At 43.8% G+C, this 144,179-nt stretch overlaps 6 protein-coding genes across 10 annotated transcripts; all 6 read left to right on the forward strand.

Moving 5' to 3' along the window:
* Positions 1 to 332: 332 nt before the first annotated feature.
* Positions 333 to 8,747, forward strand: LOC119165810 (uncharacterized). Its single transcript, XM_037417850.2, has 4 exons — positions 333 to 681; positions 4,145 to 4,321; positions 5,441 to 5,635; positions 8,396 to 8,747. Exons 1-4 carry the CDS (start codon positions 543 to 545, stop codon positions 8,581 to 8,583), a joined length of 699 nt encoding a protein of 232 aa, XP_037273747.2. The 5' UTR covers positions 333 to 542; the 3' UTR covers positions 8,584 to 8,747.
* Positions 8,748 to 14,441: 5,694 nt separating this feature from the next.
* On the forward strand, positions 14,442 to 31,729 carry LOC119164433 (uncharacterized). 3 transcript variants are annotated; one of them, XM_075871735.1, is made up of 5 exons: positions 14,442 to 14,758; positions 17,212 to 17,371; positions 22,525 to 22,701; positions 29,523 to 29,762; positions 31,410 to 31,729. In XM_075871735.1, the coding sequence occupies exons 2-5, from the start codon at positions 17,353 to 17,355 to the stop codon at positions 31,703 to 31,705; spliced, it is 732 nt and encodes a 243-aa protein (XP_075727850.1). In that variant the 5' UTR covers positions 14,442 to 14,758; positions 17,212 to 17,352; the 3' UTR covers positions 31,706 to 31,729. The 3 variants fall into 3 exon arrangements, 2 of the variants coding, with proteins under 2 accessions (XP_075727850.1, XP_037272518.2); XM_037416621.2 differs by lacking the exon at positions 17,212 to 17,371 and having other exon boundaries at positions 14,443 to 14,758; XR_012885595.1 differs by lacking the exons at positions 14,442 to 14,758; positions 17,212 to 17,371 and adding an exon at positions 19,795 to 19,904.
* Positions 31,730 to 40,739: 9,010 nt separating this feature from the next.
* LOC119164434 (fused toxin protein) lies at positions 40,740 to 58,123 on the forward strand. 2 transcript variants are annotated; one of them, XM_075871736.1, is made up of 4 exons: positions 40,740 to 40,758; positions 48,918 to 49,094; positions 49,625 to 49,819; positions 56,636 to 58,123. In XM_075871736.1, the coding sequence occupies exons 1-4, from the start codon at positions 40,755 to 40,757 to the stop codon at positions 56,668 to 56,670; spliced, it is 411 nt and encodes a 136-aa protein (XP_075727851.1). In that variant the 5' UTR covers positions 40,740 to 40,754; the 3' UTR covers positions 56,671 to 58,123. The 2 variants fall into 2 exon arrangements, with proteins under 2 accessions (XP_075727851.1, XP_037272520.1); XM_037416623.2 differs by lacking the exon at positions 40,740 to 40,758 and adding an exon at positions 44,342 to 44,524.
* Positions 58,124 to 63,904: 5,781 nt separating this feature from the next.
* On the forward strand, positions 63,905 to 76,589 carry LOC142769003 (uncharacterized). Its single transcript, XM_075871740.1, has 4 exons — positions 63,905 to 64,080; positions 72,093 to 72,269; positions 73,938 to 74,132; positions 76,407 to 76,589. The coding sequence occupies exons 1-4, from the start codon at positions 64,072 to 64,074 to the stop codon at positions 76,407 to 76,409; spliced, it is 384 nt and encodes a 127-aa protein (XP_075727855.1). The 5' UTR covers positions 63,905 to 64,071; the 3' UTR covers positions 76,410 to 76,589.
* Positions 76,590 to 81,223: 4,634 nt separating this feature from the next.
* LOC142769002 (histone-lysine N-methyltransferase PRDM9-like) lies at positions 81,224 to 100,475 on the forward strand. Of its 2 annotated transcripts, XM_075871737.1 has the most exons (10): positions 81,224 to 81,456; positions 82,800 to 82,874; positions 85,002 to 85,133; positions 85,808 to 85,909; positions 89,055 to 89,153; positions 91,225 to 91,295; positions 92,980 to 93,162; positions 94,119 to 94,377; positions 97,947 to 98,064; positions 99,947 to 100,475. In XM_075871737.1, the coding sequence occupies exons 1-10, from the start codon at positions 81,330 to 81,332 to the stop codon at positions 100,323 to 100,325; spliced, it is 1,545 nt and encodes a 514-aa protein (XP_075727852.1). In that variant the 5' UTR covers positions 81,224 to 81,329; the 3' UTR covers positions 100,326 to 100,475. The 2 variants fall into 2 exon arrangements, with proteins under 2 accessions (XP_075727852.1, XP_075727854.1); XM_075871739.1 differs by lacking the exon at positions 97,947 to 98,064 and having other exon boundaries at positions 99,947 to 100,105.
* A 4,349-nt stretch (positions 100,476 to 104,824) lies between these two features.
* On the forward strand, positions 104,825 to 113,860 carry LOC119164435 (monocarboxylate transporter 12). Its single transcript, XM_037416624.2, has 4 exons — positions 104,825 to 105,094; positions 108,483 to 108,626; positions 110,253 to 111,242; positions 112,978 to 113,860. The coding sequence occupies exons 1-4, from the start codon at positions 104,917 to 104,919 to the stop codon at positions 113,127 to 113,129; spliced, it is 1,464 nt and encodes a 487-aa protein (XP_037272521.2). The 5' UTR covers positions 104,825 to 104,916; the 3' UTR covers positions 113,130 to 113,860.
* The last annotated feature ends 30,319 nt before the right edge of the window (positions 113,861 to 144,179 follow it).

Consider the following 144,179-nt stretch of genomic DNA (forward strand, 5'->3'; position numbering starts at 1 on the left):
AATCAACTGCTCACAAAACTTAAATACAGTGCGGGTACTACACGCTGACCCATTCAACTATTTTTAGTAACAAAATATGCATGGGTGAAACAAAATATTGAGAACGTTATAAGTCTGTGAGTAGTTCTGCGTTGCACTACTGATAAATGAAGAGCGGAAAGCATGTATTGGCGATTGTGCTAAAATGTCACCGTGCACCTGCAGAGACACGCGCAAGCCCTGTATGAATTTCTGAGACGGACATTATATTGGCCAAGTTTCCTTAAACTGCCCACGCGATGGGCTTTGTTCAAACCGACCACTTGTTCTAAAAGTTTATGGGCAGCAAAACATGTGCACCCGCTGTCTTTCTTCATAAAAGAATGCCGTTGGACTCAGCATGGCACATTTCCTGTACATCATATGATTGTGACGCAAAAATTGCTAACTCAACGAAATCCAAGATGTACATAGTACACGTGCTTAGGTGAGCACCGTGTGAGAACTTCATGAATTGAACGTGCTTCAAAGGATTGTTTAATCCTGTGAAGTAGGAAGCCGACATGTCCGCTTTTATCTCTCCTTGGGCATGGTCCTTTGATGAGATGGGTCATGCGCTACTATTACAGATTGCTTTATTTGCTTGTGTCCCCCCTTTCCAATTTGCGAGGCTTATTCGAAGAGGCTCGAATGCAAACGCAAGTGAGTATTTTTTAAGTGTATTTAACGATGCAGTCTTTATATTTAACGAGTGTGTTTAATTCTCGGCGATATAGTACAACCACCTGCGCACAGCAGCCTAGCAGAAGAAATGAAAGACGCTCCTTTCATTGTGTTTCCTTAGCCCCACACTCCCATGTGTCATATATTTTGTTAATCTATTTCTACACTGATATCCACGGGTTACCTAATTCTGTTTTGTCACGTCCTTATTCTTGCAACCTAGTCCAATGGCGCGCTCCTTTTTTTACACATAAAATAAAAAAGGCCTATTACCTGCGTTCTTGGGTGACCAATGTCATCGGAGACGTAGTCTTCTGTCCGCCGAAAGAGAATATAACGTTTATTTGGGATTCAGTGCCTGGATATTGTGAGTAGGCGATGAGTTAGGTTTGGGCACCATGTGGCACTAATTTCAAGAATTTGAGTTTTTTTATAGAACGCAGAGCCATTGCGAGGTGGCAGCACCGTGCATGTTTTAGTGAAGCGTAGGAGACACCCACTTTTTCGTCCATAGCGTGTCATTGTCAAGATAGCGTAATAAGCACTGAGGTCTTTAAAATTTCGTACCTATTATTTTAGAAGTGAAGCAATACACCACATAAATCCCACGTATTGATGTGTTTCATAAACATGCTTATACTTGCTTTTTGATTGACAATGTTCACACGTATGAACGCAACAAGCAGGTCAAGATGACTGCGCGCTTAGAAGGTGCCTGAACTTTCACCGAGTGGCTGAATTGTGTTACTGACAGACCAACAAACAAACAGGCAGACCAGAATATTTTCGCTGAAATATCTCAAGAAAGGTTATCGTCTATGAAAAAGCAATGTTCCTGAGTTCATGACCTTGCTTTGCAAAGAAGCCATTAAAAGTTATTTGTGTTTGTGATTATTACAAAATGCACCTACCTGTATGCCATATTTCTTAGTTTGCTGTTTTATATGCTCGTCTTAACCCTTTCCCCCGTGTGTGAGATAAATTAAATCAAAAATCTCTGTTAAACATATCCCTAATCACTTTTTAACAATCGTCGCATGCCTTACAAATCAAATATCAAGAAGGAACTGCTCTAACGCACCTAAATTTATTTTGAAGACTGAAGGCTTCGAGACAATACAGGCCTGACAGATGAGAAATGCGAGCGCTTACAGCCGCGGGGCAAGACAAAGCTGGCACGCTTGCTCATGTCCACTCTATAGAGAAAGTGATGAGAGAAAGTCATGAAATCGTTATCCGGTGTGCCAATTTTTTCTGCAATAATACCAAGCCATTGACGTGCCTTAATGTGTTTAGGCGGTGAGACGTCTGCTCCATCAAACATACTTGTTTAGAATAAAAACACTTGCGCCCACAAATGTCATCAAATCCAACGTTCGCAGTATTTGAGTACCAGCGCATATGAGCTAAAAAATCGTGACTGCACTGCCAACCAACAGTGTTTGCACAACGTACAACAAGTGTAATAATAATACTGTATTGGAGATTTGCCATCTAAGAGCCACGATATCATATTGAGAGATATCATAGCGGAGGAGTCTCTCAGAACTTCAGCAACCTGTGATTCTTAAACGTGCACATAAAACTGAGCACACGCCTCGAACGAAAATGTAGCTGCTCTGGCCCGGATTCGATCCCGTGAGCTGTGGGTCAACAGGCAAGCACCACAAAAACTAGATAATTTTGAAGAGAGTGCAGCACATGTCGAAGCTAAGGATAACGCATTGCAGCACCACCTACCATGATACGGCGTAGTGTTGAAGCTATCGGCTACGGCCTCCGTGAATAACTCCACGAAGGCTCTGGTGCGGGAGCTAATCTCTGAAGCCATGGCCGATAGTCTCAAAAACACACTGCGTGACGGTAGGTGGCGCAGCAATGCAGTTTTACGTAAAGGCCTTAAATATTGAGGAAATACCGAAACTCTCTTCCATAATCTGTCGAAGGTGTTGAACTCTCCTCTCCCGTGTGTCCAAACATTATCTATATCCTCTGCCGTGTGGGTGCCAGCCCTATAACCCAGCTCCCACAACTTTCATACCAAGATTGTTATTTCACGCTGATAACACGCGCGATGCTTCTGGCGGCCCTAGAGGCTGGAGGGGAGGATACGCGGCGTGGCCGCTCCGTGAAAAGAATGGTGGTACTTTCCTAAAAATATCCAGAAACTTTATTTAGTTCTACGCGTTTCCGTCATGATCTAAAGCTTTTTCTACTGTTCATGCTCAAATCTCTTATAGTTGCGACCAACAATTGCTTGTGTTTACCATGTTACGTCTTGCTTTACATCACTGCTCTGTGACACAGGAGGACGCTAGGCTTAGGCAGTACAATTGCCGTTCAACTGACAGAAATACATTTGTGTTGTTGCTTCTTTTCTATTCTACTATATGAAGAGAAACACCTATTACCTTTGGTTATGTATACCATAGGTTACGTTAGAATCTATCACATCATGCGTAACGAGGCTTCCGTGTGAGCACCTCTTTGGTCGTCGTTCAGTGTTCTAAATGCGATGCCTTTCTCAGTAAACTGTAGGTACTTGGAGCATGAGCATCTATCTATCTATCTATCTATCTATCTATCTATCTATCTATCTATCTATCTATCTATCTATCTATCTATCTATCTATCTATCTATCTATCTATCTATCTATCTATCTATCTATCTATCTATCTATCTATCTATCTATCTATCTATCTATCTATCTATCTATCTATCTATCTATCTATCTATCTATCTATCTATTCGCTCATGTCTGGGTGCTCTCGTGATTACCTTCTTGAGTGGGTGTAGACCAAAATTAGCATGGAAGGGTAAGAAGGCTTGGCAAATATGTATGGCTGGTCATGGTATGAATAACGTCGAAATTCCTTCCCGTACGTAGTGACATCTTTTCCTCGAGACATGTGTAATACATACCCGTATAACACGGTCCACGTTGTACGACGGTTACGCTACAGGTGACTGACAGTTCATTTCTACCCAAGATAGGCGAGAAGAAACATCCGTTTATGAAATGCGATGGTATTAAGAAAACTCACATCAACGAGGTTGACCACACGAATTGGAAGAATAAATACTAGGGTAGCAGCAGGAGAAAAACCACAGAATTCTGCGTGGCAAGCAAGGATTCTACCTCTGATCAATACCAGGTTTCGAAACTGCTTTTGAAAAAGATATTATTCAGGCTAGTGAAACGTAAGCTGTGCTTGCAGTTTTGGCCACCTTAGCGATCGAACATTACACATTTTTCGTTTTGTACAGGTCTAACGTCGAATAAAGGTCGGTTGTATACTTAAGTGCCATTCAGTGAAGGCGATTTACGTAGCACAAGCCAGGGCTAGTATTATTGCAAGCACCTAGCTCGTAGTGCCATTCAAAAACAGGTATTCCAGAAAAAAATATCTCTGGTTTTTTCGACCACTGATCTACATGCAGTTGAAGAAGTATTCCACCCAAGATGTTTAGTGGAACCGACCGTGGAGCTCTGTGATACTATTCTCATGAGCTGGAGCTACAACAAGGAAAGCAAAAAATGCGAGAATGGATTTGTCTGCTCCACTTGCAAGAACAGATTTGATAGCGAAGACGAGTGCTCAAGTAATTGTCCCATGAGTAAGTATGCTATGTATGGTTTAGCAGCAATACTGACAGCTGTTATGGTGTAACTAGAAGTTTTAACCACACTCTTTTTTGCCTTTTGTTATGCCAAAAGTTCAGTGCCAGCAAATTCGAAGCTTCTTTATACGGCCTATGGAAGCCTTCAAATAGAGCACTTGAGTGAAGGACATTTTCAGTTTAGCTTATATCCTTAAACCGACACAAATGATAAACACTAGCTTAGTTTAGATTGGCAAACTGCAGCCTGAGAGCTCTAATGCCATGTTTCACTATTCTAACTTCATTTATATTGAATAAAATTCACGCTGATGTAAATTCTTTTTTAATTTTCATGGTGAATTTTTTACGCTTGACGTCAAAAAAGTTTCTTTTATTTTCGTGACATGGATCGGCGAAAGTTCCTGAAACTTCATACGCTAGGACCATGGCACCCGTAAATGACAATGTCTTCAATTTTACCAATTAGAAGCTAAGTAGGATTCAGAATTTATTACATCACAGTGTTTGTTGTTGAAATATCGAATAAATCTACCCCCCGCGCCCCTGCGCCATGTTCTGATGGTTGTGCATTGTTTTCTTTTTCGCTAGTACGAGTCTGTGAAGCACTGTTCCCGCTCTTCCACGTTCGATATTTAGAGATGCATGCAGACTGGACGATTACCACGTAGATACATTAGCGTCCGGCCAATATACCATAACAAGATGCAATTTGGCACCTGTTTTATTAGTTTTCATATCATGCGACCGCTGGAGTATGTGTACCGAACGTATTACCTGTTTAAAATGCCTAAAGCAAGGATAGCCAGAGAAGTGATACATTGATTAGCAACACAATACAAATTCTCCTCATGCCTCATATTAATAACGAACATTGCTCAACAGCTCGGTTTTAAGGCAAGGCAGTGACTATTCTGTATGATGATATTCTGTGTTTTCAATTGTGAATGCTCCCGAAGTATTTTAACAGTAACATGCATAATAATGCTAAAACACTGCTTGAATATTTCGCTGATTCGCGGCTTTTTGGGGTACAGAACCTTCTTGATATGTTGCGTTTTTGGAAGATAAACGATGATTTTTTAAACGTTCTCCTCTTTTGCCTGAATTTTGCAGAACGAGTGAAAAGGCCAAAGTGGAAGAACAGGAACTGCAGGTTCTGGCTCATAAATGGTGCAGCCTGTCAAAAAACATGGCTGAAATTTGTGAAGCGCTTGATTCATAAGATGCGCCGATTGCTTTATTACACAGGGTGTGAGTTAGATGCGAAAAAGTTATTCGTGTACGACTTTCACACAAGGAGATGCCGCGGTAAGTAATACTGTTTATAAAGTTTTATTACGAATTCTTTTGTTTTGCACAATTTCATATAAAAACACTTTAATTCATTCCACATCCAGCTAAGTTTTCCGTAATACTTATTTGTTGCGTTCTAAATTTGTAGGTGCAGGGTGAACCGTCGTAATAGGACAGTTGTTCGTTATAAAAATACAGTTTTACCAACGTCAAAATTGGAAATGCGCAGCACCTGTGTTTCCACAGGCACCTGTCAATACTATAGGTTGCGGCTGAAAGCTCCGCAGACAGTGTCGCAGACAACGTCCATCACAGACACATAACCTTTCCTTAGCTAGGAGAAGCCTCATCCACATAGCTTTTCATTAGCCAGGAAAAACCTTATCCGATTTCCATTCGAAGAAATACGCGTGGCGATGTCTCTCGAGAGCGAGTACGTGCTAGCTCTACCTTCTCTCGAGCGAACGCGCCCCCTAGTTTGTCACACGTTTTACCATGACGGGCTCCGACTGCGACGATATCAAATGCGGACAGCCTGACCGCATAAGCTGCTGCACGCTTTAAGGTTGCATAGCTCCAAGTAATAAGCAAGGCTAGAAAAACAGTACATCTGATCGGCACCTAGCCGTTCTTGCTAATTTTTGTGAGGTATTCTTGGCGTTGCTATGATTTATGATGTGATGATGCTTTGCTCATTTTGTGCGTGGCCTTACCGAGTCATTTCTAGGTTTATCCCAGGTATAGTCGCGCCTGGCTCAGCTGAGGTGCTCATTATTTCCTTAGTCTATAGGCTTGACAAAGGTCTCACTCACCAACGCCTCCTAGAAAAACTATGCCTAAAACGTCGCTCTGTTTTCAATTGGGGGCCTCCTGCCAGCACGCAATCTCGGAGGCCATGCCTCCTGCCTTGTGTTGCGACCGGCCGCCGCATGACAACGCTCGCCTCCGTACCGCTCAGTCAGGTAACATCATGGCTGCTCGGAGGCAACTGTGAGAGCATTGCTGTGTTCGCAGGAGGCACCGTTGAAGACGCTCGCCTTCGTACCAAAGGATGAGGGTGAAATCAGAGGGTAGGGAGCCCGTTCGCGGCTCACGTTCCAGGCATGAATTTTTTAGGAGGCATTGCACTCAGACGCCTAGGTGTTGGGTTTTAGCTCTTGCCGAAGCCATCTATGGCAAATTGTGGCTCGGCTTAGTTCAACCAAGCACCATGGGTGATTCATTGATTATCAATTAGCTATCGTTAACCTATTTATGAGGCATTGAAATGTAGTGGCCACGCATGTCGCACTGCCCTATACTCAATCAAGCACTTCCGAAAATCAAATTTCTTTTCATAGGTTATTTTTTAGCCATATAGTTGATATCAGTTAACTATTATTTGGTTATTACAAGACTTTCGCAATGCTTCGGAGGCATTAGGTGACTAACATTTATTTCTGGCAAACTGCCTTAAAGAAAAAAATAATATATAGAAATTATATCATTCTCGCTTTTTCAAAGAAAGAATCGTGCCCATTACGCATTGTAAGGGGCCACACGTCCGTAAGATGCCCAGCTGCACACTATAATAATGTTCCTGATAATAATGATAAATTTTGCCTCAGTGCTGCGTTGTGGGTGGGCCTCTAAAGTTACCACGAATTACGCTTTGATTACGGGTTGACTCCTCCTGCGATGCTACACTCCTGTTATCACAGGTGTTAAGGAAACTTCGCCCACTGCATGATATTCACGTATTGCTTTTTATGTAGCATTTTAAAGCAATGACGTGGCTACGAGGTAGATCATCGGCTTGACATGATTGATATGTGGGGTTGAACGTCCCGAAACCACCGAATGATTATGAGAGACGCTGTAGTGAAGGAATCTGGAAGTTTCGACCACCTGGAGTTTTTCAACGCGCACCCAACTGTGAGCACACGGGCCTACAGCATTTTCGCCTCCATCGAAAATGCAGCCGCTGCAGCCGAGTACCTTAGCCACTAAACCACCGTGGCGGGGCACATCTGCTTGCCATGTGAACTTCTAGTGTATCATTCTCATTTGAAGTAAACATTTTTATTTTATATATATTTTTCTATTTCTAACTTTTCTGTATGTAGAACTATTCTCAGAGTTAAAGACGCTGCAGCTGACACCATTGCTTACAGCAATACCGACAATTTTAGGGGAAGCGAGTTAATAAACGCTCAATATAAAGTTAATATATACATATTTGGTCACAATGAGACTGTCACTGCACTGAATTAGGTAATGTATATATTGTTTAAATAGTTGACTGGCTAAAACATTTCGTCTAGTGAACCACGAGTTTATCGACACTTGCCTGTCTCGTTCATGAAACAGTTAACGAGCCACTTATCCCGCTTGCTGATGAGATAAATTATGTAGAAGGGCCAGCGTAGGGGCTAGGTGATTGTACATGGTTGACACTCGTGACGCAATCAATCACACACAAAAAAAGACACATGGAGGCACAGGTAGTACACACACGAGAGTAAATTGTTTATTGTCCGAATAGATTAAATTTGAACAAACATAATTTTTATATTCGTCGAAAGTAGGAATTGGGCATTAAGAGCCAAATTAAGAAGCGAGTGTTATAAGAAGAACTTAAGGATGTTAGTCGCTACTTCGCGTATGATTAAACTGAAAAAAGGAGTTCAAAAAAGGCACCGTTGCTTATCCAATTCACTCTTACAAGTTAACACAAACGCTTGAGTTTTTTTAGAGCCATTGATATCGTTTACATGAAAACGATTATTTCTGCAGTTGCGAAAAAGCACCAATCTGAACCGAGCAACGACACATGGCCGAAAAAGGAGAAGCCCCGAGGGGAGTCTTCAAAAGCAAGACAAAGACTTCGAGAGATATTAGCAAACAACACACTGCCTCCTGGATACTCGTGGCCTACGGCAGACTTCGTTATGCATGGGAACGAATTTGGTGGAGCTCAATGATGTACCCCCATTTTTTGAGAGCCTGGGCATGCCGTTATGTCTCCTGGTCCTTATTTTTCAAAAGTTTTCAATACAAGGACATAGAGTGCTGTTGCCTAGTCAATAAGCTGTGCGCTCAACGCTGTATCTTAAAGAGAAAATAAACTTCTTTGACTACATCGCTACCAAGCGCACAACGGCTGCCTAAATTTCTGCCGTCATAGAAATATTTTTCATGTAAGCAATACTGAAGTAGATTCATGAAACACTCTTTGAACAAACTGCGTTGTGTGGGAATGCTAATTTACAATGTACGAGCTAATTACAATGTACGAGCTAATTTACAATGTTGCGCCAGTTTGTATTCCTTTCTTTGTCCTTGTTCGCCTGCGCATACAGTTTCAGGATGGAGCTGACACCGGATGCAGAAATTTTTCATTCAGTTCCCGCAAGACACCGCTGTCGCTGACGACGGATGACGCTACTTGCAAATGCTACTGAATCCTGGGCATGTGCACTGAGGCACTTCACGGTCGCTGCCATGAGCCGCCTTATGAAACGTGACACTACACAGCTTCCTTAGTAACCCTACAGCCAGATGTCTCAAGTGCAAACTTCTTCGTCTCTCAGCAAAGAAACAGATAATCAAAGCATCAGAGAACCCGGCTTTGCCGAAATCATTCGAAAGGTCGTAACAAGGGATCTGAAAAGCATTCCACTTTCTGCATTTCAGAAAGGCTTCAGTGATTTAGAGAGTCACGCGATACACTGATTTGATACAGAAGGGAAAAGTACTGCGAAACTACAAAGTTGGTTTGCTTAAATTGTCATTTATTGTTTTTAATTCAGTCCTAGTAGTTTTCTGAAAATAAAGTTCATTATAATCATTTTCTGTGTTTTCAGAGAACCGCCACTTCAACGTGTTTTCATTTACGAAATAACTGTCGTGCTTTCATCAAAGTACTGTAATTAGGCCAAATATTAGTTTTGTACCCATGGTACAAGGAATATATTGCATTTCGTTTTACCGCAGTTAGTGATGTTACGCCATGACGCGTAAGCCCCATGCGGGTATAAAGGGCAACAGTTATTGTGGCGTAAGAAGATGCCGATTCCACTACCTCATCAAGCTTAAACCTCTTTGTTCCTTGTACAACCGTTATAATGAGTAAGCATCTTCCCACTACTCATATGATGAATGCACTTTGTTTAAATTAGAGAAATAAAAAGGCCTAAATAAAAGGAAAAGACGGAGAGGTTAACCTAGAAGAACTGGTTTGCTACCCTGTGCAGAGGTGGAGAAATAATGGTGGGAAAGAGGATAGAGGTAGAGAAATATAAAATAAATTGTAAAAAAATTCACAAACACACACATGCACAGCGTTCCAATCACAGCCTGTTTGGACAGGCCGGTTAAACGTAAGAAGCGCAGGAGCACCTTGACAGCCTTCTTCTGTGGCATAAAGTCCCGTCGGTAGCGCAAGATTTTTTAGATGCGGAGCATCTAATACTCGAGGCTTGTAGTGCGGCGCCGTCCGCAAGCTTCCTCCTCCTTCTTCCACTATCTGTGCATCCCTTCCTCCTCTACACACCGCGCGCGCTTCACTCCTCCACCATCTCTGGACCCTTCCTCCTCTACACACCGCGTGCGCTTCTCCTCTTCACGAACATTCGCTAGCTGTATAATGTAGCGCGCATGCGCCGTCACGCTTCGAGAACATCGGCAGCTGACGCGCGCGCATGCGCCGTCGCGCTTCGAGAACATCGGCAGCTGACGCGCGCGCATGCGCCGTTGCGCTTCTCCCCCTTCTCGAACATTCGACAGCTGACAGTGCATGCACCGTCGCGCTGTATATATACTCAAGGTCAGCGCTCGCTCGCTCAGTTGCCGCTCGTCGGTTGGTTTGTACGGCGCGTCGACGTCCAAGGTCGCGGTGAAATGAATTCCAACGAATCCACAAACACAATGATCGACGTCCCCTCGACCAGCGCCGCCCTTTCGCATACGTGTGTACGTGTTCACTCATTTAACACCCCCTCTATATATACTCAAGGTCGGCGCTCGCTTGCTCAGTTGCCGCTCGTAGGTTGGTTTGTACGGCGCGTCGACGTCCAAGGTCGCGGTGAAGTGAACTCCAACGAATCCACAAACACAATGATCGACGTCCCTTCGACCAGCGCCGCCCTTTGGCATACGTGTGTACGTGTTCACTGATTTAACACCCCCTCCTACAGCCACGTTAACCAATTTAGCCATCGACCCAAGTAAGTCGCAATTTAACACCCCATTTCACAACCACGTTAACCAATTTAGCCATCGACCCAAGTAAGTCGCACTTTAACACCCCGTTAACCAATTATATGCTCTGCATCCTCCTCAGTGTTCCCCCGAGGGAAGCTGCGGGCAATTTTTTTTCTTTCGAAAGAGTCTGGTTGCCCAGTTCGTGTAGTGCATTGCAGAGTGACTGTCTCAGCAATCAGTAGTGTGGGCATTCACACACTATGCACGAAGTTGTTTCGTCACCACCGCAATGGTCGCATGCTGAAGTGTCGGCCATTCCTATGCGGAACACGTACGCTTTGGTAAATGTGTCACCCAACTATACATTGTACAGCTTTGTGGCGTCTCGTCGGTGAAGTTCTGGAGGAGTTCGAAGTATTCTGAGTTAAAGAATTCGAATGTTGTTCCAAAGTATGAAGGCTGACAACAAGCGCAGGCATCAAGGGTGCAAACCAATGCGGTTAGTGCTCTGTCGTTGATTGATTGATTGATTGATTGATTGATATTTGGAGTTTAACGTCCCAAGACCACCATATAATTATGAGAGACGCCATAGTGGAGGGCTCCGAAAATTTCGACCACCTGGGGTTCTTTAACGTGCACCCAAATCTCAACACACGGGCCTACAACATTTCCGCTCCATCGGAAATGCAGCCGCCGCAGCCGGGATTCAAGCCCGCGACTTGCGGGTCAGCAGCCGAGTACCTTAGCCACTATACTATCGCGACTGGTTATGCTCTGTCGTATTTTCATGTCATTTCGACTCAAATATTTGCTAAGCAAGTGCGGAAGATCAATTATAAATTCCGCCTATTTTTCTAGGTGAGCATAGTACAGCTACTCGGTTACGTCAACTTCTTCGGGCGAATAATTGAAGTCTGAAGCAGGAAGAAGACAGCTATACGCTATTGTGTCCTCGGGGGCTCAGCTGCTGACCTTCCGCATTCTAGCTACTGATCGATCGAGGCGGACAAGCACTGCCAACTAACTAACTTTGCTTCGTGAATAAAGGTGGTAGTGTGGGTTCTTTTTATTGGTATTTTGTTTTGTATACTTCATATAGAGAGACGATATCCGGTGTAGACGAAATTATAAAAATTCAATTGGCTTTGATGTCACTATTTGCCAAACAATGAATCACATCCCTTAATGGGTTGCCGCACAATGCAGGCGGTGACTGATGACTACGCCTCACAAGCCGCGAGGTCTGCGCTAAACGCGTCGCAGTGACAGGCAAAGCTGGCAGAGTGGCCTTTCAGAACCTTTTTACCACTCTTTGGATAACTGCTCTAAGCACAGCTGCGATGCACCCCCTACCCCATATATAATAACTGTTGCGTGGTATGGAGGCATTTACTACGACATCCTGCGTCATTCTTCGGAGAAGCGTGGTACCTGCAACGCTCATGCAAATAATTTCTTTGCGATCTTTTTGATGCTGTGTCTGACGAAGATGAAGAGTTATGCCTGAAGCTTTCGTAATGAATTGGAGCCATAATCGGCTCACTTTTTTATTTCTTTGCCTTTTTTTCACAAATTCCATAGCCTCACGCCTCGCGGCCAATCCCCCATGGTTGATTGTGACAATCTTTTGGGAGTCATCATCATTATCATTGACCCGCTCGCTATGCATTTAGCATTGTGTGAGACCTGGTGGTTCCGAGCAGTGCGCGAACTCTTATATCAGCACGGTTATTTGTTGTTGAAATATATTACAGTTATTACTGATGGCCTAGGCCTTTTTAGTTTTTCGTAAGCTTTACACAAGCAGCTTCACACCAATAAATGAACACTGGCAACTCTCGCACCATTCAGGGTATAGTTACTTATTCGCAAACCACCTGCAGAAATGTATCGAAAGAAATGAGGACAGCCTTCCCAAATCATATCCTGTCTACCCCCCTCCCATGATTCATCTGGCATCAAAGCCCGCAAGGTTATCGTGGCGATGAACCAATAATGAGCTCTGCAAGAAGCGTGGCAGTTACGCATACCAGACGAACGCCACAAACTCGGGCGTTCGTTTTTTTTGGGGGGGGGGGGGGGGGGGGTCTGAGCACATCGCACAATCGTACGCTTTTCAGGCGCCTTCGTTTTCTCAGGGAAAAGGGATGAGTTATTGTTGCGACATTCGAAAATAATAACAATGATGCCGAAACATGAATCACTTGCCAAAGGTATTTGTACATAATAATAACAGTATATACTGCATAATACCAGGTTTGAGTTTTTTTGAGTTTTTTTCTTTTTTTTCCTATATCGCTGTCTCCATTTTCGAAGGCCTTTTTCTCACCTATCCTCTCCATATGGCGAAAATATGCTACCTAATTACACTAGTTTTCAATAAAGAGTTTTCTACTCTTTTTTTTCTCTTTACATGAAGCATCTAGGTGCGCCAGTGACACCTACAAACGCAAAAATTGTCGGATGGGGGACCTTGAAGTTTCGCCTTTAGGAGTTGAACGCAATAGCAAAATTCGACCCCTAGTGCGCCCTTCAATCGCTAAGTGCATACGTATTATTATTTTTGTTAGAAACACGCACACACAAACACACACACAAACGCGCACACGCACAAGCGCGACGTATCTATGGTAATGCAGTGACTGTGCAGTGTGGCCACTTCCCTCTTCTATAACGGTGCTCTGCTGTAGTCGAGACACGTTTTTCACAGTGTCTCACAAAAGGCACACACACACACACACACACACACACACACACACACACACACACACACACACACACACACACACACACACACACACACACACACACACACACACACACGCGCGCGCGCGCGCGCGCGCGAATGGTACATACAGGTTTTTGATTTGAAGCAAGAGTCGCATGGTTGTCAAAATACATGCCCCGCACTCACCATATCGGAGACCATAAAGAGTCTCACAATGTCTCACAGAAAGCAGCACGTCATCTAGCGTTTACTGTTTGCTTGGTCAACGCCTTTGAAAAGGCATTATATGTTTTCCGCTAGATGGACATAGTTGCTCATTCCTATAGTTGTTTGAAAGTTCCTGTGTGTTTTTTACGGTGATGGCTGCACTATCCCGGCTTTTTTCGACGTAGTTTGACAGCCTCCCAAATGTGCCTACAAATCGCCGAATGGGCTCGTTTTCTTCGTAACAACTGTTGAACAAAATGCGTTAAGGAGGCTGCTTCCACTACATGGCACTTTTGTAGTGTTTTTTTTTTCAAAGAAATGCACTGAACATCGTAGCTTTGTTGTAGGACATTAGCATGCCAGGCGAACGTCCCTGGTTTGATCCCCTCAATAGGACCGAACATTTTTTTCTTTGTTTTATTCGCTTTTTTTCGATTTTTCGCTCACGGTTGATTTTTCACTCACAACCAACGGTGCCGACGCCGACGGCGGAATTTTTTCAACACAAGCTCTATAACGCTGTCCCTTTAAAAGGAGGGAGAATGCGGCACATACGTGCACCCACACATGTGTGTACAGTACCTTTTGTGTTGTCGTTGTGTCACACAAAGTAACTTTAAAAAATTGTAAAAGTAATCGCCTGCCGTTTAAGCTAACACAAATGTTCAAAGGCCCGAACAACTGCTCAGCAGAGTGGTCATAATACAATGGGGTGGCACTTCACGCGCTCTAGTAGGCCCGTGTATTGCAACCTGCTATTTTCAACGTGCTTTTCTAGCTTCCCAATAACACGGTCTTTAGAGCACCGCAAGATCGGGGCTGAACTTGAACTTGCTGGTTTCTTGCTATTTTGTGTTCTGCTAAATTTTGTGAGAAACAAAGCACGTTGCTTTCGAACAACTATTATCTTGTTTCGTCAGCCTTATTGCCAGCCGACATGTGCTACGCACTTGCATTATGTTTCCTCTTAGGCACCCATTTCGTTCCATTGCATCTTGCGAGCAGCTTGACGAAAGGTAAGAGGCAGCTTTTATATTTATTGAATATCAATTCTAGACGCTTATTTCACCTTGAGTAAAGTGAAACAAGCGTTATAGACAACTCACCAGCAGCGTTTTAGCGGTAGTGAGCTCCGCAAACCTTTTTCGTTACTCTGACTCTCCTACCCATTCTGGTAGTTTCTTTGCCTGCCTTGTCCAATTGTGCATATATCTGTTTTTTGCGCAACCCAAGTTTCCTCTTCACCGATTTGCCACTTCCTTTGTTCTTTATAGCCTGTTCAATTTCCTCAATATTACACCATCTCACATCGAATACCTTACACTTATTATAAACTTCGAAAGATCTGCCAGCTCTATTTTGTCTGTGTGGTCGAGACTTTCATGCTTTGACTTTGCTGAATGAGGTTCTTCGTATCGTGGGACAGATTCCTAGTGTCCTGTCCAACTACCATACCTCCAACTTCACACTCCTTAACGATACTCTTCAGATTATAACTCTTTCCGTCAACGTTAAAGGCAGTTTCTTAAATGAGAGCCGAGTATGTGTTCTGAAGCGAGATTCTGAATCTATGTAATTTCCCTTTCAGTGGTAGCTTACTGAGTGGTTTCTGTCATTGCTTCCTAAAGTGTGGGTGAATTCGAGACTTTACCATTTTATGGTCACATCATCGCACCTTGTTGGGCACTTCCACATTGTGCGCAGTGCCTTTGTGTGCACTCATCATAAAATCTATCTATTTCTTACTTTCCTAAGGGACTCTTCTTGTCCACTTATGTTTCACTCGTTTTTGGTAGAAGGTATTCAATATCCGTGAATTATTTCGTTCTGCTGAATTTGCATAAACTCTTCTGTACCCATGTGATAATCTTCTACTACCTCATCTCCAGCATGCTTCTTCCCTACCTTGGTATTAAAATCCCCCATCAGTATAGTGTACTGTGCTTGTACGTTACTCATTGCCAATATTAGATCTTCATAGAAAGTTTCTACTAACGTCATGGCTGAATGTAGGCACGTAGGTCTGTATAGCCTTCATCTTGTATCTGTCTTGAGTTTCCTTACGATACCTACCACCCTTTCAGTATTACTGTATTACGGAATCCTTAATGTTACCAGCTATATTTATGTGGATAAAGAACTTGAATTCCGGTTTTCTCCTGTCAGCCAAGCAACGATAGCAAGAGAACAGCCCATTCTATAGCGCTGTGTATGCCTCATCTGTCCTTCGAACTTCATTGAACCCTGTTACATTTCATTTAACACCCTCGAAATACTTGATTAGCAGAGCTAAACATACCTCACTAGATAAGGTCCTAGCGTTAAACAATACTAAACTCATATTCCAATGGCGGCCTGTCCATACCCAGCTATTCTTAGCACCCTTTGCTGCATCGCAGACCTGACCACGTCCATGGTCAAATGCTTCGCAGCCGCTGGGAACTCACGAGCGAGGATATCCATGTGGGAGGTCGTGGAGGTAGTGGCCAGATAGTTTACCGGGGTGTCCAATCCTCTGGTGAGGGAGTGCGTTACCGGGGATAGCAGTAAGACCACACCCCAGACCTGTTAGTGTAATTTCATCGTCATGCAGATATTTATTAAAATCCAATGGGGAATTCTGCAGCACCGGGATTCGAACCACGAACCACCGACCTCTTGCACGCGAGGCTGATACTCTAGCCACTACGCCATCTTGGCATCTATCTAAAAGATAGCCATGTACAAAACGGCCATGTGTAGCCTAGGTCTACCATGGGGTCCACAGAGGCTAGTAGGGTGAGAGCTGTGATATCAGGTAAGGACTTCAAAAAGGAGATGGGTAACACATAGCATAGTATTGATTGACGTCGCCCAAGCAAAATCATAATGTCATAGCCACATTTATTGCTGTAAAGCAAGGGAGATGAAAAAATGAGAGATCTGAACACGAGAAAAAAATGAGAGGGGCAATTAAGCACAGCAAAGCCATGCGTATTGTAATATAAAAATGAGTTGGAAAGAGACGCAAAGATGAAGAGTGATTTCAAGCTAACAAGGAAATAAAGAAGGAGACAAAAAGAAGAGGCATGATGTCAACGCTTCATTATGAATGATGACATCCTTTCTCACCGTGCATGACGAGAAGGCTGTTACTTTGAAGATCCATCGAGTGCCTGCCCAAAAATCCCAGCCTCCCATAACGGCAAGGGAATCACTGAGCCTCCCTTTTAACAGCTTTCTTACGGAGCGCAAAACCTCACATTTGATTTTCCAGTGTTATTTATATTATATGCATTTTTTAAAACCGACACGTTGATATTGTCGTGACGTGAAGACAGAGGTCGTATTTGAAAACGCTGAGAAATCAGCAGCGGGTTGGCCTTTTTATTTTCCGTGCGCCAGAGAGTTCCTCGTGCTTCTCGTTGTTGCGTTCTGCATAAAAGCGTCCAAATGCGCATATGCACAGTCGCCTTCGTCTTTCTCGCAGGACGCACGTGACATTTGCCTTCTCCAAAAATTGCATCGTCCCGATGCGCAGCCAAGGCGCTCTACTTAAAAAAAAACGCACATATGCACCGGAACCCAAAGGACAAACGAGAGTTAGTTGGACAAGCAGGGTTTCATCCGGATGACATGCACGATCTCGGGTGAGTGGTTTCCACGACTAGAACTGCAATCGCCGTCGGGAATAACTTCGTAGTTGATGTCGTTCAATCGTCGGGTGACTCGATATGGGCCGAAGTATCGTCGTAATAGCTTCTCTGAAAGTCAGCGTCGACGTATTAGGATCCAGACCCATACCTTGTCGCCTGGTGTGAAGGTTACCAATTTATGTCGTAAGTCGCACTGTTTCGTATCTTTGTGTTGCTGGTGACAAATGCGCACGCGGGTTAGCTGTCGGGCTTCTTCGGCACGCTGACCAAATTTTTCGGCGTCAGCATGAGTGTCGTCACACTCGTGCGGCGGCATAGCGTCCAACGTTGTATTGACTTTGCGCCCGTGTATTAAACTAAACAGCGTCATTCCGGTAGTTTCCTGCCGGGCGGTATTATAGGCGAAGGTCGCATCCCATTTCATCCCAGTTGTTGTGTTCTGTGGCGACATACATGCAGAGCATGTCTGCGAGGGCCTTAGTAAGCCGCTCTGTTAGTCTGTTCGTTTGTGGATGGTACGCCGTTGTTCTCTGGTGAGCTGTAGCGCTGAGCCTGAAAACCGGCTCTAAAAGTTCTGTCATGAACGCAGTTCCTCTATCCGTGATGAGAACTGTTGAGCACCATGTCGAAGGACGACGTTTTCTATAAAGAAATGAGCCGCTTCTGCTGCAGTGGCCCTCGGCATGGCTTTAGTTTCTGTGTAGCGAGACAAGTAATCGGAGGTGACAACGATCCATCTGTTCGCTGTGGTAGAAGTTGGGAATGGGCCCAGGAAGTCCATTTTGATTTGGGCGAATGGCTTTGCTGGTACTTAGACGAAATGTAATAAGTCTGCGGTCCGGCCGGGGATTGCTTTGCGTTTTTGATAGTTGGCACAGGTTTGGACGTGATGTTTTACAGCAGCAGGTAAGTTCGGCCAGTAGTAACTGTTTTGCAGACGCGACATTGTTCGAGTATAGCCGAGATGACCGGAGGTTACTTCATCATGACAGGCTTCCAGAATTTCTTTTTGCAGTGATGCAGAGGCGACGAGCAAGTATGGGCTGCTGGTGGGACAAGCGTTTTTCTTGTATAGAACGTCGTTCCATAAACAAAAAGATGGCAGTCCTCTCGCAAAAACTCGCGGAACGTCTTCACGTTGTCCTTCTAAGAAGTCGATACGCGGAAGCAGGTCAGGGTCACTGTGCTGCTGTTGTGAAATAGTGGGCGCGTTGATGACTCCCAAAGATGCGGCGTTCATAGACTCGTCACTAATAGCGGCAGGCTCGACGGGTGACCGCGAGAGACAGTCTGCGTCGGTGTGCTTCTTCCCTGATTTATAAGTTATGGTCATATCAAACTATTGAAGATGAAGGCTCCAGCGTGCTAAATGGCCGGATGGGTCTTACAAGTTAGCGAGCCAGCAGAGCGAGTGGTGGTCGCTGACAACCTTGAATGAGCAGCCGCACAGATACGGTCGAAATTTGAGAACCACCCAGACCACGGCGAGGCACTCTTTCTCGGAAGTCGAGTAGTTTTTTTCCGTGCGAGAGAGAGCTCTACTGGCATAGGCTATCACTTTTAGAAAATGATGTTGATGACATCACTTGCTCGGAGTTATTTTGCCATTGTATCAGTACGGCCCCCAGGCCTACATTGTTTGCGTCAGTGTTAAGTGCTGTTGGCACTTCCTAGTCAAAGTGCGCAAGAACCGGTGGTGTTTGGAGACGTTGGCGTAGTTCGTTGAAAGCAGATTGTTCCTTTTCGCCCCAAAGAAAGGGGACATCCTCTCGTGTGATCCGCGTCAAAGGCGCCGCAATAGACGGAAAGTTGGCGATGAATCGTCAATAATAAGCGCAGAGGGCTAAGAAGTGTCTCACTGCTCTTTTGTCATGCGGTGTGGGAAACTTTGCGACAGCGTCGAATTTGCCCGCGTCAGGTCGAACACCTTTGTGGCTGACCACGTGGGCTAAGAAGCAAAGTTCACTAAAGCCAAAATGGCACTTATTTGGTTTTAAAGTGAGGCCAGCCGAACGTATAGCTTGTAGAACTGCTAATAATCGACTTATGTGTTCCTCGAATGTAGCTGAGAAGACAATGGCGTCGTCTAGATAGGCCGTGCATGTCTGCCACCTAATTCCTGATAGCACAGTGTCCATTAAACACTGAAAAGTGACTGGCGCTGAGCATAAACCGAATGGAAGCACTTTAAGTTCATAAAGACCGTCGGGCATCACAAAGGCAGTTTTCTCACGGTCTCTCTCGTCGACCTTTATTTGCCAATAGCCACTTCGAAGGTCCATCGATGACAAATAGCGTGCATTACGCAGCCGATCAAGAGAGTCATCTATGCGTGACAGTGGGTAGACGTCTTTCTTCGTGACTTGATTTAAATTGCGGTAATCTATGCAGAAACGCAAACTGCCGTCTTTCTTTTTAGCCAATACCACGGGGGATGCCCAGGGACTTTTGAAAGGCTGTATTACGTCATCTTGGAGCATCTTCTGAACTTGCTTTTGGGTCTCCTCACGTTCTTCGGAGCCACATGGTATGGGTTTTGTCGGATCGTTCATGTATTTTCTTCAACGATTATTCGGTGCCGGGTTAGTGGTGTTTGCTTGACTTTCAACGTGCACGAAAAACAATTTTCGAACTGGTGTATCAGCTCTATAGTAGGCATTGTTTTTCCGAGGGTGACAGGGTAGAACGAATGTTGACAGACAAAGGTGTCGAGGCTGGGACGGTGGCGTCGTCCGGCTGCAAAGCGAAGCAATCTCTGGCTCGGTCCACGTCGTCGTAGTGGGCAACTATGGTGCCCTTCTGGATGTGATGACGCTCGTTGTGGAAGTTGGTGAGGAGCCCTTCTGCCCGCCCATCAGTTAGTGCCAGAACACCTCTCGCTATTGAAACACCTTGCGTAAGCAATCGCGTGTCTATTCGCTCCGCTATCACCTCATTACGGCACGGCCGTTCACACAACACCGACACAAGGCAGCAAGATCTCGGCAGCAGCATCACATCATCGGCTACACGTAAACGTTGCGTTTGTTCTTCAGTGGTGGCGTCGACGTAAGGATGGGCGGAAAAGGTGACGATACGTTCTGAAATGTTGATGGGAGCACTGACTCTCGTAAAAAATTCATACCCAAAATCAGCTCTTTACAACAGTTCGGTAAAATGACAAAAGTGGCGACGAAGCTCGAATCACCAATCACGAGCCGAGCGATGCATGTACCAGTGGCATCATTAGCTGTCCACCAGCACACCTTATGCTCGGCCCACTCCATGGTGTCTTGACCTTCTTAAGGCCATCGGCGAGCTCTTGTCTCATAATAGAGAAATCAGCACCAGTGTCAACCAGTGCTGTTACGTAGTGTCCGTCTATAATAACGCTAAGGTAGGCATGTACAAATTCATCGGCATTGGTATTCGTGGTTGTCATCGTCTCCGTCATCACCAGCGTCACGTCGTCTTTGTGTAAAGGTAAGGGGGTCTTTTCGGCATCTCGGCAATTGGCAACCTTGCCCCGGAGGTCTCGGCAGTTAGTTTCACTGGCACGGGCTTGGGGAGTGGTTTCTGAAGGCGTCAGCGTAGCTTTGGCGATTCGGTTAAGTCTGACCTCGTGCAGGTGAGGGAGACCACCAACGACGACTTGGTGGCGACGCTTGGTTGGTCGGCTGGTGATCAGCACCATAGTAACGAGGGTCTTGAAAATAAAATGAAGTGGGACAAGAAAAGTTTCCAAACCAGGCTTCTCGATGACAGCAGTAGCGCGAGATGTGGCCCGATTCGCCGCAGTTCAAACAAATGGGTCAACAGTCGGCAGTGCACCACAAGCCGGTCGGGCGTACTGGTGGTCACCGCACAGGTTCCCGCTGCCACCTAGGCAAGGTAACGGGCCATGGCTGAAAGGGTGCTTCTTGTGGGACAGGCGGATGACGGCGGACGGTATGGGCATAGGTCAATGGACGTGGTTCAGGTGGTGGCACCGGTGATGGAAAGGCTTGGCATAGTTCGTGGCGCACGATTTCCGCAGCAGAAGCAACTGGAGGCTCAGTAGACGGGAGGCCGAGGGCTCGCAGCTCTTCCCGAAGAATTTGCCTAATCATTTGTCGTAAAAAGCTTTCGAAAATGGCAGCGTTTTGAGCGGTGGCACCAACAGGCGTTTGGTCGGGCAGGCGGTCAAAGTGGCGGCAGCGTTGCCGGAGCGCCCGCTCAAGGACAGTCGTCTCTTTTATAAATTCATTCACTGCTATTGGATTTCGTACAAGACCGGCGAAAAGCGGTTTCTTAACTACCCGCATCAGATGACGAACTTTCCTCACCTCGGGCATGTCAGGGTGAGCGCGGCGAAATAGACGGGCCATTTTCTCAGCGAACATGGCGACGTTTTCGTTCACCTTCTGCACGTAAACTTCACTCATTTGTTGTGCAAGATCCCATCAGCCCACATTCGGGAACGTCTCGAGAAGTTTTTGGCGGAAATTGTCCCATAGGTTTGAAAAGTAGGCTCCCTGTTCTCGTATCATGTGCGAACGCTATTTTCTATTGCGAAGTAGGCACGGCCAAGTTTCTCTTGCACGCTCCAACGATTCACCACAGTGGTCTGCTCGAACTGGTCGAGCCAGTCCTCGACATCTTCATACGGTTCTCTACGGAAGACTTCGGAAACACGAGGAGTCTCAAAAGTTACCTGGTGAGGATAAGTCGTCTGGGCCGGAGGAAGATTCGCAGACATTGAAGGGGCTGCCATATTGGTACGAGCAGATGCAGTCAAGAGTTCTGGACTTAGGCCTAGTAGGTGCCGGCTGAATCAGTGTACTGGAATAGTAACAAGATGTTGAGGCACCGGACTGGTTGTACGGTCCCGAACAACGCTTTGCTGCATCAGGTTGCAGGCCTCAGCACCTCCACCAGTGTCGCGACGTGAAGACAGAGGTCGTATTTGAAAACGCTGAGATAATAGCAGCGGGTCAGTCTTTTTATTTACCATACGCCAGAGAGTTCCTCGTTTTTCTAGTTGTTGAGTTCGGCGCGTATGCACTGTCGCCTTCGTCTTTTTCGCGGGACGCACATGACAATATTAAGGAATTTAGTTTTTGAAGTATACGTGGTAAAAAAAAATGACCCAAACCCTTCTAACTATTACACAAACGCGTGTTTTCCAGGTACCCAAGCAACATACAAGAAGTGCCTGACAGAGGCAACAGTGGAGAACTGCGAAACAATTTTGTTAAGCTGGAGTTATAACAATGAAACGAATGAGTGCGAAAAAGGTTTTGTTTGTTATGATTGCCTCAACAGGTTTGACACGTTTGATACTTGCTTTCTCAACTGCAATACGGGTAAGTTCACTCACTTCACATTTTTACACAGTTGTACAGTTCTGCGAAAAAAAAATAAATGAATAAAATATGCAAAGCCTAACACATGTCCCCCCTGAGCTATGATGGCATGTCAAAAATGTTTTTAGAATGTCAATTGCGACTTCTCAGCGCATTCAAACTATAGAAAACATAAAGAGGAAAAAACACCCAATGCATTCACAGAGACTTGTTTTTCTTGCTTTGAATTTGTGATCAATCTTAAAGAAGAGAAAATGAAGAGAAAGATAGCCAGAGAGGTTAACCAGCCAAGGAAAGCTGGTTTGCCATCCTGCACGTGGGAACGGGAAGGGGAGACTGAAGATGGTGGTGATGGGGGTGTTTCACTGGCGGGGTTAAACTGACACACCTGGCTGGCAATGGTTCTATCTGAGCAACTCTTTTCATGTAGCTCAGCTCATCATACAACGACACGAAAGAGAGAGAAACATAGCACACAAGGCAGAAGATGCGCAAACATGCTGTCAGTCGCATGCCAAACACGATGGCGTTGTATGTGACACCACTGTCAATGCCACTTTTCCAAGTTAGTCTTTCATGAAAACTTCAGTTCATCGTTCGCCTTTAGCTGTAATGGACTCTGTGGTTGACATTCAAGAATATATTAGGACGATAGATGGATGCGAAAAACCCTAAATTCTCAAAATAATTATGCAGCAACTTGCTCGGTTCTCAAAAGTCATACTTCATAGAAAATTTTGAGTATCTCTCTTATGACGACAGTGATGGGCTGGTTAAAGAAAAAGTTTTTCCGCTACAGTGCAAACTATAATTTCCCGGCTTCATTCGAAAAAAATATTATGTACTAACAAAGTCATTTCTATAACCATCGTTGCTACATTTATATAAGTCGCTGAGTGCTTCATTCTGAAGTGCTTGTTAGAAGGTTATGAAATGTATTCTTCAAATGGGATAATGCGATCTGCACCTGCTTCTCCTAATGATATGGAGGCTGTAGCCAAATATTCAGGCACTTGAAATGAAAAATGGTTTCATGGCGCACGGATTCGGTGAAGACGCAGTGAATTGAGAGGAATAAACTGATTTATTGAATATGTGGTGTTTAACGTCCCAAAATCCCCGTTGGATTATGAGAGACACCGTAATAAAGGGCTTCGAAAATTTTGACCACCCAGGGTTCTTTACGAGCACCCAAATCTGAGCGCATAGACCTACAGCATTTTCGCCCCTATCGAATTCGGATCCCGCCACAGCCGGGATCCAATCTCACGTCCTGTGGGTAAGCAAGAGAGCATTTCATCCACAGTTGTGGGCCGAGAGATGAAAATACCTGATCGTCACACAACGAGGTCCCGACTTCAATCTGCCATATAAAAATCATTCCTCGAACTTTAATCTCCAAGTCAGCAATGTCATCCTGACAGTTACGGTTGTAATTGGTATAATCTGAATTAATTTAGACTATGGGGAGTTCATTAACGTGCCTATAGAGATACGTATTCAAGAGTTTTAGCAACCAAACTGTTCTTAGGCCTGCTTTCTCGTCTGTTGGCGTAGCGCTGGTCATGAGGCCCTGTGTGTTGTCAACAAGGGGCCCGGGTTTAAGAGGTGCGCGGTGCTTGCTGACCATTTGTTGTTGTATAGCACTCGTTTCTTCACGCTTTTGGCAAACAATGCACAATAAATGCCTCAACATCTCTGCGAAGACAGGTCTCAGTTTTGTGCAATACAGATTCCTATGACAGAAGGATCAGCCATGTTATTCTTTTTTGTTAGTCATTTATATATACCGTTAAACGCAGTGGCTTCTCCGTATCAATCAATCAATCACTCAATCAAATCTTCATTTCCAACATTTTTTTAAATGCGCATATATGCCATGATATAGTGTCTCACGTGTTGGCTTGACCTGTCATGTCCCTCACGGTGGGCAGTGTAGGCGCGTTCGTTAGAAAAACCAATACGTGCCTTGAAAATGGCGTCAGTCTCACAACTCTGCTATCGGTTCACTAAAAGTAAAAAGTTCGGCAGGTCCCACGTACCTTGGAGATCGACGTTATGCGGAGCAAGCGGAGAGAAGGTGCACGTGTTGCAATTTTTCTATTGAGCGACATGGGATGAAATGACGCTAAGGATATGCACAAATCTTGCACGCATGGACTTTTGTTGATAAGTTGCAGATGTTTACATAACCAGTTGTTTGCACTTGCGCGACAATGCGACGAGTAACATTAGTATAAGCAAAACCAGAAGCGATACGCTGATTCGAAGTGCTGGTGCTCGGAGAGCTGATAGCCCTGGACGCTGCTACATAAATTAGCTGCATGTTGGCACTCCACTACCAATAACGTTCACTTGACGTGACGCCTTTACACTATAGAAGTATGTATGTAATCTTTATAAAATTGGATAACAAACACTGCAACCACAATGAAGGTTTCACAAACATAAGAGTAAATTAGAAAGTATTTCTTAGTCCTGGCATGGCTCTGTGGTAGAACAGTTGATCGCCACACAGTGTACTCATGTTCGATTCCTGCTAGGACCCTTACATTTATTCTTTGCATTCGCCGGGTCAATGCTGCCGATATCAGGTTTTGTTAATGGCCACGCGTTAAAATTGCCCTAGCCTGTTCTAATCGTTTCTGGGCAGATACCAAGCGTCAGTCACCAGTGGCCCATACCTACCCGTGGGCATGTGCTATCGTCTGGCGGGAAGTGTTCGACGAAGTAAGTGACGGGATCTCTGTATTATTCGTGTCTTGACCAGCGCGTCATATTTGTCAAACCATCCTTCCCTTCTGTACATATTTATTATCAGTTCAGGTAAAGAGGGTGATAACGAGAGCACCAGGCGTAAGTGGCTAGATAGCTAGTTGGATGGATACGTAGAAAGACACCAAAGTAGTTGGAGGAGATAAAAAAATGCTTTACGCTTAAAAAGTAAACAGTTAGGTCCAGAAATAGCCGAGCACGTTGGTGCAGCTGAAGCTACTCTAGATGTCGTAGGGAACTGAAGCTGGGCATGCCAAGTTAAAAAAGAAGGAACACCTTAGGGTAAGCTGCGTGCATTCGGACGCATAATTCCTACAATGACAGTGGGGCTGAAACAGCTTTCCTTACATGTCCGCTTGCCCCGCCGCGGTGGTCTAGTGGTTAAGGTACTCGGCTACTGACCCGCAGGTCGCGGGTTCAAATCCCGGCTGCGGCGGCTGCATTTCCGATGGAGGCGGAAATGTTGTAGGCCCGTGTGCTCAGGTTTGGGTGCACGTTTAAGAACCCCAGGTGGTCGAAATTTCCGGAGCCCTTCACCACGGCGTCTCTCATAATCAAAGGTGGTTTTGGGACGTTACACCCCACATACCTTACATGTCCTCTTTCACGCTTGGTAACACCTGTGAATCATCAGAAGAACCTCGCAAGACACAGTCTGATGAGCTTCCTTTCGTTTATTTTCCGTTTCTTTTATTGAGAAGCTTGGTTCAGGCAGATCGCTCAGTGCATTGTACTTTTGCAAATTTATTGCGTTTTTTTTGTATATCCTATATTTATTTATGTGGCTAGGTAAAGGTTCGGTTAATGAATAGAAAAAGTCATTAGAAATGGCAACTTAAAAGGACACCGAAAAAAAATGGTTGACCCGTATTTTACTACATTTGTCAAAATACCAAATGTAAACCTCATGCTGAAGCGGTGGTCAAGAGATGTTTGTATATTTTAAAAATGAACAAATAAAAAAGAAAATATTTAGTTCGTAACCCGGCCTTCAGGTCTGGCTACTAATTTGCCATGAAGTCAAACATATTGACTGAGTCTGCTAAGGTTTATTGTTTTGTAGGCGGAACAATCTTCTCCTCTGTTCCAATGGAGGTACACACTTCAAATATCGAGGCAAAATAACGTTCATAAGTAGTATGTGCTTATATTACCATAACAAGAATGACTGGTGAGTCCAGCACGTCTTACGCGCTTTCAATAGCGCAAGTATTGGCGCGATATTCAAGCCTTACACGTGTACCACCTCTGATGACGTGTGGGGTCTACGGACCCAGAAGACCAGCGAAGGGCCGTCCGGCAGCTCGAGGTCGCACTGGCGCTGCAAAGGCGAAAGGGGGACACCCTCAGTAACCCGAGCGGCGACGGGGCACGAAGGCCTTGAGGTCTAGGCCCGCGTGACATTAGGACTTCTAGTGTAACGTGAGATAGGGTGAACCCCACGCCCTGCGCGGCCGGAGGGAATCCCGCATGCTGGAACCCAATAAAGTTTATTCTCTCTCTCTCTCTCTGATGACTTAACTGTGATGATAATAATAATGTGTTCCTCAAATATTGAGTTAGCCTTGTACTTCTATATTTAATTGATTCGGATACACGGATACAAAAGGACACAGAGGAAAGAGAGAGAGAGCAAGCTGGCAAGTGCTACCAGGAGGGGCACAACGGCTGCTCACTTTTTCGGGAGGAAAAAAGAAACAGAAGAGAGAAAGAGGAGAGGGAAGCAAAAAAGAAATAATGACGAAGACTTAGACAAGCATAAGTAAAAAAGTTCGACTTGAAACAAGTGACCAGGTCTGTTTGGTCCATAAAACAAAGTATAGCACGATGGGCCTGTTCGCTTACGGAAGCAGTATCTCTGGGGACAGGTAATCGTTAGGGCCTGCATTTGAGCCCCTGGAGTTTAGATTCCTTAATCAGCAAAGTCCGCTGCACAGAAAATGCAGGACAGTGCACTATGAGCTGCTAAAATGTTTCTCAGGAGCCACAAGCAGCGCACAATGAACTGTCAACACGCCCTTTTCGATGTAATCATTTGCACACCAGCACAGAGCCAACTCCTCATTTCATTTCATTTCATTTTATTACCTCAAAGACCCCTTAAAATGGGTATTACATAAGGGGTGGGAATACATTAGTACATAATTTGCTTAATGCATAACTAAACACAAGAAAGAAAAATACATGCGCTAAAGTACGTAATTTACATGACATGTAACTCAACACGAGAAAAATACAGAAACATACATGGGCTAGGGTGTTACATACGTCGGAAAAAGTACAATAAATAATACATCAGCGCTAGTTCGTTTACATAACAGCCCTCTTGGACGACAAGGCAAGCCGAGGCCACGAACACGGCGAGGGAATGATGCGTTTCCTAGACGTCGGTCTGGGTGCTGCTTTAGGAGGTGTCGATGTATGAGCAGACGAGCGTTGCCCATCGTACGTTGCATTCCCGTACAGTCACATTCATCGTGGTAGCACGACAAAGCAAGGTGACCCACTTCTTCGTTGCCCGCAATGCCCAGATGCGGAGGCACCTATACTGTGCAGCTAGGCATACCTCACGTGAGAGATTAATGTTGGCGAATTATATTATTGTGCGTAAACTAGGAATGCTGGTCTCCTTGCAAATGATTCGGCTGTGGGCAGCATGAGAGTCGGTAAGGATAGCAACCTTCGATGCTGGTGACCCATCTTGCACGTACCTAAATACGATTGATTGATTGATTTGTGAGGTTCAACGTCCCAAAGCCACCATAAGATTATGAGAGACGCCGTAGTGGAGGGCTGCGGAAATTTCGGCCACCTGGGGTTCTTTAACGTGCACCCAAATCTGACCACACGGGCCTACAACATTTCTGCCTCCATCAGAAATGCAACCGCCGCAGCCGGCATTTGATCCCGCGACCTGCGCGTCAGCAGCCGAGTACCTTAGCCACTAGACCACCGCGGAGGGTTGTACTGAAAGACCATATCAATCGTTGAAAGCTTGACTGCCACTGACGAGGAGGGGTGCGGTATTTCGAACAACCACCTGATAGCGTTTGAAGGGCAGAAGAAAGCTGCAGAAGTGATCACGCCATTTCTGCATACAGTAGCGTCCATATATACTTGTAAATAGTCTTCGAATTTTTCGAATAAATGTGAATGGGCTAAGTGGCATAGTTCCGAAACAAGCTGGTCACACTTTTTCCGTATTACTGTTTTCACTGATGGGTAAGGAAGGTACATTAGTGGTGCTCTTTCGATGTAGCCTTGCGGAGCCCTGTGTTTTGCGACATTGTTCCTGTAAGATGCCTGTAAAGCACAACATAATTTAAGGAAGGAAGCCGAAAGTTGTGAATTAAATAACGAACTAACCCGAGGAAACGTTTATTTTACATGTATAAACAAGAACCTATTAGCTACAGATGTGCAACAGACTTGCACCAGCCAATATTGCCTTAACGCGTTATGATCACTGTGAAGCGTGACTGCGTGCATGATAGCCCCGCCGTGGTGGTCTAGTGGCTAAGGTACTCGGCTGCTGACCCGCAGGTCGCGGGTTCGATTCCCGGCTGCGGCGGCTGCATTTCAGATGGAGACGGAAATGTTGTAGGCCCGTGTACTCAGATTTGGGTGCACGTTAAAGAACCCCAGGTGGTCAAAATTTCCGGAGCCCTCCACTACGGCGTCTCTCCTAATCAAAGGTGGTTTTGGGAGGTTAAACGCCACAAATCAATCAATCAATCTGCGTGCATGATCTCTCTTCTCTCTCCCTTTCTCTATCTTTACACTACCGCACTCTTTTCCCATGCGTAGCGTATCAGTCCCCCTAGACTGGTTAAGATCTTTGGCTCTCTTTCCTCTTCCCTCATTCGTTCCTAATAACTTTGCTCATATTTACGTGTATTGTCGTCGTACACCCAACAATGGTCGACTTTAGAAAGTGAGGTGTTTCCTGAAATAGTCTTGAAGGAGAAGGTGATGCAGTTACAGATAAATATAACTATCGTTTAGAGTGTGTGCGTGTTGTGCTAGAGCCTGTTTTCCAATTGCAGTTTCAGTAACAACCCAGAAGCCGAAAAAACTGGGGAAACCGTGGTTCTCCAAAAGAAAATGGAAGCCATGGCGCAGGGGCTGCAAGTACTGGCTTATGCATGGTGCATGCTGCCAAGAGGTCTGGCTTGTTTTCGAGAAGAGTTCTCGAGGGAAGACGCGACGGCTACTTGTTTACACTGGATGTCGCTACGACATGTACAGAATATTCGCATACGATTTTTCTTCACGAAAATGTTACGGTAAGTTAATCGAATTTTATTCTTTTAAGAAATTGTTTTCGTATGCATATTGATAGGAAATTATAAATAACTTTTGTTTCGAATGCTAAATACTTTCTCTGGTCTTCCGTCTTCAGAGAATGAATTTGTTCACAATTTACTATTCACTTCCGAAGATCCCGGCTGAATGTTACAAGTTAAAGGGGTTCAACAAAATAAGTATATCATATTTCAGAACTAGACGCAATGATACAGCCAGAACGTATAAAAGAAAAATAACTCTTTTAAATGAAGGCTTCGTTACCAATACAACTTTACAGTTTAATCGAAAGAAACAGGTTATCTTATAATTCTACTGACGAAGCGGGGAAATTTCTTTTATCAGAAGCATTTCGGGAGCCCTTCTTTTGGGAAAACCTGGGCAATCGAAGGTTGCAGTATGTGTTTCCGACGTAATTTCTTTCTTTGTCTCCTTTTTTCCTATGTTGATTTCTTACTTATTTTACTATCGGCCTTTTTCTAAAAGAAGCGAGAAAGATTCGATTTATTCGGGGCGCGGCGCGATTACACTCCTACGGATTCAACATCGTGCTTAATCCCTTACGTACCGGTGACGACGTCGAAACATGAAGGCATGCATAACAAAAAAGTACAGCATTGCGAAATACTGAATGAAGTGTGGTGAATGATCGAAGCGATATGCAAGCAACTGCTCACTGCCTACTTGTGCATGAAGGACACATAATTGATCATCAGAGAGCAGTCATACAAACAGCCACTTGTGCGACGCACCGTCGATAGCTGCATATATTGATTTGTTGCATCAAAAAAATTTTCGCGTACGACAAAATATTCAGTAGTACTCGCTGTTTGACTGTGTGTCTGTATGAACAGTCAGTTTAGTTGGTGTTAAAATGTTTATTAGCTTTAGCAAGAAGTGCATTGACACTGGGCTGTATTCCTCACGAATAAACACAGATGAGTTCCCGTCTCGTCTATGTGTTTTTTCTTTATTTCAGTGTGATCTTGATTTGGGGACATGATTGACTGTTGAATTCGGAAAAAATGTGTATTGATATTTGTAACTCACTAGAAAATTCGCTTGCACGTTTCGATGCACACCAGACGCAAACATTTCTGTAGACTTACCAACAGTTAACGATGTCATGTCGGTTCAAACGAGCGCGGCCGAGCAAAAAATAAACATTTTTCTGAATAACTAATGAGAAAAAAAAGGGAATGTAGAGACAAGTGCATATTTCATTATTATTCCAAACCTACTCGATTCCGCGGGGTAAAACGAGAGGCTCAAGGAAGTTCTTTTTGTGAATAAAAGTTTTTTTTTTAAGGGGGTGGGAGAGGATGTACTTTAATCATATGGCTGCTTGTAGAAGGGCTGATTTACAGCGAAATTGAACATTTCCAGGTGTATCTGCAGTGTTTCGGTGTGCACCATGATAACGTACACTGTATTCGTGAGAATCGCAAAAGAATGTTTGTAGAAGCGAGTGAAAGGAAATTGTCGTTAGGCGCCAACATAATATTTCGGTCCTGGTACGTATAAAAGTAGTGGAATGTCATAAAACAATCAATACTACAAGGTCGTATATACATTGCGATAACAATGTGATCTTACATTCTTATATGATTCTTGCTGTTCTTTTTTAGAATTGAAAAAACGCCCACGTGCCCAAGGACAGCAGCCAAGCGAAAAAGAGTTGGAACTACTTCGTGATAGAAAACGAGGATGTCAACACAAAACCTCAAATTCAGCGAACGCACCATCCACCCTACCCGAAAAACCGGCCCCGTCAGGAATGCCCCCCAAACCAAGCATACCTAGCCAAATCTCGGAACCCACCAAGCATCCCACAAACACTACACAAAGGAATGCCTTGAAGTCAACACTACAAAACGAAACATTCAAGTCAGTAGCACCAAAGAATCAAGCCAAGCCCACCTGATTAAATGAACAGAATTCCCTGAAACATGCGTTATAGGTGAATGCCACGCAACTAAACAGGGCCCAAATCTCTAACATTAACCATGTGACGTGAGGACAATCTAATCAAGATAGGAACACCTTCACTAAAGTGGCCGTTTTGGTGTAGTAAAAGGTGATGACCAGTACCACTTCTGAGTACCATCAAACAAATAGCCGGAAGATCGTATAATAACAAAAACAAAAGAGCTCGTACTTTGTTGCCTATTTTAGATCAAATAATTGCACTCATTAGCACTTTCCTTTCATGCACACGCACAGCATAACATTTTCTTAAAGCCTCATAAACATGAACGCCTAAGGAGCATGAGAAATCGAATACACTGAATCTTCTTTGATGGAAGTATATGCAAAAGAAAGATAAAATAAATAAAAGCGAGGAATGTGAAGTATACTTCCTTTCCACGTGCTGACTTAAAGGTGGAGTCAAGAATACTAAGCTCGAAAGCTGCACTGAGGCCCATCTAGTAGAAAACTATTTTCTGTTATTACACATCAAGATCTAGAAAAGCAAATTTCAAAAAACGTGTTCTCTGGAAATTTACTCAGATTGGTCCAGGGACACTTCACAGCTTTAGAAAATGTCATTGGCCTCTTCCTTCCTTACAATAACTCATCTTCAAAAGTTCCAAATGTGGACCGAGCTAAAGCAATACACATCACGTTTTGCTATGTTTTTTTCTCCAGTTGTCCATATACGTTTTATTCAGAGGTAAGCCTGTCTAATTAGAAGAGGCGAGCCTCATTCAAGTGTTGTCGTGTGCCCGCTAAGCAAGCGAAAACAAAATGCGCCTTCATGTACGTGTAGAAAACCAAACAGTTGCCACAGATGTCTGAGCACACAGATTCGCTTCATTCACAGATACAAGATTGAAGCCTATTAAGCGTAATCAGTCTTGTCAGACTCCTTGTTCATACATCTCTAGACGTGCCTACGTCCATAAAATGTGGATAAGTTGTTCACGTCTTCAATGGCAGTTCACCAAATTCACACTGAACGCTCTAATTGAGATTTTTTCCATAAAATTGGCATGCCTCTCAGCAATGTTTTCCTCTTTACAAGGTGCCCGTCATCAAACAGAGAAGCAGTACATTTCGTGACCGAATAGACTCAAGCAGCCACGGTGAAATGCTCGATCAATTATTCAATTCGAGCACACAAGTACTGTGAGCCTTCATTCAGAACGCAGCATTAAAAGGTTCTCTTTATTACGTTTCCCACATTTGTATGCAAAATGAACTAAGATAATACTGCTATAACTGTCTTCCTTGCGTATTTCTTTTAGATAGAACAGTTGAGAATGATTTTGTTTCTCTACCAAAAAGAAGACAAAAAATTGGCCCCGGATCTGCTTGGTCAAATGCCACCGAAAGAGGATAGTCTTGCGTCTGGAGAGAGTGAACAAAACATTTATTTGACATTATGCGCAAGAAAATCGGTGATAGGTATTCTGAAGGCACTGCGTTAGAGTGCCTCGAGCGTGCAGTGGAGGCGAACGAACGCATCGAGGCACGTTAGAAGCGAACGCCATCTACCAGTTATCTTTGAAAACAAAGGAAGACATGCGCGCCTGCGGAGAAAGGTGCGTGCCATTCTCGGAGGCGATAAGGTGTACAACGCAAAGCGACGGGTAGGTGCCACCACCGTGTCGTTTCAGCAAAGCGATGACAACACGTGCCTTTTTGAGAACCGCGTTGCACTGTCAGTGCAGCGTGTGTAACGCTACAGTCCTTAGAGTTACTTGTGCGTGCCTTCTGTAGTATAAAGGCACACATACAAAACATCGGCGTGTTGGTATGGTACCTCAGATATGCGCAATGATTGTTTTTCAAGTGACAATCGCACAAGTATGAACGCTGAATCTCGAGCAATATTGGTGGGCGCCGCGGATGGAGTGCGCCATTTGAGGTATTGTTAAAAGTGGACAAACAGACAAATGTATGTACAGACAGACAGACAGACATACAGACAGACAGACAGACAGACAGACAGACAGACAGACAGACAGACAGACAGGCAGACAGACAGGCAGGCAGACAGACAGACAGACAGACAGACAGACAGACAGACAGACAGACAGACAGACAGACCAAAATTTTTCGTCGAAGGTCCCCAAGAAATACTATCGTCTTCAAAACAAGTGATGCCACGTTCACACTTTAGCGTTGTTTGCGACCAGACCTAGTTAACGACATATTTTAAATTATACTAATAAAGAGTAAACACAAATACTCGAGGCTATTGCTGACAACAATCTTTATTTAAACTTTAATATAAACCGTGCACGCAATCGTCACGGTAAACAAAGGCGTTATCATTTCAAAGCACGTTATTTACAGGATAAATAAGCCACCGACGTTATAAATTTGACAGTCTACTGTTATCAGTTTTATAGCATACTTGATAGTGCCTACCTGTCGTATAGTTCTGCAAAAAGATCATGCTTTTAGCAGCTACATTATGCTAGAAAGCAGAACGCAATTTTAGCTAAAGGTAAAAAAAAAAACGATTGGGGGCACTCTGGTGGAACAGGAATCTTGCATATTTTTTGCAAATATTTGTCTTTCAAATATGCAAGACATTTTTTGCTTTGGTACACATTCTGGTATGAAACAGAATCGAATCTAACTGAAAAGCAAGTACTATTTAAAATGGCATAGCACCGCACAGAGCGCGCACTGAAGCTGTAGCCAACAACTGCGCTTCATTGTTGTAATTGTGTGGTCATTGCTATCGCCTCCGAGGACAGGTGTGCTTTCGTCACAATACCATAGGGTCTCCTTCGTCTTTCTTGAACTTTTTCTCTATTGCTTGGAGTTGTTAGACCTTGCGAATTCTCGGTTGCAAAACAATGATCACGAACCCCCGTTGCCTCAACTGCAACGCTGCGGAACCTCTTTTGACGTCTAATAAGCGTCAGTATATAGTACTCCCCACTTTCGGCCCGTGGCCACATGCAATTCTTGCCTACGCAAGACCGAGCTCATGACAGCCAATGACCTAGAACTGTTACGTTTTCTAAGGAGAAAGTCATACAGACGTAGCAATGAAAAAAAGTAGACTTTCATTGTTGGCGGAGTCAAGCAAAGTTTCGGGAAAAATAATTGCCCTACGACACCACTATGTGACACCATCAGGATGTCACAGGTTGCCGAAATCGATAGCAGGATGACGTCAATTCTGCTTTATCTAACCTGACGTCACATGCTAACGTTCTCAGAACACAGTCTTTTGGTCAAAAGTGGGCCCTTCAATAAGGGAGTGCAAATCAACTAGAAGTGAGAGATTTTGGGGGGGGGGGAGGGGGAGGGTCACACGGACGATAGAGAAGATGGATTTCGCCTTCGAGCAATACAAGGCGAATGCAAAAAATGACCCAGTGAAGTTTGTTTTTTGTGGGTGACTATTGTAACCCCAGCCATGAATTTCCAAGTTGCATTCGCTACGGGGGCCAGCACCTCACGGGCACTGGATCGTGCAAGGCGAGAAATCCCGCCGCAAAACAATGCAGTCCACCACTTCAGAAGAGAAAGTTTTCTACCAAAGAGGACTTTCCCCTCTCGGCAACACCCACCGATCTACGTCTGCGTGGTCCTCCGGAGCCATTGAAGAGGGCAGCACGACATCGCGAGACACGGAGCTGAAGGCTATGCGGAAAGAGGTAAAGCAGTTCAGGGAGTCCCTCTCCATCTCTATCCTAACTTTCACTCAGACTACAATTCCCCACTAAAGAAAGGAGGCCTGCTGAGAACTCAGCCCAACCCATAGACCTGGAAGCGACATTTTGGGATCTCGCCAAAATCTTACTAGCCAGAATCACTGAGCGCATTATGGCGCAAGTCACTGCGTCGTGGCATATTACGATAGAAACTACTATTACCCGTGCAATGAAAAATGTCCTCTCCAGCATCATCACAAAGGTGGAAGAGCATTCAGCTGATCTTAAATCTGGAATTAATTATAAACACTCTGGAAGAAATCTTCGGCAGATGAATTGCCATCATAGTACTTCATAAAGAGGGTCCAGCGTTGTAAACCTTCCTTTAAAAAAGAAATGGAAGGTCATTCCGCAGCAGAACATGTGCACCTGGCCAAACAACCAGAACCCCAGAGCCCTCCTCTCAAAACCTACTTCGTAAGCCCTCTCAAAAGCCCCAGCTCCATGATCTGCAAACCAAGGAGATGCTCCCTCCTGAAAACATCTAAAAATGGATTCAACAGGCATTGCTGGGGTGATTCTTACACCCTCCGTGACCACCATTTGGGCGCCAAAGTACCGAGACCAGTATGGCACTTCGTGCTTATTTTGTTACGGCCCAATCCTGGACGTAGCTGCATCACGCTTACTGTGGACCAGCATTGGTATACAATTAAGCTATCGTGTTTACCTTCACGCAACAGGCCTCAGGCCTCGCCGACCAGCCGACTCTTACCACTGAATTCGTGGACCTCACCTCTGTTCCCTACTGCACTTCACACGCGAAGCAAACCTGTATGTGTATTTATGAATCAAAAGTTATGCCTAGGAGCAGATTTTCAGTGCTGACTAATGAGTGACAAAGTGGTGCACAGTTGCATACAATATTTATTGGTCATGAGTGGTACGATGCCTCAAGTTGTGAATTTAGTTTTGCCTACATTATTTCTGCTATGTGTTATCAGATTTAGCCTGACGTTGACAAAGACCACATCTGCGCACGCTCACCTGGTGGTTGTGCGTTGTTTCCAGTAATACCAAATCAATTGTAGATCATCTTAAGATGCCATATGCTGCACGAACCAGTGGTGCAATACAAGGCGATGATTGCCTTTAATCATTATCGTCATCTTCATCGTAATAGTCATCACGCACGGCGCACGACGACACCGCCAATAGACAAGCCTCCAAATTAAGAAGCTTCGCCCCTAAAATTCAGCCAGCTTTCTTCGGCAATCTGCTTGGCAAAGGCTGATGAAACAGTGGAGCTGGTGCCTTGTTGTTGTATTGAATGAAATGGTTTCAATGAACTGCAGTGAAGTAAGAATGAAGTGAGTGACTGACGTAGAGAAGTGGCGGGAGTATTAGTAGGTATAGTGGTGAGTTGCGCAACTAGTGTGAATGGTGGAAGGGGGAAACATACCTGTAGTGCGATTCACCTACCTTTTGTGGATAAATCCCACTACGATCTACGATGGGCACAGTACACTCTAAAAAAAGAGCGAGTAAAAAGGGTGTCTTTTTGTCCCACAACAATAATCGTCATCTATATTGCGTTCCATCCTTGCGCTATCGCTCCGGGCCCGGTACATTCCGGTCACGATCGACATGCCTACTATCAGGGTTACATTGCATTCTTGATAGGAAAGTGGCCAGCGCCGATTTTTCAAGAAAGGAAGCGCATGAAAGCCTGATGACGATTATTGTTGTGGGACAAAAAGACACCCTTTTTGCTCGATAGTTTTTTAGAGTGTACATGGAAGGCTCGACCAAGAACAGCTTTGCTGTCATTAACAGTCATGGGCCCCTTGAATAATTCGATCCGTAAGCAGCTTCTCCGTAATCTTCCGAGTCAATGGGCTTATGCTTCCCCATTTCCATCAGAAAGGATTCTGTTCGTTGCGTAGCATTTCGCTAGCTTCAGGAAGGAACGCAGTGCTGGCTTTCTCCAGATCACGTGTTCCTGCCCAGTCTCCCTGATTCACTGACTTTTTCCCGCGCGACGCTGGTCTCTGAGCACAGCATCACGATGACGTAACATTGACGTCACGATGACGTCAAAAACTTCGGCGCTCTATGGCGTCGTGATGACGTTGACTTCACCGTGTGATGATAAATCTCCTCATTGCTCATGCTAAAGCTGCCGATGCGATATGCCAACTGCACGCACGGTTTAATGTCGCCTTTGAGAAGGCATTTAGGGTTTTCATTTTATTAATAGACAATAAGCCACTTGGATACTACAGGCTTTAGGAGCTCTTTTTTCCTAAAGCACATTTTAAGGTCTAAAAGCTATTTATATTTTTCGTACCTTACTTACACGATGCAGATAATACTAATGTGAGGGCCGAAGTTTTTCATCTGTAGAATTGCTGTTTAGCCTTGTAAAGGTGGCTTTGCGTCACAGAATCTCTTCACGTAGCTGCAGTCGCAAGCATGTGCAGTGGTACACTTGAGTAGGAAACACGCATCTCCACTACGTCAGAGACACAAGCAAGCGTTTGTAATGCGCTCTTCGTACTCATATACTTCGTATTCTTCATGCTCTACAAAGTACGTAGGAGAAACTTGAAGCCCTTGTTTTTTAGCTCTCGAGATGACGCACAAGTCTCCTCACAGCTAACGTACATTTGCAAACTTATGCTTGTGCTGTTGTTACGTTGGAAGCGACGTAAGAAGAATCCACGAAAACTGTCTGCAAAGCACTCTTTCTTCTTGCTTCGAGATGTTTTTTTTTTGTATGGCAGAAACAAAACTGCTGCTTTGATGTGTGTACTTCACGTGAACGAAGAAGTCTGTTTGCTGGTCGAGTGAATGTGCGTAAGGATGATATTGTGTAAAAAAACTGAGATGAAGGACATGCAGAGGTCCTATACAATAGGTGGAGCCGCATGTATCCAGAGCAATTTCACCTTGCCAAGTAGATAAATGGCTTCTCGAAGTTGAACTCTTTTCTGGTACAGTATCAGTCACTATAGTGTCTTTACAAAGACACACATACATAACAAATACGTACAGAATGACGCAAGCATACGTTGATAAAGAAAGCTATCTACTTCTAAAGTAAAGATCGCGAACACTAAATCTGTTTGTTTGAAATAGTCTTGCTGAATCCCTGACTATATGGAAGTGTTTACTTCAAAGCTAAATTTTGGCACGTCCCTATCACTATGTTCAAATGTTCTGCGGGGTCACATCGTTATACTCCGCGTTCCGCGCAAATACACGATGCCCCACCTCGGCGTCTATATGAACTTCTTCCGGCAAAGCAATGCCATCGAAAATCAGCAAGTTTTCCGACCGGCAAGTCGGACCCACACACCCTACGCAGAAATCGCGTGTTTTACCAATATGACATGCTAATACCTAAACGACTTCGTCACAGTGCCTTTACTGACGCATTGTGAGACAAAAAGTTACAATTACAGATGCCCCATACGAAGCAGATAGTGAGAATCGCACCAGCTGACATAGCATGTGAACTGCTCAACAGATCAGCAGTTTTTTTTTTTTTTCACGAAAAGGCCCAGCCGTAATTAATTATCATTACCAGCACGAACAAAGAATGTAGCTTCATAGGTGTGCGTATTGTTTAAAAAAGAAGTAGCGCGTACATTGAATCTTCAAAGAAAAGCGAAATTTGTTTTTGTGTTTACTTCGCAACAGCACTTCAGCAGTCATTCAAGAAGTTTTATTTGCACACAGAAGTTTCTTTCCTCACGGCACAGCCAAGATACATACCTAAAAAGCCAACAAGAAGGCAATGTGAACGGGGCCCGGAACTTTGAGTTTCACTCTTGAATGTGAAAGTTAAGCACTCTTCAACTACATGAAAAGGCGAGGAATACTACAACTCCACACTATCGTCTACGTACTTAGGACAACCTAATTTTCAAAGACAATGATAATAGTGATATTGCACTAATACAGTAGTCCTTCTTGGCAGTAAGTGCGGCTGGAATCATCGGCATTCTGCATATTTTTGTGAGCCATGACGCTGAAGAAGGCAGACCGGTGGATTGAAGAGTATTTGATCAGGACGTCTTCAGGGGTTGGTTGGCTCATTCTATACAGGATAAAATGCTCTAATAAAGAAAATGCACCACAAAGAAGGAGCACTTCACAAGGCGAGACAAGAAGTCACATTTACGTATGCACCATACAAAGTAGATAGCCAGAATCGCCCCACATTATATAGCATATGAACTACGCAACAGTTGAACAGTTTAAAATTTCCCTCATTGCAAAGAGGTTCCGCCATAATTATTTATCATCAACAGTATGCACAAACCATGCAGCTACGTAGGTCTGCGTATTGTTCCAGAAAGAAGTATTGAGTGCTTTGAAACTTCAATATGTTCCTCTTTTGTGGTGTCTTTTCTTTTTAGCGCATTTTTTCTTGATTTCTTGAAGAGTACTTGATTAGCTGAACTTGTCACGGTGAAAACGAAACAAATAACAACTAGCACTATACACTGTCTACTAATAGTGGCGAACAGAGCGACGGCCCTGGACTATATGATCCGCGGCAAAGTACATCATCCCTAATACAAGCTGCATCAAACATTTCAGCGTTATTGCTGGTAGCTGAGTGGTTTTGAGAATAAAGTCAGCGATTCACGCTTGCGCGTTCAGGAGAATCTGATTGTCCTAAAAAAATGAGAACGCCCTCTGACTTTGTAGCGCGGTGAAAGGTAGTATCGGGAGGTGCAATGGGCCGGTAACGTCAAACATGAGAAATAGGTGTGGAAATATTTTTCAGCATAACCACAGAATTAAACCATACCCCAGAAACTCATCGCTATAATTTCGGTTACAAGGAACATGCATGCTCAAAGCGGTTGCCGGGCATTCTTTTTTTTAACGGAGTGAAGTTGATGTGAATATTTGTATTTATTGGCTTTCACAAGTTTTAAGAAGAAAGAAAAGGTAATACCCCTGTAAACTACTTCTCTTTTGTTTGTATGTATTATCTTATTTCTTTTATTAAAATTTTAATTCAGGCGAAGTGCGGGAAGCAATTGACTAGAGTTCTTAGCGCTGCCTCCGCTCTTTCTCGCTACTAGCTCAGTGATAATAGAAGGTAGGTCGAACTCAGTTATCTCACTCAGTCAGTGCGTCAACTACGGCAAAGATAAAGAAAGCAAGTTGTGGTGGGCAGACAACGGAAGCCGCAGTGAGCTACATCGCACAAGTCAGCTATACATTCGTTGAAGATAGCTCAATCGAGCAACACATGTTTTCCGCGGCTCTGCAGTGCGCTAACCCGGGCGTTTGTGGTTCCGCAACGGCTTTCGGCGTTTCTTAAAGGCAATGGGTGAGCACAAGACCTTTGACCCAATGTTTGCAGGTATTGATTTTGCGTGAAAACATTTGAGTAAACTCAGTTTTCTGCATGCCTGACGGAAATGACAAAAGTGAAGTATCTTTTTACTAATTGGTGAAAACGGGAGTCAAGCTGCTGTTGGGAAAAAGCGTTTATTGGAAAGTTTGAGTTCGAGTTGGCTTGGCTGCGTAGCTTTCCTTTCTTTTACTTTCGGCATGTAGTTCAAATGAAGTCAAGTAAATATAGGCTGCTTCCTGTTCATGAAATTTTGGAGCCACAGTTTGAAAACTTTTGAGTCGTTACTTCTAATAGTGTCAATCAAGTACACGTGACGGACTAAATACTTCTAATATATTTTAGAGGGAATGCTGATGAAGCCAACGTTTTTACAAGTGAATTTTTTTCGTCATGGTAACACTTTTTTTCTGTCAAAGACAAGTCGACTTGCCGAAACACTCTTCCCAGCGAAGTTCTTTCTCGCAAAACTTCTCCATGCTTCAAGCCTCTCCGTCACTCTGAACTTCTATCTCATTTGGTACTCAAGTTCAGTAAGAAAACTATTCGGGCGTCATAACAAACGTGATTGAGTCAAGTGCGACGTGTCCTACTCACGATTGTCGATAGTTTTTGCATTGGTTTGAATCTTCTGGTTTCAACGTTTGCTCATTATGTCCGTATGTCAGTTTTAAGTTACGAAAGCGCAGGAAGCTAAGCCCAAAGGTATGGCAGGGCTGTGGAAACACGTCACGCAGGCCTTGTGAACTTAAGTACTTTTTCTTTTTTTTTGTTCGAATGCTCGGCATTTTCAGTACGATCGTGCGCACACGTAGACAAGTAACGGTCTCCCACGACGATCTCTGTAACGAGTGAGCGTGACATGTTCAAATGAGCCAATGGCTGATATAAGAGCTTGCTACGTCTGATTTTTGGTATAATCTCTCACTTGTTGAGAGAAGAGAAAGCATTATTAGCTGACTTGGATATTTTATTGTGAGTGTCAGGCCGCGTGCTGCGCTATAGTACTTGGCTCGCGTATTGTCGGGAGCTTCCACTACCGATCGGCAACGTTTTCTGACCATGCTCGAAAAGTGTTGCAAGGTCTCTTTAAAGGCTTGCTGGCTGTGCGGACTGAACACATGGACAAAAGAAAGATCAAAGGAAAGCACTGCGTGTGTCGTCTTCTTCCTTTATCCGTATAAAATCATTTCACCTCGAAAATACGAACCATTCGCTGATTTCCCAAGGTGGGATGCACCAGGACTCTAAGGAACACCAACCAACCAACCTTGTCTGTACGTAACGCCTCAACAATTTTTACTTGTAACATGCTGTATTGCTGTCGGCAGGCAGCACTTCAACATGGATGCGTTTCGTGAATGGCGCCGACAATTCAGCATGCATTGCTGGCACGACGCACATGGTTGAGTACATCCCCGATTGCATGCTATCGTCAGCGAAAGCACTACGTTGTATTGAGAAGCATGTATAGAAGCTGGCGAATGTCACGACTGATGAGAAACGCAGCACTTTCAGTGTTACTTTTGTTACTGGTTACTCAACATATCACTTCATCCTTACTTTTAACGTTGCGCAGTTTTTGTGATTGTATACGGTGAAAATATGGTGATTTTGACACGTAAAACACCTTCAATTACCATCAGACCTTCCACTCCTGTTTAACTGCTCAGGATAGGAAACTTATTTTCATTGCCATCTTATTGCTTTCTTTTGTGTGCTTGAATATTTTAGTGTTTGGACTGTTGACACTGGGTAACAATATGACCCCGTTGGCCAAAAATACAGTGAAATTATTGTATATTAGAAAGAAAGAAGTTCTGTGTCTTCATTCGCTACCCTTCTTTATGTGGTCATAATCAATAAAAATTTGTGGGAAGGGCCACTCAATGTGAAAGCTGCTGGAAGGTCCGAACGGTGATTCGCCGGCCCTATGGCGATGCTAAAACTCATGAGCAAACGCACGCTGCCATTGTAAACAGGAACAGAAACCATTATTTTGGATGAAGTGCTGCAATTTTGCTTCCTACACCGCTTCTCATCCTCTTCCTATTCTTTCTACTTCCGCTAAGTCCCGTCGTGGTGGTCGAGTGGTTAAAATACTAACTAGGCTGCTGACCCGCAGATTGCGGGATCAAATTTCGGCTGTGGCGGCTACTTTTTCTGTGGAGGCGAAAACACTTTAGGACAGTGTTCTCAGATTGGGGTGTACGTTAAAGAACCCCTGGTGTTCAAAAGTTACGGAGCCCTGCACTACGGCGTCTGTTATATTCACATGGTGGTTTTGGGACGTTACAACCCACATATCTATTCTACTTCCGTTTCCTATCTCCTTGTTATGCTATTTCGTGCATAGGTATTGTATAGTCTAACCTGCCCTTTTTCTGCTTTCAATTCTTATCTCCATTGCTTCCCTTTCTCACTATTTACTATAATGTATTATATATAGCTTTGCTAGCTTCGCTTGCTCTCTCTCTTCCACACCACTTTTTAAATTCTCTTGATATGTTACACCACATACGAGTATGCTATGCTGGCTCCTTCGCATTGAGTGTTGCGCAAAGCCACGACACGTAGGACCAGACTACAACAGCCTGAACCCTTAAACGATCTTCACTTAAAAAACGAAAAATTGAACAATTGGGTAGTTGATAAGTGAAAATGAGCGTAACCGACAGAAGGGGATGAAATAGCAAACACAGATTGCTGAATTTTCAAAAAATTTGTGTTTTTGGAAAACCTTCGCGTAAACACAGTCAGACACTGCTCCAACACCGCTTATTTGAACTCATAATCATGTCGTACCAACGTGCCCAGTCATAAAGTGTTTTACCGTACTCATGTAGGTTCTGAGGACTATGCCTTGAATGCAATATCTGACCTCACTGCAAGCCTTGCCGGGAGGAGTGTTAGAAACGAATGCTTAATACCCAAGCATACGGGGGAAATTGGCCCGTTGGCGGCTTGAATTGCTAGCACGAAAAGAAGCCGAGCAAAAATAGAGCAACGCAACTAGCTTGGCAGGCCATACTTCAAATGTTTTGACCGCCTTTCGTGCTTCTCAAGCAGTGCTCTGCATGAGGGTCTTCTATGAATAGTGCATTCTGTTTTTTACTACCCGTAGATTCCAGAACTGTGCCCCTGTTGCAAGCACACGTTATAAATATGAAAAATCAAGCATTCAAACCAAAGGCCCGCAAACATTGCATTGCTGAATTTTTGAAACTCTTTTGCCACTTACTTCACAAAGGTCATGACGTGCTTATGTTTTAACACAAAGGTGCTGTGGAGTGACCGCAATCAATTCGCTCATGTTTACAGCAAGTTCATGCGTGCGAGAAGCACCTGTGGCCGCGTTCCTCCCGTTCAGAGCATAAAGCGTTCACAATACATCATATATAGACCTCACTTTGCGCACCGTTCTCTTGCTTCTAGAACATTCATGACACTATGGTATGACGTCTGTTACTGGCGGTAGCAACCACCTTCTGGACAATAGACTCTTCCACGAAAATACGTCAGCTATATAGATACAACTAGCTCACAATATTTCCTTTATATTCCAATGTACACATTGAACACGGACGTGGTGGGGTGTTTGTCTGATATTATTAACACTAGCCGTACGTAACCTCATCTGGACCGAAGAGCACATACATAAAGCGTATACTCAAAATGAATAGAACATTTGTAACACTGAGTTTTCTTGCCGCTTATATCAGCGTCTGGAAGCACAGCAGTGGTGAGTAAGATACGTACTTTTGAATGAGTTGAAGTGTTCATATTAACGTCGTTGGTATACCCCGAGCTGGTGAGCTTCAATACAGTTCGTATTGATTTTCTCTCACAGTCGAACTGCCTGTCAAAACAATATTAGACTACTGGAACAAATAAATTCTCGAGCCACGATTAGCTTATACGTTTTATCATTGGAATTCAAAAGAAAGCGACTAGTAGGGACTTTACTCAGCTATGCCAGGATATACGCAGAGTGAGCGACGGACGAACTGACAGACAGACAGATGGATGGACACTTGCAAGGACATATAGATGAATGGACGGATGGTCGCACGAACAGACGGTCTGAGATGTAGAGGGATGGACTAGCAAGCAAACTCACGCGAGTCATGTGCCCACCCACTCGTTACAAGTCACTCCAATGTCTTCCAGGTCTCATGAAGCCTTCCAGCTGTGCCCTGTGTAGCGTGGCTGCTCCTCGGGTATGCGAAGCACTGCTCGCGATAGGCCACGCAAAACTGCACGAACTCGGCCAGTTAGGCTTACATGACAAAACTGGCCCAACGTTTCGAGACCTATTTTGTCTCGTCTTCATAGAGTGACTGTCTGGCCAGGGCTGATTCTCAAATTGAAGCAAGTCGCAAGCATTGATGCCGGCCGGACAATCGCCCTTGAAAAAGAAACCGATTTGGGCTAGAAGCATTGGGTCAGTTTAAATGCAATATTAAAGAGCATAGGCTAAACGTGACTGTGAAGTCTGTTTATACGTGTAATGTTTTACCCAGCCAGACTAATCACTCACCTGTATTTGGACTCATGGATAAAGTACCTTCCTAGCGGTATGCTGTTCGGCTATCTCTTGCCTTGTTTTCTCAATTACTCATGCACCTGACGAAGTCTATTGCGGCATTTGTCAGCATATACTGTATAAGTTCAGATATCTACCAGCTCTTGCGGCGTCAGCGGCGGCCATATCCAGAAAGCGTATGGGCCCTTGCTGCGACAGCAAGGACACGGATGTCTACTCACTGAAAGACGAGGGTCCATCTCACAATGATTACCAACTTGCAATGAGCCGAAATGCCAAAAGACGTATTTCCACGACGTCTTCTTGTCCAAACAGACCGTATGAACGAACCTCACGAAGGCCATCAGCCAAAACTATCATTTTGTTCCAGCCGACACCAACGGCAACATGAAGCGTCTCAACAGACATCCTCTTTTAGTGCTGCTCGAGATACTGATGTCACATGAAATCGTCTACATCAGAGTGTACTCAAGTAATATTCTCCTGGCGGTTGATGTTTGACATGCACTGAACATAGTACGCAATGTGACAGAGCTGGATAGAATTCACGTCCACACGTAGGTTCTGGTAAGCTCCAACGTCACCACTGGTGCCGTCTACGTTATTGACGTTACCATTCTCAATGTTACTTGGGTAACCTGGTCTCGCCAGCTGATTAAGGTAGCATATTCGCTAGGGCTGCTCATTTGGATACCTCACAGTGCTGAAAATATATTTTAGAGACTACTCCACCTTCATTTGTGAATTTATCAACTGTCCATGTCCTGTAAGACTTTTTGTGCCGAAGCCGCTGCATTGTCCTTATTGCATGAAGTCCATATACATCATAACGGGATGTGTTTACTGAACAGTCTTAGTTTTTCTCTTGCGTACGATTCCGCCATGCCAACTTGTAGTGTTAATTTGTTCATCTGCTCACGCAAGCCTACGCAATGAAGAGGCCCACAGAAGCACTCGAGCTGTAACCATACGAATGCCAGCTAGCCGAGGAGATGCTTCAAAAACCAATAATCTTCCTCCTGCGTTTACATATGAAGGAAAATTAAGCACACACGACGAGATAGTGAGGGAACTATCTCCTCTGCCGGCGAACCTTACTAATTCTACTTCGTCAGTCCTCGAGAAGACGTAAGGTTCTATGACAAACAGTACGAATTTGGAGTTTTTCTTCCCCTATCTTGTGCCACAACCCATAATCATGGAATGCACGTATTTGGGACTGCAACTATATTGCTGTTTGAACATGGTGTTGAACCACAATATGAGGCAGTGTGAGAATCACTTCCCTCTCCTAAGCCTTTTTAATCAATCAAGAAATGAGGAGCTGTGAGTGGTTCACTCGTCCGCCTTTGAACCTCAGCAGGCTTTTCTGAGGTGGGCTGAGATAGAGGTGAAGTGAAGGAGCCGTACCGCGAGTACTATCTTTAGCCTTCTCACACCCCTTTTCCCTTAGGATGAGATAAACAAAGTTTTTTCTCATTCTCCCTCTCTCTCTCTCGGTCACGTGAAAATTGTATGAGAAAACAAGTGAGTATATTCTTGCTGTGCTAAAAGGCATTCCGTATCAGTTTCTAAACAAATGTTTTGAAACATTCGAATGGCAATGAACCCCACGAAGCTTCCTCAAGACTGCCCGAAAGTAAAAAAAATAGCTGTGTTAACACAACCGGAGAAAGACCATACAACACATCGTGAGGCCACAGCGACCATCGGAAAGCGGTGCCGTCGGCACAGTTGTTCGCAAAAGGAAACAAGAAGTGCCTCTGCATCCCAAGCACCTTTTGAACGCGTTGCTTCAACCCCTCCTTTTACATACGGACTCTACATGGCTGGTATGAAAAAGAATGAAATGAAAGGCATTGTTGCTAGAGATTCCACTCGGCAAACATTGCCCAAACCGCATCGACACTGACCAGTGACGGCTGGTACAAACCCGAATACCATGGAAGGCAGAAACACAACTGACGCTAATGGCCTCCGTTGAAGCCGTAGTGACGTGTGGGTTCACCGCCCACAGTGAAGTCTCTATTTTGGGCGAGTTTCCAGAAGAAGACAAATCAATGCTCATTGTACTTCATTTTTCAGACACACTTCGTGTGATAATCGGGAGGCTGAAGTTACCACACGCTGAGTCTGTGTAATGGCTATTAGATGTTCTATGTCCCGTGCCGTAGGCGCAACGGCCAAGTTCACGTTCCTACCAAGGAGCTTGATACGCCCGAAGTTCGCCGCCCACTACTAGTAAACGAAGCAGCGTCGTTTAAGCTCACTTTTAGTATGCTCCCTTTTTTTTCTATCTCTCTATCTCTTAATCTCCTTCCCCCAGCGTAGCAAAGCTAATAGAACGCTTTTCTGGAGCACTTTTGTGCCTTTCCTCCCTTCCTCTTATTCTTCAGTGGATTGCGCGGCTCATCTTCTTGATGTTTATGATCAAGCACGTTGACATCCTTCCTTATCACTTGACCTCTAGAAGGGCCCATGAAATTTGGTAAATGAAGCACCTTGAGCAACTTTGGTTGGCTTTTCCGAATAGACACATTCCTGTTGATAACCCTCGTAGTCGTCATCGTCGGCTCGAGGACTTTACTGGACCCTTGTGGTGTTCTCGTTACGTGGCTATCTTATGTTTCCTTTTTTTGGCGTCACGTCAGAATTAGCGTGCCTTGTTTGCTATAGAAAGAAAGCTCTGATATTTCCACTATCGTGGCGTATGTAGTATTCCTCTAGCTGTGACTGGTAAGTGACAGCGCAACGTTGCAATCATAGTCGAGGCACTGTAGAAATAAGCTGAACGTAGCAGAAGTGTGAGCCATGAATGAGCTCCATGTATTATTATGGAGCTTGTCTGTTAATGTATGACTTTCTTTTTGTCCTAAATATACAAGTCTTACTTGACTTTGTGTTCGTTTCAAAATGTTTTCCAATTGTTGCAGTGCTAAAGTGAAATCCCTGTGCACTGCTTTGAATAAAAAGCTCGTTTATTTTGAATAAACTTAGAGTGACACAATTTAAAGCAGATGACAAGCGTACTACACTTTGAAGCTCACTACCACAGTGTTTTCAATTTACAGTGGCAATATGCCATCCCCATTCTCTGGTTTATATCTATATAAGATGATATTATTGAATTTAGGCTGCATGAAGACAATGTTGTTTTGCTGTTATGCCCACATAGGCCGATCCAAATGCACTTCAAATCAAACAAACTTGCCGAATGAATGGCAACACCAGGAACAATTTGCCAGTACCAAACCAGCAATTCGTAGAAAAAGCAGAACCTTACCAGAATTTAGTTAAATTTATGGGCTCCTCCTCCAACTTTCGAGCTCGTAAAATGGTAGCCCATGCGAATCATGGCTTTAGTTCACTAATTAACGCTATAAGCAAGGACACTGTTGTTGAAAAAATACAGAAATGTAGGCTGGTATTGTACCTCAAATTTTTGAAAGGGTTTTTAAGCAATGCAATCCTGAAACACTATTCAGCCTATTTTTCAGGGCCGAACTATGCCTTGTCATCAGCTGCAGGAATACGTAAAGTGATCACTGCTTCTCTAACTTGCGCAAAACTTTTTTTTTTACCTATTTAGCCACTGCTTCAAGGAACCCGGCCTGTAGCCTGGTACCTGATGTTGAAAACTGCACCATAGTTCTTTTGCGATGGAGCTTCTCGTCGGAGTTAAACGAGTGTAAACGAAATTACGTCTGCCGTGAAAACCAAAATAACTTTGTGACGAAAGACCTCTGCGAAGCTTCATGCCCCCCAGGTAAGCACAGTGAGTTTATATGCGTCCATTTGACTTTCTCGAGTTCAAATCTAGAGAAGGTAAATTTCATTATATAGGATGCGTGCTGTCGCAGCAAGAAAACCAATGCAGCCGATTAGTCAGCAGATGGTGCTGTTTGCGCTATAAACAGAAGAGTCGTTTTGCTAATGGGCTCACCAGATGAAGCCTATATTTTCATTCAGCTGATTCGGACATTTTGGGGTATAACACCAGTTATTTTTCATTCATAATGGCGTGCGTTTTAATTGTACGTTCTTTTGACGTAAACTTCATGACCTTGGCTTGCCTGTTTTCACTTTTTTCTCTTCCTACTGTATTATACAAATAGCTATCAAGAATGAAGAAAAAACACCTTGTCTTATTCTCGTAACGATTTTAACGACTCCTGCTTTGTAACACTTTTAGCCGTGATAAAAAAAGGTTAAAAAATTTCTGTATGTGAAAAGCTTTTTGATAGACCCAGCAAATCAAGCGATGCATGCGATATTCTTACAACTTTGGTACCTCAGTTCCAGGTGTCAAGCCCGTACCAAAACCAAAGGATTGCCATTATTGGCTCGCAAATGGCCATGCATGTTACACGTACTGGTTTACATCTCTTCGTGATTACTGGGGAAGGCAACATCCTGTAATGGTGTACACTGGGTGTGGGCAGTGGAGAAGGAAGATTTATGTGTACTACATGGAGACCGGAAAATGTACAGGTAAAGTACACAATACCGTTTTCACTGCGGTAATTTTTGCATGTGCAAGTAAAGCCAGCGTGTCCCGAAAAAGCTTCAAGAAGCCTGCAAACACAATTATTGCGTTTATTGTTTTAAAAGTAAACTACTCGTATGAATCATAATACATAGTGAGTGACAAGTTCCTCCGTCTGTACCATCTGCTAAGCTAAAATATTTTTACGTACATATAAACGGCGATATTACTTGAAATGTGCCAATTATCGATACTACTTGTTTTCTGACAGTATGTCCCTCATTTATATGACCTAGCGAGCAATACCTCGCTGATTCACCTTAGTCACTTTCTAGTGCGTGGTTGCATTTTCTCGTGTATAGTGTACTGAACCGTGACCTTTTTCAAAGCGTAGATCTCTTGTCTTATGATCATTGTAGAGAATTTAGTTTGTTCGGTAAAACCTTAGGGACAAGAGAAACGAAAATAGGTAAAAATCTTGTTTACACGGTGTGCTTTTTCTTTCTCCTCATCACTAAAAAAACATCTTGGAAGTGTTCAGGATTAGGTATACTTCTATAAAGAAACATCTTTCAGAACCATTTGATACAGCGCATGAAGATGACTGAAAAATCTGTTCAGAACATGAGCCAGATGAGTCAAAATTTCAAGTTATAGTCAATCGCACACCGTGCCACTAAATCCAAGACGTGCAATAAAGAAAACTCTTTGTATTTAAAGTATGCTGATTTCAACTTTTTTCATTTGAAAAGCACGCACCTGTTTTCCATGGAATGTTCAGTTTGCCCGACCTACCTTATGCGATTGTCATTTCGTGTCCGCTCTAAATAGATATTTGCAGCCCTCGTGTTCACTTCTCATTTTTAGTGAATGGTTAGTGGTGTAGGTGATCTAATTTCTTTAGCACGTGCACACACGCCTACATACATACAAATTCACAAGGTATGAACATATTTTCTGTAATTTACGTTTAGAATTTTGAAGATGCACTAATTAGTTCACATTTACTACGAATTTCGAATTCCTTTATTTTTATATGTATTACGAAGCATATTGCAGCTGGCGTACTGTAGCAAGTTAGATCTCAACACTCAGTGATGCAATCGTGAGCGACAATTTAGAGCCCACCTGTGATGATGATGAGGGGCTAAGGTATTCGTGTTCATCTAAATACAGCCATATATACACTCTACTGCACATGTGATACACACGCATGTAATAAATTTTAAACTATCTGCGAAATGAAACTATAGTTGCAATACTTTGTTGCGTGACGCAGCCCAGTAGGCTACATGCACTATAGGTATTCACGTTTCCTCGAACGATTCAGCGCAAAAATATTCCTAAAAGAGGGGATCCGAACGTCTCGATATTTTAAAAGTTCCAAAGATTATCACGTACACAAAACGCCAAATATATTTTCCTGGTATACTACAGCAAATAGTCGCAGTACAGAAACATTATTTTTTCCACATTAGTTGTATCGACCAAAATTAGCCCTGCATTGTAGTCCTTCGCAAAATACTTCGTTCAGAACATTGCCCTGCCGCGGTGGTCTAGTGGCTAAGGTACTCGGCTGCTGACCCGCCGGGCGCGGGTTCGAATCCCGGCTGCGGCGGCTGCATTTCCGATGGAGGCGGAAATGTTGTAGGCCCGTGTGCTCAGATTTGGGTGCATGTTAAAGAACCCCAGGTGGTCTAAATTTCCGGAGCCCTCCACTACGGCGTCTTTCATAATCATATAGTGGTTTTCGGACGTTAAACCCCACATATCAATCAATCAATCAATCATCATCATTCAGAACATTGAGGCGAACAAATATTCTCGAAAGAGAAAGAAACCTTTATTCCTGCAGACATAAAGAATGGTCCTCGTTTGTTTGAGCCCTTGGTTCAGGGCCCCGTTAGCTCACGCCACACGAGGTGCCCAATAGATTAGCCGACGCTGCACCTGCGGCTCTGGGCTGGCCAGCGCAGTCTCCCAAAAGGAATGTGAGGGCGAATAAATAGGATGGTACCTGGTGGTCGTGAACATCACCAAATGTAGTATTATACAATGGGCTTCACTCTAACATAGCGGCAGTATAAGAGATATTGTTTGGGGTGGAAGATAGGAAGAATATAGAAGACTCGAAAATTAATTTGTTTTAAGCTGCTACCAGACAAGAGGGTCCTCTCGGTTAAGTCGTTTTTGTGGTAGTGGAAAGTACATACGGCTTTGTCAGAATTATTGTAGCATGTATGCGTAATTTATGGTTCTAGTGGTGCATCATCTGAGAGAAACAGCTCTTCTGATGGCGCCCGCTTTGTAAGCTCTAGCTACCGCATTATTGCGCTCGCTGCCATGGTGAGAGGCGTCTCCAGGACTCTAGCAGATACGCACGCTGTGTAATAAAAGTGGATAAACTAGTAGTTGTTATTGAGGCTTTTACGTCCTGAAACCACCGTATCAATATGAGACGCAAGATTTGTGGAGGACTCCAGTAGTTTTTACCATGTAGTGTTGTTTAATGTGCCCTGTCATCGCACAATAGATGGATCGCTACCTTTTTTTCCTCAATCGAAATGCGACAGCCGCAGCCAGGATCGAGCCACCGACCTTTGAGTCAGCACCGCAGGCACTGTTCCACCGAGGTGGGCGAGGGGTATGCACTGCCGTCATGATAGCGTGCGTAGGGTGTAACCATTCATTTTGCTATATTACGATACAATAATTCATCGCGAAGAGAACGATAATGAGCCGGTCCAAAAAAAGGGAAGCACATTTCTACTACCTCCATTTGAGTTAAGTGAAAGATGACTCCTTTTATTGCTCGAATAATTTATTTTTTTTTCTAAGACGACCATACTAAACACGAGCAGTTGGCACTTGTTCTCACCAATTAATATTGATAACCTTAATAGCTTTGATGGAATGTTATTTAGGTGCATCTATCCAACTAAATTCGAAAGTACATTAGTAAATGCATGGTTATCACGCAACATACGCAACAGTTAGGATTTTCTTTCAATAAAAAATAAACATGACAACAGTGCTAGAGCGTAGACATTATATTATTGGGGAGGAGAGGGCTAAGTGCGTAACTGCTTTCTGTTTCTAGGGAAAGACATTTGTATGCAAATTTTCGTATATTCACAAAAATATAAAAACTTAGTGGTTGGAAAAAAGTTTGCGCCACCAAAAACCTCCTTCTGGAACACCAACGCACGAAATCATATCTCGCAATGCTAGGTTCCTAAGATAACCATATCATTGTGATGTTGGCCATAATGATAAATTAGAAGGAAGTGTTTTGGTATGCTTCTTTTGAAGCCAAGCAGCGCGCTTTTCACTCCGTGAATTTTATATCTGGGGTTTAACGTCACAAAACCACCATAATAATATGAGAGACGCCGTAGTGTAGGGTTCCGGAAATTCCGACCACCTGGGGTTCCTAAACATACACCCAAATCTGAGCACACGGGCCTACAGAATTATCGTCTCCATCGAAAATTCAGCTGCTGTAGCCGGGATTTGATACCGCGACCTGCTGGCCTGGAGCTGAGTAATTTAACCACTAGAACACCGCAGCGTGGCACTCGATGAATTCACCCATATAACATGGACAAAACAACCCGCATGGCACATGACAGTGCTCGTTTCATTTTTCCTTGTCTTGTTCCACGTGTTTAGGCAGTTTTGTACGTGTACAATTCACCCCAAAAAAAAGCAACTAGCACAAATTTCAGCTTTCAGTCAACAGCCCCGCCGCAGTGGTCTAGTGGCTAAGGTACTCGGCTGCTGACCCGCAGGTCGCGGAATCAAATCCCGGCCCCGGCGGCTGCATTTCCGATGGAGGCGGAAATGTTGTAGGCCCGTGTGCTTAGATTAGGGTGCACGTTAAAGAACCCCAGGTGGTCGAAACTTCCGGAGCCCTCCACTACGGCGTCTCTCATAATCATATGGTGGTTTTGGGACAGTAAACCCCACATATCAATCAATCAATCAATCAATCAATCAATCAATCAATCAATCAATCAAGCTTTCAGTAAACGTGAATTATTCTCCCTGAACCACTTTGTTACGATAGGCCAGTATCACTACCGTAAACGAAAATAATGCGGCAGAGACGATTATCTGGTAAACAGCATTTGCGGAACGTTGAAGCTGACCTCAGGGGCTTTACAGCACGGATAGTAACATGCACAACAACGAAATATTATTGGAGTTCAGCACTATACATCTGCCCCGCCGCGGTGGTCTAGTGGCTAAGGTTTTGGCTGCTGACGGGCAAGTCACGGGATCGAATCCCGGCTGCGGTGGTAACAATTTCCATGGAGGCGAAAATGCTGTAGGCCCGTGTGCTCAGATTCGGTTACACGTTAAAGAACCCCAGGAGCGCGAAAGTTCCGCAGTCTTCTACTACGGCGGCTCTCATAATCATATGGTGGTTTTAGCACGTTAAACCCCACATATGAATCAAATCCATCAAATCAACAATATACATGTCACATCTTCCAAACTTTCTAACAGCTTCTTGCACCAGGTGTTGTCCTAGCATAGTACCCAAGCTTTCTTGCAATCAGTACTTATAAAACTGTTTTTAAGATAAACTATAAATGTGTACGACAATAATCTGATCCTCAGATGTGACAGTTTATTTTGAAAGTGCATCCAAATCCACAACACAGATAAAACTGAGTCAACTGCAAGGTGGATAAATGCTTTATAACATATAGTATTAATGATAAGGTTATGCTCTTACATACTGTATCTGATGCTTAGGAATGTTAAGAAACTTTGATATGTGAGGTTTAACGCCCTAACCCTTCATATGATTATGAGAGACGCCATAGAGGAAGGCTCCAAAAGCAGCTGGGCATGCGCTTAGGAAAAATGAAGCTTTTTTAAAAAGAGATAAACAAAGCCATGGCTTTCGGAAGTGAAAAGCGGAGCTACTTGTTAAAGGGGTCATGACATGGTCACCAAACAATTTCCAGTTTTTGATTATTTATTGATCAATGGGGTTTAACATCCCAAAACCACCATAAGATTATCAAAGATGCCGTAGAGGAGGGTTCCAGAAATTTCGACCACCCGGGGTTTTTCAACGTGCGCCCGAATCTGAGCACGCAGGCCTACAGCATTTCCGCATCCATCGGAAATGCAGCTGCCCCAGCCGAGATTCGATCCTGCGACCTGCGGGTCAGCAGCCGAGTACCTTAGCCTCTAGACCACCGTGGCGGGGCGATGTAAGGGGACATTAGGTACCGTTTGGGTGATTTAGCTTCATAGAATAACCATAAGTTTTTTTGCGTGCTTTCAATAAATTGAAAAACACGAGCACGTTAACAGAAGCGCATGTATACACAAAGAAAAAAATTGCAAGAACCAGCGTACCTGGGAATCGAGGTTATGCGAAGCATGTGGAGGCTTGGTGACCGTGTTTTAATTTTTCTATTGAGCGACCCATAAATAAATGACGCTAAATATATGTACCAATGTTGCACGCACAGACACATTTTAAAGAGTTGCAAATGCTGACATAACCAGCCGACGTGCAAAACGATGCTAACTGGAACATGCCTATTACCAACACCAGAAGCTGATATGAAGTGCTGATGCTCGCAAAGACGCTAGTCCTGAGCACTGCTACATAAAGCAATTTCTGCGCATTGCACCTAACCAGAGTTCACGTTAAACCGACGTGACTGCTGTTTCAAAGGAGTACTTATGTATGGATTATAAAATTGGGTAGGCAGCACTGCAACCACTAATGACGTTTCACGAAGATTAGCGTCTATTTGAAAGGTAGTTCGGAGACCTGGCGTATCTTTGCGGTCGATTGGTTCATTGCCACGCCAAATTATTTGGTTCTATTCAAACTGGAACCCTGAAATTTATTCTATGCCTTCTTTGGGTCAACGATGTCGGGCATAGCTTAACGCTCACGCGTTAAAAGTGCTCATGTGTGTTCTCGTCGTTTCTGGGTAGATACTAAGGGTCAACCACCTGTGGCACATACCTGCATTTCAGGTGCACATAAACGCCTGTGAGTATGTGCCACTGTCTCACGGGAAGTGTTGGACGACATACGCGACGGGATTGTGATATTATTCAAGTCTTGACATATTCGACAACCCGTCTTACACTCCCAAGCTAATATTACTTCACGCCAAGTTAAGGGGGTGATCTTGAGAGCCCCCAAATGTAAACGGATAGATAGATAGACAGATAGATAGATAGATAGATAGATAGATAGATAGATAGATAGATAGATAGATAGATAGATAGATAGATAGATAGATAGATAGATAGATAGATAGATAGATATGATCAAAGTAGCCGAACCTTGCTGAAAAATGCTTCGGATTTAAAATTTTCAACATCCCTAGCACTTCATCTTATCAGTATGCTTTTCACACCTATTTTGACAATACACTGACACATCGAATACCAAACACATGTTTTCATTTAGTTTAAAATTGAATTGAAATCAGTACGATCAATTCATTTGATTATATATGACTATCTGAGCAGTACCTTGAAAACTTTGTTGTAGTATACATATGTCATTTGGTGAAACAGCTTTACAAACCGACAAATAATATTTCATCTCTGCGGGACGTGGACGGGTCCTATTTGAATTAGAACGGTGGTATTTTCAACTCTTTTTCTACTATATAAATGCTAAACACTGCCACCTGTAGGTTGAATTTAATTGCTAAGCTATTTTTGCTTCACTTCTTGCAGACCCACGTTTTATGCAGACGTTGTTGCCAATTCTTCACATATTTGATAAATTCAGCAACTATATTTACGTGTATTGCTTTCTTTTTCAGAAATAAAAACAAGAGGTTATGGCTCACGAGAGTAAATGAAGATAACTCTCCTAATCTTCATTTTGATAGAAACATATTCCACGTGACTTGATGATCATCTTACAAGAAATATAATGTCGTACGATGGACATACGACGGGGAACCTTGGTCACAACCACGTTTCTGAAGGATCATATTCACTAGCGCGTCATCTTGTTTACCCAGATAAAAATGAAAATAGTACAGTTTCGCTAGGCCCCAGGTCATACAAAGCTTCCCAGTTATCATCGAAGTAAATATTGTATTTCACAGCAATGTGGGAGAAAGTATTGATACTGCGGTAGGTTGAGTTACAACTCAATGTTTAGAATGAGCAAATTGTGAATATTTCGGCCTATTGGAGGTACATACTTCAGTTTTTTGGTCATCAAATTCAAGTAGCGAGTACGTCTCAAGGTTGATCACATTTATTTGCAAATTGGGCTTCTGTAAGCTGAGTTCCCGTTCTGCTTTGGAAGATTACCTAAAACGTAACCGTTATTACCAGAAAACTACTTATTGGTAGTTTGGTAGAAAACTACTCTTCAATTAAATTTAGTACCTAAAACTATAAACAATTTTTTTTCTTGGAGGTATGACAGATAAATACGCTGTGAGTAGATTATGACCTAGTTCATAGCTTTGGCCTACTTCATGCGACTTCATGTGTTATAGGATGTCTTTAGACAGCACCACCAAGATAAGAATTAACAATACCAGTATTGAGCTAATGCCTTTTAACCATTATTGTTCTCTGCATAATGCGTTTTGCACGTTACCAGACTCTTGAGACTAGTTGCTGATCTATATAACATGAAGAGAGTTAAGCAGGCTGCAAAAAGCGGCAGGAGTCTAAATGCTGCGAAGGCCAACTTGTGCATAAGCAGAAGTTGGATGTATGCTTTGAGAGACAAAAAAAAAAGAATGTCAAAACTCATTAGGATAGGAAAGTTAAAGTGGCGGAGGAGTTCTTTAAAGAGCTCTACAAAAGGCGAAACAACCAGTAGATATCGTAAGATGCAATAAAAGCCCAGAAGAACTCGACATTCCACCAGTAACGAGAGGAGCAGTAAGGAAAGCCCTAAAAGGAATGCGAAGAGGCAAGGCCACTGGCGAAAGTAAGGTACCAACAGATCTGCTAAAAGATGGCGGAAAAATTGTGCTACAAAAAACTACACACTTTATATGAAAAGTGTCTCTGGACGGATAGAGTACCATTATCTTGAAATAAAGGCAACATCAAATTAATTCATTAGAGATAGGACGTGAAATACTTGAAAAGTTACAGAGCGATCATCTTACTACGAGTTCTAAGCAAACCATTCATCAAAATGTTAGCTAGTACAATTGGGGTGACATTAGAGTTCAATTAAAGAAAACACCAAACAGGATTTCATACAGGCTACGCTAAAATAGACCATTATCACACAAAAAATCTGGTAATAAAAGAATGCGCGGAATACAACCAAACTCTGTTTATATAGCCTTCATGGGTTACTGGAAGGCGTTTGACTCAGTCGAAACTTCACCAGTAATACAGGCACTACAGAATCAAGACATCACTGAACCCTACATAACCACAGTGTTGTACGCGTTCCTCTAAAACAGCAACGAATTTTCGTTCTTCGTTCCTTCCCAATTTCGAAACGAGTTCCCGTTACAAGTTGCCCATATGTAAAAGAAACTCGGAACAGGTACATTTTAAAAATTGAAGGTTGTCGTTACTTCCACGTTACATTTGAATTTTTTATTGAAATATAGTGCTGGTTTATCTCGAGGCGAAATAATTGTAATACTATTGTTCATTTAGTGCTACGTATATTTTACAAATTTAACCTCGGCGGTGGCAGGTCTTCTGTAGATAGAAGCATTGTAGGAAATCGATGTTAAGCGAAATTTTCACAGTTCACTTGCTATATTACAAATATGCCTAACTGCAACATTAGTACTCGTCTATTACAAGTGCAACACATATGGCTCTTCTTACATCAGCCTTCAATTGCGCAGTCAAAATACTGCACTTCAGATATTAACACAATAGCGTTAAAGAGCTTTTGTCGCTGCAATGCTGGTGTCGGTATCGGTATTGTTGCTCGTGAGCAAAAAAAAAGGTAACGTTGCTCATCAGTGAAATCGCAATATAACTATAAATGAATGAATAATAAACAAGTATTTCGAGTGCGCATTGGGCCCAAGCTTTTTACTTAGCAAGCAGCTGGCGTTCTAACAAACAGTCAGGTAAACGCTTGACGTTGCTTTGGAAAAAAAATTATAAATAATATGTAATTAGAGAGCTTTTTTGAATGCATAAAGTGTTGCGTGGAATGACAGTACAATCACGCCAGGCCTCAACACATAAGTACATCGCACTCAGTGGGTGTTTAGAGTCCAAGCCGTGACAAAGCGCTCATAGTCAAAAGCTGTTTACGTTAGCGTTTCTCTAACCGATGTGCAGTAGAACCTTACCTAAAGGTATAGAAAAAAGGAAGAATACTTATCATTTTCTCGCTGTCATCCCAACTTGTGCTTGCCTGCAGAAGCAGGGATCCTAAAATGAGTAAAAACGGCATTTGGTAGACAAAATAAGTATTTTTATTATTATGTTTCCAATTATTCGAGTTAGGTGAGTATGTCAACAGAAAAATTGAATTTCTTGAAGGAAAGAAGCCATCACAGCTTTGAGATAAAAAAATGCTTTGAGTAAAAATTTTGACCTGCTGAAACTGAATGAAAAAAAAAATATGGCAGCATATCCACGGAGTGAATGATGGATAGTGGGGCGAAGCATCCGTCCGTCCATTCATTCTTTCTTCCGTCCATCCATGCGTGCGTCTGTTCATGCGGCCGCACGTTCATCTGTGCGTCCGTCCCTGCTCTCGTCCATGCATCTGCTCTTGCGTCCGTCTATGCGTCCATCTGTCCGTGCAGCCATCGGTGCGTCCGTCATGCATCTGTCAGTGTGTCCGTTCGTCCACTGATTCAACACTCCAAGTACCACAATCTCGCATCTTTTCATCATATATTCCTCATATAGAAGCAGCGCCATCCAGCGGACATTCCAAGGACTGAACGAGAAGTGGCACACGCACACTTTCTTACGGCTTGCGCTTCGTGTCTACTTCCCACCTTTAGCCACTTCGAGTTCATGGTATATACTAGTTCACTGTATATGGTATATACTAGTTCACTGTATTCATGGCACTGCGGCCGAACGCTCGCTAAACCTTTCTAAAGCCTAGGAGGTTACGCCCAGCGAGTATAACGAAGCAACCCTTTTTTGTCTTGTGTGCGTTGTTGAACAATAAAAAACTCTCAGCGCGCGCGTTAACTAAAAGCCTAATTCTCCTGTCTCTCATTCCCCCTTAGCAGCATTGGCATGTACATTGAGCATTATCTTTTATTGTTTAATAAAGCACAGAAGAAATCTCTCACCGAAACCACCTTGGACGTCAAAATGTAATACAGATTACTCACTACTACTACGGCTACGAGGGATGAACGAGTGCCACTATAAGGAGCTTCGCCCCTAAAACGAAGAAATTGACAACGATGCACAGATGAGCGTAACACGCTGGATACCACAATGAGGCCACAGTTCAAGCGAACGATTACAGAAGTGTACAGCTGCAGAACTGCAGAGCTGTAGAAATGGTTTGTGACGCTTGGTAACTTTCGAGAATGTGCCTCGGAGTGGCATCAGTACAAAGGGGCGAGGCCGCAGTCTTGGGGTGATTGGAATGCAGCCTGGATTGCCGGTTGCGACCAGAATCTTTGCGGCCCCAGTGACTCCAACTCAACCGCCAACGAGGACAGATCTCTGGAGCCACCACACGTCAGGTATGTCACTGCAAACTGCAGCTCACCGGCAAATGCGCAGAATTTCCTGGTACAATACCATGGATTCCATCATGTTTATTTCTGACCAAACGAACGACGATCTGCACGCTTTAAATGATTCAGTGATTGAATATGAGAGCGTTTTCACCTTGTCAACAGATGCCTCCAGTATACACCCAGACGTTCGACATTTCTCCTGTCGTTTTCATTGAAGACCTGCCTGCACAGCACAAGTTTCGTACTGATAGAATTGCTTCTGTTGTCCGAGATACTCACCACGCGGCTTTATGTATTGCGGGCTGGAGAACATCAAAGATCTTTCAAGTGACAACGCTGCGAAACAGCACTGCTAAGCAGAGCTGCTTTCGTCGCAGAACAGCGCCGAAGAACAGCGCTGTTTTCTAAACTGCGGTGTGATAAGGAGAAGCGTTTCCGAAAAGACTGGCGATCATGCCGAAACAGTAAGGGTCATTCGCCACAACCACCACCTAAAATATTCGTGCTAAACTACATCGCTGCAGGCAACTTTGGAGCTTAACTGCTGCGAAATCACCTATTCCTCCACCCGAGGAAAACTAAACGGCGTTCTTTGAAAAGTCACACCATAAACACAACAGCATTTTCAAAGTCGTCCCCTAGAGTTTTATCGAGGAATAAATGAATAAATAAATAAATAAATAATGGAAAGAAGTGTACAATTAGATCACTTTTCCGTGTTTTGACTCAATATTAATGGGATCTAACAGACAATAACACCAAAGAAAGTGTAGGGGAAGTAATTAAACCGAATCGTAATGTAAATGTGAAGAAAAAAAGTGGGTGAAAAGGTAACTTGCCATGGGCAGAAACCAAACCTGCGACCTTCGAATAATTCGTTCGATGCTCTCCACTGAGCTACCATGGCGGCTACCCTCCCAGCCACTTCATTGTGTACATATGTGAATATAAACGTTGAAGAGGGAGCCATAACGGCGAATGTAGCACACCTCTTCAAGAGCCTGTGTGGCGTCACGTAGCACGTGAACTTATTACGAGCTGGCAGCTGACCAATAGTATATATATATATATATATATATAAATATATATATATATATATATATATATATATATATATATATATATATATATATCGGGACTTTTTCTACTTGTAGTGACGTCATGCAGGCTTCCGTGGATGCACCAGGTCTGCCTAGCCCTCAGCTGAACGGTTAGTTCATCTACAAATGTTGTGTTTGTCATCATCAACGAATCATTATGTCTCCGTCTAACGTTTTTATGGTTGCCATTTTTTTGTTCTATATAGATTCAACAAGTGCCTATATGCATACCATGTCATCTTTGATAATCACATCTCAGTTCTGGGAAGATAAACGTAGATGTCAAGTTAATAATTCAATTATACGAATTTTGAGTCATCGTCGCCAGACAATTAAAAACCAGAAATATAGAACACAGCGAATGAGGAGGTAGAAAAAAAGAAGTAAATTAAATAATGATTTACAGAAGGGTTAAAAAGCTAATAAAAAAGCTAGAAATGTCGTTTTCATAATGCGAAATAGAATGTTGTCGTAGACTGAGATCTTCTATGCAGCAAGCATGCAGGCGTCACTTTTTGTATTTCAGACAGGGAGCACAAATTTTAACAAATTTTCGAGCCTTCACAGGGAAACCTAGCCTGACAGCCTTAGTTGCTAAGCCTCAATTAACCCGCCACTTGACATAGGCATAGTTGTGACGAACTCACTCTCGGGATAAACATTCTGGATAAGTTTATCGAGTTGAAGGTGCCGTAAGAAGACGTGGCAATTTTTCGAAAAGACCTTGCTTACTTCAGCTTAGAAAATGCGGTCTCTTCTATCTGGTTTCTGTTGCCTTTGCTGGAAAAGGTCAACGAAGATGACGAGGCACTGTTCTGTTTTACAACTGGAAGAATTCTAAAATTTCATTTGAAAAATATACAGTCAAATCTGTCCACCTCTTGACCACTCCTCCAATGTGGGTGTGTGCCACGCGATCAAGAATAATCTCTACTCACGCGCTGCAACAACAACCTAGCCATGGACTATGTCTGTCTGTGGTTTATTGTAAAAAAAAAAATTTTTCTGTTCAATGGAAGTCTTGAATTTGTTCAGATTTCGTTCAATGGTAGCTCCTTTGACTCCTGGACTTGTTCCAAAACGTTGCTATTTTATGGCAGTTGTGTAATCAGGCTGCCGAGGAAAATCCAAAAATGCTTCCGCAGAATAAAAAAAGTTTGCTGATCCTATGTACGGTGGAAATCTATGATATGCAAAGCACGAATGGGGAAGGTTGACATGGCACTTTAAAATGACCACATTGTTATGAGGCGGAGGTACCTTAGGTCCTACACGTCTTCCTTGTCATGATTATCATGTTTGAACGTGTAAATTACCTTTGTCATCTATCCACGTCACCTGATACTAAATTTGGTATATGTGGAGCTAGCGAAACGGCCACAAGCGCATCATGAATGGCCCAATGAACGGCCGAGAGAGCTAAAAGTCGTAAGTGGCTTGATAGATAGATAGATAGATAGATAGATAGATAGATAGATAGATAGATAGATAGATAGATAGATAGATAGATAGATAGATAGATAGATAGACAGACAGACAGACAGACAGACAGACAGACAGACAGACAGACAGATAGATAGATAGATAGATAGATAGATAGATAGATAGATAGATAGATAGATAGATAGATAGATAGATAGATAGATAGATAGATAGATAGATAGATAGATAGATAGATAGATAGATAGAAGTCACTGAAGTTTGCTAAAAGATGCATCGCACTTAAAAAAAAGCCGTTGGTGTACTGCGATCCTTTGCCTTGAAAGTGTTCGGAAGCAGGACCTCCGTTTTTTTTTTTATTGTCTCATGAATTGAATACCACGAATATTTTTGCTAGACTCATGAGTTGTCTTTATCACCGGTGCACATCTGAAAATGAGTATAAAATAGGCTATTATTATTTAAAAAAGGCTCTCAATGTTATACCCCAGATGTTTTCTCATTGATATACTAATCCAAGTGCGTAGGATTATTTGATGAGCTGCACGAAAGAGGCAACCAGAGTAAGTAACTTCTGTTTTTCTGAATAAATGTCAAATTTGTTTGGTGATTTCAGTCGGCTTATCAAACGCTTCCCTATGAAGTGTTTGCCACACGCGAAGATATAGAGACATCATCGGCTTGTCGCCGCCAATTCGACTTACGAAGACAATATCTTCGGACAGTAGTGGAAGCGAAGGTATTACAAAAACGATGCAGTATTGTCGCGAAAATAAAGAAACGCAAGAACAGTGTAACAAAGTACTCGAGCACAAAGAATATAGGTCTCGAAATTTTCCGCGCGGCAGCTTTCTCGTCGCCATAAATGTAAACGCTTCCATGACAATGGAAAGCAGAAGAAAAAGGGGCTGAGCTGTTTCAAGTTGCATGGACTCCGTTTGGCTGGTAGTCACTGGACTTGGGTGACTGCTTAGTTTACGAAAAAAATGACACCATTGTATACGCTGAGAGTGCTGGCCGTATTGAAGGCTCTTTCATGGGGCTATGCAGCGGGTGAGTTGAGGTCATTTTTTTCATTTTGTTCAAAGCTGTGCCTCATATAAATCTCTCTGACGCAGGGCTATGTTCATCATTCGTGGTGAAACCATTGCTCGTTATAGTTATTTGCAGGTTAACCTCTCAGAAAACAGGTCAAATTCACCGTTCGACGAGTTGGGTGAATTCATATCGCACGCGTTCTGCCTACAATGCGCGATGTATAAATATTCAATAGCCGTAAGCTTTCTGCTCGAACGCACACTCGTTCTGACGTAAAACCGAAAACGTCATGCATAAACAATGCTATGCTGCAAAAAATGAAGAAAGTTTGCTTGCATAAATACACAAAAGACTTTAGCACCTTCACACATATGTAAAGAGGATTCGTTATATTCCCGCGTCCAGACATTTCAGATTTCAGTGCCTAAGCTCGATTTGAACTGCGGCAAATACATCGTTTTCTCTGCTGATCTTCTATAACATAAATGTATTACTATATACAATATTTACAAAAAGAACGATACAATTTTTTTTCTTAGCCGCCTCTAGAAAATTTAGCTTGAGATATTCAAAACGAATCCCAGACGGCTATAATTATCAAAAAGCGTTAACTGATGACTTTTCGCAATTTATGTGTAGTCAGTACTCGCTATTGTATTCTGTAATGTTTTTTTACCATTGTAAAGGTGAAAGTGTTACACGTGGTGCAAAAAAATCATTTTCAGGGTGTAAGTTTTTTTCTGTATGTTCAGTAGTACAGACCCTTAAGTTCTTTCTTACAAGATATTTTGTTGTATTGCGAAGTGCTTATTTGATATATTTCTTTCACCCGAAGTTTCACAATGATGGAAGGCAGCAGGTTGTCTAGTTTGACGGAAATAAAGGTTACAGTCACTACATCGTCACATTCCATACGTCGTAGAAAGAATGTTTACTACTGGCTATTTGTCAGGTATTTTAAGAAAAGTGTGAAATGACAATGACGGCCATAACGCACCATTGAAAGTCTCTTCGTTTTTTTCTTATTTTTCTGTCATCTTTACGTCGCCATGCATATAGCCAACGTTAATCTATTGGGACCTATTTCTTTTTTATGAGCATTCTGGCAAGTGACGTCTTCTCTTGTTTCAGGATTGCACATATAGAAACCACACTCAGAATTCCATCGTGAATGAGCAATTAGTTTACGAAATATGGCCCTGGTTAAGCTAAGCCCTTAGGACACAGCAGAAACGGGAAAATTAACATACTTCATTCAGGCCCTTCACACATAACAAAACATAAAATTAGGGATTGGTTGCGCACTTAGTGTAAAATGGTATGAAGCCCCAAATGCACACACTGACGTTACTTTTACTGCCCTTCGTGGACACAATAATGTTCCAGGGGTTTCCAGCGCAGCTCCGCGTTTTGCTGTTTGACCGAGTTTCAAAAAAAAAAGTGGACTGATTTCTCATTCATAATGTGGACCGTAAGGCCCACTATTGAGAAGCACCAACGTTCTTCGACAGCTGGTTCCTTTTGGCATATATTTTATTCCATCTTCTCAGGTAGCTTTGATGTATTTTCCTGGAACATTCGGATTGGCTGGTATTGGATCACGTGCTGCGAATAAGCACCGTACAATTCTTGCGGCTACGTCATGTGGGAGGAAGAAAAAAGCAATAAAAATGCAGGGAGGTTATGGAGGTTATGTTAGCGAAAGGAAACATTTATTCGTGATTCCAAGCCGACGCAAAAAGCATTCACATACGTAGAACTTTATGAAAAATGGTGGCACCAATTTTTGTGTTTATTTTTTGTGTCTTTCTTGGTATAATTTTATGATAAGCTCCCTAGGTAGCTTACAAAAAACAAAATTCAATTTCAGACAATATGTGCAAAGACAAGAAGTTTTGCGTTTGCCAAGTGAAGAGACAGTAAGAAAATGTGCAGTAATTTCAGTGTGTCGTTCAAACGAATAGATTGCAGAGAATTTCGAATAAGGTAATGAAAACCATGAGATAAACCTGGTTCACTGAAGGACAAAGAGACAGTCCCAGTGATATATCTAGGTTCTTTTTGTATAGTGGCGGAAATACACAATTTAAAATGAACATTTCTTGATGTGGATAACAAACACTGCGACGGTGGAGTGGTTTCCCGTAATGTGCCTTCACGTGAAGTATCATAGAGGCTATACAACGCTCCTATGTGCAACGCATACACACAAACCTCATATCTTTTTACGCGAAGAAAAGTTGAAATAACATTCGCCAAAAATGTATTTATTGAGAGAGCCGCATTTGTCTTGCTACTGCGATTGCCATAATGATTTTATTTGTAGAAATAAGACGAAATCAGTACATTAGTGAAAAACCAGCAAGCACTCCATGTGTCCAGTTTTTAAATTGAGAAAAGTTAGCAATAATGTTCGACCTTATTTTGCTAAACAAATCAATAAAATACTAAAGAATTACGTGAAATTAGTGGCGACTGCTTTCTTTCTTTATTGTGTAACGGGATTTCGCCATCTGTCTACAGTGCTAGAGGTGTGTCAAGTATGATAGGTATAAATGTATAGATTCCTTTAGTTCGAAGTTTTACCATTTTCTTCTGAAACTCTCCAGTGACAACCCTGACAACTAAAATGTATCAGGCCAAGTTTCGCGTTTAATTAGCAACGCTCTTCTAAATGCCACATTGCTTTCCAATAACACGCTCCCCATCTTAAGTGCTATAGCTGCCATGATTACTTCTTTAGCAGTGCATTATATATGTTTCCTTTCGGAATGAAGCTGACCACGTGATGTCAAGGTTGGTGCATTCGTGTTAATTTTCTATACACCGTGTGCACGCTCTTTTAGACCTAAGTTCAACAATACAATTATTTGCCTGTGTGAAAGCATGTTTTTTTTTCTGTTTTAGTGATTTCTATGAGGCGGGGATCAACCGCGACTTTCTTTTGCTCGCGCTGGCCACATAATAGCAGACCTAAATAGCTCTGCCCTTAAAAACGCCATTTTCGCCCAGGGCGTAACACTTGTCTGCTTCAGACGTTCAGTGTAAGGCTCAGTTGGGGAAACTCAGGTGAACAAGTGCATTCGGTCGAAGCGCTGCGCTCTAAGGTAATGTTTGGCAGTGACACTGTGTCACTGAGCTTTCAAGGCCAAAGCTGGCTTCATGACGTAGAGCCCGCTCTATTTTTTTCCTGCATTGATGCCCTTCATTCTGACGCGGTCATTGTGTTCCTGTCACTTCTTCTTCAGCGTAAATCTGTCATCATTGTGTGATCATGCCATAACCGTTTTCATGTCGTTTGGCATCATACTATTGTCTTCAAGTAGTTCTCGTTCGAGCGTCATTGCCAAATAGCCAGAGCATTTGTACACGAGTAGTCGTCGCATATGTACAGACCGTCGTGCAGATTACACATCGATTGTCATCATTCTATTGTTGTCCAATTTTTGTCAACCACCCACGTCACTCTTTTGCCTTTTTGCTACCTGCATTATGCTATACTGTAAATTTCATGTAATTTTACCCAAATTGTCAATAACGTTTCTTTCTACACCATGACGTTTGCGCTATGTCAAGTTTTAACCATGCCCTCAATCCTTAATTGCCGTTGTTGTAGCACGAACAGTGAGTTTGGGTTGAGAGCTTGCCATTTTATATGAAACGATTAAGGTGTTAGTTAACGCCATCAAGTTATTTATTAGTGCATTCATTGCTCAGAAGCTTGTACTAAAAAGCCGACAATCCTACCCTTGTTCCTCATAATTTTTATTGCTACCGTATTTTTTTCGTATGTACAAGAACTTTCCGCTGCCAATCTTCCTACCTTCGCACTCTCCGCTATGACGCATTTAATAATGTTCTGGAGATGTCTTTCAACCTAACGGCAATGATAGAGTTGCTTTATTCAAGGTATTTCGCTTTGACTACTGAATGAACGCCTTAAATTTATTAGAAACTGCTTCGTTTATTGTCCATTTCTTACATGCTAAGCCAGATGGTGAGAATGCAATACGTGGAATGTCATATAAAGTTGTTGTCATATAAAGATGGGAAACAAGGCAGATTCCTCGAGGTAGCACAGACCACCCTAGGTGGTTTCCTTTGTATTACTCTTCCAGGCATGATAAAACTGAATGGAATAAAAATTAATGAAATGCTTTTGCTGCAAGTGGCAGCAATGGATCAACTAAAGCTGTTGCGATGACTTCAACAGCAACAACAACAAAAAGTATCGCTGTCTTTGTCTGGACTATGGCACCCTTCACAACAATATTCAATACCTGATCTTGCATAAGATATCTAATTTTGGTTCGATAGTGAGCGTGTGTGCTCAGCTGAGTTCGCTGTACTTTACGACATGACTCCTGGTGCGTGTAAATGGACGCCGCTCGTGGTGTTTCACGAGTAAAACGAGTATTGTCGACGTGAAAGAAGTACAGAGTTTGTCCAATGCCATTACATTACTTCAATTTGCTGTGGGAATAGCTGCGGCATCAAATATATGTTATGAGTTGTAAATTTAAGGCTCAGCAGGCTTGATACATTAAAACATGGTGTGTATCATTCTCTTCCTATTTGTTTGTTTTGTACGGCATTATATTTCATACTAGACGAGAGAACAATACCAGACAACAGACGTTGTTCCTCACCAGATAATTTATTATTTAAAAGCTTTGGGATTTACGCAGTAATGCCATTCTTCTGTGAAAATGCTGGTAATAGAACCCCTATTTTTGTGATTCTATTACTTTAAAACTCTGACTCACTTCTGGAATCATCTTCCTATTTTATTCACTCCCTAGGTCGAAGCTTCTGACAGGTGGTGCACACACAAGTGTCATGTGTTTTCCCAAAAAATGCCTTTCACTTCCAATCTCTCTTTAAATAATGCTGGAAGATGAGGTAGAAGGTGTGACAAAACTTTATGTGGTTTCAATCAAACATTGTTGTACACAAGAAAAGACGCCGGCCAAGGTGGAAATTTATTTACTAACGTTGGGTCCTTAAAACTGGATCTGGACGGGTGGGGCTCAAACCTGAATAAATTGTCTTACTTACGCAAAAAGGGAAAATAGAAAACATCAGTAAAAAATTAAAAAACAGTGTTGGGACATAAATTAGTAAATATAACTTCTTTGATGTGACCTTGGGCAGGGACATATATTTTTGTTACAATCACGGAAGATGGCAGCTCTGTTTCGTGGGTTTGTTTTTCTTTTCGTGTATTCGCGCTGTGAATTACAATTTAATCAGTAACAGAAACGTGTTGTCGGAGCCGATGTCTGGAGCATAAAATTGACAAAGACAAGCTCCTTTCAGGTCCTGCTGGCCTTCCCTTGTCCATACACTGCACAAAAGTTGTAGCTTTGTCCTTCTGCAAATGTTCTGTCTTGTCAAGCCGTGAAAATGTTTCCAAAACAAGCCTTGCGTTAGTTTTGAAGGATGAGAACAACTTAGTGGGTAGTTTTCTGTCTTGTATGCTATAAATCAATCAATCAATCAATCAATCAATCAATCAAAGAACTTTATTTTCACCAAAAAAGCAAAAATTTTCGGTGAAAAAAGGTGGCTGAAAAAAAAAAAACGTCCAATGAGAGCTTGACAAAATCAAATCCCAGCCACCAAATGGTGATGAAACAAGAGGGTGCATCATTTGATCTCAGAGAATAAAAAAAAATCTTTTTTTTTTTCAAAAAGAAATGCTGATCACTTCAAGTATGCGTTACAAAGTACAATGCGCAAACCCTTACAATCATGCATGCACGAATAATAGAGTATATGAATTATGAATGATAAATAAAACTTCTTGCAAAACGCGTGTTTCTTCCTATGTTACAAAAAGCAAGTTTCAACAATTACGTAAAGAGCCCTCTATTTCTTTTGGGGTGAAATAAGATATATCGTCCTTGCATTTTGAAAAAAATTATTGTTGTTGGGACGATGTTTCGGATGCGTTGCGTTCCACAGTGTGCGCGTGAGAATGTAACTTGCGAAGGTGGTTGATATCGGACATATATCGAACATACGTTTACTCTGGCCTAAACGATTCAGAAATGTTTACATATGACCTTTAATTGTGTTCAATTTCATCAAAGTTCAAGCATCATGATAGTTCGAGCATCATGAAAAGCCGTCGCCATGTAGTGTGATACGTGGCTTGGCTAATGGCCGTATCGTCACGTTTTCAATTTCAGGTGCAGTGGTCGCATTTCATTGGCGGTGGATTGCTGAAGGCCATGTACTGTGTGACTTCGATATATTGAGGAGAAAAAGAGGTCAATGAAAAATTCTAAAATGCTCCAGTAATAACTCTAAAAGACTGCTCGTGAAATACTTGATTCCAAGACGCCACAAGAAATGTCGTCTTTCTTGTGTCTGTGTTTGCATGATCAGTCTCTTAGTACGAATACTTCCTGACTACTTCTCCTATCGAATATTATATCTTCCCGTACAGTAGAAAGTGCACATATGATGTAGCCTGCGAACAGTGAGGACAGGTGAATCACTATTTGGAAGACACCTACAACAGCAAAAACCCGACTTATAAGGTATGCGGCGAATGGCTACCTGTGATCTCGGCACGGTGCATATCACACCAAGCTAAGCTAGACATAACACTCTGGCACGTCGGCTACCTGTGAGTGCAAACGCACAGACGTCACCGTGGTCTAACTCCAATTTGCAAGTCAACAATGTGATGAAGTTGGGACTCTCAAACAACTGTTTCTGAGGCACACTGTTTTTGAACTACTTCGGTAGCCACTCAGGAGCGACCACTATGCACACAAGCTGCTCACTGACGGCTGCAAGACGGGATGGAAGCCCCTCACTCGCAGAAGGCGGGCTGTATAACACTATCAGAGTTTCTCAAGTAGACCTGCCTCTCCCACCAGCTGCTCTCCTCTACCTAACAAAGACGGGTGTGACTATTTCAAAAATGTAAATCTCACAGAACTGCGACACGTTACGTCACTTTCAGCACATATCTTATGCAAGACGCACGTATTCATTTGCATGCAAATGTAATGATGAACTAATGAAAGGCGTCGCATACACTTTGAGGGCAGCCTTACCACGAAAGCTTTTATGAGATCACGCCTAAAGATCTCTTTGGTGCCGAAATTGTCTGCATCCCACATTACCATCCCCGTGTGCCTTTGCTGGTAATGAGACAAAGAAATAGAATGTTCGTACAAGATTTGAAAGCAGGTCTTCTGCGTCTTAGTTGAGATTCTGCCACAAAGCCATGCCAGGGCTTGAAACTCCTCGCGAAAATTATGAAAATATTAATTAGGGCAAGGAACTATATTTAGACATGTTATAGATGTTGCAGGAAAGTAATATAAAATAGACAACCCATATCACATATTTCTTCATTCATGAGTTGTTAGAGCTTTTCATGCCTTGCAAAAACTGAGGCGAAGACACAAAGGGCCAGACTGGGCCCTTGGTCCCAATCTCCCACTATTTTTCGCCATTGAATTATTCGCATCTGCACGTATCACTGAATAAATGCGGTGTAAATTCTACAGTATGTCGCGAATTTGTGAATACTTGTGCATTGATTGTTGATTATTGGTATGTGGAGTTTAACGTCCCAAAACCACCATATGATTGTGAGAGACGCCGTAGTAGGGGGCTCCGGAAATTTTGATCACCTGGGGTCCTTTAACGTGCACCAAATCTGAGCACACGGGCCTACAACATTTTCGCCTTATCTGAAATACAGCCGCCACAGCCGGGATTCGACCCCGCCACCTGCGGGTCTATTTGTGCATCAGAGGCACTTCAAACCTACCTGTAAACCACGCCCCAAGCAACCTAACAGCAGGTTCCAGTAAGGCCGCTTTTCCAGGTTGCACTTCAACTGTGCTGCGTGTTCGGTGCGGGCCTGGCGTTTGGGTTATAAACTTATAATACCTATTGGCTTCTCGACGTTGTGCTGAAGTTTGTTGTTAGGATATGGCTTCTTTGTTTCTGCGTTGCTTTTGCAGCTGATTGTTTCCTTTGAACGTTTTACTTTTTAGAGGCTGTACAGAGTCACCCACGGTGTCGTGTGCCACCTCAAATTGAGCATTGCAACAACCTCGTGCTCCAGTGGAGCTTCATACGGCGAGATGGGCGATGCGAGCAAAGTCTTGTGTGCCATCAATCACCGAACAGCTTCCAAACGAGAGCAGAATGCGAGGCACTCTGTCCACCAGGTATGGCAATAAATGAAAACCTACTATCTCGTGACACAGTACTTCCACAAACAGCAAAGTCAGCGATAACAGTGGATTTCGGCTTGACTTGCAAGTGCGTGCTAGTTAGTTTTCCTTTTTTATTCAGTTATAACAATTCTAAGTATTGCACCACTAAAACCTCCACGACCTCAACTGTCTCGCTGTTACTGACCATCTCTCGACGAACTTCAGACCGCACCACCTTGTATGATGTACTGGACTGTTCCAGCATTTGTTGTATCACTACGTCTTGGTTCTTGCGGACAAGTAGTGCGAACCATGTCGCAAAGCGAACCCGATGACGCCTACCTTTTAACCTCCACAGGAAGTACTAGTGTATCAGTCAAAAAGATATACTCCACGAGACTTTATTAATTCGTGCAGTCGTAATAATAATCTGAATAGGCAACTGTCTTATAAGGGGAGACTATAGCGCATGCGTGGATCCCAATTTAACGTTGCCGAAAGGTTGTGTCACTGCATCACATAGGAAGCAAGTGGCCCAAGTCATACAGTTTTCTTATATACACTATAGCGAACTCTGACGCTAGTGTCTATGGGAGCTGCAACGCACGGCGCTTCAGCGAGCATGGGAATGATGGGTGGTACACAAACTTGTTTAATTTTCGTACTTCTAGGCTGCTTCCGGCTCCGTATCTGTTCGTGGGGATTGATGCTGTTTTCTCACAAAACCAAAAGGAGCAAATGTTCGCCACCTCATTGTTTTAGATTTAGCTTTCCAAATCAAGTCACGAAGTTAAAAAGGGTTGATTTTTTTCAAACAAAACCGAAACACAGCAATAAACGTAGCCGCAAGTACGATTCGCCACCCGGAAGTATGAAGACTAGGCAAATGTGTGTACTACCCATCACTCCCAATGTCGCTGAACGATCGCAGCGACAAAGTCCCCTCTAGTTAATTTTAGGAAACTCTATGGCCAAAGCTACAATAATAGCACCTAGTTTTACTAATTATTGCAGTATTTACTTGCCCTTGTTTCTTTTGTTTACTGACTCTTGGTAGCCCTTTCGTCGCAAGAAAAAGATTGGAGAACCCACTTGAAGTAACGAAGCGCTGCAACCAAGATGCAACTTCTATTTGCGTCATCCTTAAGCGTATACAACAAAAACAGTTGCGCGGCGAGTCGTTGGAACACCGGACCTGTGCCCCTTCCCCCGAAATTTTTTTCGCCATGGCATACGCAGGTGAGACTGATCATTTACCAGCTCGGTTTTCCATTAAATGAAAAAAAGTCTCCTCTCCCGGCCCCCAAGAAATCTCCTGCTTGCTTCTCTACAGCCAAGAATGATTATCCGGCGTAATGAATTATTAGTTACCTAGTAAGACGTAGGGAGCTCCTTTACCTAATAAGGGTGCGCACACAAACAAAGACACTAGAACAATAAAATGCACACACCATAGGAGGGTGTACCTGTCCTTTACCTCATCTTTTATATTTGTACATTATTGGGCTCTTTTGCCAGCTGGAAACACGACCTTCGTAAATTTTGTCCAATGTGGGGAAATTTCCATTCGTAGTATTTCGGTCTGCGTGATAAGACAGCAACTGCAACAACCGTGCCTGATTCGGGCTGTCAATGTTGGTAAGCAATGACTGGGCTATACCCTCTCTCTTGTTCCTGTAGTACCTAAACGAGGACCGCCTGCAAGGACCGTCAAGTGCAGCTACTGGCTACTCCATATGGACCGTTGCAGCGCCAACTGGGAGGCATCGCGTCGCGACATCTTTGGGAGAAACCATGATTACATGGTCTTCACCGGATGTGGGTACCAGAAACGAGTGGTTTACATTTACAGTCTCCGGACGAAGTCGTGCAGAGGTAAGTGGTGAATCACATAGTAATAGCGCCATTAATTAATTTACTTATCCTGACGGCCGTGAGCATATGATGAATTGAAAAAAAAAATATTAAAAATCTAAATATTGTAAGTAAAAATCAATGGCCGATTGCCACCGGTTTCATGTATATAACATTCCTGCTTATTACCCCATCAAAAAATGGTGGCATCGTATGTTAGCGGGAAGTTTTTGCTCTCGAGTGTGAGGCACAGTGCCAAAATATTCAGAACAACATTAGACCTTAGAAAATCAGTTTTTGCCCATTATGAAGGCACTTGCAGCACATACTGCCGCGAGAAAACAAATGAGTCTTGGTATACGCGTTTGGGTCCATGTAAACAAAATGAATGAATTGCCAGTGACATTTTAAAACAAGACCCAACAAACTATTAAAAAGTTTACATGCACCATTTGCTGTAATATTGCCACGGGAATCTTTCCTCAACTGCGGCATTGCGTGTCTTGTGACTGTCCTAATATGATTCACGTAGCGCTAGGGGCGATGACAAAAGAAAAAAAAATTGGCCTAAATCTACATGTTACACTGTAAATGTCGTCAAAAGACGATAGTCTTGCGTCTGGAAGGAGTGAACAAAACGTTTATTTTATGTTCTGCGCAAGATAATCGGTGAATGGGATTCCGAAGGCGCTGCGTTAGAGTGCCTAGAGCGTGTAACGGAGGCGAACAAGCGCATCTAGGCACGTTAGGCACGAGTGCAATCTGGCAGTTATCTTCGAAAACGAAGGCATGCGCGACCACAGAGAAAGATGAGCGCCAGTCACGGAGGTGATAAGGTGCAGAATGCAAAGCGACGGGCTGGTGCCACCACCGTGCCGTCGTCGCAAAGCGTTGGAAACACCTTCTTGAGCATCGCGTTGCACTGTCAGCGCAGCGCGTTAAACGCTTCAGTCAATCGATTAATCAATGTTTCTTTATTAGCATCAGAAGTGTACATTGTGAGTAAGTATGCAGGAGGAGGTCCCAAGGTAGTAAACCGCAGGCACTATGTTAATACAATGAACAAGCTAAAAAGTCCTTAGAGTTACTTGTGCGTGCCTCTTCTAGTATAAATGCAGACATACAAAACATAGACATGTTATGACGCCTCAGATATGCGCAATATTTCCTTTTTCGAACGACACTTGCACAACGATGAATGTTAAACCTAGAGCAATATTTGTGGGTGCTGCGGATCATGTTGGCCGTTTGGTGCCGTTTGAGATATTGTTAGGGCGGACAGACAAATGTATAGACAGACAGACAGATCAAAGTTTTTCCGTTGAAGGTCCCCAAGGAAGAATATCTTCTTTAATAGAATGTACACAATAGTTCTGCGCTTCTGCACAGAGTACACAGTTCGAGAACGTGTCTAGGCGATGAATAAAATGTGCGGCGTCACAACTCGACCTAACCCGCTTGGCTTGTTTCAAACGACTTGAACACGAAGCATACACACTTTTGCATTGGAAAGGAATAGTGAAAAGGAATAGAGCAAAACTTTGTTTCTGAGTCGTGTCTTAGCATGGTGTGGCTGCAAATGCTATAGGGAATTTTGTTTGTACTTCAGCAAACACGGAATGCCATGTTGTGATACATCATGATCATCAGGTAGGTCGAAACCGGCATTATCTAATGAAGTCTTACAAGCCAGCCTATCACTGGGGCACTCGGAAGGTGAGGATGCTCATAGTAGCCTTTAGAGTTAAGGCACGTAAAATACTGGTTAGTGTAAGTGCTGTAAAATGCTCCTTTATTCATTTTTAAAGTGCCCATTAAAGGCGTAGGCAACAATGATAGTCAATTTTAACTACACAATCGAATGGGAACACTGAGGCACGTGAGAAACTGAGATATTATCTTAGCAATGCAGCAAAAAGGCAAATAATGGCGGAAACCAGTGTGAGAACTGATAAAATGGCAAAAAATGGTCGGATGATAACTCGAGGTACTTCACCACTAACTCTCAAAAACAAACAAGTAAATTTTCTGAATTTAACACTGTGCAAAGCAAACAAAAGCAGCCAAAACACCTATAACGTGGTAGGCGTTAAAGATTAAAACACCTTCGCCACACATATTTCCGGACCTTCCTCGTTGCCATAGATAAGAGCTAATTTATCACTTGAAAAAACGTAACACTGTTATTTATATATCATGCCTTTTAAAGTTATAAATACTAACTGTTTGAAAGGAGCAGTTTTCATGTATTGCAATATGTTAATTTGACATCAAGCTGCATTTCTTTGTCTGCAGTAAAGCCATGGTGGTGGAAGCTCCCTCGACCAAAAAAGATACTATTTGGTGACGCGTTCATCCCTGCTATTGTCCAACCAGTGTCGCAAATATTCCCGGCATTTCCTGTAGTGAATGCACCTCTACAAATACCACACCAATTGATTCGTTAGTTTTGAAAATAAAACAATTTCATAACAGATACTTTAGTTTTTAGTGTGTCTTTACTAAAGCTATTCTTCAATAAAAACCGGCCACATGTGGTGGGAATGGTAAGTTTTACATTTCATAAGATATATTGTTGGCTAGGTTAATATACTTACCTTTATTTTCTATGCAAGTGAAAACATATTCCTTCATTCTACACTAAATTAGAAAATGCTGGTGGCGACTCATGGAAAGTTCTTAGTGTATTGGCATCAATGTGCTTACTCTTTATTTTGCATCGATGAAAATGTGCGTGCTTCTAACCTGATGGGGCAACCACGAAAGTGCGAAATCCATACAAAGATTGATATTGATTGATATGGGGGGTTTGAAATCCTAAAACCACCATACGATTATGAGATACGCCGTACTGGAGGGATCCGGAAATTTTGACTAGCTCGGGTTCTTTAACGTGCACCCAAATCAGAGCACACGGGCCTACAGCATTGTCGCCTCCATCGAAAATGCAGATGCCATAGCCGTGATTCAATCCCGTGACCTGCAGATCAGCAGCTGAGTACTTAAGCTACTAGACGACCGCGCCGTGGCAAAATCTATACAAGGAGGGCCATCTAAAAACATAAGCCAGTTTTTGTTTTGGAATGGTGATTCAAAGGAAAGAGAAAACTTTTATGTACCTGACGGGTCACAATGGTGCCGAAAAAATTCGGCAGATTCCAAGTACTTCTCGAATCGATGGTTTGCGAAATATGTGGAGGGAAGCGGACAAAGTCACAATGCTTCAATAGAGAGAAATAATATGTAATGACGCCAAAGTTGATGCAAAATCATTCTACGCACGTTATTTCGATATCTGCAACTTGGGAACACGCACGTTCCGCGTACGAATGACCATAGCTTTGGCCCAAATCTGCTTTCTTGGCAGGCCGCAACGATGCTGGTGGCTTTCCGATGAACGCGTTTTACTATCGGCCACAAAAACGATAACCGCTGTAACTGCTAATCGCTGTCATGATCGGTGAGAGGGAAGCAAGTCGTCCGTACGCGGAACTTTAGGGAGCACTAGAATCATCGCGCACGGACGCGCGAGCGCATTCGTCACGTGGTATTTTTTCTATAGCACGCGGGCCTAGAACATTTCTGCCCTAATCGGAAATGCAGCCGCCGCGGCCGGGATTGCAATGCATTTCTTTTCCTTGCGTGCTGCAGTTACTGCTAGCATATATATATATATATATATATATATATATATATATATATATATATATATATATATATATATATATATATATATATATATATATATATATATATATATATATATATATATATATATATATATATATATCCTGGCAATTTGCAACCGCTTCGTCGTGTTTGTTTTCGTTTTTTTATAATTTACTTCCCTGTAAAGATGTGTTCATTCGTGGATACTGACTGGAAACGTGCGACTTAGATCCCAGGAAATCTATGGTTAACATTAAAAAACACAAGTAAAATTGAGTATAGTCCTCTGCGAAAGCATGTTACCAGGAGGGCAAGTAAAAGCTGTTTGAACGGCTTTAATAGCCCTATCCTCCACGTACATTGGGCAGTACTGAAGCACGTGGCTAAGTACATCGTAATAAAAACGGTGTATGTTAGAAGATGGGTTTAATAGAAGATTTCATCTCGGCCATCGAAAAAGGTATCCACCTCACCACATCATTATACAAGGACCAACAGCAGCTGTCGTGGTCATATACTTGGCCTTATAACAACACATCAAGCCTACGTATCAAGGTAGTTGACGTATCTAGGAACATAGGATGATTAAGGTTATTTAACAAATATGAATAGCTAGCTAACATTTTAAAAGAGTCAGCCAAGGATAGATACTAGCGGCCGCCATCGGCCGTGCGAGTCAACATTTGCCCTTACTACTATAGCTAACTACGAAATGGCCATATTAAGTAAAGAGTAGTCAACATTAGCCGACAGTGAATATCAGATAAAACGAGCTGAACCTCATGAATTCTAACCACTGCTACCCGAAAGCTATTCAATATTACACTCCGTTTTATACGTACATGGATTCATACCAGTCAATGTCTTGAAGGGTATACCGAGATCTCGGCAGTAGTGCCAACAATATGATTTTATTTGAGCATCATACGAAGCGAAAATGTGAAACTCTTGCGACTTAGAACGCACTCTTTTTACGGCTGTGAGTTTGTTGTTGGAAATTTCTTATTCATCCGTTTTCTTCCTTGTGTTTATTCCTTGGAGCGTGTAGACACGATGTGCTTGCCCTCGCTAATTACAAAGCACTCCTTTTTTATAGGCGCCTGTATGCATTACGGCATAAGTGAAAGAAAAAAGGCGAGCCGAGTTTAGAAAGTTTTGTTTGTGCCATGACTATTCCTGCTGATGTCCGTGCGTGAGTGCCCAAGATACATCGCGTAAGCTACATTTTTCGAGGCTCCCGGTTAAGATCCTGTCTCACTGGATGGTCCACTCCGGGATTATGAAGGAGACCAGAAGTGCACCGTGTTCAATAGCTGTTTACATAATATTTACTTTATTGACGCCTATATGATCAGGTACAGATTATATCCTAATTGCGTGTTCATAGCATGTTTTGTAGCTGACGGTCAACATCAATACTTATTAAAAATCACTGCTTATCCAGGAGTAAATGAAGCTGAGTGGGCGAAGCGCCTGTCATTCTGTCCATGTGTCTGTCCGTCCGTTCGTCTGTTTGCATGTCAGTCTATCTCGCCGTCCATCTGTTCATCTAGTGAACACTCCATGTACCACATTGTCGCATCATTTTATATATATTTATCATATACAAGCAACACTATTTAGCGGACATTCTGAGGACTAAACAAGAGGTGGCTATGACTACATACTACAAACAAGGGACGCACAGCACACGGCGTGAGGAGCTTCGCCCCTAAATACACGGGCTGTTTGGGCTCCGCGATGAAAGTACAACAAGACACCGTAGCCGGGCTTTGTGCACATCGCTTCGTTCATTGCCAGCCTGCCTTGTGTTTTAGGTACATGAATAAACCGTGCCGCAAGGAAACGGATGACCGTGCATGTGATGTCGAACGCTTCAAGCTACCATAGAATGCCTAATGTGAGTTCAGTTATTAGGTTTCAACTACTCCCTAAATCTTCCTCAATTTTTTTAAGGGCGAAGCTCCTTATAGCGTGGCTTGTGCGTCTCTCGTAGTACGTAACCACTAGGGGCACGTACCTGAATTAGCGGTCCTTACGATTTTGACCTTCAAGGTGGTTCCGGTGAGAGATTTCTTCTGTGCATTGTTGAACTATAAAAGATAGTGCTCAATGCACATGTTCATGGCTGCTAAGGGGGAATGAGAGACAGGAGCATTCGGCCTTTAGGTAACGCGCACGCTGCGATCCCCATTAGCAGCTATTGGCATGTACATTGAGCACGATCTGACAAGAAAGATTGCTACGTTATACTCACTGGGTGCAACCTCCTTGGTTTTAGAAAGGTTTAGCGAGCGTTGGGACGCATAGCTTTGAATACAGTGAACTTGTATATACCATGAACTCGAGGTGGTTAAAGGTGGAAAGTAAACCCGAAGCGCAAGCCGTAAGAAAGTGTGCATGTGCCACCTCCCGTATAGTCTTTGAAATGTCCGCTGGATGGCGGTGCTTCTATAAGGAGAATATATGATGAAAATATGCGAGATGGTGGTACTTGAAGGGCTGAATAGATGGACGAAAGGAAACACAGACAGATGCATGGATGGACGCATGAACGGACGCAGGCGCGGATGCATGGACGAACGCAGGGATGGACGCACGAACAGACGCACGCATGGACGGGTGGATGGACGCATGACCGGTTACACAGACGTACGCAGGAACGGACGGAAGCAAGAACGAATACACGGACAAATGCTTCGCCCCACTCCCCATCATTCACTCCATGGATATGCTGCCATTTTTTTTTATGAGGCAGTTTCTTAAAGTTTCACGGCTCTTTGGTTGGACACCTAGTTGTCACACAGGTGACCTGGGTTTAATTTTTACAGAAAGAGAAGTGTTTTTATTGTTTCTATTTTTTCCCACTGCAAGTCTTTCTTTGCGCTGTATATGGCTATCGTATAGTGTGTTCGTTTTTATTGGAAGCAGTTTCAAACAGTAGCGTGACTTCGAGGTAGAACACTACCTTGAGACGCAGATCACCAGGGTTCGATTGTCATTTGAGCTTGATATTCTTACTTCTTTATTTGCATTTTGGCGGGCCAGTTTACGTTTCATCGCTCACAACCGATGGGGCCGATGCCAAAGCCGCTTCTGGACACCAGAAGTTCAGTGAAAACAGCTTTTTAACATAATGTTGCTAATGCCATCAAGCTTTGTAGCCAGTGTTTTGTAGCGGCTGCTTGCCAAATGAAATCAGGTATAAAAAACTCCACTTTCCTTCTTCACAGCTTTTCTCGAAATGGTCGTAAGCATCTTTTCTTATAGAGAAATTGTAGTTGCTCCATGTCTACTGAAGCCAATAAATTATCCGCAAACTATTTTTAATAGGAATCTTAATAATAAGGAATCCTAAAAATTAGGAATGTCTATTTCACGCCGTCCCACATTTCCCCGCTATCGCGCAGTGGGTATGCGCCATAGCTAGAGGAAAACGAACGAACCGAGAGGCCCTTTCCGTGTCGGCCGTGGTCGCGGCGAGCTCCGCGACTGCTAGCGTGCGCGCTTTGTAACTGGTGATGCTGCGGTTTTTCGGGCGTTAAAACGATGAGCAGTAGCGACACGGAAGGCGTGCGCCACTACTTCACGGAGCAAGAGTGGCTGAAGCTTCCAGAGTACATGAAGCTCCGCTACGGCAACATCAAAGAAAACTACGACAAGATGGTTGCTTTGGGTAAGTCAAATACTTGAATGCTCACAACGAAGTTTGAAGGGGTACTTACCAAGTGAACTGCTGAGGTGGGCCCAGCATGTAACTTTGATACACTGCTGTACTAACATGCTGCGTCTCTTGAGCTTCCCAAAAGACAGTCCAACTAAGTCAAACAAATAAGTCATTCAGGGACATTGGTCATCTACACAATGTTAACAGAGAACTTCAGGAGACCATTGCAACAGATTTTCTAGTGAGAAAAAAACACATTACTGTAGCATATTGTGTCACGAATCACGGCTCAAACTTTTTTCTAACCTGTGAGTGATGATCGGGATAAGGCAAGTTTTGGGAACATTCCAACGCCTTCTTTCTCCTGTCATCCTTGGGAGTGTGCTCAAAGCAAGTGAAACTGCGTCTGGATTTTCGTTCGTTCAAAAATTTCTACTTGCGCCGGTCTTGTGTGCGTCACATCTGTTCTTGGTATTTTACGCGCCGCCATGAAACAAGTTACACTTTTGCACTAACAGGCCCAAGTGAAGGCGTTACCTTACTCCAGCACACTCACTAGAGCACTAAGCATGTTTAAAAAGGTACACATTTTTTTAGCAATACCACATGGAGGACCGGTTTCGTTTTCGAGCAACGACTGCTCATAACATGCGAACAAAAATTAGACACAGTAATGCGCTGAGGAACGCTTCTGCCTAAATATTTCAGTGCCATAAATCTTTTGTACTTGGTAACATTGTTTAGTCTTTATTGTTTGCTGGCACTTACTTCCTTGTTTCCTTTCACCTTTCTGTGAGCTATGCATTTCGGTCTTGCGCATTTGATCCCACTTGTCAGATTAATGACATGCTACAGCTCCTTTCTTCACCAGTCACTGACCACGCTGGTTGTTTCTTGTTAAACGCGAATGCCAAAAGCAGAACCTAATGGTATTTCTGTCACAGCAGTTGAAGCGCTTACTCCTTCTGAAAGCTTCTGCTCAGCATATACCAAACTCGGTAGTAGCGACCGTGTAGACTTGCATAGTTTAAATTAGGCGGACCCGACGTCCTGAGTTCCAATGGCTTTGTTTTCATTGCATCATATTTGCTAACGTTATTGAGTTTAAAATTTGAACCTGTCATATTGGTCACAGTAGCTCATTATGGAATACCTGGTAACCGAAACCTACCTATTTCACGAAAAGTGCCGCACCTTTTTTTCTGCAGCAACGTGTGTTACTAGGCTTGTTTTTATTGCACAACGGCTTAGAGTCTTGCTATGGGTACCAAATGTCTCAATGTGTGTAATCTGTACAGGAATAAGATGTCCCTTTAACATTGTTTCATTGTCTTTTCATTTCGCTTCTACAGGTCTTCAGCCACCAATTCCAGAGTTTATGAACGCCAAACCTGCAGCTCGTAATTGTCCAGCAAAGTCGAAGTCTTGTAAGTAACATGCAAAAGCTATGAAAGGAAACCTAGCTATTGAAATCTCGTGCGATATATTTGAACGGCCAAAAAAAACTTACGTCAATTTTTCCTTCCTAATTCTGCAAGTTAAAACAGCTATAATAAATATGTTTTATAAAGAAGTTACGCTTGAGCTCTTCTAAGCGCAGGGCATGAACGGCTAGCGTTGGTGCATATAACATATGCATTTATGTCTGAACCATTTTGAGGTGGCTCTATAAATCGGAATTATATGTCAGCAGTTATAATTCAGTTTCAGTTATTGGATGTAGGTAGGTGAATATCATTCAACGAGTATCATTTGCCTGCTAAAATTATGGCAGTTTCAATGGCACTTTGCTCTAGGGTGTTGTGATAATAGAGCTTGAGTATAGGCCTGCAGAACCTGTAAATGAATAATTAGGTAAATAAATAAATAAATATGATAAGACGAAGCTGCATTGTTTTTTTCTGCTCGCGCTCTGGACTTCCACCACTGTTTAAACACCACTTTATCAAAATATTTTTGCTAGCTGCAGCTTCTGAACACCATTATCGGTTGTAACTGTCATTACCCTCCTCCCCCCCCCCTCCTTAAAAATGTTGGAGAAATATTTTCTTCGCAATGAATGCTCATTGCGGTCTCACTTCGCATTCTCAAATATTGCGAAAAGTTGGGAACTGTTCATGTGGGTATGGCATGATTGGGACCTGTAATCTCTAATTCAGAAGGCAAACATGCTGTGTCCATGTGTTTCTTCTCTGCGCATTGTCAGCTTTACTAATTCAGTATACCAGGGAACTTTTTAGGCAAGCGTGGATTTCACATTGCACATGGCTCAACATTTTAGGAGAATTGATTTTCGCTGTCACTTACCACCATGCGTAGTAGTATTAGGCGCATTCATAGTTGGTTAGCGCACAAAGAAACGAAAGACGAAGCAAGAAGAAAGAACAAACGCTGGTTGAACACTTTAAGAGTTTCATTGTAAACAACACACGCGGTTACAAATCAGGGAACAGAATGTATTCCAAGTATGACGCCGATGACCGATGTATTTAATTGCTGTCTTCGGCGATCTCACATGCGCGTTCATTGTGATGATACGCCATTATTTGAGGTATGCGCCAATGAGGTCATGTATTCCATCTGGATTCACGACAATGACTAGCGAATTGAGTAGAGACCAACCTTCAAGAAATTTTCGTGCCCACGCAACATGACTTGAAAATATATAGTGGTTGGCCCCCTTGTAAACTCCCGCATGTGAAAGAAGTTCGACATACCACCCAAGATAGTCATATAAAGCACTTCTTAGCAAGCTTAAGACAGCCAGCAATTGTGGGCATAAAATCGTATTAGTGAGCTGTCTGTGCTTTTATCAGAAGAAGAGACTGTCTATTCATAACCTTTAATTACGGGTGTTGTTCACTTGTTCTGTGTGTGTTCGATTTTTTCTAATATTTTTAAGTTTCCAAAACAGCACTTCCACTGTCCATGTACAGCATAGCCTACAGGGGTCAGTTTTGGTTAACCTACCTGCCTTTCTGATATTCTTATTCTCTCTTAATCTGAAATTTTGAATTTTTTTACTTTTCTCGACCATTCGTTTGCAGATATGATCGTGTTATATTCTGTATATTTCATTCCTCGCGTGAATTATTCTGTAATGAAATCTACCGTAAATTTAGTAAGACCTGTCTGGTGTTAATATCTAAAAATCTTGATAGGAGTTTTAAGCAGGCTATAGAAATTTTTGACGACAATCTTCATCAGCAATGTTATTTTTTGCGTGGTCATCAACATGATTCTTGCTACTAAAAATAACCTAGACGGTTGTTTTTATAGCTTTTATTGTAAATAAGTAAAGTTTCAGTACATAAAACTACCAATTCGCAAAATGATTCTGAAAATGTAGCGTTAGCTCGAAATTCGCCACCTTGATCAGGACAGACATGTTCTCACGAGAATCGCACTTTTACATTTTGAAAATACTTTGTCCGTCCTCAGGTGTTGTGTTATTAACATTTTGTAGTCATGATATTATGTTGGTATGGCGTGAAGTATATATACAACTTGGTCTACTGAATATTGGTTACTCAAGGCAAGCGGTTTCAATGCAGGTGGCTCAAGCAGCCGCAAAGTAAAGCGCACGTCGAATGATTCACAACCCGGCTCTAAAACGACCGGAAAATCACCTGTCCGACGTTCCACTCGGGTACAGGCAAGAACAGCGCATGTCTCTAAAGACCAGGGTAAGTGGAATTTTAACGTGGCCTTATGTATTCATACAACTTAGTAGTAGTTCTCCCCAAACATGAACATGACGAAAGATATAATGACGGATTAAGGAAACATCAACAGAGACTTACAAATGAATACTTTATTGCGTGAATAAATGCATATATTCTACAAACGACACTACTTGGGCCCCGAATTTCAAAGCGGAAATGGCTGCGCATGTAAAATTTACCTTTGCAAAACTCTCTGTGGGCATGAAAATATATATTGCAGAATTTTTGCAGAATAAAAGTTTGTACCGGTGCTCCAACTGCAGTGCCACGGTTAATAGTCTGCCTCAAGAAAATTTGAAAGTTTATGGACTTGAGATATGTAATGTTCTTTGATTACGGGCAAATTCTGCTTACGACATGTTCATTATTCTTATTTTTCAAACAAGTTGCGATCAGTGTCTACTCATTTGTGTTGGCATTTCATTAGTCACCGCTTACTCACGCAAACATCTTCCATCGTTTTCACAAGTCTGAAAATTTACTTTTTGAGAATAAATAATTGTACGTTAACATTTGCTTCATAAGCGGCAGTACCTATTGTTGAACTATTACGGATCCTGCTGATTGCTGTGTTATAAGCAGTCCTAACTCACTAACACATGTTCCTCGTTATCATTTAACCCTACGTTTGGCAGGCGCACGAGCCAACCCACCGAGCGTATCTCGGTATCCGAAACGGAAACTCAAGAACATCAAGTACACGGAAAGTGAAGACCCTTCGGACGACGAGAACGCATGTAAGTGAAATTTTCAGCAGACAATATTTCCTTATTATTCCAGTGTATTGAGAGCCTCGCAGCGACAACTGCGCAGTGGTGGCTTCCGTCTAAAAATTTAGGTCACAGCTGTTGCTGCAGATACAAAGCGACACTGTTTCAATACACATGTTCAAAGATTCTTAAAAAATGCTCTCTATGTTCGCCAGTACATTTGCAGAAACAAATATATTTTCGCAGGGTCGTCACCCACACTTGAAGAGTATTTATCATTGACCCAATTTTATTGCTTCCTGCATTATGCAACTCATAAGAAGGTGCCGGTCTACTGTTATCACGTTAGCCAAGAACGTGGACAATTCTATGTGTGCATTTTAGTTTGACATTTCAGCCTTTACGGTAGCATACAGATATACATCAAGCCTCTATCTGGTAATGCATATTAATAATAATTTTACGCCATAACAAGTTCCTATTGACTTTTTCTGCTGTGCGAATGCTGGTACAATGAAATAAAAATGGTTTTTGAAAACATTATTCTACGACAGTTTTTCGCGCTGTGAGCTTACCAGTCCCAACAGTTTATACAGAATTACTGCAATATGGGCAGAAACAGCGCACAAACTCACGAGACGAAGAGAGAGACACAAACAAGCGCTGACTCTCAACGCTGACTCTCAGAGTTGAGAGTCAGCGCTTGTTTGTGTCTCTTCTCTTCGTCCCGTGAGTTTGTGCGCTGTTTCTCCCCACACTGTATCACCAACTAGCGCAACATTCAGTCTTGCTTCAGAATTACTGCAACCCTTCAATTGAATGTCGTTACAGAGAAGCATGATCTTGGATATTAGTTATGTAGGCCTTCAATTCATTGAAATATTATAACTTTGACAGTAATACAAATATCCGCATTCTCCTCATCATCGTCAGCAGCAGCAGCAGCAGCCGGGCTGCACCAACTGCACGGCACACACTTCTCCCACATTTCATCGATAAACGTGCAACTGTGCTTGCACCGACTGGTTGAGCCAGCAAACCTCTTCATTATTAGCTACCCATGTAACTTACTGTCTCCCTCAGGAGCGCTTGCCTTGTTTGAGGATCCAATCTCTTACAGTAATTGACCAGCACTAATCTTGTCTTAGCGCCACGTATCCTGGACATAATCATTATATCCTCCTCATTTCTTCTATAATTTGTATTTAACACTCATTTCTTACCTGACCTGCTGTCATGAAAAAACATCCCTTAGCAGGATATGCGTTTGTGCTCCAGGAGAGGTTTCAGCAAGTAGATTTCTCCTCTTCACGGCTACATTCTTTCAAGGCTAGAATGGTCTTTTTCCAGGTTATAGCTCTGAAGAAGACAAGTCTACTTGTAGAAACTTACGCTGGAGCACACAGCTCCTGTTTACAGATATTTTCGTCACAAAATTTCGTTTTCTCTTTGCTGTCGTTTTGGGGACTGACATTTTGTTGTTTCTGATAGCAGCGTCATTCATATTACCTTTTTAGACTCGCTTTGTCATTTTCAATTTCTGGTGAACACTCTGCTTTTATTCGCTAATATATGACGTCATACAAGCAAACAAAACGCATTTGAATTTCTCCGACAAATATTACTCGGCAAAGATAGGTCAATATTGCAATGAACCGCATAAACATACGTAAATAAGCACTTTTATTCATTAGGAAAATTTGCAATTACTACGCTGCTCAGCAACTAATTTCATGCCTCAATAACGTTGAGAAAAACCGATTGTCTTCGTTAGACTTTTTTTGGCGTGATAATGCCACAATCTCAGCTCTGTTTTAATATTTATCACTGCTAACCTCAAACGACTAAACCGGAGAACCATTTTGTCCGTGCAGCAAAGCACGTCGACTCACTTTAGCTATAGTTATATGACAGAGCTATGAAAAAAGATATTAGCTAGCGTGAATCGAAAGCTGCTCAGCAAAATTTTCTTGCGCAAGTCTGCCAGAGACGGTAGGACATTTTCCTTTCGTAATTCTTCAGAATTGAGATATCCCAAAATTCGCAGGGCACATATTTCAAAAAGATGAGTATTCACTACGCTGCTAAGAATTGTCTCTGCACTTCCACTTAGGTAAGAGTATGAAAGCGTCGTCCCTGAGCACAAGTAATCACTGCACAAGAGGGATAAAATACGACCCGTAGGAAGCTCAGCTTCAATTTTAGAGATGAGCACTAAGGCGAAGCTTGTTTGAAAATACAAAGGTCTCGCTCGGAAGAAGTGAACTGAGATATCACTATAGCAACACGCTACACAACTGACGCTAGACAAGCGCAGATGGAACACTCATTTAAATACTTTTAAGATGCCAGTCAATTCCATTGCTACTTACCCTTGTTCGCTCTTGGCCCCCTGGACAGCGCCGTACACGTGCTGGCACTTCATCACTGATGTTTTATTTTACATTTGATTGATCTTTATTTGATGTCAACATTTACATAACCCTTCCTTTACATTTTTCAGGCAATATTTATCGTTAACATTTGGCTGCGCTACTGTTATTCCAATTCGCTTGTGATTTCCCAATCAGTCGCCTAATACAATGGATGCACTTTATGCTCCCATTGTATATTCGAATAGCTTGGCATGTTCTTACTGACTCAAGTCCTCCGACTTAGACAATTCGTACACATCATTTGGTGTTCTACTTCAACTCTGATATAAGGCCATCTGGATTTCACAGGAGAGAGAGGGAGAGAGAGAGAGAAACAATTTTATATACGGCATAGCAAGGTCGAAAAACACAACTTGCATTTGCACCAGCATTTGCACGTGAATTTTTTGTTACTCTTATGCCATGTAGTTTTTTGCCTGTCTACAAGATTCAACACCAGTGGTCATCGTTGGACTTGGTATCCTGCGCTGTTACATTATGGGGACACTCCTGTACATCACCTGCGAATGTTGGCATTATTCGAAATCACAATTATGATGCAGGGAAGCTCATCAAAACCAGACCTCCAAAGTTTTGTAGTGAACTCATAGCTTGCGTTAGCTCAAATAAGGAACTTGTTTTAGTTATCACTCGGCAAGTGTAGCACCAGTTTCGAACGGAATAAATTGAACTTATTGAATTACGTGTAGAATAAGTGCACTTGTACCCGTAACATTACTGCGATCTATTATATGCAGCGCGTAAGGCTCCAACAATCGCCCAAGTGCCACGACTGACTCCAAAGGTTCCGGCAAGGCGCCCCCAGAATACAGCGCCTGGCAGTGATCAGCACAAGTGTAAGTCTGCGTTGGTGCGGAAATGTGAAACTGCGCATCAGCAATTGTAGTCTGAAACGCTTTAATGTATTTATTTATTTATTATCTGTTATTTATTTGTTTTTTATATATTTATTCATTTATTACATGATTAGTAATAGTGCCCACACCTACTCCAAGCAGGGAGGGCATTAAAAATGGTACAACAGTGGACACGTTTCTAAAAAAGTTCAAAGAACAGGCAAAACAAAGACAATCATTAAAAATAGTCACTGTCTTTGGCAAAACGCTATAAAATGAATGAATAAAATGAGGATTATGATGCCGATTTTATTATACAATTCAATACAGTTATATTACGAGAGAAAAATTGTTTGTAAATGTATTCGTTCTGACAAATTAAGGTTTTAATGCATCTTGCCGCTGTTGGTAAGAACAGTGGACAACAACAACAGTACGTGCCCGAGAACAGCTAACCATTTCAGGTTTAAGGTCCGATGTTAGACGTTTTCAAAAAATTTTGAAAATCACGGTTTTTAAATGGAGTGACTCATGATGAATGGAGCCAAGCGTCCATCCATCTATCCGTCGTTTTTGTGTCCGTTTTCTGTCCCTCTGTTTGTCCCTCCATCCGTCCGTCCGTCTCTCTATCGGTCAGTCCGTTCGCTTCCATCACACTAGAGCACTGATCAGACGGACGGACAGATGGACGCTTCGCCCCACTTATCATCATCAACTCCGTGGATATGCAGGGGATTTCTTATTCTAACAGTGCCGCCTAACCTCTTTAATCGACAGGTAAAAGAAAAACACTAACGCCATCTAGAGACATAATTTCCAAAGACGTATATCCACAACGTCATTCAGTGAGCAATTTATAAACTCAAGGTGGCTACATACGTACTACGTACTACATACCACAATTATACGGTGGAGGGACCGAACCACAACCCAAGGAGCTTCGCCCCTAAAACGCGCCCCCCAGCGGGCATCATACTGAGGAAAATACTTGCAGCAAGAAATTTTGACCCACTTCAGCAAATCTCCATCCGGACTGGCCACGAGGGTCTAATGGCTAAGGCTCTCGGCTGCTGACCCGGAGGTCGCCAGATAGATTCTCGGCTGCGGCGGCCACATTTCCATTGGAGGCGAAAGTGCTTCAGGCCAGTGTGCCTAGATTTAGGTGAACAGTAAAGAATGCCAAGTGGTCGAAATTTCTCAGAACCCTACAATACAGCATTTCTCATAATGACAATTTCTCATCAGTCCCTACAATTATTATTTAGTAATTCTTTATCTGGTACGGAAACGGTCCTGGTGCAATTCATATAACTGCACATGCTGCCACAAGATACTCAAGAAAATGCATGAATGATATATGAAACACATACCTACTTCATGTGCACTCCATAGGTCACTGACCATGTGGTCACTGCTATAGTTGCAAAATGTGTACTGTTACCTCTGCACGTGTTCACTTAGTAAGGAGTTTCTCCTTGAATAGCCTAAGGGTCGTCTTTTTCACAGTCACGACGACGTACTAGAGCACATAGTGTATGAAGTTCATGTCGGTTTACTAAATAAATATGCAAATATTAAAATGACATGCGCAAAGTTCAGGCGTGATGAAGGGTCTTGTTTCAAAAATAAAAAGCGCAATCGTTTTTCTTACATAAAGCTGAACGCTATATTAATCAACATTATTTGCATCCTATGGAAATGAGCATCGTGCCAATAAAACCATTAGACCAAAAGCGTATTCCACAGATTCTCTTTCCATCACTTTTGATATTTCCGTTAGCACTTTTACCCAACTTTAAAGCGTGTTAAATAATTTCTTTGTTCTATGGCAGTAAACTCCGGAAACCAGGAAACTGAAGTGAAATTTTTCAAAGTGATAATATGCAGTAGCGATCCAGGCAGAAGTGATTGATACGAACAGTTAATCGGTACTCTTTCTTTAAATAAATTCAAAGTGCTTTCATTTCGCCATACGCAAGCATAACTCTCATAACTTGTTTATTTTTTGCAAAAATTTTATGCACTTTCAGGCAGTCATGCTCTTTCAGGCAGCTTAGAATTTGCATTCCAGGTCGCTACGGGTGCTATCATGACGACCCAAGCGAATGCCCTGTCCACGGACCGTCATTTTATGTGGTTGGGGTAAGAAACTTTAAACCTTCTTTTTCAAGCTGACCCGTGTCTTAAAAGGAGACGTCAGCCTTAAAAATTCTTTTCTAGCAATTGGCAAATGCTACGAAATTGGGAATTTTGTAAAGCTATCTAGTTTTTCCACAGCTTCAAGGCCTTTGGAAGAATTTCAAAAGAAGTAATATATATATATATATATATATATATATATATATATATATATATATATATATATATATATATATATATATATATATATATATATATATATATATATATATATATATATATATATATATATATATATATATATATATATATATGAGGTCTAACAGACAGTAATGCCAAGGAATGTACAGGGGAAGTTACTAGAACCAATAGAATGTAAATAAGAAAAAAGAAAAGTGGGTGAAAAAATAACGAGCCTTGATCAGGAATCGATCCTACGACCTTCGAATAACGCGTTCGATGGTCTAACCACTGAGCTACCACAGCGGCCTTCCCTCCATCCACTTTTTTGGGTTTAAATGTGAATTTAGTGAATTTAGAATTTAGAATTTAGAATTTAGCGTTATTCGAAGGTCGTAGGTTCGATTCCTGCTCACGGCTGGTTATCTTTTCACCCACTTTTTATTCTTCTTACTTACAATCCATTGGTTCTAATAACTTCCCCTGTGCATTTCATGGCATTACTGTCTTTAGATCTCATTAATATTCTGTCAAAACACGAAAAAACGAGCCGTTAGGTATACACTTCTTTCCCATATATATATATATATATATATATATATATATATATATATATATATATATATATATATATATATATATGTATATATATAGGGGTTATATATATATGGGTGGTGGTTCGGTTGGGCTTGCTCTTGCGCCATGGGGCTTTGCTGGTGGAAGCGACGTCCCGAAGGGAGCTCCAGGAGCTGGCTTTGGATGGAGAGAGGTTAAAGAGATCGGGAAGCACCTCCTTCCACCACTTGAAATACAACGGTTCAGCTGACGCTTTATTCAAGCAACAGCAAGATGGCGCCGATGAGGAAGAGGACGTTCAGTGAATGCTTACTATATATATATACATATATATATATATATATATATATATATATATATATATATATATATATAAATATATATATATATATATTAGTTTATTTATATGTAAATAATGCAGGTATAACAAATGTGTGTGTATAGTTGCGTGTTTGAGAAGTGATCAAAATCACTTCTCAAAGCACTGTGAGCAAAGAGCCCCACCTACACAAGAAGGGATTTAAACGAGCACAACGCTTCGATATTTTGGATAACTAACACTGACGAAATTGTTCCCCGCCGCGGTAGGCTAGTGGCTAAGGTACTCGGCTGGTGACCTGCAGGTAGCAGGATCGAATACCAGCTGCGGGGGCTGCATTTTCAATGGAGGTGGAAATGTTGTAGGCCCGTGTGCTCAGATTTGGGTGCACGTTAAAGAACCCCAGGTGGTCGAAATTTCCGGAGCCCTTCACCACGGCGTCTCTCATATTGACATGGTGGTTTGGGGACTGTATCTATCAATCTACAATATCTATCAATCAACTAAGTTATTGTTTTTGTTGTCTGTTCTGTAATACACTATTTGCTTACAGCTAAAATTGTAAAGCATCTGCGTGTTCGCTCAAAATAAACACATTCTTTTCTATTAAAGGTGCCTCTGGAAGACTTTGAGCTAGCCAAGAAGAGCCTGCCCAAAGGCCTGGTGGTGCTCCGCTCAAAGATCAAAGGTGCCCAACTTGGGATATTCGCTGTCGAGCCACTTCCTGAGGGTCACTGCTTTGGCCCTTACGCCAACTCTTCCGCGAAGCAAAATGTCAGTCATCTTAGCGAAGAGGTAACTCCAAAGTACGATAAAACTGTGCACTCTATGGTTGGACTTTGAAATACGGCTTAAAAGGGCTGCTAGTTTAGGCAAGGTGGAAAACTCTACGAATTAACGCAGAATCATTGTGGCCACGTTCACTCTATTGCCTGGATCTTTGCGTTGTGAGCCACAATGAAGCTTTCGATTGTCTGATTGATAGGCTAAAGTATTCCTGTAATGAGCACTATACAAAAATTAATCAGTGAATGTAATTCTTCCTAAAATAGATACAGATTATCCACCATTACAGTGACATGACCTTCAAAAATGAGAACGTGCATAGTGCTTGTATCAAATTGCTTGCCCTCTACAAAATGCAGCAACATCAGCGTGCATCAATTTACGTGAATATTACGGGAATCAGCCTTCAGCTTATAGAGGTATGTACGAAAATTACGACAGCATTTTTATAGAGTAGTTTCTTGTACCCTCCAGAAAGTGTACTTACCGTTACTTGCACATTCGTAGTGAATTTTGTTTCTTTCGAGGTGGGGGGAGGATTGAATAGTTTGGCTTAGGATGGTGAAGTAACTAGGGAACTAATGATTAATTTACTCGGCAGGAAAGAGTTATAATATAGTTAGATTTATGATTTTCACGACTACATTCACATTTGTACGGGAAAATGGAGAATAAAACCTGGTGAGTTTCAGTTCAGAAAACACACAAGTAAACACCAGAAATTTGTCTCACATTTTGATGTGAAGCACTGAGGCTTCAAATCTGAGTACTTACACATTTGAATTCTCACATCACCCTACGGTATTCTGTAATTAATTGATATTTTATTTAGATGCAGCTTGCACAACAGCTGCAAGATGCAGCTGTTGTGTGCCTTCCTCTCGAGGGATAGTGGTAGAATATTATTCATGATTTAAAAATTATTAAATACCTATAAACAAGAAAAAACACTATATGCTGCGCAGGGAACGGGCGAGCGAAAACTTCCACCACATTGTGAGACAGCTGGTGAGACAGCTGGTGAGACAGCTGGTGAGACAACTGGTGAGGCCCAGCCGGAAACTGCGAGGTGGATCCGCTATGTCAACTGCGCTCCAAGTGAGCTCCAGTGCAATGTCGTGGTGCTACAAGATGACGGTTTCGTCTACTATCAGACGTGTAGGCCCTTGGAGCCATCTGACGAGCTCATGGTGTGGTGTGGACGTGACAAGACTGGCGCACCCCGTAAGTGGTAGTTCACTTCTAAAATGTTGCGAAAATTAAACAAATAAAATTGGCTGGGGTCCAACATGATATCTGGGAATTTCACATTAAGAACAGAGATTGCTAATCTGGAGATAACAAGATAATGCCTGATTATACGCAAATATCATTTCGTCAGAATGTACAAAACTGATCGGTGCATCATCTGAGGCGCAGTATATGAAGAACTGCACCTCACATGTGCTATCACTGTCATGACCTGTCATACTGGAAATACATACAGCAAATTGGGACATCGTAGTGAGAATTTCGCGCAGACAACACGAAGACACAAGCAAAATTTTCACAAGGACAATCGGAGAGGCTTCTGGACCTTTAGTTTGCGTCCTCATGGTGGGAGCGCAAAAGTCTCATCATGCAGCCAAACCAAATATGCCGCCTTTCCCTATTATTGAGAGACTTCGTTTTTATTCGGAGCGTAGTTTACGAAACACCTTCCGTTATCTCGAGGTTGTTAATGTGGCATATATTGGGTGCTGAATTTATAGAGATTCGTTTGAAGCACGACAGAAAAGCACACTTGAAAGTGAGTGATTGACCGAATAAGGAAACGTATGTCCGTGTTGTATTGCTGCATAGTAGGTTATTTTATACAATTGCATATTGTAGGAATGCAACTGTTGCTTCCTACATACCCAATAATAGTGTCAAGGCAACACTGAGTATAATGATGAGCCGTTGCAGTGTGATCCTATTATCATATATATCGTCATGGCCAAGGCATTGTACCTCGTCCTCAATCGGTAGCAAGTGTTCTCAGAGAATACTACTAGATTTTACTTGAAGCACTAGCAAAAAGCGAGTACTTATACGCATTTGATGTGTCGAAGACATGTATTTAAAAAATTGGTTTATTCCCCCAGCATTTGTTTCATGGTGGAGAGAAGGGTAAACGTTCAAGGTTTATGAACAAAGATTATAGAGGTGGAGACATCACGATCATTCTTGTCTAAATTTTTTTTTAGTTATTGACCACAACACGTGGCTATAAAAGCCAGCATCTTTATGACACACGAAAAGCACATTAAAATGAGTAGCTACAGCCTAGCTACAGAAGAAAAAAAACGTGGACACGAAAGAGACCTCAAACACGCAAAAACGCTGGAAATATATACGCATTATATCAAGCATCATATCACAGTACATCCACGCAGCCTATTGCGTTACAACCAGAAACTCTATCGATTTCATGTGTGGGGTGGAACATCCCAAAACCACCATACGAATATGAAAGACGCTGTTGTGGAGGGCTCTGGAACTTTTGACCACCTGGGGTCAGCCAGATACTCAATATAATAAGTTGGTGCAACAGCTTAACTCAGCGCAAACACATAATCTGTTGCGTTACAGCTAGATACTCGATCGCTTTTTTTCGCTAGTGCCACTGAAGGCGTGCTAGCACATACATAACCCAGCATTTGTATTTCATTAACCTCGTTGATCTCACGTGTCAGCTGCTGACGATGTATTGTAACAAGGGTGCACTTATATTATTCTGGTTTGCTACCACGGTGGACTTGAATATCTAAGTTTACAATATCGTGATGCTCCTTTATACTCTAATTCAAGCACCTGCCCCTTTGTCGAATATCCTCTTTGCTGCAGGACAACAGGATCAAGTAAACAAGAGCCACAGCACACCCTGCGATGTTTGGTTGTGAAGCCATTTCTTTGAGTTGTTTGAGCATTCACACGTTTGCAGAGCGCCGAAAGCTTTTCTAGAGCAGGGAAGACAACCTTGACGCCAACCTTATATCAGCTATCGTTTTCAAGTTGTGTGAAATTATTTATAAATAGATTAGCACAGCGACGCGTCTTGCGTCAATGGCAGCACAGTTTGCAGGTCTGTCACGTCCCTGCTTAATAATCCTAAACTTATTTTCTGCAACTGGAAGTACCTCTACATCCAGGAACCAAGCGCTTATCAGACGTGAAGCATTCTGAGCAAAGCTGCTGATCAACGAATGACCGCAACACTTGCGGAGAGTACAGCTGACGCAATGATTAGCAATTCCTCTCTATACCACCTTCAAGTGAGCCGACAAGAACGGTAGAAGTGATTTGTTATCTCTAGGTTCTTATTTATAGCATAGATTATTGCATGAGATGTTTAGTGTCAAATTTAAAAACCTTATCATGAAATCTCTCCCCAACTCACGCGCCAGAAGTAGAGCTGCGGTAAACTCGTAGAAATGACATAATGTGGTTCCAACGTGGTTGCAAGGAATAATGTGGTTCCAACGACAGCTTCCAAGCCCCCTATTGTCACAGTCCAAGTAAAGGTTTTTCTTTTTGTTAACTATTTTCTTGTAAATTTGATTCCAATATTAGAGACTTGTAAGCTGGCGTTTCAACCATACTTTGTTAGTTCGACGGGTGTATGGCACCCCTGATTCTGACGCATGAGCTGCCACAGGATTCATCGTTAAAGATTTTAGATTTAACATCAACTGTAACCATGTATGCCGGAAATACGAGCTCAGAGAAAGCTAATGAATTCTTCCGTATCTGTCAGCTGCAAATATGCTGATTGCATAACATCAACTAGCCTAAAGATCTCTCTTTTAAACTTACGGCTCGTGGCCTGCTGCTCTTAGCTCGCATTAAGTTAAAAGTTTCCTTTCAAAATACGTATTGGTTTGGTCCATCATTAGTGCTAGTTTAGTAGGAGGCGAATCGAGGCAAAGAAGGAAGGAATACATAATGTAGAAGGCAGAGAAGATAGCCATACCAAAGTTCGGTTAATTGGATACCTTACGCTGGTGAAAAAGAAGAGGTAACTAGAAAGATGTGAGAGGTTAAGTTTTAAAAAAAGGAAATGATCTACCGATGCGCTGATGCTTTTGTGGTGGAGCACTGCACTATAGTAAGAGACCTTCAGAATGGCCCTTAGTTCATACTGTTCACAAATGTCCGCAGTCCCCTAAAATTGTTCCCACATTTGTGGGCTCTAAGAACAGAGTCATGTTGGCAATGAGCTTACTGAGAGTTGGTACTTCTATATTATCTGTCTCCTTAGGGTTTCTTGTTTTATGCTGTCATGTGTTTCTCATCATAGCAGACATTCAAGTGCTCATTCACACCCTCGTTGACTTGGCAGAATGTGGGCCCGTCGTATGACATGAAAGCCACGAATTTCCCAAACGTTTCATAATGAAGTAGGATGTAAATATACTCGTTCAAGTGATGCACCTTCGCAATAACACTTACAAATGATTCTGAGCGCACTTTAAGCGATATGAGCTTTACCCGGATAAGAAAGTTGTACGACACCTCATATACGCATAGTCCCAGATTGATCATGTTGTATTTAGTATTAGGTAATAACGCAATTCCTGGTTATTTACCTATATGCAGTGTTTCAGGGTACGTAAAAATTACACTTAGCAGAGTGTGCGTTACCTTACACAGTTATCGTTTTCTGGTAGTGAGAATTAATGTAACCAAACAAATTCCTATGTAGCTAACTCTTACTCATATGATTTACGTAGTTCTTGCTTATTTCTTTTTCAATTACACTTAACATTTAGCACCAGCCGTCGCAGTGCCAAGTTGGAGGACAGCCTTTCACTGCGACATCTGTGGATGCACCTGTTTGTCGAAATGGCAGTTGGACAAGCACCGAAATTCCACGCACCCTTCGGCACAGTAGGCAGAGTACCACTTATTTCAATGTTCTAACTATGGTGAAAATAGGTGCCCAATTAGTTTGCTTTATCTCTTGGTCATTGTGCTTTGTGATGCAGCTACAAAGAATTAGGACAATGGCAGCGATGAACCAAGCATAAAGTCACCATAGTGTCATGTTTATTCCTTCACTGTACTTCAACCACTCATGAATCTCTGCATAAGAAACTGCGTGGCTTTATTTCGAAGCATTATTATCTATTGTACCACAAGGTAGGGCCCCAATGGCTTCTTCCTTTCTTCTGGTGTGGTTAGGGTCACATTTTGTCATCCCTAGTACGCTTCACGGATTGGTGCCTCTCAAAACCATTCTGATGATGATTGTGACTCCTGCTAAAATCACTTTTTCTCTGTAGTTAGTGTGTCCAATTTTTATAACATATTGAGTCTTTAGCATACGTTGTGCTTCCGAGTCGCCCTGGCGTTGTCCTTTGCGTGTGTCACACGTAAGCTCACTCACTGCAGCCGTTAGGCATTTGCAGCACCCTAAAACGCAGATTTGTCATACCGTTAAGCTACCAAGGATTCCGATATACAAAAATATAGAAGTGTATATGTAGTTAAACAGTAATAATTATTAAATTTCAACTGCCTGTTCGGAAACACTACACAAATATCACGGAAAATCATCATGACACAAATACTGAAGAATATTTTTGGCCGCAGAAACCATCCACATTATTAAAGGCGTCATCTCAAAGCGAGGTATGAAATGCGCGTCTGGCCATACATAAGTCCAAAACGCACAAAGATATATATCTTTGTGCGTCCCGGCTGTGACGCACGGGGTTGCGTCACAGCCGGGAGGCCCCCACTACACGCGTAATCCAGAAGCGGGCAAGGAATTCGCATTGCACCCGCTTGCACAGCCTACCGCAATACGGTGCACCTCTCTTTTTACGACGAAATGTTGACAGGGCGCGGAGTAGTTAAAGGCTTAGGACTTCCTAAAATGCCCGCTTACCAGCCTCTGTCACAATACGTGGCACCCCTCCTTCTACGACGAATCGTTTACGGGACTCCGAGTAGTTAAAGGCTTAGGACTTCCTGAAAAGCTCATTTTTGCCCCACACCGAACCGCCAGTGCCAAGAGGGGCCGTCTGATCGGGAGGAATGCGTTAGTGAACGGAAACATACACAGACCGCTGACATCAGAAAGGTGAAGGGGAGAAGGGGGAGAGAGATGAAGGGGGAGGTGGAGGGAGGAGGGGGAAGTGGAAGGAAGAGTGGAAGGGGGGCACCCGAGGGGCGTCCACCGTATAATATTTTTCTCTTCTTCTCTTTTTCTTCTTTTTCTTTCCTTTTTCTTTTTTTCTTTTTTCCTTTTTTTTTCTTTTCTGTCTTTTTTTCCTCTTTCCTTGCCCTCGATTTGAGATTCTATAAAGCTGAGCACCAACAAACTGTATCTTTATTCCTGAAGAAGGTCAGACTTTAGGCCGAAACGTCATAATAAACCACGTTGTGACCGCTCACGGAAGATCTACCGGACTATATATATATATATATATATATATATATATATATATATATATATATATATATATATATATGATGAAGAGCACACTGTGCAAAAGTTTCTACGGCAATTTCAGTTGTGCTGCCATGAAATGTTTCGTGTGTGGTGTTGATCAGTCGATAAGGACAACGTTCTATTAGTCTATCAGGAGAGGCGATACCACATCTCAGCTAGCTACTGACATGTAGATAAGATGTTGCAGAATCTGAAAGTACCTAAGGTGTTTAGAGAGAAAGAGCTTTAGATATATACAAGCGCTACTCTTGTGTCTGAACCGCCTTCAGAGCTTTGATTGCAATTCATTGTTTTATTTTTTCTGCTTCGCAGGTCCGACAGTGTGAACGATAACGGCCGCAAAGGCGCGAAGTCTTTCGTATGTCATGTCTGTTGCAAAGCGTGGTCTACGAAAGTAGCACTCGATCGTCACATCCAGTGTCACGCCACGGTGAAGCCATTCACGTGCGAAGAATGTGCCGAAAGGTTCTCGAGTGCGGTGTTGCTCAAGCGCCACATAAAGCGTCACACGGGTGCCCTCTTGTACAAGTGCCCGCAGTGTGACAGGGAGTTCGGCATGGTGACACACTTCAAGAGCCACGTCCAATCCCATGCGGGACTGAAGCCCTATTCGTGCCGAATTTGTGGACGCGCGTTTGCCCGCAAGTGCCACTGGTCAAGGCACGAGATAATTATGCATGGAAAACGTTAGTGTTCGCCCGTCGCACTTTAGTACAGGTGCTGAGGACATACCAGGAAGAACGCCCGTGCACCTCAGGAATCATACGTCCTGGCTTTATTTGGATAACGCCAAACAGGTGACGCTTAGTCACCCGAATAAACTAAATCCCATTTCACTGAGCGCATGACGATAGTAATCGTTTACTTTGACTTAATTTTATTAGCATGACTCGAAGCAGCGTTTCGCCAGCCATATAAAGGGAATTTTTACATCTCTTTGAAGAACAATCTTGGGATACAATGCGTTGTCAGGGTAAGTGATTCACGAATAGTTTCCAGTATCATGAGCACCGAAGTACCAAGTGAGACGACGGGTAAGGAACAGGTGCACGACTTTCACGTCAGTGCACATTTCTCACATAAAAATCCTTTGCAATAATCACTAAGAGCTAAAAGCTAGTCGTGGTATGGGTAAGTGAATCGTGCGGCATTCTTTGAAGTGGAGAAAAAGCAATCAAGGAGAATTACCTGTTTGTAGCACAGAGGTACATAAAAGTTTACATATCATTTTCTCAGAAAAAGAGGCTTCCGGGAGAAGAAGATCCTTAAAATAATGAGTAAAAGCGTCATATTTTCAATGTGGCCAACGGGCTCGATTGCAATTCCAAGGCTTCACTAAATTTTATTTATTAACTTATACCCTCAACGATAAAGACATCACAAAAAACAGTTAACAAAATAGTTACACAATCAAACAAAAAATGCAGCAAACACACATGTACAAGTTTCTCGATAATTATAAAATGTTAGGCATTTCTTTTTTATTATATATGGTCATGGATAGTGGGAATGGTTCCGGGAAGGTGGTTCCAATTCAGTGATCATTACCGTAAGCATAAGGATATTCTGTTAGGTGAAACATCAATACGCTGCACATTGTGGCTCCCCACTACAAGGGCGCCGTCAACGGCACACTTGATTATTTATCCGGCGTTCGCATTCGTCCAAGAACGAAAAGCACCGGTCCTTCTCCGTGTGAGTCATGATGTCACATATTGAAATCATCATAGGTTATGACAGATCACTCACTTTTTTACATTAACATTTTGTGTGTCAAGACGTGCGTCACTGCATAACGTCTCACGATGACGTCATGAACTTTCATCGTGCTCCCGATCACTGTTGGGGCACTCTCTGAAGCAATGGGATGTCACTGAGGCACAGCGATGTGTAGTGGAGCAGTCCGCATTTGTCCGTCTTTGACGTTTTACCAAGTGCCTTGGTGCGGCCATGCGTGGCAAGTATTGGTCGACCGCACAGTGTTGGAATGCCCTAAGAGCAGTGCACCCATACAGGAAGACTATGAATTGGGGAATGTGACTGCATTCATCAGTTTGTTTGGTCATCCGCCGTCACAAAATAGAATTACTCCAGTTTATTTTATTTCTTATAGAAACAACTTGCCTCTAGCCGGAACTGAAGGACAAGACTTAAAAATTGGTCATTTTGTGGTAACGTCAGCAAATGCAAGCAATTTCAGTTTCAACGTGCAGATGATTCGATGCGGCAGCTCTCACCCCCACAAGAATGTGAATGATAATATTTACATTGCTAAAAGAAACACCACGTATATTTTCTCCAACAAGCAGTGTATCATGCATATCGTCAATAAAGTATTACATTTTTTGACGAAAAGAAGTTGGTACAATTTTTTGAATAATTGCTTCGCGAATATTTGTACAATATGTGCACACATATTCTGGCGTAAACGTTTAGTGCCTGTAAAAGGTACAGTATTTTTTTTATGAAACAAACGATAAACAGAAAGATGAGATAATAAACCGTGGGAGATAAAATATAACCCTCTCTGCAATGAAGTGCTCTTTTTATGATTTAAGATAAGTTAATTTCAAAGTTCTGTTAATGAAAATTTCATTGAAATGTACAGTCTCAAACGAATATAAATGGCATTTTTTTATATCACTAATTTAAATGCCGCGTCATAGTGCCTACACTTGACCGGGAAAGTTTTACTAGTTGTAGTGGTGATTGTGAACCTTGCTGTAATTATCTCGTGAATACAATGGTTGGTTTAGACGATTTGCGTCAGCTTTGCTTGATTTCAGCCTCCACACTAGTACACGTGAGACCAAAACGGTATGGCTACGGCCCTGGCGAAATATTGATGGAGGGGCGATAAGGTTGATGGTTGTATGCCGCTGGCCAGTAAAGATAACCGTGTGTGTGCTTATTCACATGTCTTATCTGCCCAAATATTGTGTTCGCTATGGCTTCGCAACTTTCTTAGTGAAATGACACCAATTCTTGTAGCATACCTCTAAGGTGACTGCTATTCCGCGAAGACACAGAACGGATTGATAACGGAACGGGCAGTGTCCTGCCAGCGTTTTATGCACCGGCTAAAGATGGCATTTGTATTACCAGCTACTTGTTGATGCGTGATAACAAAGACAGTTACAAGAAAACTGAAACACGAGATAATGCTTTTAGCATATATGTCCATGCTACCATTTTCAAAACGAGCAATTTTTTAAAACATATCTTTACAGTGGAACCACTGCTGTTGTGAAGCATACGCCACGAGAGTTTATTATTTGCAATATGTTCAAGCAAAATTCAGGATATTCACCGTGTTTGAAATTATAAAAATAAGAACGCAATGAAGAATCGTTTATACTTGGTGCATTTTCAAATAAAACAAAGGGAGAAGCAATAACACTCTTTAAAATATACAGTCCTGATATATGCGCGCCGCCTTCGTTGCTCGTACGTTTCTGTTGGCCCAGACACAATGAATGTTATCGGAGCCATGTTCGTGTTGCTGTCACACATGTCGTACATGTCGTATCACGTAAACACTGGAGCTTCCGTATGCGTCACAAACGACAACGTACGTTCACATTGAGCCCTTTGGTAAAGTAGGTTTTTTAGGTCAGACGATTCACCACTGTGAACGTGCTCCGCACTCTTCCTACAAATGTTGTAGCCTAGCCTTTCAAATCTTTCGCAATGGCTGGGCTAGATGAAAGACACGACGCCAGGTCTACTTTCACGTCGGGCCCTGGTGCGGGCTAGAGCAGACAGTTCATTTACCTTCCAGAAACACCTGGTCTGCCCTCTGAAAGCAACTTGAAGCATTGCTATGTTTGTATTGCATCACTTATCAAAGAGGCACTAATGACCTGCAAAAACGCAAAAAAAAAACATATTGAGGAAGACTGCGGGGGCGTTTTAAGTGCGAGGCATTTCTCTGCGCACTGCAAGCACTTTTGGCGACAAATTACGTATCTATCTATCTATCTATCTATCTATCTATCTATCTATCTATCTATCTATCTATCTATCTATCTATCTATCTATCTATCTATCTATCTATCTAGCCGCTTACGCCTGGGTGCTCATGTGATCCCTCCGTTGACTTCGGGTAAAAGAAAGTTAGCGTAGGTAGGAGTGATAACTTCACGAATACGACTCGCTGCTCATGGCATTAATAATGTCGAAATCCCGTTGCGCATTTCGTCAAACTATTTGCGCCAGACAGTGGCACATTCACGTGGTCAATTAGGTGCCACTTGTATGCGGGCATGTGTCACAGGTAATTGACGCTTTATATCTACCCTAGAACGGTGAAAACACACATGAGTAATTTTAACACGTGAGAGTTAAAGGGAAAGCTGACATTGGCTGCGTTTTCCCGACGAATCTAAAGCAAAATATGTCAGGGTCACAGCAGGAATCAAAGCCCAGCTTTCTACGTGAAAACCAAGTATTCCACCACAGAACCACGTCAGGTCTCGATATTTTTCCCATAAATGGTAATGTTGAAGAAGCGTAAACTGGGGATGTAGTGGTGGCATGCACGGATGCACAGATGCATCATTTATTGTGCTGTCGTATACTTGATTACATATAAGTTTGGTTGTTTCCGTATATGTTTCTGTTTTCGTAGTGAAGGTTATCAGTTTTGGTCTGGGTTTTGTGGGCCGTATTGGGCGTGAGCTATAGGTCGTCCCTAAGGAGCTTGGTCCCTGAAAACTCGCGTCGGTAGCGTTGACCAAACGGTCCCAGCAAGAAACCCTAACTGAGCACCAGGTGTCTGTCCGACGCAATACGTGCCCGGCCAAAGTCGACTTCTTTCTCTCGATGTTAACCAGAACATTGACTACGCTCACGTCCTAACGAGAACTTTTTTGGTTCAAGATAACTACATTCTTTACTATGAATAACCACCCTGATGTAACAGCCAAAGCTACAGATACCGGGCACTTGAATAACCACCTACGCCACAATTCGGACGAGTACACATTACATGCCTATAAACTTTTCCAAGTAAAACCAAGGTACGCGCATACGTTGTCAGTGAACGCAAAAGAAGGAGTCATCTAACGACGTCGTTATCTTTTGGTGGCCACCTTAACAAGTACTTGTGGGTGATACGAGCGAGGTGATAAGGAGCTCAGTATCGTCCAACGCCAAAAAGTTGCTGTTACGGCAGGGGTGCTACTCCTACTTCGTCGAATGTTGAGAGTGGTGGCGGTCACTGCACCTTCGCCCTTGAGCAACGAGGGTACTGAGGAATACACACTGTACTTGTGCCCTTGATGGCCTGTTCGCGGGGATGGGTGGTCGTCGTGGCGGCCTCCACCATCAATTTATTTACGCTGGCCTTGATGCGGTCGGGTGCCATTGTTTACGTGGGAATCGCCAGCGCGTTCGGAGTATCCCGAGCGGACGCTTCTTGGCCAATGTGCCTGGCCACGGTATTCAACTTGTTAGCAGGTGAGTCGGTCAATTCACACGCCCGTCTTAACACAAATGATAATGCTTTCAGAAGGAAGGAGGTTTACGTGTCAAAAGTACGTTTTATGAGGTAAGGTGTTATGGAGAGCTGCGCGAGTTTCGACCACATGATGCTTTTTAATGCGCACTAGCATCATTCACTCTTTCGGACTCTGGTATTTCATCTACGTGACAATAGTGAATGTAACGTCTGGGATACAATCCCAGTCGCAATTGTATCCCGGATGGTGGCTCACTGATCCCACCTGCAGTGTTTTCTTTCTGGCCGGTGTTGTTCGAATGGTATAAATTGCTGTAAAGCTTGGTAACATATTCGAGCGATATGAGGCGCTACATGTGCACCCACCATTAAATCTCTATATACTGCTTATCCAAAGACGTTGAAGAATAATGGATGTGGCTCACAAGTTTTTGAATCATGACTATTTATAGGAAGCTCTACTTCTATCATTTCCCCTCGTGCTGCACTCTTGCAGTTTAGAACACCTCTCACCCTTGTACTATCCTATCCCCGTCCTGCCCCTTCTTTCCGATTTCATCTCGTTTGTTCTGTCACTGAGCACGTATGATGCACACCGATAGTAGCATAATTAAAATAATACATGATCAGGCAACTATATTTCATTTTTTTCTTTTGCATGAAGATCTGCTTGTGTCACAGTTCAAGTCTCAAGATCCAACACCACCATTTCACTCATGCCTTTGTTGGATACTTCGCTGTATTCTTCTTGCTCTAAATCACGTGTGATTACAATCAAAACATACTATATAGTTGGGGCACATTTAAATAGCGGCTGCTAGCACGTACACATTTAGACCGTCGCCACCTGAAACTTCCCGTCGCCAGCTGCCATTGCCAGCTGAGTTAGGTTGCCATGGGAGCTGGTTTGAGAATCTCCATTTAGAGGATGACCTAATCAGAACGAAATTGATTGGCCGGAGCTTCCGGGCATCACCCCGCTTTCCGTTGGTATATTTCAATCACGAAAGCGAGAGAATAAAAGCGAGACAGAGCCTAACATGAACACCTGTACAACACACACACCCTGTCCCGGTCTCCATCGTCACAGATTCACGCCTGTCATGTGTATATACACACAAGAAAGGCACAGTCAATTTCCCAACGTCGATTTGCGTTCACGGAACATTGACAGCTGTCGACATACACGGGATGCGCAGGGTGTACTTCAATGCGGCAAAGGTAGCATCCTAAGATGAATCATTTGCCCCGTAAAGCTCGGAGGCTGTGCGCTAACACTCATTCCAAACTCGGGTTTGCCCTCGAGTTGTGCTTATCATGGTATTCCGTTCACCGCACTTGCGAAGTGACCTAATGCTTTTTGCTGCAGGTCTACACGCTTTCACCACATTAGGTGGAGTAGACACGCACGTCCTTCATGTGGACACTTCAATAATATGCCCCCTGTACCGTGAAAGCTTTATCAAGGACATCCGGCTCGTGCACTTGTACAGCAACCTCTTCCTATCCCACCTTTGAGAGAGAGTACACACATCGTGCCGCCGTGTTTCCCGGCTGATCCTCTAACGCTTTTGTCCACTTTCAGCTAGCGCACGTGTGACGAGAGAAGATGTTATCGCGTTTAGCCTTCACACTTAACCGCACGGTAAGACCTTTGTTCAATATTCACGGTGAGTACTCTTGAAGGTTCTGGCTCAATAAAACTCGTTATCCAGCACCCCATACGGAAGTACATGAGTTGTTAGACTCAATAGTCGACTCACACTTTATGCAAAGAGAACCCGACAAACCTAAACAAACACAGGTTTATATCTTACATACATGAGCGAATGTTTACTCCCTACCACTACATAGTTCATTTAACATTATGATTCCGTTAAATATTTCAGTGAGCGAACACAAAGCAATCTGATAAAGAAAAACTGTATAGGTTGTATGAACATGCACTAAGTTCCTTAAAAGATACGGCCGATATTTTGAAAGGTGCAACTAGCAGTTTCAACTATGTCTTACAGTGTTAGTGCATGAGCCTAATTAAAGGGGTTGCGCCATTCCAGTCACATAACACGAACTTTCCATTGGTGTCTGTCATCTTCAAAAGGGAAAAGCACAACGAAATTGTGTTGGTTGTCGTCGCGTTGCTCATTCACCACACGGACACAGCACGTTCAAGTATCGAGTGTTGTCAAAGACGCCTTGAATTTACGTCAATGACATATTCTTTTAAACTATCTCTTAAATTACATTAATACGCTAGTATTGTAGAGAACAAACATACATAATTATATGTGTGTTCTTATCGCTTCTGGCTTGAAGGAAGAAAATGGGGCTTCTAAATTCACACTTTTTTCCTCCATTTGCGTATACGTCATGGAGGGCAAGGCACCTTTTACAAATCAGTAAGCTGCCGAAATAACCTGTTTTGGGCAATCCTGCAACTTCCACAACATAGATAATTTCTATCAAAAAATCCCAACGTTATCATTACGAGAAAAAAGGTAATCTTTATCATTGCGTGATGTTCACTTAAGCAACACTTTTCAAAGATGGATTCAACAAATCAGTTCTATGTCAATAAAGTATTGACGAATTTATTTGAGAGGAAATATAATTTACCGATCTATCAGCAAAGCGAGGTATATTCATAAGAGTGTACGTGCTTCATATATACAGTTTCTTAAGGAAGTATAACACCTAAAGCCTCTCTAGTATAACACCTAAAGCCTCTATAGCACCTAAAGCACCTCCTCTAAATTTTCCTAATTACCTATTTTTGAGGTTTGATTGATCGTGATGCAGTGCAACAAGGAAACATCTGGAAGAAATCTTGATAGCTTTTCAAAGCTTGCTATTTAAAGCCTCAACCACAAAGCCTCCTACAACATTACTAGATAATTCTCTGGTCCTTGAATGACCGGAGTAGCTCCGCTGGTAGTCCTTCGATTCACCAGGGGGAACCGTGGCTATTACACAGATTTGTTTAATAATTGTCATGGTGGCTTCGATCCCACCTGTGGCTTTGTTTATTGTAGTATGTTTTCTTAGCACCGGCTTGCCTCAGCGGTAGACTACTTGGCTGGCATGTAGGGGACCCGGGTTGGGTCCTCAATGGGTCATTGGTGTTCTTTATTTACTAATGCTTGTCTTATTTTGTGCGATAGTGGGTACGGACACCGGCGGCGACCGACAACTGCGGAGTGAACGTGACCCGTGTGGCGATATTATAACAACATTCACTGTAAAAAGTGTGACCGTGTTCTGTGACATTGTATATCAATATTAGGCACGCACGTGGACGATAACACTTTCAAAAAATATCTAGAATAATATGCTACAGGAGGCTTAAAAGCTATCGTTAGAAGCTGTATAGTGAATCTTTTTACGCAGGTCCCATCTCAGGAATCTTAGCACAACGCTTTCAGATCTCAACCCTACTTGTGGTCGGCTGTTTATTAGCATCTCTTCCTGTCTCTGCCAGCTACTTCGCCAGTGATGTGTCGTTCCTGATCATAAGTCTGGGCGTCATGCATGGTAAGAACAACTAATATATTAATTCAAAAATAATGACACTGAACAATCAAAATGTGTGGTGGTTGCAAATGTGACCAATTCTAGAATTACCGAAATGTTATATTTTTCAAAAATTTTTAGAAGGCGAACCTTGTGGAACATCTCTGGCCACAGCGGTTTTTGAAAGACTGTTGTCTTTTCTCATAACGTACTAAGTATGACACTGAATACCATTTATTTTTGTGATATAAAAATAAAAATGTAGAAAAACAAACACATATTGCTCATTCCATTGCGGAACACCCAGTCGTAAGCTTGTAAAACAAAAGAATTCTCGTTGCTAAAATGCATCAAGAGCTGCAGACATCTACTTACGAAGTTCTCCGAAAGCTGGACTTCATAATTAAGTTGTCGATTTATTTTCGTAACTCTCAGTGTCTAAAAAACATCAATTACCCTCGAAATCGAGTGTAACCGCAAACATGGGTTGCAGAAGGCAACATTATTGAAATATGTGCAACATCCTGCACTTTCGTCTTCCTACGCGCTATCGCTGTATAAACGTGTGTACCGATTTTCGAATGGCCAGAAGCTGTTGACCCCACATAGTTCAGTGGTTATGACTTCGTGTGACGTTGCAGTTGGGAGAGTGCCGACCTAATAACGTGATATTGTGGGCACAAATGAGCATGTATGTTCAAGGCTAAATTTTGTGAATGTGTAGTACCACGTTCCAAAATATGGAACAAGGAGCTGAGACTCACTTAGGCAGCTAATTTATCAACCTTTCTGTGCGGGCAAAATACAAGTAAGTGGGCCGAATCTATGACATTTGTTGGTCATGGTGATGTTGCTACGAGTCAAAGCGCTAAAAGCGTGTTTGGAAAAGTGCGTGCAGCCAGAATCAAGGTTGACCGTTAAATGGTTTAGACATGATTTATTGGTGAAGCCTGCGACAATTGATTAGCCGGGAAACTTGCAATAGGGCACAAGTTGTGTTTTTTTTTTATTTTGAATCATAATATAACCATTTCTTCAAAAGAAAATTCTTCTTACAGTGCATGTTTAATGTGAAAAGTACTTTACAACAAACTCAAGATAATCTTCAGACTGGTGGTTAGTCTGGTTGATTTTTTTTGTTTTTAAGAAATAGTGATAAATGAACACACCCTGCTTCTAGAGTAGCATGCCAGGCAAAAAGCCAGACAAACATATCGAGCTGTGCAAAAACACTTCACACACACACACACGCTTTGTAATAAGAGCTTTATTTTTAACATCTTACCATCTCAATAGCCAGATAAAGATACGTTTCCTCACTTGTGCTAAGAACTATCCGCCAGTGCGCCAGGGTTCTCATGCTTGACTCATCGTCATAGCTTGAGTAGCAGCCGTTGTCTTGAACGCATCATTCCACAAGCCTCGCCTAGCGACAGCATGAACCAATGCCACGTTTAAGATGTCCTTAAGCGTATATGTACACCAGCGTCGAAAGCAACCACAGAACTTATCACCGAGCTCTTTCAGCTGCAACCTAACAGTCCAGGCTTTTATAGCAAGGACACAAAAATTTTGTTTCTCATATCAGTGTGCAATTGTATTTGTTTAAAATATGGCATATATTTTAGTGCATTCTCTTTTACGCAGGGTTCGGCTTGTCTTTGCTGACGCTGGGCTACGCTGCTGTCAACCAGAGCATGACCACGAACAAAGCACTCGCTTCGGGAATCACAATCGGCGGCAGTGTGGTTGGGGGAATCATCTTCCCGCCAGTGGTGCAGTTCCTCTTTGACGAGTATGGCACCAAATGCGGCTTCCTCGTCTTCGGCGCAGTCATGCTGAACTCCACAGTGGCAGCGCTGTTCACAAGGACGCCTTGGCGAGAAACAACTCCTGCGCAGGACTCAAGAAAAAGCGTGCGAAGTTCCTCAATGACACTCTCCAATGTCGTGCACGCGTACATTTACGAGTCCAACAGCGATACCCAAGTACTGAAATCCCACGACCATAAACACTGTGATACCAACTCGTTAAGCTTCTGTAACGGGACAACGGCACTCGAGACGTCTCTGCATTGCAGTGATTGCGCGAAGACACGTGAGTGCGAAGCGCCTCTAAATACCGTTGAAAGTCCTCCGAAGAAGAAAACTGTTCCACGGAACACCTTGACGAAGTGGCTCGTGTTCTTGAAGAATCCAAAGTTCTACGTAGTTGCCTATAGCTTGGGTCAGATCTGGTACCTGAACACGACGCTCCTCACTGTCGTGGTGGACTACGCCGTGGAATGCGGTGTTCCCAAGTGGAACGCCGTCTCGCTCGTCACGTTCATAACAGTACCTGATCTCGTGTGCAGATTCGTTTCCGGGCCTATAACGGACAAAGGGCTTCTTCGAAAGAGTACCATGATGGCACTGTGTCTAACCGTGAATGGAATCGCGCATTCGTTGCTTCCGCTCTTCGCATCCTACCATGCGCTGGCGGTACTATCGGCGGCGGCAGGTACCTGCAACGGCATAGCTGTGACACACATTTTCGTGCTGTGCGGTGAGCTGGTCGATCCAGCAGTGTTCAGCCTGTGTCTGGGCGCTGCCAATTTTGTGGCCGCGTTCGCACTCCTGGAGAGGCCACTGATGATTGGTAAGAGTATGCCACATACCCAGGCTCACTTTCCGTGACCTTGTTCGCAATGTGAAAGTCGTATTGACTTTTCCTGTTTCTGAAAGCTTGTTGAACAACTTCCACTTTACAAATTATGCATGTTTTGAACCGTGTATAGCAGAAGTACAAGGAGGTAGTTTGCTATACGGCCAGGAATCGGTCTTTCTTTGGATGTAGGCCTACTTTTGGCAGGCAGGGCCATTGTATCTGGTTTAGGCTAGGGCATGTCCTCACGTGTTCGACTGTAGCCGCAGATTATGACGACGATATGTGGGATTTAATGTCTCAAAAGCAGTATACGATTATGAAAGACGCCATAGTGGAGGGCTTCAGAAGTTTAGACTATCTGTGGCTCTTTAACATGTACTCAAATTTTAGCACACGGGACTTCAGCACTTTGCCTCCATCAAAAATGCAGCCACTGCAGCCGGGATTGGATTACGGGATTTGCGGGTCAGCAGCCAAGTACCTTAGCCACCAAACCACCGCGGCTGGGCTTAAAGCCACAGACCCTTGATGTGAGAAATACGGGCAGGTTTTAACACAGGCAGGTCTCAACGGCCATATAGAAAAAAACTACAGGCAAATTTTGGTGCATTCGGAGGCCGGGTGTATTGTTGGTGAGAAAGCAGGGGCGACTTCATCGAAAAAAAAGGTATGGTATGCATGGCTATAAAGTAACTTTATTTAGGTACATTGGGGCGTGAACTAGCACGCAGCGGGCCGCCTACTGGTCATGACAGATAGGCCTAACCAGTCCGCCACGTCGAAGGCCCGTCCATAGAAAATATTAGGTACACGAACGGATGGTAAACAGGCATATCCTACGATGTCTGTTTCAATTGGAAGTATAACAACCCGTGCCAGCGAACTCGAGCTTTTTGTGAAACACTCAAAATACTAAATGAGTCCTGCAACTTTTTTCTTTAGAGTTATTCAATGACCAGAATATTGAAGTTGTTGACATGACGGATTATCTCCCGCCAATTTCTTTTGGGAATATTCGCCCGGCACGTCTGGGATTACAGCTACTTCTCACATGACATAAGTGTTTTAGTTCTGTTTTCATCCAACGAGCGCTATAAAAGCTGAACAGGAAGACAAAAATCACTAAATTTCTCTGTCACATTTGCGTTTTCTCACTGTTCAGCCAGCTTTACTAATGATATAGTACCCATCGTGATTTGCCCATATATGTTATTACGAATATTTTAACGTGAGGTATTCTGGAAATATAATCCTGGACATCCAAACAAGCTTAAAAGCTTTTTGCAGCAGCATCTTTGCAACACAATACCTATTGTTCTGGCTTTGCATTTCTACGTGACGAAACCGAAAAAAAACAGTCAAATATGTGTTGCTGCAAAAAAGCTGGTTGTTTGACATTTTCTTACTGCTTTTACAAGAAAAACACATGTGCAGGTTTTACTCGTTCATACATTCTAAGAAAATTCAAGAAATGTTCCACCTACTCTTGCAATGCTGCAAAGAATTTGGAACCCGTACAGAAGAACCATTTCGTGAAATTCACTGAATCCCTCTTTTTGTATGCTTTTACTGTTTGTATTTTTTCTGTGAGCGTGTCAGATGCCTAAAACCTGATGCTACTTTTGAATTCTTTATTGAATACTCATGTGTTCATTTATTTGCAAGTATTTTTAATGATACAACTGTGTCATTCAAGGAGTCATGTCTTCTTTTTGTTCACTTTCAGGTTACTGTAGAGACAAGCTCGGAAGCTACGATGGCCTGTTTTACTTCAGCGCCAGTGTAGCCTGGAGTAGTGCGATTCTCTGGCTTATCGTATACCTTCATGAGAGGCGAACGACGGGTGCAAAACTGCTTTCAAATGCAACTTCTCGTTGATGCCTACGTTATGCTAGGTTAAATAACAATAATCCTAAAGATCACACGTTGGTTTACTAAAAGCCTGCTTGCGTAGTGGACGACCTATTTTATTATCTGAGCATGAAACCACAATTATTATGTTTACAAAACACAGCAAGTAACTTGCAAGAACATTGCAGAGCCCTAGCATAAAAGTTCTCGGAACTACGAAGAAAATATGAAATAATGCATAAAGGCTGTAAGGCCTCTAAAACAACAAATGTACAAAACACTTCAAAAAGTTAAAAGTTGAAACATTATAAGAGCGGCTTTTTAAAAGAACTTTTTAACTGTACAACTGCAATATTTTTCGTTTATAAAATCGAAAAACCACAATGTGAGTATTGCCACGTTCCATTTCCCAAGTTTTCGTTATCGTCCCAAAACACCACACAATTTTCAGCGCAAACCACGCCTGCAGTTTTCGAGAAGGTTCCCGACTGTAGTAGATCATTTCGATAAGACCACGCCCACTGTGCGAACGGTACAGATTGTTCTGGAACCCACGCCACGACCAGCGATAACGCTAAAACATTCGATGGCAAGACTCTAAATGCCGACGCGCTTCGCCGCTTTTCAGTTGTTGAACGAAGGCCGACGCTCCGTTCGCCGCTATCTTTCCGAGACTGCTATCTGTGCAAGACTGCTGCTGTAATCGTACTTTCCGTTTACTGGGCACAGGTTCGCCCAAATAAACAGCTAAATCCCAACACGAAGTCTCCTATCTGCGGCCACGTCACGACCCCGTGACATCTGGTGGAGGCGCTGCTTCGTTCATGTACCGGATGCCCCGGTCAAGCCGTGAACCCAGCCCACGTCGCGGAGAAGACACCGACGCCAACCAAGAGCAGCGAACAAGCCGCCGACAGCAAGGTCTCCCACCGGAGTACGGGCTTCTACAAGACAAGGCGCGGAAAGCCAAGGCCATGAACTCTACTGCAGCGACTATGACAACCGGAGCGTCCCAGCCCGCGATCGTCATTCATCAACCCAGGGAACCACCAACGTTTCATGGGTCATCGTTTGAAGACCCGGAAACCTGGCTAGAAAGATACGACCGTGTGGCCACCCTCAACCACTGGGACAACGAAGAAAAGCTCCGTCGCGTGTATTTCTACCTGGAAGACACCGCAAGGACCTGGCTAGAGAAGCGGGAGTCAACGCTCCGAACGTGGGATGTCTTCTGCAGCGCATTTCTGCAAACGTTCGCGAGCGTCGCTCGCAAAGAGAGGGCCGCTGCTCTACTAGACACCCGGGTTCAGCTACCAAATAAAAATGTTGGAATTTTTACAGAGGAGATGACCCGCCTATTTCGTCACGCTGACCCAGACATGCCTGAGGAGAAGAAAGTTCGTTTCCTCATGCGAGGGGTCAAACAGGAGCTCTTCGCGGGACTAATGAGGAATCCACCGAACACCGTCCAAGAATTGGTATCCGAGGCGACCACCATCGAAAAAACCCTGGACATGCGCACCAGACAGTATAATCGTCGCCTGACTCCAGAATGCGCTGTTGCTCAAGCCAGTGACTCCGACAACCTACGTGAAACAATCCGAGCGATCGTGCGGGAAGAGCTGCGCAAACTGTTGCCTTCGGCGCAACCTCAAGTGAATTCGATCGCCGACAATGTGCGAGAAGAAGTTCGGCAATCGCTTCAAATTCCCGAAACACAGCTGCCCGAGCCAGAAACTATGAGCTAAGCCGCTGCAGTGCGCCACAACGCTCCTCCCCATCCACGCCAAAACGCCGCCCCATCGCACTTCAGTCGCCAGACACCACCGCCGCCACGACCGCCACCGACGAACTACCGTTCGCCAGCGGGCCAGCGCAGTGCGCCGAAGAAAACTGACATTTGGCGCACCCCTGACCACCGCCCACTGTGCTACCACTGTGGCGAGGCCGGGCACAATTACCGCCATTGCCAGTACCGACAGATGGGACTGCGTGGCTTCGCCGTCGATGCACCACGTCCGCAGCCAGGGGAACGGCCACGTGACATCGTCGACTACCTGACAAGAACTCAATGGACACCACGAAGTCCTTCCCGTTCGCCGTCGCCCAGCCGCCGCATGTCACCGCACCCCCGGCAGTACTCCGGCCCAACGCGGGGCCGGTCTTCTAGCCCGTATCCGGGAAACTAAGGGCAGAAACCGGTGGAGGGGCAGTTGCTGTGTGACGAACTACCGAAGATCCGACGACGACGACGACGCCACGACGGAGCTTTCCGAACACAACGCCAACCAGGCAAAGCCCTGACGGCGAAAGCTCACTTACCGAAGGTGGCCTGACGACGCAACATGGAAGGAGCGGAACAAGCCGACGCAGCCGTGACCCGACGCCACGCCCTAACTCTAATGCGAGACAGTGAACTAGCGACCTTCGCGTTCTTATCGACGGCCACAGTGTGACCGCTATCGTCGATACTGGAGCCGACTATTCTGTCTTCAGTGGGTTGTTCGCCGCGAAGTCAAAGAAAGTTAGGACAGCTTGGAAAGGCCGTGAAATCTACACAGCCGGAGGTCATCTCGTAACGCCTGCAGGAATCTGCACAGCGAGAGTCACCATTAACGGCCGTATTTATCCTACAGACTTCGTAGTCCTACAGCGTTGCTCGAGAGATGTCATCCTTGGCATGGACTTCTTATGCCTCCATGGTGCTGTCATCAACCTAAAAACAAAGTCGATAACGTTATCCACAGAAGAAACACTACCGCCGCGCACGCCGTCAAGACACCATGCCTTGAATGTGCTTGAAGAACAAGTCACCATTCCGCCTCGCTCAAGCGTCATTATTTCAGTCGGCGCTCCTAAATCACCTGACTTGGAAGGCGTCGTTGAAGGCAGTCAGCATCTGTTGGTCACCTAAAATATTTGCGTCGGAAGAGGAATAGCAAAGCTGCGGGGTGGCAAAGCAACGGTTATGCTCATGAATTTCAGCAATGAGTACAATCTTGTGAACAAAGGAACAACGGTCACATACATCGAAGAAATTGTCAAAGCCAACATTGCTTTCACCCTCGCCGATTCTGCGGAACCTGCTCAGAGGAACCAAGCCCCTCTCTTAGCTTTCGACGTCAATCCCAGACTTCCGAACGATAAGCAAGAACAGCTCAAGGCCCTGCTCCTGCAATACGGAGATTGCTTTTCGTCGTCATTGAAAATTCGGCAGACCCCAATCACGGAACATCGCATCATAACCGAAGAACATGCCAGACCACTCCGTCGAAGTCCGTACAGGGTTTCGACGCGAGAACGTGAGGTAATGAAGAGACAAGTAGATGAAATGCTGCGGGATGACATTATGCAGCCGTCCGAGAGCCCATGGGCATCCCCCGTGGTGTTAGTGAAGAAAAAGGATGGGACCCTACGTTTCTGCGTCGATTATCACCGCCTGAACAAAATCACAAGAAAGGACGTGTTTCCTCTCCCACGAGTAGACGACGCACTTGATCGGCTCCATAACGCCAAGTACTTTTCGTCAATGGACCTTAAGACTGGCTATTGGCAAATCGAACTCGACGAAAGAGACCGAGAGAAGACGGCGTTTATAACACCGGACGGACTCTTCGAGTTTAAGGTGATGCCATTCGGCCTTTGCTCAGCGCCTGCAACTTTTCAACGCGTTATGGATACAGTACTGGCAGGATTGAAGTGGCAGACTTGCCTTGTGTACTTGGACGACGTCGTCGTGTTTTCCTCGAGTTTCGACGAGCATCTTTGGCGCCTTGAAGCTGTACTTCAAGCCATCAAGACGTCCGGACTCACACTGAAGCTAGAAAAGTGCAGATATGCGTATGAGGAGCTCTTGTTTCTGGGGCACGTTATCAGCAAGTCTGGAGTTCGTCCCAATCTACGGAAAACAGCCGCCATCGCCGACTTCCCGCCGCCCACTGACAAGAAGGCCGTGCGCCAATTTCTGGGCCTGTGCGCCTATTATAGGCGGTTCGTGAAAAACTTCGCCCGCATCGCCGATCCTCTCACTAACCTTACCAAGGCCGACGTGGAATTCAAGTGGGAAACGCCACAGGAACACGCTTTCCAGGAGCTTGAACATCGCCTCTAGACGCCTCCGTTACTTGCCCATTTCGACGAATTCGCCGAGACAGAAATACATACTGACGCAAGGAGCATAGGCATTGGTGCCGTTCTTGTGCAGAGGGCTGACGGACTTGAAAGGATTATTATTTACTCCAGCCGATCGCTATCCAAAGCAGAAGCAAATTATTCCACTACAGAAAGGGAGTGCCTCGCCATCATCTAGGCTACGTCAAAATTTTGCCCCTACCTCTACGGCAGGCCCTTCAAAGTCGTGAACGACCACCACGCCTTGTGTTGGCTAGCCACCTTGAAGGACCCTTCAGGTCGCCTCGCACGATGGAGCCTGAGACTTCAAGAATATGACATTACTGTCATTTACAAGTTCGGCAAAAAACACTCACACGCCGACTGTCTCTCTCGTGCGCCTGTCGACCAACCGCTACCCGACGACCCGGATGACGACTACTTCTTGGGAACGATAACTACAGACGACTTCGCTGAACGACAGCGGGCCGACCCGGAACTTAAGGCCCTAATAGAATACCTCGAAGGCAGGACCGCCGATGTCCCGAAGGTATTCAAGCGCGCACTACATGGTTCTTCCTACGAAACGGTCTTCTACAAAAGAAAAACTTTTCACCGCTTCAAGCTAAGTACCTCCTTGTGGTGCCTTCAGTTCTGCGACCAGAACTCCTGCAGGCCGTGCACGACGATCCGACGGCAGGGCCCCTCGGTGTTTCTCGCACGCTCGCAAGGATACAAGAAAGGTACTTCTTTTAACCATATGGTGTAGTAGCGCAAATTCACGGGGACGAAGAGGACAAGAAACCAACTAGCCCAGCTCTCAACCCTACTAAGAAAGGTACTACTGGCCACGTCTTACTACCACCGACGTCACTCGTTATGTGAGGACATGCCGGGACTGTCAGCGACGCAAGACACCGCCGAAGGGCCAGCAGGACTTCTGCAGCCAATTGACCCACCTTTCCGACCTTTCCAGCAGATTGGTATGGACCTACTAGGGCCGTTCCCGACATCGGCTTTCGAAAACAAGTGGATCGTGGTAGCTACAGACTACCTCACCCGCTACGCTGAGACAAAAGCCCTGCCAAAAAGCAGTGCATCCGAGGTAGCTAAGTTCTTCGTCGAAAATATCGTCCTACGTCACGGTGCCCCGGAGGTCCTTATCACCGACAGAGGAATGGCGTTCACTGCCGACTTAACTCAAGCGATCTTGGCATACAGCCAAACAAACCACCGCCGGACGACAGCGTACCACCCACAGACCAACGGCCTCACCGAGCGGCTTAACAAGACGATCGCCGACATGCTGTCCATGTACGTCGATATCGAACACAAGACGTGGGACGCCATTCTTCCGTATGTGACCTTCGCATACAACAAGGCGGTGCAGGAGACGACGCAGATATCTCCATACAAATTGGTCTACGGAAGGAGCTCGGCAACGACGCTCGATGCCATGTTACCCAACGTCACCGACGAAGAAAGCCTCGATTTGAGCGAGTACCTTCAACGTGCCGAAGAAGCCCGACAACTTGCGCGTCTCCGTATAAAGAATCAACAGACGACAGACAGCCATCGTTACAACCTTCGACGACGCTTCGTGGAATACCAGTCCGGTGAACGTGTTTGGGTGGGGACGTCGATACGCCGACGTGGACTAAGTGAAAAGATTCTGCGACGCTACTTCGGACCGTACAGGGTAGTTCGACATCTCGGCCCACTTGATTACAAGGTTGTCCCCGACGGCATCACGAACTCTAAACGACGCCGATCGCGACCTGAAGTCATCTATGTCGCGCGCCTCAAGCCGTTTCATGCGCGTTAACAAACTGAAACAGTGTTTTTAGGGGCGAAGCTCCTTAGGGCGTGGGCTGTGCGTCCCCTGTAGCCTGTATGTAGCCACCTCTAGTTTAGTTCTTGCAGTGTTCACTAGATGGCGGTACTGTCCCCTGTATGTAGCCACCTCTAGTTTAGTTCTTGCAGTGTTCACTAGATGGCGGTACCGTCTCCTGTATGTAGCCACCTCTCGTTTAGTTCTTGTAGTGTTTACTAGATGGTGGTACTTGTAGCTGATGATGAAAAGATGCAAGATGTTATAAACTAGAAAGCGGTACTTTTAGTTGATGAAAGACGCGAGATCTTATAAAATAGGAATGATGTCACATATGGCGCTTGTCATTGGTTGAAGGCAATCGTTCGATTTAGTGTGGCGACGTACGCTAGGGGGAGCGTTGTAATAAAATCCGTTCGCTGTTGGCGCGCGCTCGGAGTCGCCGGATGGATAAGGCTGCACAGCGGAGAGAGCGCAAGGTGGCAGCAGCGCGCGCTCGCAGACAGAATCCCGATGTGCGAGCGCGCGAGGCAAGGGACATCGCAAGCCATCCATCGTCTAAGAACAAATAAAAGTTGATTTGTGTATATACACACACAGCGTTTCTCACGTCTTTACATGATGATCGACTGGGCGAATTACACGGAAGATTCACAGTTTACCGATGAATCCCTCCGGAGCTTCGCCCATTCATCATCATTCACCCCGTGAATATGCCATAATTTTTTATTATTGTTTCATCGTAATTTATTCATTGTACTTTCTTGCATTATTATTGTACCTTCATCTTTAGTTAAAGCATCGGGACGATGCCTTTTTTCAGAGAGGGGCAATGCCACGTTCCATTTCCCAAGTTTTCGTTATGATCCCAAAACACCACACGATTCTCTGCGCAAACCACGCCTGCAGTTTTCGAGAAGGTTCCGGACTGTAGTAGATCCTTTCGATAAGATCACGCCCACTGTGCGAACGGTACAGATTGTTCTGGAACCTACGCCACCGCCAGCGATAACGCTAGAACATTCGATGGCAAGAGTATAAATGCCGACGCGCTTCACCGCTTGTCAGTTGTTGAACGAAGGCCGACGCTCCGTTCGCCGCTATCAGTCCGAGACTGCTATCTGTGCAACACTGCTGCTGTAATCGTACTTTCCGTTTACTGGGCACAGGTTCGCCCAAAGAAACAGTTAAATCCAAACACGAAGTCTCCTGTCTTCGGCCACGTCACGACCCCATGACAATATAAGAGCTGGCGGAGTGAAAAGTTTCCCAAATTTCCACCACGTTGCGTTATTTTTAACGCACCTAACTCAAAGTACACACGCCTTCAAATGTGAGCTGTTGTTACTATTTAAACGGAGGCTTTTCAGGTACCTCATATATCACTTATTACTATGGAATATTTGAAGTAAGTTTTTAACCACATCGACACCAGAGTGCCAAGTCACGGAGCGCCAAGCCATGCACTCTTCAAGTCACGTTTTTTTTTTCCTGAACTGGTAGGGAGAGTAAATCTGGTGCTTTGGTAAAGGAAGCTTTGGGCCGCTAAGAAACCATCTCTTGAGCCTGAAACATTTCAAGATGAATGCGTCTCTTGTGTTTGCCCACTAAATTGCTTCTTGGTGCGGGTTCCACTTGAGTACGGGCTGAAATCTTATTAACTCACTTGTGAAGAATAATAAATGAACTGAGCAATCTTTTCACGAAGGGAAAGGAAACTGTCATAAGCAACAATCTTACACCCGCATGAAGTGGGCAAGTTGAGCATGTTTACGGGGTGCGCAGTTCGGTAAAGTATGCTCTGTATCTAATACACGAGAAGTAAGGCGTCCTGGATATAAGATGTAACTGTTGCTGTCAAAAGAGGTCGCCATAACTGTAGATTTTATGTTCAGACATGCAATTCACAATTGGAGCGTTTCAGTGTGTTTATTTCTGGAGTGACCTCCATGGTTGAATGACACATGCAGCGTGTCATGTGTAAATTGTGACATGGTATAAGACATGCATGGCGTGCCGCTCAGCTTGCTAAACAAGGCAAGCGGAGTGTCACAGAAGACTACACTCCGGTTAGAGTGCGTTTTACACTGAGCTGCTTGTGATTCGCAGTAAACTTGGAATGCTTGTATAAGAGACAAATCCATTTTCTGAAATAACAAGATCACCTTGTTTTTATTTGTATTTCAACGTAAGACAATCACGTTTCCATTTTTTTTCATCTAAGCTTTAAAAAAGAGAACCTGCGTTGCAATTTCTTCTTTGCTATAACCGTGCCATGCATAACTATACTACGGGCTCCGCCCAATGAAGCTTCACAGAAAGTTGAGAAGCCCACTCTGCATTAGTGCAGTTTTCCGCCTGCAGCAGGTATTATTTCCATTCACTATTGACAAAACTAGACATTCGGACCATGGAGAAACAGATGACTGTATCAATAATAAAAAAAAAACTTGGATGGCCCTTGAGCTTCACAAGAAAAAGTCGAGTGCGATAGCGCGAGCCGGCTTTGTGCGCGTCGCATTCTCAGTTGCTAACCTGGCTTCGACTGTTTTTTGCATTTTCATCAACCGTACAGCAAAAGAACGAATAACTGTGCCGGTCACATTTGCCTTTTCAAGCTAGCCTTTTCACTTTGGCCTTGTGACGCCCAGTTTTTTTTTTTTTAGAATGAATACGTACCAACAAGCTCAGATGTGTTATTCTAAGTCAAATTCCGTTTTAATAGATTGAGCTCGTGTTCGGGACAGAATATCCTCGTACAGAACATTGAAAAGATCAGCAAGAGCTCGTATACCAGCTCGCTTCTGCAAGCTGTATACATGAAGAACAAATTGCCAGCCCCATACATTGCATGATAGGGAGTGGAGATAGAGGCACTGCAACGAACCTTCTCGCAAACCCATAAAAAGGACTCCTGCGTGCGCCATCGACATTGTTACCTCGGAGTTAGGACACTCTAGGCATGGCGTTGACCGGGTGATGGCGGTGACTTGATAAAGTCACCGTAATGTTCGCAGCGCTTTACGCCTCGGGCCAGTAAAGATAAAGGATATTCGTATTCACATGGCTTATCTGCCTGATGTACACCCTCCTGGCTTGCAACATTTAGTGCGAAGAGGTATAATTCTATTGTACTCTACCTAAACGTGCTCCAAGAAAATTTTGAAATGCTGTATGGGCAGCCTCTCACCAACGGAACACGCCGTTAGATTTGAATGATTGATATGTGGAGTTTAGCGTCCTAAAACCACCATATGATTATGAGAGACGCCGTAGCGAAAGGCTCCGGAAATTTTGACTATCTGGAGTTCTTTACCGTGCACCCAAATCACTAAATGCTCGACTAAATGTATCGTTTGACGCTGTATCTTTCGACGACCATCACTCCCTTCAAGACGATCGGGCAAGAAAAGTTTTGAACGAGGTGATAAGAAGCTTTGTCTGCTGCACCTTAAGGGTATTATCGATCCGGGCCCGATCCTTCTCCGTGGTTTAAGGCACTCGTCACCTCTAAGGCTGTTCTTTGCATCTTCGTGCCAGATCAAACAGGGTATTGAAAAAAGTTCCGCTTAGCGTCCTCATGATGACTTGTTCACTGCGATTGGTGGTAGTCACGGCGGCGTCCTCTATGAATTGGTTGGCGCTTGCCCTTATGAGGTTTAATGCCGTCGTATAACGTTGGAATCAACAGCACATTTGGAGTATCACTGCAGGATGCCTCCAAGCCTACGTATCTCGCTGCCGTCTTCAACCTGTTAGCAGGTGAGCTGGCATTACTTCTACTTCTGATAGAACAGTGACGTCCGTGCACATGTTTTGGGACACACAAGCGGCTATCTATCAGTCTGCGCCCTCATTTTCTCAGCGAATGCTCGTGCCTCGACCTAGCAACCATATTCAAAGCCAAACATCTCTAGATAAACCAGAGGCACTGTGATTCTTTCTTTCTTTATTTCTTTTGTCCTGTTTTGTTTTCTCGCCCGGCTGCATTTTCGATGGAGGCGAAAATGCTGCAGGCCCGTGGGCTCAGATTTGGGTGCACGGTAAATAACCCCCGGTAATCGAAATTTCCGGAGCCCTCCACTACGGCGTCTCTTGTAATCATATGGTGGTTTTGGGACGTTGAAACTCACAAATCACCATCTTCTTTGTTTTCTTTATTTGCCTCTACGTTTAAATTCCCTCGTCGTCACCGCTTTAGCCTGGTATATACCACACTATGGAGGTGATAAAGAACCATAAAAAGAAATTCCCTCGTCGTCACCGCTTTAGCCTGGTATATACCACACTATGGAGGTGATAAAGAACCATAAAAAGACACAGATAGAATGCGAGTATAAAGGCCGTTCTGGCAGAGGTTGCATAGTGTGCATGTAGGCTGCATTATGAAAGCATTTCTAGCTGGCAAAAAAGCCTTATACTAATGGCCGCAGTATGCGAGTACGAGCCGCGCATTATTCAGTGTAGGTGTCCACCCTATACTTTGGAAACTTGGATGTGATAGCGTTAGAAAGGACGTGCAGCAGAAAGTCCAGTGTTGGCGACGTTGGGCTTATCGCGACGTGAGAAGCGGCGATTTGCGCGACGACTAAAAAGATGGTCCTTTATGTTGTTTTTTTCTCTTAAACTACCAGAAGGTGAATACTGCCCGCTTCGCAGTCGATTCTTAGGATCCCGCCTGAGATATTCCCGCAACTGATGTGGTTTTAAGGCAGCACTATTAAGATTGAAGCCGACTCTGTCATTGAACATTATTGTCATCAGGAACCGATACACGCCATCTTCTTCAGCAGAAGACGTGCTTGCTTTGTTCAGTGGTGGTGGTGGTTGTGGTTGTAAGAGAGAGGAAAAAGGCACCTAATTTTCGTCTGCCTGAGCAGCGACATGACGCAGTGCCTTGTAGGGGTGGGGGAAAGGAGGGATAAAAAGAATAGAAGGAAATAGATGAAGAAATAGAGAGGCAAGCGACGGAAAAAAGAAGGAGATAGGAAAGTGGGGATCCGGTCGAAGCAGTCCAAGGGCGGGGCACCACAATGCGAGAGCTGCACGGCGTCAGGAGACCGCGGAGGGCGAACCAGTCGGCGGGAGCTACCGCAGTATGATGGGTGATGCAACGAGCATAAAGGGAGAGATAAAGAGAGAGAGAAATAAAGAAAAAATAAAAAAAATGCGATAAAGAAAGTCTTTGTTTTCGGCAAAAAAATTACCAATGCAACATTCGTACTCGGGTGTTAACAATACGAATGCGAGCGTCCTAGCCACGAGGCGATTCAGGCACGCTGGTTGAGCAGAGCATACCTTTCATGGTGGAAGAAAAAGAAACGAGGGAGCGTGACGTCATGCGGGCAGCCTTGGTAAGCCATGCCGGTTTGAAGCCAGTATACTGTCGACCCAACAAGTGACCTTTTGCGCAAAGTTACACGCTAGCAATGAAACTTGCCCATGCCCCAGAGTACGGCACCCTGGAGCTTTTAGTCGAAACGGGCTGGCTCGGCGCAGACCAGCCGGCTCACGCAAGTGGTGCAAGGACGAAGCCGCACCGATAGTACTAAAACCTACCTCAAAGATTGACGTCTTGATCACGTGTTGGGTCGACAAGGTGGGCTTCACGTGTGAGATCATGCTCACTCCTCTCTTTTTCTTGCTCCAGGATATCCTTGTAAGGTATAGCACAGCAAGATGGCGGGAAAATGAATTCAGGGGGAAGAGGAGAAATGCGATGGTTAGAAACAAGGAAGGAAGGATTGGAGAACGACTGCATAGAGAGAGACAGAGAGTGATCAATAGGTAGCAAGAAATTGGAACATGGTACTATATAGAAAAAAATACAGAAAAAAAGAAAAATGGAGAGACACAGGTTGCAAGAAATCGCGAGTAGAGCAAGAAAAAAGCAAATATATGCAATGAAATTTAAGAAATATCAGAAGGCAATATACTGAATGCATGCAGAGAAAAATAGAGAAACAAGGATATGAAAACACAAAACAAGAACAGCTATGAGGAAGTTAGGAAAGAGAGATAATTACAGATAATATTAGCTCGGGTTCTCTGTCCCTAAACCGCGAGATGATTGTTAGAGTGAAGGGTCTTCTACAATTTGGCCTCTAATAAAATGAGACCGCCGCGCCTGGAATCCAGACCATGACGTTCTGGCTTGCAGCCGAGCATTGTGGCCTCTGTTCTCTTTAGGTTGGCAAATAAATACAAGTATAGAAAGAAAAAATAGGTATGAAGCAACACACACAAAAAGAAGATTGAAAAAAGAGAAAAATAATTGCCCTATAATGTACAGCATAGCAAGTATAGTAAGCCGTGAAGCGTAGAAAAAACATCTTCAGAGCCAACCGCGCTCTCTTTATTCTCTTCTTTATCTTGAATTTTTTCTTATCAGTTCCAGACCTGAAGCTCTTCTCGGGTCCAGCCTTTCGCAGATTTGTGAACTCATTACTATTTTGATCAGTGTCTCTGTGATCAGCCATGTTTGACCAAGTGATGGCGTCTTGTGATGAAGTAATCATGTGACGGCACATAATTGGGCATCATCGAGACGTCATTGTCACGTCATAGGGTGGCCTCATCGCATCCTGATGATCTTCTGCAACGCTAGGGTTGACGCTGCCGATGCCCTCACCGACGAGTGCTTCTCGTGTTCAGTGGGGCATCTAAGGTTTCCGCCTTCAAAATTGGGATTCTAGCCAGATGGGAATCGACGTGGGCTGCTTCGCAGTCAAATATTCCACTAGATAACCATGACGGATGCTGAATGTAGTTTTCGAAAGACCCTCCGTAGATGTTATGTCGCAACAGCGTCAGTTCTGCCTGCAACGTTGTCTCTGCACTTAGATCACATTACTTGTGCCCAAAAATGGTTTCAAAAACAAGATATGCAGCTTGTAAGGCACCAGCTACGATTGTTATGGAGCTCGATTACTGATCCGCAGGACACGGGACCAAATTCAAGCCATGAAGGCCCCATTATCGATGGAGGCAAGAGTACTGGAGGGTAAATAACTTTTTACATAGGTGCACGTTAACCCCAGCTGGTGGAAGTTTCAGAAGCCCTCCACTGCGGCGGCACTCATGACGTCACTTTGGGACGGTATAACTGGAATATGGTATTTATAATGGGTTGGCAAACGTCCCTTTAGGTCCTCCATGCTGTTTCTAATTGCGTGTATCTGGACACCTAATCTTCAGTGCACTGTTTTCAGAACGGTTGAAAAGAAGACCACGCACGTGTTTAGTGCTACTTAAACACACGAAATTTAAATCTTCTGCACAAACAAGGCAACGTAAACAAGATGTTCCAATCTGCTCCTTTTGTATGATTTGTTCAAACTGACGAGCAGGTAAACTTTCTTCTTGGTGCATATGCACACTGCAAAAAAAAAAAAACAAGGTTGTTTCTCTAATCCTCAAGTACACACTGGATGCAAAATTGGCAGACTTCTCGCGCAGTAAAAGTTCGTAAAAACTGGCTTAAAAACTATTCCGTCAATGAACTACTTCACGCCTCAGAATCCTACCAGTAAATTGCTTTGACTATGATTCCCTCAAATAATCCCCTCAAACGGCAGAAACAAAGGTAATTAAACGATCACCCTTGAATCATAGGAACTTGTGGCTTACATCATCACTTATGACAAAACACTAAACTCCCACGTTTTGCTTTGCAACGCTTCCAAAAAATATGAATGGGTACTCTGTATATATAAACAACTTATAATATCCATCAGTCGTTCTCATACGGCATTGCCCAATGGCAGGACCATGAATGCATAGACCTTGGAGAGGAAAATAAACACCGTATTTCATCCCTAGTTAAGACAGCCAGAACCTACAAAAAGTACTTCAATCTAGCTCTTATGTTTCACGTATTGTCTTCTAAATGTTCACAGTATTATACCAGAAAGTCTGTATAGGTGTAAAAATCGACAGTTGATGTTCCAATAATATTTCGTGCCATAGAACCTTGTTTTTGCAATATATACATTACCCTGCTTTTTTTTTCGAGACCTTACAGTGAGCTGTGATCCATTTCTTTCCTACTGTAGACGGTTTGCACAATATACATATCGGTCAGACTGTACTCTCCCACTAGTTTTCAGAAAGAAGACTGTCCTTACTGCAGTGACAGAGTGTTTTGTTATTCCACCATTCTGAAGTACACAGTTAATATACCATCCTTTTGTGAATGCTAGCATTATCTTTAGCAGGATGAATTATGGTGAGATGGGTCACCTTTGTGAGACAAACATGTCACTCTTAGCGCCTCTAACTGAAACCACTGTAAGTCGTGAATAGAAAAACTTTGTACTAGAGCATGAAATATAAAAGACCCCAATAGTTATTAGCAGACATTCATACAAACAAAGATCTGCTGGCAGTATCCAAGAAAACTAACGAGGACATGAAACATTTAAACAATTCAGACAAGAGAAGTGAGCCTAATTGGAAATGGGGCTATTTTAGACTTAGACAGCCCAAGCATCAGGTAGCAGGTAATTAGACTTCTGGTCTTGGCTACTTTAAAGGCAGTAACTTTTTCTTGTGTATGCTGCTTCGGTATATATCACAGCTATGGCACGAACGGCAGAGAGAGAGCTCCTTTGAAGACGCCATTCGTGCATCCGGGAACCTTCCCCTAAAACACATGGATTTGCGATCCGTCATGTTCTATCTGCTATCAGTGTTCTGGCTATAGAGTTGGACGCACTGCCATAAAAGGTCCATTTCGATGTTTTGGTTTCGTAAATGAACATTTTGGGCTATTTCATTGCTACTGCGTTACTTCATTTTTTTTTCAGAGAACGTAACCTCATTGTGCATTGTTTCATATCATTGACGCATTATATTCAAAAGCAACCGAAAACTGTTCGCTGCAAGCCTTGCAAGCCTGCTGACGTATACATGTTGCACGGCACGTGGACCATTGTGCTCCATGCCGATGAATAAATAGGTCAGCAATATTTTTAAGACAAGCGATCGGTCCTTACCTGAGACATTGTTGTGCCTTGTACTTGACTGATTGTTTCTCTCTCTTCAACCAGAATCATAAAGCTTTATTAGCTTCAATCGCACAGTATCCTGTTGTTTTTTAAAAAAGTGTATTTTTTGTTTACACAATTTTTTTCGTGGAATAACATTTTAGGCACATTTCCGGGATAGTTGATTGCACGTTTTCTATCCAGGCAAAGAATGATGATTTTTCGAATTATGGCTCACCTATTCTAAGAACTTGTGCTTCCGTGAGATCTTGTTCTCTTATTCTCCCTTTTAAAAAAATAGGAGAGAATATATTTGGGTGACACCTGGCCTGCCACAGCAATACTGGTGAGCATAGAGTGACAGTTTCGCCTCAGGGGTAAATACGATTGCTAGAAACTCCAGGGTGATGCAAATACCAGAAGCTCGCTTCTTTACCACTTGACATTGCATAGTTCCGCAAATATTTTGGTTAGGACAGTCGGCTTGACATAATGAAATGTCTCTTGCCGATTTTGGACCGTATAAAATACCTATCGGATCCGTTAATGCATTACACTGGTCCACAGCGTCAAAGCCAAAAGTGTAACCATATTGCTTGATCTTTCTTGAAACGTATATCTCAATCTGCCATCCCGCGAGCACAGAAAAGTGGCTGGTACACAGGTTCTCTACATCAGCCCTGGCGCAACCTAAGCCCACCTTTCGATCAACGGGTTCGAATAAAGTTTTTTACCACGGCCACCAACACAATTGTCCCTTGTTTTAACCCATCTTCTTAGCTGTTAATGAACTTTACTAGCTCACCTAGTGTACTTTTATATGAAGAGCATTTCTTAGACACACGAAGTCGCCCTTCTGCGTAGAGCGGCACTGTCCACATCCCCGCTATGCATGCTCGCGTCACACTTCTCTTGCTGCTTGCTTACGTATCGTGCCGGCCTCCGAAGAAAGCCGCAGAACTATCGCTAACCTGCCCCTCTCTCGCTTCGCAAGGCCGATCCAGGCAGCGTATCCTAGTAAAAAATTGACTGCTCGCACTGCATAATCATTCACTGCCGCTCCGATCGTTTTGTGGCTGTGGTCGTTGATCATTATGGTGACGTACTCAACTCAGCTTCTGTGAGGAAAGCGTTTGCCTCCGTAGCATAGCAGGTAGTGATAGCCTTGGCAATGACGGACCCTTCGCGTCCAGAGATATATACTGACTCCAGGCCTGCCACCTGGGCAGCCTGGAGTCAGTATATATCTCTGGACGCAGGTTCATTGCCTACAGGCCGGTTCATTGCCTCAGGGGTAATCGCCAGAAAGGCTGCCAATATTTTAAGTTTCAGGGGTGTAGTAGGCTACCACATAATCACCTGGTTTCCGGCCCACATGGACTCACAGGTGCATCCGCTCCTTCCCAACGCCAACAAACTTGCCCATAACTGTGCGCGAGAAATCACGTGCCGCGGCGGTCCTGATGGGCACGGAGATTAATTCGCGGATAACTCTAAATATCTACTTAGCACTTGAGCGAAGGGACGTCCCCTTATCACTTGTCTATAGGCGAAGGTGCCCGCTTCCGCATTTTATGCTCACTCGGCCGCAGTCGCCGGTTCATGGGATGCTACAGGCAGGTTCATTGCCGTCTCGTAGCGCATTCAGCCACTTTGCTGATGACATAACTCCCGGATGCCCAAGTTGTAAGGCACATAACTGCACACTCGTTCACATGCTCTGGCAGTGCCCTGCGTTACATGGAGTAAAGTGCAGCACAGACAAGACTAGGAGAGTGCTCCTAAAAACCCCGAGCCCTCAGTTCAATACTCTGCAGTCTTAGGAGGCCTGCGAACGGGCGGAGAGCCATGGTCTTCTTGTCCCGGCGTGGACGCGGATAGCAACTGCGGTGGAACCCTCTGAGAGGGGTGTCTGACCAGTTCTCCAGCACCAAATAAAGTTCATTTTAATTCACTGGAGAACTAGATCACGCATTTGGAATTCAGTTCAGGGCGTCCTTATTTACCTTTTGCTTCACGTTGAAAGAAACGCTCCTCCTTCATTCAATAAATGATATTAATAAAGACGAAATAACAATTACCCATTATAAAACCATACCCAATTATGCATTATAAACGTGATACCCCTTCCCCTCTGCGACGCTTTTACTCGAGCTCCCCTTAGAAAGATACAGGTGGCATTTTTTTTTTCATTCGATAGAGCCTAGTTTGTGGTATTGAGTTACATCCACCATAAACTCCACTGTCACCTGTGTTCAAAATATGACAGAAATAAAATTGAGAGAAAGGACTTGCCAACCATCCAAACAATTGTCCCGCATATCATACACATATGTGGTTGTACAGAGCGAAAAAAAGGCTTTGTGTGATGCTTTTAAGCTGTGCAACTCGTACAGCTTTACTTCAAAAAAAAAACTTTCCCAAGTTTGTCGGTAGCCTAAGGCATGCAGTAACGCAATCTTTCTGGGTAGAATCTTTATTGGTCTTGAGAATGTGTTTTTTGCCCTGTGGCAATCTATATGTCGTCCTTCTCCTTGGCAGATATCATGCGACTCCAATGGAGCAGTGATATTTGTCAACGTGGCCTCCTCAAGTGTAGGGCCCACGGGATAAATTTGTGCTCCTTTGTAGTCGAGTAATAATTACTCTAAATATGTTAATCACTTTTTGTAAACAAATTCATAACCACTTTTTCTTTAGCAGATATTTTATGGCAAAGCCATTAGGGTACACGGCAGTATAAAAAATACGGTGTCCTTCAGCTTTGCCTCTAAACCGAACGCGACAGTGATATCACTTCCTTAGTGCGAAGGTCAAAACCATAGTGCATACTTTTTCTTGTATGACGTTACTCGAGAAGTTTACAGTGTGTATTACTAAAGCGCACTATATAGATAAAAAAATGGCTTGTGTCAGTGAAGCTTTCGCATATGGCCACATCCTGTGTAGTGGGTAGCATGCTTTGAACCACGAGTACTTATGCGCATTAGTGTTTTCTAACTTGCTGTGGACCCACTACGTTGTCTTAAGTTTTTCAGGCCTGATTATTTTATGAATAGAGAATGACGTTTCTTGTTTGTTTAGTTTTATTACCATCCCAAAAGCATCAAAATAATCTATTCTGAGTACTTTATCAGTGTACAAGAAAAGTAGCACTATGTGCTATATATAGGAGACTAGGGCTTGAAGGTTCAACAGAGAATTGTGGTTAATTTAAATACATATCTTTATTTTTTTCTTTATTAGCCTGTATAATAATTGAGAAAGTAGCACATAGCAATCTTGTAATAGTTACAGTGCCTGGATGGCCCAATAGCAGGTTTTTGCGTTTTTGATACACAGTTCTCATTGAACCTATGGTTATCGTCTAATTATTCGACGCTTTCAAGTACGAACATTATGAAAGATTGCGAGACTCTACTTCACAGCAGCCAAATCAGTTCAGTTCATGTCTACAAAGTAGAGCAGAGAAAAGTAGAACCTTGCACAGTGGCACACACTCACGCTGTGAAATTGACCAAGAACCGAGTAGTACTTGTGAAAAATTCTGATTATTAAATTTATTTGAATAAATATAGTCAGTTAAATATAAAAGTAGTATTATTGCAACAAAACTGAAAATACTACCAATAGATGAGTACAAACAAAGGCAGTCACTCAGAGCTGCGTAAATTAGAAAATAGTAGGCAGGAATTTAAACGCAAATTAGAAAATGGGGAAGTGAGTTGGCTCTGCGATCTAAATCTCTCTGAACATTTAATAAACTCCGCCAAGGCATCGACAAGCTTCCCGCCAGTATGGCCCAAGGACAAGGCCCCGAACGAAAGGACAATCGAAAAATTTAGATCTAGTCTAAGGAGTCGGCAAAGGGTACCTAAAGTATTGTACCGCAACGTAGAATGTCTTTTGCAGGAAATTCGATAACGTTCAGTTGTCCTATGTACTCCGAAAAAAGAACAGTTAGGAGAAGCCTCCAGACTAGCTCTGTGTAAATAAAAATTAAGATAAGGGGTCAGACAACGTACTTCAGTGATTCCCATTTCAAGTTATCTTGTTTGACAAAATGTACTGTTCCACCAGTGGTTGAGGTGCTGAAATTTTTATGTGGCCGTTAACAAGGCAGCGTAAAATTCTTCTAACAACATCTGCTCCTTATTCTGGCACCTATTATTAAATTAGACACCGGCAAGACTTGAGTAACCAGGCCATTTAGATATGTCTTTGCTGGCACATCCACCATTTCATTTAGAAAGATGCCTTTATGACCTGGAAGCCAAGCCAACTCAATCAAATCTATATGGGGTGAAATTAAGGATTTGAGTGCGCTCAGAACATGTGATTCCTCAATTCCTCAGAGGGAATAACACACCGATAAGGAATCCGTCAAAATTACTGCAGAACTTGTTCAAGCTGTCCATTTTTGGAGCGCAAGAATGATCGCTGGACGTTCTGCTACAAAGATGGACACAAAATCTGGAAGGTGAATGGAAACAGAGGAATTGGAATCCAGAGTAAAAGAGTAAATGCCAATTGTACACCATTCCCCACTTTGAGAAGCATAATTTGCAATGACACTCTTTATTGGCATGTCTGCTATGTAATCACTTCAAATGGAATTAAAAAATTGATATTACATAAGCTTAGCATTTTTGGAAGGATATCACCGTACTCTATGTTGACATAGTTTTTGGTATTACTGACTGACGTCACGTCACCAGTGTGACCATTTATGTATCAAGAAGAGTCTGTAGAGCCATTATTTGAGGTGCACAATATCTCGGCCAGTATGATTCAAAAAAATTAGTCCGGACAGGAAATAAAAATTGTTTCCAAACGTCCTACGGCGGATTTGTACAGACTTGTAAATGCTTGCACCTCTGACAATATAAACCTGGTAGCAAGTGAGGGTATCAGAGCTTCCAAATACAAAATCACAATTGCTACAAATTTAAGGAGACCTAAACTTAGCCTTAAGGTTTGCGTTTAATTATTTACGAGGAAATGAAGCTTATATGCAGGCTCCCCAGCAAGTAACACGCGCCCAATCTCCAGAATTGGGCGATCGAATATGCAATATATTGATAAGAGCGTTTTTCTGCGCATGCCTATCCGACTACTCATATTTCTTAATAATCCAATCATGAAAATACCCATGCTGCGATATATTCAATTCGCTTTTTCAAAGGCGTAGATTGGTCATATAATACACCAAGATATTTTATATTATGTACCTGTAGAATATTTGTGACATTACAAAAGAGCGTCATGTAAAGCGTCATGTCTTTTAAATGGAATGCCAATAAAAAGCACTTGCTAACATTTCAGCATAAATGCATATCTTCTAGCGAACTTTCTATGGCTGTTAAGTATGCTTGTCATATGGTGCATAGCTTGTTAATATCATCTGCTGATGTCACCAGCATACAGATATTTCTGTACGTCTATATGTAGTGGAATATCGCTCATTAGGATAATAAATACCACTGGGGAAAGTACTGGCCCTTGCGAGACGCCTTTTGTTTGCGCATAAGTAGCAGACGAGATGCCACTTTGGAAACAGTAGAACGTTCTATCTCGTAAAAATTTCACAATCCATGCCTGATTATATCTCGGGTAGGTAAGTTTGTGGAGCCGAATAATCAAAAATATGTGTCCTACACTGTCATATGCTTTTGGGATGACCAGTGTGACTAGCGCAGGATATTTTCTGTCAGCCTAGGTAATTTAATGCGACTCTCATGGTATACGTGGGCCTGCCATGCAGAGCATCATGCTCTGAAGACAATTTGGTATGGAATTTGGATTGCATGCACATAATGAAGTTGTGAATGCGAATATTTAAATCTTTTATTCAATTTTACGAAATTTGAAGTTAGCGCGATAGGCTTAATGTTCTCCAAAACATATGCCTTACCTGGAGGTTCAAGTAAAAGAATCACTTTCGAAATTTTCTACTTTTATGGGATCCACGCCATTCTGAATGAGTAGTTAATTACATCTCATCAATGAACTTGACATTTCTATTTAGCACTTTCAGCATGGCCGTCGCCACTCCGTCCAGGCCCGAAGCGGATGATGGTGTGCGAGCTAATACATTTGGTAGTACAACCCTAAAACTTTCAGTGAATTCCTCATCACTTATTACATTCATTGAAGGAGGTACTATTTGGGGAAAAAACGATGCTCTGTTCCTGGCCAATCGCTTCCAACGAGTCTTTTATTTTCTGAGGAGACAAAACAAAAACCCTGCATATACAGGCTGTCGAATCCATTTCTTTATGTGCATAAATCCATATAGTGTTCTTTTCTTGTTTGATTTGGAGAGATAAACTTCTTAATAACGTACCGTTCTTTTGATTTCTAAGCTGTTCCCGCATAGTAAGTACCCGCATAGAACTGATAGTCTTTCTTGTTTTCAGGGCACTGATTATACAGCAACTTTTTCCAGGCTGCTTAACGATGTCTATAGTCCCTGAAACACTCATCAGTCCACCAAGGAGCATTAGAGTTCTGCTTAACAGACGAAACCACAAATTCACCTTTCTTGCGGGACTGCTTTACAGAGAACAGAGGCTCGAAGCTTTCGACTTCGAGATTGCATCTGCTATAGAAGAGAATGATGCCAGCAGTAATTGTTTAAAGTTAGAGTAATTTATAAACCTTCGTACATTAAAAGTTAACGGGGCGACCGAACTCATTACTTCAAACGTTACCGGCAAGTGGTCGCCATTCGTAGCGCAATCAAACGTTGACCAAGCTGGAACATTAAGGCTGGAGCTTGCAACGGTTAAATATAAAGCTAAAACATTGCGACCTGTCACGTACGTAGAGCTGCCTGAATTTAAGCATGTCAGAATATTATCATGTGCGCAATACCACAAGCGGCTGCCACACGCACCAGTTTTGAATACCCAAGTAGCTGGACGGGCATTCAAGTCTCCTGCCAATAGAAGACTTCTACCACACGTGTCAGTTATGTTGTTCAATGCCCGTGTTTTATGTATACCTGATGGGAAGTAAGCATTGACTAGAGAAAAGTCCTGACCAGCTGTAAGTAGTATGATGATAATTAATACTTTACATTCTGGGAAGAGCAGTTTCAATGTAAGCTTTGCTTTATGGCAGATTCTATTTGATATCATTATAACTAGGCGCCCATCTCTTGAAAGGTGGTCTAATGTAAACAAGTAAAAATTACTGTCTTGATAAAGCCAAGATTGTTGTAATAAAAATGAATCAAGATTTACATGAACACTAAATGTATATAATACAGTAATAGCAGAAAATATCGAGCGACAGTTCTACTGTAAGACTTTCAGGGATGCTATTTTGGTGAGAGGTTTGCTGCAACACTTTTTCATACACTATCCGTGAGCACTTTACTAAGCGGAGCCTTCTTTGCCTTGGACTCGGGGAAAAGGGAATAGCACGCTTCAACGGGGACCAGCTGCGTTTTTGAGCCCGGGGTTCAAGATCCACATCTGTGGCCGCCTAAGTCTAGCCCGTATTCCTGTGAAGAGGTGGAATTACACATTGGGAAGTCACCGATTGTAGCGGCCGTATTCACCAAATATTTACCAACTGAAACATCGACAGTTGCATACAGCAGTTCAGGAAACTTGGGAGAACGTGTTCAAGGGGGCACTCGAAGCTGAGCAAATCGATTGCTAACAACTTGAGCTATGATGCTCTACACTAAATACTCCATTATCCTTGCCATAGTTTTTCCTACTGTTGCCTCAACAGCCTGCGCAATAGACGTCTCCGAGAACGCTTGGAAGGCTCTAACGCCAGCCTAACCAGGAGCCCTCTCTTTAACAGTTGTAATGGCTTCCCTGCAAGAACATTGCCGCTTGTCTACAGTTTCTAACACCTGATTTTCTTGCTCTCTAATTGGACAATATGCATTGTCACCGGCCTGATTTCTACCGCTCAGGCAACAAAAGTTACCTTGGGCTGCACAGTTTCCATCGGAGATTACTTCACTACATTTGCAACACCGCACATAGTATTTGCGACCACCTGCACTATGTCCAATCCTCCAAAGTTACGGCATTGTAATGGACGTGAATGTAGTTTATCCACTCTGAATACTGTTATCACCGGCACAGCGGGGAGGTGGCTTGCGGGGGACGCTCATCGGCGTGGCGGTGAAACGCTGTCTACGTCCTGCAGGAACGCGGGAGGCGTCTGTGTGCGCCGCAGGAAACGCACATCAGCGTCGCTGGGACACACAGCCTGCGTCTGAGAAAATGCGCGTGCACGGACGAGGGATATAAAAAGCGCGTCGCGTGTGCGGTCGGAGCTCTCTCTCTCTGGACTTCGCTGGCTCGCTCGTCTCGAGTGCGCTCTGGGCCCTTGTGATGGAAAGGCGCGTCTGTACGCTCTCATTGCAATGTACTTCTCTTACAAATATGTAAATTAAACGCACCTTCTACTTGTTCGTGAGACGCGTCGCAAGTGTCGTCCTTCGCCGGATCCTGGGCGGCAGCCTCAACCCCTCCTCGGGCATATCAACTGGTTGGCAGCGGCGGGATCGGTTCGTGTTCTTTCCTGGTACCGATGTTGGTGGGTGCTCACTTTCCGTAGAGATTCTGCCCGGTGTTTTGGATAGATGGTGATGTTTATCTAAAAGGGTAGATTAGTTGCTGCTTTGTGAAGGATTGGGTTTATTAGAGGTACCTTCATGGCAGTTTGAGCAACGGAAGTCTGCACGGGGTGACCATGGACTTGAACTAATTGAGGAAACTGGATTTAGTGCTGTTGTGCCAGGAGCAGGGGATTGAGGTGGCGTCTATACATAGAAAGCCACTTTTCATAAAGGCGGTTAAGGATTCTGGCGCGGATGCGCCGAGTGCTGGGAGCTAATTAGGGAGAGGATGAAAAGGGCACAAGAAGTCGAAGAACGAGAGCGCCTTATGTTTGAAAGAGAAGCCGTCAGGCGCAAAGAAGATGCGCAAAGCCAAGAAAGGAAGCTTGAGCGCTTGCGGCTTCAGCTTAACATTGCAGAAGCAAAAGGCGCTAGTGATCTGGGAACAGAAAATGCAGAAATTCAGGCAGGCGCACGAGTGAGCATGAGGAACCTCTTGCACCCTTACAAAATGAGCGAGGACCTAGCATTGTTCCTTGTAAATTTCGAAAGAACTTTTGTGAGGATGGGGATTGATCGTGCCACGTGGCCTCAAAAGCTACTAATGGTATTGCCCTGCGAAGCAGCGGACACGCTTGCGCGTTTGCCAGCAACCGACATGGATGACTATAACAAAGTGAAGGCTGCCCTCCTAAAGAAATTCCGGCTTTCAGCAGAAGCATTTCTCCGCCGGTTCCGGGACGCACAAAAGAAAACGGGCGAGACACTTCAGGAATTTGCATTCAACATGAAGGCCGATTTGGTGGAGTGGCTAAGGGATAAGATGTCTACGAGGATCTGAATAAGCTGGTGGACTTGATCTGCCTTGAGCAATTTTACAGGTGCTTGAATGAGGAAATGCGCCTGTAGATTCAAGATAGACCAGGGGAGAGGAACATGGAACGTGCGGCTGAGCTAGCTGATGAGTACACCGTCCATCGCCAGTCAGAAAAAGCACGCGTTCGTCCATTCAGCAAACGGTCGCTCAAAGATTGCTCTGTGCGTAAGGGCGCCAGCTCTTCAATGAATGCACCCGAGACCGAAGCAAAAGAAAACTCGGGGAGGAAAATAGTTTTGAGGTGAAATGGCAACTTTTGTGTTTCCGGTACCAAGAGCCAGGACACATAGCGGCTGGCTGTCGGAAACCAAAGGTAGTGTTTTCTTTTACGGGCTCAGTGACGGGCTCGGCGACGGGCTCAGTGACGGACGGTGCCCTGGCGAACCCCAAACTTCCTGCCTCGCACCATAAGCTCGCTCCGGTCCGACGCAAGAATCGGCAGCTCCTCCACTGGCAGAGCAACGCTGAGCGTGGGCCACAAGCACCGGTATCGATTAGTGCATCGAAGTCGTCGATGACTCAAGACAACCAGGCAGACGAGAAGATAGTGGAGGGCGGGGTCCAAAAAGGCGACGTCCCAAGCGCCGCAGGATCCAAGGCCACAGCAGACGGTCCCGCAAAGCCAGGCGACCTGGAACTTGCCCACCCAGCAACTTCAGAGAACCCCAAGGCTACAGCCTTTACATCTCTACCTGGGTCACCCGAACATCCTGCTTCATCTTCAAGCGATACCGCTGCGCCAAGAGCCTCTGCCAACAAGGGCAAGAGGGGTACGCAATCGCTGAATGCCTTGATCGCATTGCTTGACGTTCGTGCCAAGACACCCTCTTGTAAGGAAGAAAAGGCCGGCCTGGATCTGTGGCGCATTGTGAAGGTGATGCTGCTACTGTTTGTCATAATTGTCGTCCTGGAATTCATCGTTCTCTGCAAGCCCGTTGAAATGCGCAGCGCGAGAGGTTTTGTACCACGAAAGGTTGCGGGGAACACAAGCGTCGCATCGAAGGTCAGCTGGACAAAAGTGTGGATCCTTGCGGCGATTTCGGCGCTCACGTTTGCGGAGGCCGGGCATCTCGCAAAGAGTTCCTGTTGTCACGCTCCCAGATGACCGATATGCACTTGGCCTGCCTGTACAAGCTCCCAACGACACTGATGGCGGGCGTGGCACGTTTGCCCGTCGGCATGAAAGTCGACGCGATGTTCAAGAGCTGCATGACGCCAGGAAAGTTTCAAGCGATTCACGGCAGCAAGTGCTACTATTTAGCCTTGTGTGTAGGTGTGCGGTGGATTGTGGCAACGCCGAAATGCGCTTGTTGGGCAATCTGCTTCGTGCTGTGCTGTGCAGGGGTGTGCTGTGCTGTGTGGTGTGCGTGTGTGGGTGGTGGTTGACGGTCAGTGAGACACCCAAGAAGAAGCACAACGGCCACTTCAGCGAACAGCGCCACTGCAGCCCTTCTGTGACCTCTTCGGGCGGCGGACGGGCTGTTATGACCGGCACAGCGGGGAGGTGGCTTGCGGGGGACGCTCATCAGCGTGGCGGTGAAACGCTGTCCACGTCCTGCAGGAACGCGGGAGGCGTCTGTGTGCGCCGCAGGAAACGCACATCAGCGTCGCTGGGACACACAGCCTGCGTCTGAGAAGATGCACGTGCATGGACGAGGGATATAAAAAGCGCGTCGCGTGTGTGGTCGGAGCTCTCTCTCTCTGGACTTGGCTGAGGAGACGCAGGGGGCGCCGACCAGTGCGGACGCGAGAAGATCGGCTCCCGTTTCTGTTTATGTTTTCGTTAGGATTTTTGTGGTGCCTGTGCTCGAGCTGCGTTTCATTCGACGCAGTTTTGTCTGAGGATCACGTCGATACCAGACTTTTTTCGGTGAGTGGTCCTTTTGCCGAATTATTGGAACTTTTCTTGTGGAACGCGCCGCGGCTCGGCTAACCCTACCGGGCTTAGCCTAGCGTCGACGGCGAGGGGCGGGAGAAAAGGGGCAACATGCCCGAAGTAGAGATGATGGAAGGAGAGGAAATCTCTCACGAAGAAGCCAATCGCCCGGGTTGGACGACAGCGCTGGGCAGGAACAAGAAAGCTCGTGTAGAAACGCCAGTTTCCGCGGGCAACGCATCACATGTGGGCTCGAAGGGAGGCCGCCGCACGGCAGCCCCGCAAGGTGCAATGAAGTGCCTCGCAGCTGCATCGAGGCTCCCCCGGCTGCCGAGGGACCACATACGAATTATCGTCAGGCCAAGGGACGGACTCGACGTCAGAAAAGTAAGCCAAATTAGGCTCGCACAGGCTATTGCCATGGCGGCTGCTCTTGCCCCGGCAGAGACGGAAGGGGACATCGTTTGCCCAAACATCGCCCAGAACATTCTCGTAGTTTCCACACCGGAGAAGAAGAACGCAAACGCCTACGCCGCGATCCAACAGGTTCGGATAAGCGAAGGAATGTACCATGTGGCGGCATATGTCGTGGCCCCGATAACACCTTTAAAGGAGTCATACGAGGAGTGGACACTGACATCAGCGAGGCCCAGCGCCAAACGATGATCGTCAACCAGCGAAATCCGAAGGCCCTAGAAGCCAAAAGGATCATGAACACCACCACTGTGGTAGTGCTTTTCGACGGCATGAAGGTACCAAACTATGTCATATGCGGCGTCAGCATGCTGCGCTGCACGCTGTACAAGCGCCAAACCGACGTGTGCTACGCGTGTGGAGGACTTGGTCACAGGGCCGGTGTTTGCCGCAACCCCAACAAGAGGGTGTGCAGGGGCTGTGGGCTCGTGTCTCCACCCGACGATCACCAGTGCTCGCCGAAATGTGCCATTGCGGAGGCCCACATCCGACGGCGGACAGAAGGTGCAAAGAACGCTTTCAAGTTCCTTACGTCGTGTGACGGAGAAGACGACGGTGTCGAAAGCGCGTCAAAAAGTCTCAGCAACAGCTGGCCGAAGAGGACCGGTCAAGGGATTCCAGCGTGGCAAGTGCTCCCAGGCAGGGGCGTTCCGTCACGCCGGCTGGCCGCCGGCGCGACCGCTCCAGGGGCCGCGCTCGCACCAAAGGGCGCTCTTGCTCCCAGGCACGAATCCAGGAAGTACCTACCTGGGCGGATCGAGCCAAGCCGAAGCCGGTGGCGCCGCCACCAGAGGTAACGCCGGTACCATTGCCAGAGCATAGGGAAGACCCCAGGGTAGCTAAGTTGATCCAAGAGAATGCTTGCCTAAAGGCAGAGATTCAACAGCTGAGGGCTGAACTTGAGTCGTTCCGCAAACATTGCTCCTCGCAGGGTGAGAGCCAACAGATTCCCCCACCAGGGGACGTGCAGGCGCGCTCGGGAAAACGTAGGGCCTCACCCCCCCAAGGGGAGTGGGATGCTATGGAGACAGAATCCAACAGCAAGGCTCTAGAAAGCATGCAGCAATCGATTAAACAACTGGCTGATAGCATGACTATCCTACTGAAAAGGGTGTCGTCTCTTGAAGGTACACAGGCAGCGCTAGCTACGGGTAGCTCGCCTCCGAAAGGCCCGAACAGGGCACAGTCGCCTGCATGCGCGGTAACAGTCAACCCGATAGGAGATTGGCTGTCTCAGAACAGTAATCATGGCGAAAAACACTAATGAACTGGTCGTGTGGCAGTGGAACTGTGAAGGCGCAAGGCTCCACTGGTGCACTTTATTGCTTCTCAGGTGGTCAAACCGCACGTAATTATGTTACAGGAAACTCTCGGTGATGCGCTAACTTTCCCGGGCTATCGAGTCGTCTCGGTGCGCGAGCAAGGGAAGCGCGGTTTGGCAACCTTGGTCGCAAAAAAGTGCTCCTTTCATGAACACAAACTACAGCTTGGCAACAGCAAGGCTGAGGTCATTATCCCCGAAATAATCCCCAACAGCTGGCTCAAGAACAGCGTGTTCCTCCTGAATGTGTACAGCTCGCCGTCGGACAAGCGGCAGGGGTTCGCTTCGATCATGGCAAAAGCGGTGGCTCTGGCCAGGGGGGCCCCCATCGTGGTAGCGGGAGACTTTAATGCTCCGCACGACGCTTGGGGATACGCCAGGCAGTCCCCCAAAGGCAACAACCTCCTAAAGGCCGTATCTAGCTGTTCTCTTGAATTGATTACGGACCCGCAATACCCGACAAGAATTGGCACATCGGTGGTCCGAGACACAACTCCAGACTTGGCGTTCGTCAAGAACGCCGCCGGAACAGGGTGGCAAAATTTGCAAGAAAATCTAGGTAGCGACCACTTCATAGTGGCTATTACCCTAACAGTCAATGCAGCTCCCCCCAGGGAATTTGAAGTAACGGACTGGGATGCCTTTTGTAAATTGCGGAAGGAGGACCAGGATGAATACGACAGCTTAGACAGCCTTTTTGCAAGGCTCAAGGAGGATGCTAATGCTGCGACCAAGGTTGTCAAAGCGAACCTGAGGGTTGATCGGATGGATGCACGCCTCGCGCATCTCTTAGAGGCTAAAAATTCCATCCTGTCCCGGTGGAGGACGCAAAGGCTCAATCACAGACTTCGAAAGAAAATTGCGCAACTCAATCGCGAGATCGAAGCCTACACTATTGAACTCTCCAAACAGCAGTGGAATGAAGTATGTTCTTCGGTTGACGGACAGATGAGAGTGGGGTCCAAATGGAATCTCCTCAAACAATTACTTGATGAGTCACAGTCGAAGGGAAATCAGCGATTGGCTATTGACAGAATCGTTTACAACCAAAAAGCGAAGGGAGTGTCCGAAAAGGCCCTCCTGAAGAGTTTAGCGGACAGCTATCTTCCGCTGGGCCCTTCCGGCGATGCGGACTATCCGCATTACAGGGGTGGAATGGTGGCGGAGCTGGACGCACCTTTCACTGAACCAGAAATCTGTAAGGTCCTCCACGAGCTCAACGGGCGCTCTGCACCGGGCCCGGATGGAATCTCAAATAAGGTCTTACGTAACTTCGATGGCAAATCCATCGAGAAGCTTACCGAGGAAGTCAACAAAATCTGGGAGACGGGGCACGTCCCCGAGTCCTGGAAGACAGCTTCGGTAGCGCTCATCCCAAAGCCAGGCAAACCTCTGGCTTTGGAGAACATGCGACCCATCTCGCTTACGTCCTGCGTAGGCAAGGTAGCCGAACATGCGATTCACCATCGGGTATCCGAGTACATAGAAAGCAGAGAGCTATTTCCACACAATATGGTAGGATTCAGACCTGCACTACCCACACAGGACGTGATGCTCCTTATCAAAAGACAAATCATTGACAACAACACCAGGGATACTAGAGACATACTAGCTCTAGACCTAGCCAAAGTTTTTGATAATACCTCGCACAAGTTTGTGCTTGAGGCAATTTCGGTTATGGGTCTAGGACAACGATTCCACGCATACGTTAGGTCTTTTCTCAGGGAGCGCAGGGCTACCATTAGGATCGGTCAAATCCAATCCACGGAATTTACCTTGGGAGCGAGAGGCACCCCACAGGGGCAGTTATCTCTCCTCTACTCTTCAATATTGCCATGAAGGGCCTCTCGGAGCGACTCGATACGGCGCGCGGGGTTAATCATGCTCTCTATGCGGACGATATCACCGTGTGGTGCATGGGAGGGTCCGACGCCGGGGTAGAGCAGGCGCTTGAAGAGGCATTAGACATCACGGAGAACTTTCTAGTCGGTTCGGGCCTGAGCCTGTCATCGGCAAAGTCTGAGTTACTACTATACAGACCCACCCGACAAGGACTGAGGAACCTCGCTCCTTTAGAACAGATTCTCATAGCTTTATACACACGGGATGGGCAGAAAATACTCAGGGTGGACTCCATCAGGGTCCTCGGACTCCTACTAGAGCCCAAGGGGGGCAACTCCCGAACTATAGCCCGCATCACCCCCAAGACGGAGAAAACATGCTTAGGCTCATACTCAGGGTCTCGAACCGCAGGGGTGGGCTGAGCGAGAGCAATCTCCTTCGGCTCTATCATGCATTTCTCATGAGCCACATTATGTCGCTTCGGCGTTGCGCTGGTCCAAAAGAGAAGAGGCAAGAATTGATACACTAATGCGCAAAAGCTCAAAGCGAGTTCTAGGCTTGCCTATCCACACTAGCACTGAGAAGCTCCTACAAATGGGCATGCATAACTCCCTCTCGGAGGTGATCGAGGCCCAGCAGATGGCTCAGGCCGTGCAACTATCGTTGCACGGCCTGAGCAACGATAGTTGCTCAGGCCGTGCAATAGTTGCTCAGGCCGATAGTTGCTCAGGCCGTACCAGCCCTCGAGGACTATCGTCCTCGAGGGCTGGTAGGCGCATCCAAGAATCCATAGGCTGCGGTCCTACGGCGACTAACCAGCGTAATGTAACACTACCACCCTCGATCAGAGGCACGTTTTCGGTAGCTCCACTTCCAAGAAATGTCCACCCACAATACAATGTAGGGCGCCGCATAGCTCGGGCCCGTTCCTTATTAAAATCAGTTGCAAACAGACCGCATCTCGCGACATTTGTCGATGCAGCCCAGTACGGACGTTCGGATCGCTTCGCAGTGGTCTCGGTCGATCTGAGTGGCACACTCCTATGCTCTGCCTCGGTTAGAAAGGTTTCGACAATGGTAGCTGAGCAAATCGCCATCGCCATAGCAATGAAGGACCCATCGCGTCCTAATGTCTTTACAGATTCGCGTTCCGCAGCTAGGGCTTCCGC

Source organism: Rhipicephalus microplus, chromosome 8 (genome assembly GCF_043290135.1).
Source record: "Rhipicephalus microplus isolate Deutch F79 chromosome 8, USDA_Rmic, whole genome shotgun sequence".
Classification (NCBI taxonomy): Eukaryota; Metazoa; Arthropoda; class Arachnida; order Ixodida; family Ixodidae; genus Rhipicephalus; species Rhipicephalus microplus.

Excerpts from the sequence above, each read along its gene's own strand:
- LOC119165810 (XM_037417850.2), top strand. The coding sequence starts at position 543 with ATGTCCGCTTTTATCTCTCCTTGGGCATGGTCCTTTGATGAGATGGGT. Across the intron at positions 682-4,144 it reads AGGCTCGAATGCAAACGCAA|TTGAAGAAGTATTCCACCCA; the intron begins GTGAGTATTTTT and ends ATCTACATGCAG. Across the intron at positions 5,636-8,395 it reads TCACACAAGGAGATGCCGCG|TTGCGAAAAAGCACCAATCT; the intron begins GTAAGTAATACT and ends TTATTTCTGCAG.
- LOC119164433 (XM_037416621.2), top strand. The coding sequence starts at position 14,680 with ATGTGCTACGCACTTGCATTATGTTTCCTCTTAGGCACCCATTTCGTT. Across the intron at positions 14,759-22,524 it reads TGCGAGCAGCTTGACGAAAG|GTACCCAAGCAACATACAAG; the intron begins GTAAGAGGCAGC and ends CGTGTTTTCCAG. Across the intron at positions 22,702-29,522 it reads CTTTCTCAACTGCAATACGG|TTTCAGTAACAACCCAGAAG; the intron begins GTAAGTTCACTC and ends TTCCAATTGCAG.
- LOC119164434 (XM_037416623.2), top strand. The coding sequence starts at position 44,458 with ATGAATAGAACATTTGTAACACTGAGTTTTCTTGCCGCTTATATCAGC. Across the intron at positions 44,525-48,917 it reads CGTCTGGAAGCACAGCAGTG|CCACTGCTTCAAGGAACCCG; the intron begins GTGAGTAAGATA and ends TTACCTATTTAG. Across the intron at positions 49,095-49,624 it reads CGAAGCTTCATGCCCCCCAG|TTCCAGGTGTCAAGCCCGTA; the intron begins GTAAGCACAGTG and ends TTGGTACCTCAG.
- LOC142769003 (XM_075871740.1), top strand. Across the intron at positions 72,270-73,937 it reads CGAGGCACTCTGTCCACCAG|TACCTAAACGAGGACCGCCT; the intron begins GTATGGCAATAA and ends TTGTTCCTGTAG.
- LOC142769002 (XM_075871737.1), top strand. The coding sequence starts at position 81,330 with ATGAGCAGTAGCGACACGGAAGGCGTGCGCCACTACTTCACGGAGCAA. Across the intron at positions 81,457-82,799 it reads CGACAAGATGGTTGCTTTGG|GTCTTCAGCCACCAATTCCA; the intron begins GTAAGTCAAATA and ends TCGCTTCTACAG. Across the intron at positions 89,154-91,224 it reads TGGCAGTGATCAGCACAAGT|GTCGCTACGGGTGCTATCAT; the intron begins GTAAGTCTGCGT and ends TTTGCATTCCAG.
- LOC119164435 (XM_037416624.2), top strand. The coding sequence starts at position 104,917 with ATGGCCTGTTCGCGGGGATGGGTGGTCGTCGTGGCGGCCTCCACCATC. Across the intron at positions 105,095-108,482 it reads GGTATTCAACTTGTTAGCAG|GTCCCATCTCAGGAATCTTA; the intron begins GTGAGTCGGTCA and ends CTTTTTACGCAG. Across the intron at positions 108,627-110,252 it reads AAGTCTGGGCGTCATGCATG|GGTTCGGCTTGTCTTTGCTG; the intron begins GTAAGAACAACT and ends TCTTTTACGCAG.